Source organism: Felis catus, chromosome B2 (assembly GCF_018350175.1).
Source record: "Felis catus isolate Fca126 chromosome B2, F.catus_Fca126_mat1.0, whole genome shotgun sequence".
Lineage (NCBI taxonomy): Eukaryota > Metazoa > Chordata > Mammalia > Carnivora > Felidae > Felis > Felis catus.
Window position 1 is genome coordinate 75,867,924 of NC_058372.1, and position 144,179 is coordinate 76,012,102.

The 144,179-nt window shown below is 39.2% G+C and overlaps 1 protein-coding gene and 1 long non-coding RNA gene across 4 annotated transcripts in view; one reads left to right on the forward strand and one right to left on the reverse strand.

The window, feature by feature from the left end:
• Positions 1–27,278: 27,278 nt before the first annotated feature.
• On the reverse strand, positions 27,279–112,371 carry TBX18 (T-box transcription factor 18). 2 transcript variants are annotated; one of them, XM_003986346.6, is made up of 8 exons: positions 111,624–112,365; positions 110,267–110,471; positions 107,988–108,089; positions 104,824–104,995; positions 96,323–96,490; positions 93,024–93,088; positions 86,896–86,990; positions 82,338–85,346 (listed from the first exon to the last, which is right to left on the reverse strand). In XM_003986346.6, the coding sequence occupies exons 1-8, from the start codon at positions 111,928–111,930 to the stop codon at positions 84,622–84,624; spliced, it is 1,839 nt and encodes a 612-aa protein (XP_003986395.5). In that variant the 5' UTR covers positions 111,931–112,365; the 3' UTR covers positions 82,338–84,621. The 2 variants fall into 2 exon arrangements, with proteins under 2 accessions (XP_044913742.1, XP_003986395.5); XM_045057807.1 differs by lacking the exons at positions 82,338–85,346; positions 86,896–86,990 and adding an exon at positions 27,279–29,924 and having other exon boundaries at positions 111,624–112,371.
• An 8,525-nt stretch (positions 112,372–120,896) lies between these two features.
• LOC111560495 overlaps positions 120,897–144,179 on the forward strand; it is a 117,063-nt gene continuing 93,780 nt past the window's right edge. For both annotated transcript variants that reach the window (XR_006597974.1, XR_002742353.2), the window contains exons 1-2: positions 120,897–122,935; positions 123,803–123,870. This is a non-coding gene — a long non-coding RNA (uncharacterized LOC111560495). The remainder of the gene's footprint in view (positions 122,936–123,802; positions 123,871–144,179) is intronic.

Here is a 144,179-nt window from a genome sequence, read left to right on the forward strand (position 1 = left end):
GGCGCCCCTGAGGATTTATTTTAAATGAAAGCATCTTTTCAGAAGAAATTTATGAAATGCCAGTTCACTTCCATGCTAGGGAAGATGTGTAAATGTGACCATGGGGAAGATCTGGAGGAAGTGGGCAAGCAGAGGGGACCATGCTGTGACAGGGAACTTCTGATAACACAAAATGTTTTTCAAAGTGAAGTCAGAAGGCATCACCTGAATGAGAATCACTTGGGATATTTCTTAAAAATGCAGCTTTTCTGACATTGCCCCAAATCTATTACATCAGAATATATGGGGGGGGGGGGCAAAAAACTGCCTTTTCAATAAATTTCCCAGATTCTTCTGCATAGTAAAACTTGAGAAATGCTATTAATCCTCTCTGCCTTCACCTGCTCCTTTGCCTTCAATGTCCATCCATTGGTCCCTCCCTGGGAGCTCCCCTTGAGCCCCACATTTCTAGCTTTGTAATGCCAGCTCCCTGTATTTTCCCATAAGTTGGACTCAGAAGGGCACTACTTGATTGAATCTTTCATATGCTAGCTATGATCACCCGAGTCCTGTCTCTTCTCTGAGCGCCCATAAGTGAGCACCGTTTTCCCCTAGCACAACTTACTATATTGTATTTTAATTGTCCATTTACTTCTTACTTGTTGAGTTCCTTGCTAGAGGGACTGCTGGGTATAGGGTAGGTATTCAATAATTGTTAGTCAAATAAGGAAATGGAGGATTTTTTCTGACTCATAATTTTTACTACTTAACACCAATTCTCTTATTCCAGGAATTTCAAAACAGGCATTTTTTTCAAACTTTCTCTTCTCTCCCATCCTCCCCCAAAGCATCATTGAAACATTCAGTACACATTAGGGACAGATCAGAAGGTGCTACTTTCCATTCTAGAAACATATAAGAAACTATGCATCATGTCCTGAATTTCTCAGAAGTTACTGATCTTTTGGCAAGATTGAGTTTCCTGATGAAATTTAGCTACAGTCTTCCACATCCTCAGAAAACAACCAACATAAAAATCTTTGCAACGTAATGAGCAGACTTGGAAATTGCAAAGAGGAAGTGCACACATAAGATGATTTTAACCAAATCTAGAAACAGGAGATCTAAAAAGTAGGGTCCGTTGAATTAGTTCTTATTATTTATGCCCCATGTGCTTATAAAAGGAAAAAGATCAAGGTGGTTTCTGATAAAAGTCACATATTCAACTGTATCATTCAGAAATTTAAAAGATCAAAAGTCTACTTGGTCTTCACAATAGCACAGATTGGGACAACCAGGTCTGTGGTTTATTTATAGGAAGCTTGGCATAAAGGTTAGTGGGTTATCCAGCAAATGTTTGATTTTGTAATTTGGAAAAGACAAAGGGCAATCATTTTTAATATAAGGTATATTAACTTTGAATTTTTCCTGTAGGAGCTACACCTGACAAATTAGGTATTAGGATCAAACAAATTTGATAAAAATATTTTATAAATATGAATGTGCCTAGGATCTTCTTTACTTACTTTTCTAGTCTCTTTTTGTGTTTGCAAGAGTGTTACTAGTCTGGTAACCCAAGATATGTTGCTCACTTATGAGACAGTCATAACTCATTTCAACCTTCTAATGATCCTTTAGCATCTGTGAGGCCAGGAAGCATAAAAGAAGGCAACTAATGAAATTAAAGAGATCTTTTCTATGCTTCCATCATCGTTATCTTCTATCTTGCCATTCCAGGCTTGTGTACCATTACACTCAGAACTAGTAAGTTTAATATCCACTTTGAGTCCAGTTTAAAGAATCCAATTCAAGAAGCACTAACAATTAATTATTTAGTTGATCATTGGCTGGTAATGTATCAAAAGTTTACCCTGCGCTTGTAGGAAAAAAAGTCCACTTTTTCTATAAAGTCCCAATCCACTTTTTCCATAGTTGGAACCTTATCAGAATCCTTGCCAAATCTTGCATTTGAATCCTTAAATGTTTATATCAGGTCACAATATGAAATAAAATGGAGAAAACTGTTGTTTGGGGGTTAGAACACCAAGGAATGTGCATGCATCTTTGTTGTTGTTGTTGTTGTTGTTAAGTTTATTTATTTTGAGAGAGAGAGAGAGAGTGTGCAAATGGGTGAGGGGCAGAGAGAGCGGGACAGAGAGAATCTCAAGTAGGCTCTGAGCTGTTAGTATGCCCTGACATAAGACTCGATCTCATGAACCTTGAGATCATGACCTGAGCCAAAATCAAGAGTTGGATGCTTCACCAGCTGGCACCCCTGTGCATGCACGTTTATAAGAGGAATACACAGATTGAGACATACTAGATGGCTATTATAAAAAAGCCAAACTGGAGAAGACTAAGGTCTTGCCACATGTACCAACTATATTAGAAATCATTCCTCTGAATGAAAACTGATCATCTTGGCCCTGTCCCCTGTCAAAATTACATTGCTGAGGTACAGAATTTTGAACTAGGCTGGATTCTTTTAGGGTTTTTAAATTGTTAAGCAATAATAAGCAAATTTGATTAACATAAAAAATAGAGTTTGCTGGAGAGATAGTGGGCAGTTCATAAAAGAGTTTGAAAGGCCAGATGATAAGACTCAGAAAAGTTAGGAACTAGAGCAAGTACTGATGGCTCTGGGATTTAGTCAAAAGGAAATACTCAACTATCTCATATGGATAAATTTCCTGTACTGATTATCAGAAATGAATGCTTTCCAGCCATTTCATCTACCAGCTTCCTCTTCTGTCATCCTTGTAAACTGGCTCATAAGTGATCATCCAAGGAGAAAAAATCTTATTGGTCTAGCTTGGACCATGTGACTCCATCCAGGTTAGAGGAGGATAGACTTAGTTTCCTTTACTTCTTTACTTTACTTCTTCACTAAAGGTACCCAAAAGGGGAGAGAATTCCCCCAAATAAAATCAGCATACTGCTCAAAAGCAATAATATTAGAGGCAAAATACCACTTCATATCATTAAAGTGTCTGATGAGTTCTTAATCTGGATCTCATCACTGAAATCATTTGTAAATTTTTACATGGATGTAAAATCTTCAGATTTTTAAAAAAAGTCTAAGTCACAAAAAGGCTAGAACTACTGCACAGCATTGCATACAAGAATATTTTTCTCCTTGGCCAGGGAAGGAGGCGCCTGGGTGGCTCAGCTGGCTGAGTGTCTACTCTTGATTTCGGCTCAGGTCATGATCTCAAGGTTCATGAGGTAGAGCCCCACATTGGGGCATGCGGACAGCTCAGAGCCTATGTGGGATTCTTGGTCTCCCTCGCTCTCTGCCCCTCCCCCACTCATTATTTTTTTCTCTTCCTCTCAAATATCAATAAATAAAAATATTTTTAAAAAAAGAACATTTTCCTCCAAAATTCAAGTGTCTTGGAAACAAGTAATCTTAAAGTTCAGCAGGAAATCTTTGCTTTTAGTTTCCATTCTCTTGTATTTTAGGAAAGACCATTTAAAATATGCCCAGGGGTTGGGCACCTGGGTGGTTCATTATGGTGAGCGTTAAACTTTTGATTTTGTCTCAGATCATGATCCCAGCATCATGGGATTGAGTCGCACATTTGGCTCTGCACTGAGCGTGGAGCCTGCTTGAGATTCTGTCTCTCTCCCTTTATATATATATATATATATATATATATATATATATATATATGTATGTGTGTATATATATATGTATGTATATGTATGTATGTGTATATGTATATGCATATGTATATAGTATGTCCAGAAGTTAGAGAAAAAAGTTGCTACATTTTGACATTCAATGTTTGTTGAGATGCTGATAATTAACTCTTGAGAACTGGGCAAAGTTTATCTGGGACATCCTTCAACCCCTTCTATCTGCTTGCCTGGCAGAGCCCAACCCTGAGTGAGTCCAACCAACTGCCTTCTCTGGACAACTGTGGGAAGACATGAAGTAGTTCTTAAGGAAGATAGACAAGTTCATGACCACTGGCCCTCCTCAGCCATCCTCCCATCATTATTTCTGGTCAGTTCATTATTCTTCATAATGCCAACTTAAAAACTTCACTCTCTTCAAAATCCCACTACTTCCCCCACATTCTGAACCATCTGATAAAAATTTCTTCATATCCAATTTATTGTCATATACTTGAGCCTGCAAGCAGGATAGAACCCTACCACCATTCTTGGACAGAATTAACAGGACCACATACAACACAATTCTCTTCTGTGATTCCTAAAAGAGGAGGGAGATTGGAACCTGGGAGGAGGGGGGACTCTGTTTCTAAATGGTTCATCAAACTTTTTAGACAAAAACAAATACTTTTATAGTAAAGTCTAATTCATCCATCTTAATACATATATCTCTAAAGAAACCCAACTCCATTTACTCTCATTTGAAGATCATTAAGAAACCTTTTAGCTTTATAACTTAATATTGGGTGTGTGAATCAATCTTCTATGTCTTTGGGACATAATTCAGTCCCTTAGAGCCTGAACACTACCACAGAAATAACAAAACGTAGATCTTTAAATTGCAAAGCTGGGGGCCATATTCTACATCTGAGATGGCCCTCGAATTAGGCAATAATATCACGTGAGTCTGGCTTAAACCAATCACTTAGTCTTACCTATATTATTTTTATTACAACCTTTATGCAATTTTTATGATTATCACTTTTAGGAATGGTCTGACTCAGAACATCAACTCTGACTTCCTACAGGGCAATGCATCAACCTCCTTTCTTTTGTACTGATTAGTGTGTATGAGGAAAGTACAAATGTTCTTTCTTTTATTATCTATTATTATTATGGAGGTGATGAAGGTCTCCCCCTTTTGGGGTGTAATTCTGAAGTCAGAGGAGGTTGAAATTAGGTGGAGTTTCAAATTCACACACATTAGAGCTTCATTGAGTTGCCTTTCAGAGTCCTCTCAAACATTGTTTCTCTATCAATGCTGGACTTCAGATCTGATACATCTGTCCAGAGCAGCTCTCCCAGACACTCCTATTGTACTTGGTGCTGCGTTTAACTCAAGCATATCTCAAACAGTATTGGACTGACTAGCTCTCGTGTCAGGGATAATGGGACTGTATTTTCATCATCGCAGAATGTGGAACAATGGCAGTCAATACGTGTTTGCTGAATTAATGAATGGAGTGTAATCCAGCTTAGGGCAGGTGACAAAGGAGTGGTCAAGATGAATTGCTGAACTCTCTTTCATAATCTGATTTTAAGATAGAATTATGAATCTAAGGAGCATAAGCTTTTGATCCATTTTGGAGGTGAATGAAATGGCACTTCTAAAAATAAAATATACCATTACCCATGTTGACTTAAATCAGTTATTCTTTCAATATGGACTCATTTAGTGAGAACAGAAAGTTTATATATTTATATGTGTATCACCTAGCCTTAACTTCTCTACCAAAAAATATAAGGTGACTCACTGTCTCTTTACAAGAATTTCCAGATCTGCTGTGGTGGTTTTGTAATGGGTCAACTTAGCTAAGCTGGAACTACGTTTCCCCAAATTCCTCTCTAGTTAAAGAAGAGCCACAAGAGAAATTTTGTGTGTGATTTAGAAGACAAAAGTGAGGCAGGTGTTAGAGGCTTAAGGTGGAGAGCACCAGGCACTGTAGCTCATACCTGTGGTCTCTCGTGTGCTTGCTCACTTTATCATCATGAAGCATCAGCCAGGCCCGCAGCTCCTCCTGCTGGATCCCCTCCTCCAACTTCTCCAAGTCCTTGGCCTGCTGCATACGGCTCATGGCAAAAGTACTGGCTGCTTCTTCTTCAAGCCTCCCAGACATAGAGGCTGGACATAGTGAGAGACAGGTACAGATTCTAATATGTCTAGGTAGCTTCTAGTTTGTCCTCACAGGTTCCAGTTTGTCCCCGCTCTCCTTCATTCACTTCCTATCAGGTTTTTCATTCATTCCAACGGCTGGCCCTGCGTGCCTGCAGTGACTTCAGGCCCACACCAGATACAGAGGCATTGTCTTCCATAGAATTCTTCACCAGCTGTCACCATTGTGTGAGATATAATCTTTGTAATAAATCCCCTATTCTATATTATTCAAGAGCTGTCTTACTTCCTTGATAGAATCTTAACTCATACACCTGTGCAGGGTATCACTTTGTCCTATCCCAATCATTCTGTATAACACATATAGGTTAAAGAAGAGAAGAATCATGGCATCGTCTGGAAAGACCACTCTATGATTTATCATGATATGTTTGCTAATTAGGAGCCAAGAGAGCCACTTCAACTTTATGAATGGTGCATAGGGTTGAAGGATTGTGCATCTCCAGTGATGCCTGTGCGGTTGTCCTGTGTGCAGCTTACTCAGCTGTAGATGGCAGCTCTGGAAGAGAGTAGTATTGTAAATGGTTCCTCTCTACATAAAATAGCCATTTTTAATTTGCAACAAGAAACCAATCCATTCATATAGAACCACCCTTGACTCAGTCTAGATGAGATTTAGAGTAGTCCAGTCTAGTATACTAGGTCATTGGGAATAAAAATAGAAAACACAGTGCATCTGAAGAATCATTAAGTCATTAAAAGCAGAGGAAATTAACTGCACAAGCCACTACATTTGAATATTCTAATGACAGATTTCCTGAAAATTAAGTTATGTGATTTGACTCCTCTATGGCTCCTTTGTTCTATTTTCCTATTCTAAAGCCACTTGAATGCGAATTGGCAAACTCCAAAGAGTTACCAAGTAAACAGATCAATAACACTATCTTGGCCATTGTAGTCTACAGAGGGGGTTTTCCTTAAAATTAAAGTCAAGACTAAAAGAGCAAAAGCCATAAGGCTTTTATGGGTGCCTTTGAAACTCCAGCTCAAATCACCACCTCTCTACTTGAGAGAAGCATGTCCTCATATATAAGAGGTCACTGAATCTCCTGCCTTGTCCAATTCTATCTTCCCCTCAAACTTCCACTGCTATTAGCCATCAACCTTAGTCCCTTTCCCTGAAACCTCAGACTGCTTCTTGTAACTTTTCTGTTAACAAAGTGCCTTGCACATAGTAGTGACATAATAAACAATTTCTATGATGCTAAGGATCTCATGTCTACCTGGGCCATAGTTCTACTTTCCACCCATGATGAAGGCAATATGCATATATTGGAATTGGAGTTCTACTTGTAGAACTAGCCCTATTATTTTCATGAACTTCCACTTTCTCAGGGCCTGTTTTTCCTTCCTTCTGAGATAATGCCTAATATTCTTTATAGTTCAGAGAACAGAGTGCTCCTACAAAGTTTACTACAGTAACCTCTTCAGCATGCAATGCAAAAGAGAGCTGAAACTAGGTTTGTTTAGCCTGATTTGATTAAAACCTTCCAGAAGTGATCAGCTGAGACCTTCAGAGCAGTGCAGCACCACCATGGAGGCACTTCCTGGACCCCAAGCCTGAGATCAGATGCTCATCTGCCTCCCGCCTTCTTTCTCAACCAATCAGCAGATTTGATTCTGCCTTCAGTTAGGGACAGATAGCCACAGCCACTGGCTTCTGAGAGGCATCTGGCTGAGTTTCCAGGATACCTGCTAGCACTGATTTACTCACCCCTCTAGTATATTTGATGAGATTTGTAAAGTTCATCACCAGATACTCTACTAGTGGGCCTAAATTCTTAGAAGAGTTGAAATCGTTTCAGAGAGAAGCTTTGTTTGTAGATCAGAATGACCAAGAGATTGGCTTCCCCTGCTGGCCCAAGAGCCCTGGGTAATCTTAGCCTAAGTGGCTGCCAAAAAGGAATCTTGAGAAAAATCAGTTCCAAAAAGAGAAAGAGAGTGTCTAGGGTGTTTTGGGAATGGTTCCAGGTAATTTCACACTACTATGAAGCACCCAAATATTACTGTTAATCAAGCCAAACCTTTCCAACTTTGATTTTGTTTTCATACACAGTGATAAGGTAGGGGATATTGTAGCAATATGAAATTTTGTATGTGACTGACAGCTGTCATCTCAGCTCTGAGGATGTAAGACCACTAGGCCTAATAGACTTGCTTGTTCACCTCATCTTGGGTGGTGAAAATCATTAGTAATTGTGTCTAAAAGAGCTTTGAATATCAGAGCTTTATGAAATATACTAGTTCATTTTCCCTCAATCCCCTGATACTTTTTTTCCACACACCAAAAAATACCTTAGTACATAAGTTACAAGGACCTCTGGCTGATAAGTGATTTATACTAAAAACACTGAACATAGTCAGGAGAAAGCAATTCCTGTTATTTCCCCAGCTCAGAATTTGGACCTATTCCAGGCATTTCTCTCTGAATCAGGCCCAAGCATCCCCATCTGGAGTACTAGCAAACTGATGAGATCTTCTGCCTCATAAAAACCTTATAACCTTACCAAAGCAGAGGGCTGGCTTTATCTTAAAGGTCTATGAACAACTTAGTCATATTTTTTCTAACTTATTTGAAAATTTAAGGTTTTTTTTTTCACTTCCACACCTTTGAAAAGTGGTGGAGAACGTGTTTTCACATAGCTTCCAGCATTAAACCTCATACACCACATCTACTGCTGCCTGAATTTACAAGGTTTAGCTTGGACTTTCTGAAATAAGCTGGTGCCATCTGATTAGAATCATGACTCATTTGAGCCAGGCTGGCTGATGCAATCAGCAATCTATCCAGTAATGCTTGCACATAGAAGCTGTCTTATTAAATACTCTGCTGGAATCCGCCCATGAGGAGGAATCCACCCAGACCCAGATTCTCACACACTTCCTTGAATAATCAGGAGTCAGTACATTTAACTTGAAATAAATGTAGAAAATTTACTTGTGAAAGCTCATACTCCTGGTTTACTTTCACAAAATTGCAAGGTTGGAAGTTTCAATAGGTCATTTTGTCCATCCCTCTGCTTCTGGCAGGCCCTTCCTCTAAACGGTACCAGGTGGATGGTGATCTAATCTAGGCTTAAAAGGATGCAGAAAAGGCAAATTTTCACCCCGACTTTGGCAATGCTCTTGCATCTTGCCCTTCCCTCCCCTGCCAAAAATACTTTGCTATGAGCCTCCTATCCTCATTAAAACTCATTTCTTCCTTTTTCATTTTCATAGAAGCTGGAGAACACTACCAACCAGAGAATATATTTTCTTCTCAATTTCTCCCTAGGGTAGGGTCTCATTCGCTTCCATATATAATTGCCAAATCAAAGAGGCACTCCTTTCTGGTGAAACTAGCTTGGGATTGTCTTATTTTATGTCTCAAATGAGGCTTCACCCCATGCCCGATAACTAATAAAATAGTAAATATAAAACCCAGAGGCATTAATCACGTAAAATTGTATATGTAATATTTTGGAACACACAACACAACTTAGTCTAAGTAAAAAAATAATAATAACACAAGTGAGTAATATCTGTTGTGCAGGGCAGGGAGTGGTCTTGATTTTAAAATGATATGTATCATTATTTTTTAAATGGGAAAATAAAGAAAAGCACAAACATACAAAAAATAAAAGCACACATGATCCCACTGTACAAACATAACCACTAACATCTTATATTTCTTTCTAGATTTTATATTTTTAATAGCTTTATTCATTTCGGCAAACCCTGCTGCTAAGTGAAAAGTCACTAAATTACAAAACTATTTCCATTAATTTTAATGGGAAAAACGCTATGTTCCATCCCAATGCAAGATACCAAAGGATTTTTGCAGATAGTAAAATATATCAAATTAACGATGAAATAAGTTTCTATAAATAACAATAACTTACAAGCAAATAAATACTGTTTGATCATAAATGTAATGTAACGAAGATTTATTGTACTTGCCAAAGGAAAAAGAGAAGTTTTGATCGTAGGTAGGGAGGCTGGAGGCAAAGTGCAAGACAGTCATTTTCTGGAAGGTGGTGAGAGTAAGCAATCGACTTTCAGATAGGCAAGGTTTTTGTACACGTTGAAATCTTGCACAGTTTTAGGCAGACAAAAACATGCCAAACTTCAATGGCTTAAAACAACAAACACTTATTATTTCTCATGATTCTGTGGGTTAATTGGGCTATTTTTTTGGTCTGGGCCAGCTTAGCTGATCCCTGTTGTTAGCTAGAGACTCAGCTGGAACTTGTTGGTCTAAGACAGTGGTGGGCAAACTTTTTCTGTAAAGGGCTAGATGTGAATATTTTTAGGCTTTGAAAGCCATGTTTTCCCTCTTACAACTACTCAGTCCACTGTTGTAGTGTAATAGCAGCCACATACAGCATGTGAACAAATGGGTGAAGCTGTGTTCCTTGCTTACCCCTGGTCTAGTATAGCCTCACTCATGTGTTTGGCAGTTGGCAGGCTTCTTGGTGGTTCTCAAACTTGAGCGTGTATTAGGATAACCTAGAGAGCATGTTAAAGCACAGATTGCTGAACCTCACGTCCAGAGTTTGCAACTCAGCAGTCCTGGGGTGAAGCTGCAGAATTTGCATTTATAACAGGTTATTGGGTGATGCTGTTGCGTTAGTCTGGGGACTACATTTTGGGGACCACTGTTCTCGAACTTCATAGCTACCATGGCTCATCTCTGTTCTATGTGTCTCTCCCTCTCCAGGAGTCTAGCCTGAACTTTCTTTAAAAAAAAAAGTTTCTTTCTTTATTTTGAGAGAGAAAGAGAACACGCAGGAGCAGGGGAGTGGAAGACAGAGAGGGAGAGAGAGAGAATCCCAAGCAGGCTTCATGCTCAGCGCAGAGCCCAACACGGGGCTTGATCTCACAACCATGAGATCATGAGTCGGACACTTAACCAACTGAGCCACCCAGGTGCCCCTAGCCTGAGCTTCTTCACATGGTAGTTTCAGGGTTCCAAAGAGCAGCAGAAAAGGCCCAACGTACAGATGCTTTTCAAGGCTCTTGTTTCATTTGCTATTGTCCCATTGTCCAAAACAAGTCACTTAGCCAGGCTTTGTCACTGTGGAAGGAGACTACCTAAAGGTGTGGGCAAAGGGAAGTTTGAATAAGTTGGATGTCACTGCTGCAAAAAACTACCACACTGCACTAAAAGGAGTTATAGAACAGAAACACATCTTTGGAACAAAATAAATACTGAGCACAAGAAGGCTTTGAAAAACATGGAAATAGCTCAAATGCACAATGGATGGGAGAATCATAGAAGATACTACCTTTTTGTCCCTCTCATTTGATGTATGTTCACAAAGCAAAATATTTTGGGTTAATCCACTCAGGCACAATTCAAATTTGTTCCATATGATATACCCTTTGATTAGAAACTGCTGTTGTCAAGTAGATTGGTGAATGTGTCTTTGCCTGAAATCATAATGTCAATACATGACTTCTAACAATGTTTATTTAGTGGGCTTTGGAGTGAAAGAGTTGTTATACTGAGAAAAAAATTTGAAAAATAAAAAGTGGTATAACCTTTCAAAAATTGTATTAGTAAAAGGTTAACTGGTAGGTGTTCTGTGAGATGAGTCTGGTTATATTGAACATTTTCATGATTTCTAAGAAAGAAAAAAATGGAATATATATATATATATATATATATATATATATATATATATATTTAGTTAAACTCACAAAATACATGTTCTAAAGAAGATAAACGAAATTAATGGATTCCACCTTGGTCCTGAGGCATTTTTTGGGAGACACCCAGGATAGGAACACAGAATGGAACCCTGAAATACCCTCATTATGTTACAAAAGTCAGCATATGGCTCGCCCCTCCCCATTGACCTCTTACTGGATTTCACAGCTCCATAGTTTTGTGACTTCATGGCTTTGATTTATAAAAGGTGTCTTGTCATGGTTCTATTTTTCAGGAATCTGCCTCTAAATGAAACACTAACACTAAAACAAATGATGCCAAATCCAAATGGCTTACAACATGCCTAGTGTTATTTCTTGTGAGACGCAGAAGTATTTATATATTTCAGTGTAAGCTGAAGCACGTTGAACTTTTTTGTACTTGAGTTTACTTTATTGGGGATTAGAAAAATTGATTTTGTTTACATGACAGTGTGCCTCCAAAACTGATGACAGACCAAATCACTCCACAGAGAGTGTTCTCTCCTAAACTAGGCACAGAATTAAAATGCAAGTTGGAGAATAAAATATGCTACCTATAAGGAAACCCTGAAAGAGCTGCAGATAAACTGATAGTAAGCCACTATTCATGGCTCTGAGCACTTGGTTAAATCCAGAATAGAAAAGACATTAACCCTAACCTCAAGGGACTTACATCATGGATGAAGGTCAGACAGGAAAACATCACATGGGCCAATAAACAAAATATTTATGAAACTGGAAAAGCAGTAGGTTGAAAGCTATGCTGTAGGTTGAAAAAGGAGAGAGATGAACAAGAAAGCTCCCCAGTTTTCCCCTGGAAACATAAATGGAGATGATCCCATCAAGTGAATGTGGTTACTGTGGTAGGTCTCATGGAAACTACCACTTGGAGATGCTGGTCAGAACAGCTGACCCTTGAACAACATGGGTTTCAACTACATGGAGCCACTTACATGCAGATTTTTTAAAATAAATACAGTACAGGGGCGCCTGGGTGGCTCAGTCGGTTAAGCGTCCGACTTCAGCTCAGGTCACGATCTCGCAGTCCGTGAGTTCGAGCCCCGCGTCGGGCTCTGGGCTGATGGCTCAGAGCCTGGAGCCTGCCTCCGATTCTGTGTCTCCCTCTCTCTCTGTCCCTCCCCCATTCATGCTCTGTCTCTCTCTGTCTCAAAAATAAATGTTAAAAAATTTTAAAATAAATACAGTACAGTGTTTTTAATGTATTTTCTGTTCCTTATGATTTTCTTAATGACATTTTGTTTTCCCTAGCTTACTTTATAGTAAGAATTCAGAATACAATACACATAACATACAAAGTAAGTGTTAATCAACCCTTTATATTATCAGTAAGGCTTCCTGTTAATGGTAGGCTATTAGCAGTTAAGTTTTTCGGGAGTTGGGAATTAGAAGTTATAGGTGGATTTCTGCATGCAGGTCAGTGCCCCTAACCACCGCGTTGTTCATAGATCAACTGTATAACAGAAAAAGAAAGAAGCAAATCTGAACTTGTCCCTGGACCATAATTCCTCTTCCTCCATAATTTCCACCTTCAGTTTCTCTCCCTGGCAGGTATGGCTATCATCTTTGTCCTTTCTGTCCTAAAAGGAGTATAACCTCTAGACCCCTTAGACATCCTCAGAGAGACTGTTGAAAAGGGGGTCCCAGCGAAGGTGTTTTAGATTCAGCTTCTGAGTCAAGGACCAGCGAATAGTATTGGTTTACCCAGTTTTCCTCCCCTCAACAAGGGGCATAAATGAACTGCTGAAAGAGAAACCGAGGCACATTAAAATTTTGAAGAGTTTGAGCAAACAATCCATTCGTCTAGGGCAGTGCTAAACTGGAAGTTGTTAAGAGTTCTTCTACGGGAGCTTGGGGCATGGTTTTTGTAGAGAAGATGCCAGAAGCAAGGCACAGACATTTGATTCACTATAGCTTAAGCAGCTGTCCTATTTGGGAAAGCTTAGTTGGCATTTTGTGATAGGTTGTTTTTAAGTTTCATTTTCTTGGATTCTGTGCACTGACTCTGGCTTTGGTTTCAGTTTGCTTATGTAGGCTACCAAGGCATCAGTGTCCCTGCAGTCTAATGGCCTCCTTGTTTAATTACTCAGCATCACTCTTGCATCCTACATTTCCTCTGGACAACTTCTCTCCATAATGCCTGAGGCTATCATGCAGAGCCAGGGCTCTTTGTAGTACAACTTTCCAACAAATCACATTTGAGGACATAAACACCAACTTGCTGACATGCTAAGATGCATGCTGATGAGAAGGGTGTGACTTTATAAAACTTCCCGGCTAAGATATGCTTTCTCTTAAAAGTGGATTGTGTTATAGGATTTAAAACAAAATGGTATCCATTGATGGTCATAGATAAAAAGTACTGTGTCCTCATGTTTTATTTTGATATGCTGTGACCTTGCGATACTTAGCATCTATGCTATCTTCTTGAAAAGTATTTATTAACAGAGGGGTATTTGGCATAGAAGGATAAATTAGGAGAGGGAACCCCGCAATGAGAATTTATGGGAGACTGGATCTTGCAGCTTGTTTTTTCACTAAGTTCTTGAGACTTGTTAACTGCTTTGGGTGTCTCCGGAGTGTCATCAATTAATTGAACTCTGGCCTTGCAGAAGTTGATTGATATGCAGGTGACTGAAGCAGTGGCTGTGTCTCAATATTAATTACCCTTTCTGAAAACACCAACTTTTTCTCAACTCCTCCAGAGAAATGTAGTGGTGAGAGAAATGGAGAGTCTGCTCTTTCATAGATCATGTGTTACCTACTCATCACTTGGGGGGTGACGCTTGTCAAGGACAAAATGGAAAAAGATATAGGAAGAAAGAAATTTTAACGCTGCAGCACTGTTAGAAGACTTGTCATTAACCCATTTCCCCCAAGGTTTTGCTTTGTGTAGGAAAACAAGCCTTGTGGGGGGGTTTAGCTGCAGCCTGCATATGTGGAAGTGTTGAGGTCTAAATGCAATTTGGCCCCTAACTTCCTTATAATGATGAGCCATCATTCACTAAGTACCTTCTCTGTGCAGGGCATATGAATGTACAAGCTTTCTAAACATTTTCTTAAATATTCCTCATAACAGCCCCATGTAGCAAGTAAGAAAACTGATATTCGGAAAGGTTCCCATGATGTCAGAGCTAGGAAGGGCAGAGCTAAGATTCAAACATAGGTCTGCCTCACTTCAAAGTCAATGGGAAATTCTTGGAAGTTTATTTTATTGCTTCACTTCCTTACCTTTAAAATGTGTATGGAAATGGGTAAGAGGAGCAGTGAAAGATGAGAGGCAGGAGTTTAATATGTTAATTTTCTTGACAAGATTGTCCTGACTGAGACTTTTATAAAATACAGAGAAAGGTCAAATGTGGGCTTGTGAGTGTGTGTATAGTTTCCACACTCACAAACTGCAAAAACCCTTCAGGAAAAGGCTGAAATGCATCTAGAGGAAACAGTATTTAATAGTTTTTGACCCACTCTCTGGAAACTACACAGCTATATTATGATCTAAACAAGGGAAGAGGGGAAGTGCTGCTAAGAAGAGAGGATAAAACTGAATTTGCCCCCTGTTTATATAAGAAGTTTTAAATCTGTGATTTCAAGATTGCTAAAGTACTGTTTTTATAAAAAAAAAAAATTTTTTTTGCATCACATGAGATCTTATGTCTTTTCCCCATGCCAGTGATCTCCGCCCTTTGGAAGTGACACATATTTTTCTTTTGAAAGCTCTGGAGATTGCAAGCAACAACCATCACATCCCCTTTCACATCACAGCCACACTTTCAGCAGCAGGGGAGACTGGCTGTCCATGTAGAAGCCATTCTTTGTCTGTCCAGACCTGAGACACTAGGTCCAGCTCCAGAAGAATGACTTTTGCATTTATCCCATGTGATGTAAATGGTCCTACTTGAATAGGTAAAGACAGCATTTTTCGCAGAGCATTTCTTGTAAGGACGCTGACTTTTCTCTAAGGAGCATGAAGAAGGTGGTGTAACATAGTGGTTGAGGGTGGAGCCACCTTCACTCAACCATGTGAGTTCATCCACCAACCCCAGCACTTGCTAACTGTGGTGACTGAGATGAGTCATTCAACCTCCCTGGGGGTTCTTATTTATAAAATAAAGATAACAATTAAAGAATTGTTGTGAGGATTAAATAGAATATTGCCTACAAAGCATTTAAACCAGTACCTGACCCTCAATAAATGTTTCCTATCATTAATATTGATAAAGAAATCAAGGCATATCTATTTTTCCTTTCTAATACTTTCCTTTTTATTTCCCCAAAGTTGTTTTTCTACTCTATAATCATCATCCCCTAATTCCCCATTTACCTTCACATCCTGGATGCATATATTTGAGTCTCATGATTTTTCTCTATTAATCTTGGTCCCAAATTAAAAACAAATATTAATCCATACCAAAACAAATCATGGATTATATCACAATTTTTAAATCCAAGTCAGAGCCGATATGTCTTTCTTTTCTCCTTTTCCTTCTTCTTCCTTCTCCTCCTCCTTCTTCCTTTCTCCTCCTCCTCCCCCACATCCTGTTTCTCCTTCCTCCCCCTCCTCCACCATTACTACCTCTCCTCCCTCCTCTTCCTCCCCTTTTGTTTCTTCTTCCCTTCTTCCTCTTCTTCCCTTCTTGTTGTTGTTCTTCTTCTCCTCCTTAAAAATCACATCACATTCCTCTTCTAAATTTGTACATTTTTAAAGTTTTTGGACATATTAAAGTTAAGATTATTTAAGGTGAATTGTCAACTGACACCTTATACAAAACCTTTGTTGTCTTTTTTCCTCCAATTCCACACCATATTCCAGAGTCTGGCAGTACTCTAATAAAGGAGATGATACTGTGAATCACAACTGCCTACCTAGTGATGGATGGGTAGGTTGTGGGCAACTCACTATAGAGTTTACTTTTCCAAGTTTGAAATGTTCAAAGTAGACATGTGTTAAGTCATCCATCAGAAATGGGGAACACAATGACAGAAATAACCAGATGCCCTGTAACAAGATGCCATTGGGTAAACTTGGAAAAATTAAATAACAACACTTTTCTCTCCTGGTGTAATAAAATACTGCTTGTGATCTGAAGTTTTACTCACATTTGTGTATGACCATTACTTCCCAAAAGACCCTAAAAAATCCTAGGAAGCATAATATTCTCAATGTTCACAAAAGACCTTAATGCTATCCTAGTTATTTTTAAGGCACTTATAAAAGAAAGGAAAAAGGATTGTTTGGTAAGTCCAAAAATAGATATTTGAAATAAGAATAGTTCTTAGTTGCCATGTGAACAGTAATGTTTTCTTGCATATGGTATTGCCTGGTGGGTTTGTGGTAAAAATATTTTTCCAATACATAACTTTATATTAACACATACTGTTGGGCAATGAGGAGAGTGACCAGAGGAACCCAACATGATGAAATTATAACACACAAGGACAAATATAAAATTTAACAATAATCAAAGTGAAAAAATAATTTTTCTCTTAAAAATGACAAAGTTGCTACAAATATACTTTTTGAAATTTAATAGTAATTATCCCATCACTAATATTTGTTGGATTAGAAATGCTTGTGAAAGTTCTTTCTCAAAATGAGGTCATGATGGTGGTTAGCAATTAGTAGTAGGAGCTGAGCTGCCTGCTATCCACACAACACTCCACTAGGGTCCTTTAAGAACTTATGATGCTCTCCATTTTTGGAATTTACCTATAGTGAAATGAACACCTAAGATTCCTGAACTTACAGGAAGATCCAATTGACCCTTGGGGTAGGAAGAGTGGCTGAGTCCCCAGTGTGTGGGGTTAAGTAAGAATACACATTTTGTTTCTTCTAGTTTTGGAAAGAAAGCTTCGCTCTTTAACCTTCCCATTGCAAACCTTCTACAAATTGAAAGCCTGTCTTCTCAGAAGCCTTGTGTTGTTTTTGACTAGAATGCTCTACCCCTGCCTCCACTTCTCTTTGGCTATTGTTTGACTACTTATTCACTCATTCAGTTTGCTGTCCTCTTTCTCAGCACTTACTCCTGAAATCAACATGGAGCAGTGGTTCAGATTCCATCTCTGTTCCAACCTTGGGATAGTCAATGACTCTATGACTAAAACCCCTATTTCCTCAGCAATTAAAAGGGGATAAAAATAGTTGCCATAGAATAATATTATGAGAATTAAATGAAATCAGACATGTTAAGAACTTGATACACTGCCTGGCACAATATACGTTTTCAATAAATGTTCACTGTTAATAGTTCTACTACATGCCATGTTCTATCCTGCAAAGTCAACTTCGTGTACTGACTCCACCATGAAGCCTTTCCCATTAAGGCAGCCTTCACAGATCTTCTTCCCAAATCCCAAGCACTTAGTTTTAATCACACAGGACAACAGTAATGATGATGAAGCAAAGATATAATCCTATACTGCCTTGTGGTTTAGCATTTTTCTCCTCAACTAGAAAGAGAAGGATCTTGAGGGCAAACACCAATTTTCAGTATTTATTCATCTTTAATTTTAAAACATGTTCTGTGCACATTAACATGTCCCTGGGACAGTAAAGGGTGATGCAGGGTGTATGCAAGTTACCTGCTACTGGGAGCACTCAGTCTAATAAGGATTTAAGACAAGTACACAAAGACCAACAGGATAAGGCAGTATAAAGAAACAAAAAGTAGCTAGGTATTCCAAAGAGAAAGAAGTCAATTCTGGGCTGATTAAGAAAAGCTCGAAGGAAGAGAAAGCTTCTCTCTCTTTAAGCTATATGAGGGAGGATGGGCAGGGGGCAAGTTGGAAGGTTTGATGTAGGCAGCATGGGGTAGGGAAGAACTCCAGGCACTGAAGGAGACAACATGGGCTTGGTGAAGTGGGAGCTGACTAATTTGCCTGGAGCCAACTACCCTGAGGGGAAACAGTAAGAGAGGTGAATGGAAGAAAGACGAGGACTGAGGCAGCCAAAAATAAAACATATATGTGGGCCTAATGTAAATCATGAGAGACCCCTGGAAAAAGATCTACAGAAGTCTTTCCATGACTGCCATTTTTATTGTAAGTAGCATAGCGAAACTAGCAGTCGACAAAGTTTCAACATATTATATGTGTCCCAGCATATCCATGTCTCCTCGCCTGTGTCTTTCACTGAGTTTGTGATACAACCCCAGCCCTTTCCATTAAAAGCCACTTTCTCAAATCTGCCCTTGATAGTATAGAATAAATTAATTCTACAAAGTGTAAGACATCCATGTCACCATGATGGTATACTTAAGGTAGGAAGACAGAATATACCACACATACTGGTTTATCAGATACCTAAAATATTTAGACATATGGTATATGGACCTATATTTGTAGTCTTGCTGGAGCTTTAGGAATATTGGGAACAGGCTTAGCACTGCAGACATGTTTCCAAGTGCTGATCCCAAAATAAAGGTTACCTGCCCTTTGCTTCAGTTTGATGTTCCCTACTCACTTCCCATCAGGCTGGCCACTGTGTTTTAGCAGTCAAAGGAGTGCACAGCTTCATAGTGGCTGGTCACATTGGGTTGGAGAAGAATGTATTTTTTATTCTTCTATCAGCACAATATATACTGGGACTTCAATAACCAAAACTGAGTTGCAATTGTAACAGTCAAGTTGGTCCCACTGAGCATCCCTGCCATAATGGTTTTCTAGCCAAAGTTGGCATTGCTGATGCCTGTAACAGGGTAGAAAGAGAAGGAGATGTTTCTGTGAGTCTTTTATCTACATATTTGCTTTTTCCAGTATGTCCTGCCTTACCACATACCTTTATTTTTATAGGAAAAGAATTATGTTGAAGCCATGAGTTTTATTGTAACCAATAAATGACGTTTCTGGGATATCTCCTAGACAGTTAAAATGTACGTTTAAGAATGTTGGTTCTTGGAAAATACTCAGATGGATTTGGCAGCTTAATGTCTGAAAAATGGCATCTAAATAATGAAATAACTACCTCCTGTTCCTCACTACAAGACAGCCAGTTTTATGGGTTAAAGAGAGAGAGAGAGAGAGAGAGAGAGAGAAAGCACAGTTCCACCACAGGGCAGGAAATGAAGAGTAGCTTTATAACTGAAATGATGTGGGGAATTCTTTATGTTGGCAACATGTAATTTCCCAAAATAGAAGCTGGCCAGAGCCAGTTTAACTATTTGGGAATAAATATTGTGGCATTTTTACTTACCCAGAATGGTCAGTGAAGACTCTTCAAGGCTACAGAAAACAAATGCCGAAGAGGTCTTGCCCAGGCTGTGGGGTCTGTTCTTTTAGTTACGCCCCAGAGACAATGGAATTGACACAGAATTGCCAAAAGCTATTTGAAAACTTACTTTTTTTCCAGATTATTAGAAAAATGAAAAGTATGTCTTCACAGGTGTTAAGTGTTTTACTTGGACCATTTGATTACCTCAATTACATTGAATTCTTTGGTTTAACATTCCAAAGAATTCAATGTATCTGTAGGATACAGAGTATCTGTACGAACTTGATATATTTCATCTACTCCCTTTTCTTTCTTTAAAACAATCCTTTTCCTGATGCTTATAGTATCAACATTAACCCAGATGCCACCTATAAAGCAGAGAAACTATGATAATAGTCTCTTCCTTTCAATTCTACATGAACTAAATTGATTTCAAAAATAGTGTGTTGTCAATTTCTCTCAAAACAAGGCACATATTGAGTTCACAAAAAAAAGTTCAATGGCTTAATTTTTAAAGTTTTATCCACATGCACACCTTTCTGGATTCTCTGGTGTTTATGAGAGTGGATTTGTGAGACTAGAGGTCCTGTCCCAGCAGTTTATGGACAGGCTAATTGCCTGAGGGGCATCTAAGATGTGGCCTGGCTTCCCAAGATGCCTTCTGGAACCACAGGCCTCACTTGCCATTTACTATTGAAATGAACATGTTTATTCGTTCATTACAAAGTGAGTGCTGGTGAAGGCTAGAGCCTTCAGACCCAATGGACATTGCTGGTATAATTGCCTTCTGGAACCACAGGCCTCACTTGCCATTTACTATTGAAATGAACATGTTTATTCGTTCATTACAAAGTGAGTGCTGGTGAAGGCTAGAGCCTTCAGACCCAATGGACATTGCTGGTATAATTATCAAAGCTCCTTACCTCAGAGGGAAATGAGCTCAGTGATTCAAAGGACAAAAGAGCACTAAGAATTAAAGGTGAGAATATGTGTTGAATATTCACCCTGAAGATAGTTTTTTAATAAAGGCTTTAAAAAGAAAAATAATATGTAAAAATATATAAAGCCAAATGGTAGTGTAAGTTGCCCACTATTCTGCCTTTGCCAAAAAAATACCATTCTTGTTATTTCTAAAAGACACTTAGATTCAACGATCGTTCAGACTCTCTAAATAATACTGCTAGCAAACAAAGACACTGTGAGGCCTCTATGTATATCCTTTTAATTGCAAGAAACAAAAAGTAACAACCTTGGGTTTGAACTTTAAGGATCATCCCACTCCTGATACGCCAGCATTTACCAGTTAATTTGAAAGCTTGGGAACAAATCACGCTTTGATTTTTGGTGAAATGTTCACTCCCCAGCCTGTCAACAAACTCCTCATGAGATAGTGCCCTTTTTGTTCTCATATCCAGAGCAGCTTTGTCTCCGCAAGGCACACTGCACGGCCCAGCGTTGTGCGAGGAATCCGGGCAGCTGTGAACGTCAGGCCTGTGGAAGTATGATCCAGAGCACCAGAGCTTCCAGCTTAGTCTTTTGTGCAGAGATAATGGTTTGCGTTAGATTGATTATATGCACACTGAGAAGTGTATCTCGTGCAACAAGTCCGAGGCGTGCTGAAAGATAAGAATCCCATTTGCTGCATTTTATATTGGTGGTTTCTGACGTGGGCAACACAGGCCTGCATGGTCCTTGTAAATCACAGATATAATGAGGGCCAGATAGCAGCTCGCTTAACTGTTGAATGAAGTAAGTGTTTCTTTACTTGAAGGATGAAGGACTGAAGGATGGCATATTTGCTATCTAAAACCTTATGATATCAGGTTGAAAGAAGTCTTTTATTTATATCTCTGAATGCAGACTAGATAGCTGGTTAGTTCTGTGAACATTCCTGATGTTGCATAGCAAAATTTTAATGGAAGTTTGTCTGCCTATACTTAATTTTTATAATGCTCTCCCTGGAGGGCCTTTAGTACTAAGGATGAGTGGCTTTCCAACTTCTTCCTTTTTCCTTTTGCAACCAGACCTCTGGGCAAAGAACAAAGGCAACGCTGTGGTAGCTCATCAGCATAATTCTTTAACTGGTGACTAGGTTCTCAGACGGAAAAGTGGTATAATTCCTGGAGCAAGAACAAATCCAGACCCAATAATCCTGCCTGAGTGGAACATAAGCCTCACGAGTGAAAACACCTTTGCTTCTAATGTTTCATTAATCCCACTTTTATAGGCAGCAGTTTACTTTATGTCTAACAGAGCTATTTCCAAGTGTTTTATAATATGATGCATTTTGGTATCTACAAGACAAATGGTAATTCCAGTTTTATAAGCAGAGAAACAGGAGCACTGAGGGACTACAAGGACCTTGTTGTTGGAATCACCAGCAAAGTTGTTTTCTATCTGTACCATAAACACACACACATGCATACATACATACACACACAGTCACACAAATACATACACAAAACACATATGGTCACAGACACACACGCTCTCACATAGAAATACCCATGGTCACACACGTACACATTCACACGCTTGCATACATACACACACTTGCACACATACTTATACAGTTACAAGCATGAAACCTAAAAGGAAAAAGCTCTCTGTATTACACTAGTTGGAAGTAATCTCACTAATGAAAATTTTGTGACATAGTACTATTTAATTTTTTTTCAACCATTCAATATTCATTCAATTTATTCAAACATTCAATGACTTTAATAGGCCAAAAAAGCCACTTATTTAATATATTTATTGCTTAGCAGAAATACTTGAGGGATTTGTTTTAATGAAGACTAAAGCATATTGTAAGTGCTAAAAATTTAAGTAGCAGCTCCCAACCAAGAACTCTGCATATAGTAGGTATCTAATAAATGTCCTGAATTTTTAAAATATGTCTATTGAAAAATATTGCAATCTTCAGGTTAAACGTAACAGACTGAACATATATGCTGATATTTATCCCCTTCTGAAACTCTAAGAAAATGGTAATAAAACAATAAGTAGATAGATGATAGATAGATAGATAGATAGATAGATAAGGTATAAGCCACAGGGACTAAGAAAACATCAAAGAAAATGAAAGCAAAAACCTCAACAAAAATTGAAGAAAATCTGAAGGAAGAGTGAAAATTGATTTCACAGAGTAGAGAACTCAGAAACTCACATGCTTACAGGGGAGGAAGCCATTACATAAGTAATCCATGCCACTGAACTGGGACAGGACCAGGAATTGGGGGTCCAAGGTTTCTACAGAAGCTAAGGTCAGAGGCAGACATGAAAACAGGATAATTGGTTGAAAGTCTACACTGAGACCCCTCCAGGTCCTTTCCCTGGTCCAGCAAGGTGGAAATTTACTCTCTGGAGAAGGCTCTCACTTGGAATACAGAGATCTAAACAAACAAAAGTAAACAGAACTGAAGGAAACAGAACAATGGACAGAGCTGAGACCATTGTAAAATACTAACATTTTTGTCAATAAGATAAAATCGTGCATCCATGAAACAATGGAATGTTACTGAAAAATAATGAGGCCATTCAGAGTAGATAAACTCATTGAAATGTAAAACATATCAAAATAAAGATTTCAATGGAAGAGATGAAAAGTAAAGTTGAGGAAATAGCCCCAAATTAAGACAAAAAGACGGAAAACAGGGAGCAAAAGATTAAAAAAAACACACATTTTGTTCAGAGGGCAGTCAGTATGTAGCCAGTAGGAATTCCAGAAAGAATAAACAAACAAAAACTAGAGGGAAGTCGTAAATAAATAAATAAATAAATAAATAAATAAATAAATATCACATTCTGAAGTGGGAAAAAAAAAAACTAGAAGGAAGTAAAGGATGTGATCTCCAGATTTAAAAGGATCCACCAAGTGTCCTGAGCAAATATGAGAAAGAGCTATATTGAAGCAAATCACTATGAAATACTGCATCACCTAGGTATTAGGAGAAGATACTAAAAAAATACCAAAGAAACAAAGCAAAACTAAACAGAGACAAAAACAAACAAACGAAAATCAGTTTACATACAAAATAGAAGACATGAAATAGCATCAGACTTCATAAAAGGAGGGGCGCCTGGGTGGCTCATTTGCTTAGACGTCTGACTCTTGATTTCAGCTTAAGTCATGACCTCACCATTTGTAAGATAGAACATCAAGTCAGGTTTTGTGCTGACAGCCCAGAGCCTGCTTGGCATTCTCTCTCCCTCTCTCTGCTCCTCCTCCACTTGCTCATGTGCTCTCTCTCACACTCTCTCCTTCTCAAAAATAAACAAATAAACATTAAAAAAAAAAGACTTCATGAAAAGAAACTCTACTCACTGGAAGACAATAGAGGAATGCTTTCAGGAGATGGTTCAAGATAGTGGCATAGGATGATCCCAAACTCACCTCCTCCCAAGGACATACCAAATCTATGGCTACATATGGAACAAATCCCTCTGGAAAAGACCTGAAAACTAGCTGCATAGTTCCCCCCATGACAAAGGATAAAAGGGCCACATCAAGACAGGTAGGAGAAGCAGAGATGTGGTCTTACCAAAAACTAGTCCCAGACTCCTTGGTGACCCACAATTGGGAGGGATCTCATGAATATGGAGCTTCCCCCAGAGGAGAGAGAGGATCAGGCCCTATACCAGCCACACCAACCCTTGGGACCTGCACAGGAGAGATGAGCCCCCAAAATATCTGGCTTTGCAAACTAAGGAGGCTTGTATCCAGGACATACAAAGGGCTGTGGGGAACTGAGGTTTGTCTATTATAGGGCTCCCGCAAAAACTCACTCACCCTGGGACCCAATACAAAAGCAGCAGTTTGAAAAGTGCATAGACTTTATGTGAGGGAGATTCATTTGCTAATTTTAAAGTGTCTGCCAATGGGCAGGGGCCTGTTAGGACCCTCTCCAGGGACAGAGGCACTGGTAGGTGCCCTTTTTGCACTCTCCTTCTACCTTGCTATCAGTGGTGGTCATGTGCAGTTACTGCACTGTCCCTTAGCCAGGGCGTGCTCTGCCCCTGCATTCTTCCATCCCCATGCTAAAATCCACAGGCACACCCAGGCCCTGATCTCTCCCACTGCTCTGCTGAAGCTGACATTCATGCACAGCCCACAGAGGATGCTTCTTACTCTCCTAGCTCTGGTGGCCAGGAGGCTTGTGTTCCTGGGCTCTACAGGACTGAAACAATCAGAGAGACAGTTCATGGCAGCCAACTATGCTAGGGCACCACCCAGACAGCAGACTGAAACACACTTCACGCTGCCTGTGAGTAAGACCTATTTACTTGTCCTGAAGCTTCGGCCTGAGGAGCAGCCTCAGGTTTGCCACACATCTGTAGGATACACAGATGCTCTCAGGGAATGAAGGCCAGGGGTTCCATTTTGTACACTCCCTTGGTCTTGCTACAGCTTGCTGGTACCTCTGAGAAAGAAGCTTCTACACTTGTCTGGAGCCCAGATTTTTGCAACTGTGGCCCATGGGACACCTCCAGATAGCTTGGTCTGGAGGCCACTAGGGATTACGATTGTATCCCCACAGGACCATACAAGATTTGCATATTTTAAAAGGTACTACCTGAGGATCTGGCTTCCAATCAAGTCTGAAACTAGGTGCTGACTGAGATTCCTCCTTTTGGACCCCAGACAAGTCTTTGCATACCATCAACAACTGGGACCTACCAAAAATTAATCAGGTGGTTTAGATAATCACAAAGGTTCCACAGACAACCAAGGGCTAGGGCAAGGTTGAATGATACGTTGCGTTGATTACATAAGAAATGCTTTCAAATTCTGAGGCGAAATAAAATTACTTTTAACCTAGTTTCTACACACAGCCAAACTATCAATCAAGTGAGGGTGTAGAACAAAGGCATAAGGTTAAAAAATGTCCTTTCTTGGGAAACTATGTCCTTTCATGTCCTTTCTTGGGAAACTATAATGAGAATAACAAATGCTTATATAATATCCAGTGTTTGCCAGGCAATGTTCTAAGCTTTTTATATATAGTAACTCACTCACTCCTTACAGGATTTATGTGAGGTTGAGAAACACAGAGGTAGAAATTCTTGTCCAATCGTGACCCCCGTTAGTAAATGGGGCACATGGGTTATGAATCCCAGCAGCCCTTGTCCAGAGTTGCTGCTGTTACTGTCCTGATACATGTCTCCTCAGAAACACAGGGGAAAGGCATGAGATGCAATCAAATTATATTATGTGCCTCAGCTGTGAGTAATGGTCACATGGTCATAAGGGAAAACTTGAACACTGATTTAACAAAAGCTATATAACTACTTTGAGTTGTGTGGAGAAGTGTGAGTGTGTGTATTTGTGTGTGTAAGGGTATGTGTTAGGAGTAACTTGAAAGTCAAATTCTCACCTTTCATAGTGCAAAGTAAAGATAATCTCTCAAACTGAAAAATCAAGCTGATTCATTTCTGCCTAACCCATACAAAGGACTCAGTAAATGTTCATGAATAAATAAAATGTTCCAAATCTCTATCTTGCTTTCATATGTACATTTACATGGCAGTGTAATTGAAAGACATGACAAGCCAAGACTACACTGTACGTTAGCTAACTTGAGAATAAAAAAAAAAAAAAAACTAAAAGAAAATAAATATGGGGGGAAAAAGAAAGACATGACAAAGGTTTTATCTACCTGTGACATGCTATGTGTGTGATGGATTTATGTTAATGACAAATTTATGTAAAAAATAGCAAATATGCATGATTCTATAGTTCTATATTTTAAAGAATAGACTCTGCATGTATGTATCTATATAATTACGAACATATAGGTTGATATATGTAAAATAAGATCTCTGCAAAGATGAACTCTAAGATGCTATCAGTGGAGAACGGGACTGGGAAGAAGAAAATTTTTTATTTTACATCCTGCTGCATTTCCAAAAATTTTGCAATGAGTAAACTGCCACCAATTATATATATATATATATATATATATATATATATATATATATATATATATACACTTTTAATTTTAAGCATCCAAATCTTCTGTTGTGCTCTTAATACCTTGAGTTTATTTACATATTGCTTTAGCCAAGTATGAAAGTTGGCCAGTTTCAGATGAGAATAGACTGAATAAGGGACATCATTATCATCAGGGACATCACTCACTTAGAGATCCTGAAAAAAACTGTGGGTCATGACTAAACTACTGAGCTCTAGGTACAAGAACTGAAAAACTGAGAAGCTGTTTTGCTGGCAGCTATGAACCCAATAAAATCCCGACATGTTGACATTTCTCTGGCTTCCAAGTCAATAGCAGTCAGGTGGGAGCATGCCAAACAACAGGGCAATAAAACCCGAATAGATAGGTCTCTTTGCATGTCGTCCCCTGCTGCCAGTGTCCAATGTGTAAGGCAATGAAAAGGCAGCCAATGGGCTTTTTGGTTCCCAACCAGAACCTTTGCAAAGATTCCTAGACACACACTCCTGTTGTATTATCCAAAGTCCTGGGTGGGCTCCTTCACAAAACAAGCATTTCAGAGGAGAGGAGAAAGATATACCAAGGCTCCAAAATGTTTGCTTCCTATATTTGTTTTTTAATGTATTTATTCTAATTTCAAGGTAGGGTTTTACTCATTCCTTCCCCATCCCCCCCAAAATTTAGTGAGGGAGAAAGAGTAAAGCCAAGGAGACTTGTTCTTCACATACACCTCATGTTGGGGGTGGGGTGGGGTGGAGGGTTGTTTGGGGGTTCTGTTTGGGTAATGTCCTAGACAAGGCATATGGTTGGTTGCGTACACACAGAGTGGGGAAGAAAGCATCGCTGATCCTTTAATGGGAAAAACTTAAAGTAAACAGAGTTTTTCATCTTCGTTATGCCAAGAGCTGGAATAATAAATACAGATAGGAGATAGCCTCATACTTCAAATAATTTGTTGACACTAAGTTCACAAACTCAGCCTGTTCCTATTTGTGCAGTTGTTAACCATAAGGACAGTCGTAACCCTTGCTGGGCCCTGGACAAGCGCCTTGCCAGTCACCACTCACATCAGCCCAGCCTTGAAGACTAAAATTAGTTGACACTGCCCAAGTGTCCAAACTGTGATCGATCATCTCAACTTTCAGGGCAGACCCTTGAGTTTGATTGACAGATCAAAATGGCAACTATCTGGTTGGAGAGTCAAAGGTCATGCTGCATCTGTATCTTATGATAAACAATGCTGCCAAGAAAAGAACAGAGAAAAAGGAATAAAGACGAGCTGGAAAAAACACCAGAATGACAAAAACATTCATTGCTTAAGTTTAACTATGCAAGATATTTAATAAAACTGTCTTTCTAAAGTTTATGTATCAATGATTTCTCTCATGTATTAGGAGCAAAATAATTCCAAATGTTTCAAAATTATGCTTGTGTCTTAAGCTTTTTGTGTCAGTCCTTTTGGAAATGATCTAAGATGTGTAGTCTACAAGGCTGGGTCTACCAACATCCAAATTTTAAAAGTTTATTTATTTATGTTGAGAGAGAGAAAGAGAGCGAGCAAGCAGGGGAGGGGCAGAGAGTGAAGGGCAGAGAGAATCCCAAGCAGGCTCTGCACTATCAGTGTGGAGCCCAATGTGGGGCTGGAACTCACGAACCATGAGATCATGACCTGAGCCGAAATCAAGAGTCAGACACTTAACCGTCTGAGCCACTCAGGTACCGTCCCCTCACATCCAAGTATTATAGGAGAAGTAAAATATAGAGTAAATGTTTGAAACAAATAATGACAAATTCCTACATACAGATTTTTGTGAATAGTGAGATGTTTTGACAGAAGGTGGGACAGAGTATCTGAACATCTTTAAGCTTAAATATTTTTTCAAAACAATCCAATATTTTTTTTTCTCAGCAGAGCCCATCTTCCTCATCCCTTATTCCTTCCTTAACCCACTCCATTTGGGCTTTTCTTCTTAACTTTTCAGTGGAACTGCATTTATCAAAGTCACCAATAAACTAAAACTTGCCAAAGTCAACATCAGTTTATCGCTCCTTAGCCTCTAGACAGTACTGGATGTAGTTTATTACTCCATCCTACCCAAAATATTTTGTGCTATAGCCCATAACACTGTAATTGCTGGTTTGGTTTTCCTCCTTTCTCATAACTGAATCTGGAAATGCCCTTCAGGACCTCTGTCTACCACCTTGTCTCTGTAATTCTTTTCCTGGGTGTTCTTATCAGGTCCACGCCTTTCGATGGTACTTCTACACTGGTGATTCTCGAATTCCTATTTCCAGCCTGACTAATCTCTTAAGCTCTAGGTTCATATATCTAATTGCTACTTGACAAGTCTGGTTGTCTGATTTTCATTGCATAATTAACATGGACCAAACAGAACTATCAATTCTCATCCTTCTCCCCTAATTCACTGTCCCCAAGTCTTCTCCATCTTGATAAATGACACCATCATCCATCTAGTTGCTCAGGCTAAAAGCCAGGAGTGATCCTTAATCCTCCTTTTCCTCTCACATCCCATTTCCACTTCATCAACCTGTTTTCTTAGCTCTACTTCTAACATATAGTTTGATTCTGTCCACGGCTCCCCCTCCTCATTCCTACCACCTTTACGGAAGTTAGTCCCAGACCTCACCACAACATCCTTGTACCCAGTCTTGTTGCCTCCACATTTCCCTTCTATAGTCTACCCTTCACAAATATGCTAGTAAACTCTTGGAGCATAAACCAGACCTTGGTACTCCTCAGTATTTTTTTGCTGATTAACAGAGGTCAAGCCTGTGCTACTATCTGTGAATAGAAAAAGGTCACAATTCAATACAGGAAATAGACATGCACACTGTACCTCTAACCAAAATCAGAATGGCAGGGTCTAAACTAACAGTATGAATAAAATTGAAGAAATTAATTTTTACTAGAGTCTTAATGGTTGACACAGAGCTGGCCTAGATAAATTACTGGTTGTTCTTTCATTCATTTTTTTGAGCACACACCATACCCTGAACTGTGTTTCACAGAGAAAAGTATATTTGAGTTGAGCAGAATAAACAGGACTTCAGAGAAATATTCTCTGCCAAGGGACAAACATGGCAATATACAAAAGCAATTTACATGTACTTTTGAGAATCTTGTGTAGTCCAGTGTGCTGGAATCAAGGCCATGGCTGGGGAAACCACATGGCTGGAGACAGAACACACGAAGGTTGGGAGGGTCCATATAATGTTGGGCCTGGAAGACACAGATAGGCCAGAGAGTCTAGAATTAACCTGAGGGCAATAGTAATCATCAAAGGTGGTTTGTTTTGTTCTATTTTTTTGAGTAATATGATCAGCTTTGTATTTTACATTTTTACTCAGGAGCCAGGATGAAGGATGATTTAGTGGGAACAGGACACAGAATCAAGAAGAGTTAGGAAGCTGTTGTAGTATTTTAGACAAAAGATGGTACAGACCTAAATTGGAATGGGAGCAGTGAGAATTGAAGAGTAAGAATAGTATTAGGAAAAAAAATCACAAACTGGCAGCTTGCAAATCCAATCTTGTCATACACATTTTGTTTGAATTATGCAACATAATTTTGTTTTGCCTGAACTCATTGCCAAGATTTTAAAATCCAGAGACTTCACACAAAATCTAAATTTCCAACTTCTCTTTAGAAATCTTAGACCTGCAGTCCTAAAACACATTCCTGATCACAACCTTACCAGGCAGTAAGAAGCACATGTTCTTTTCTTTGGGCAGTAGACACTGCCCTCTCCACCTGGCCACATCCCCTATGGCCTGTTTCACTTGATCCATCAGACCCTTATAGGCATTTCAGAAATATCTGACATAATCTGAGAAAATTAACAGACCCAAGTGGTTGCTGGGTGTGGAGAATAAGGGAGGAGGGGCAGATTCACCTGCAGGAGGGAGCAGCTGGAAATGCAACTACCTGATATAGGGTTCACAGGAGAAGAAACAGGTTTGAGGAGTAAGATCATTAGTTCAGTTTGGGACACGCTCAGTGAATATATTATTAAATTAATCTATCTTCCGGTTAACTGTTATTAAAGGAAAAACTGTCTTCTATTATAAGCTTTTAAAAACAGATGACTCTCCATTAAAGCAACCTGTTAATTCTCTTTCATTCTGCCAAAAAAGGTCTTTGATCCAAAACATATAAATATACTGTGTGCATGAAGAGATGTCATTTTAATCAAATTTACATTTGAAGTGTCATAAGGAATTTTTATTCTTCCTGTCATTATTTATGTAAAGGAAACTATTGCCAAAATTAAAGGGAAAGGAAATTAGCTTTTCTAGTTAATGTCATAGGACATGAAACATTTCAATCTGATGGAATGAAGAATTGGAAGATTTTTGAAAAACTGTACAGAGTTCATTTAATCTTACTAAAAAGGACTATAGAGTAAGATATTGAAAGGCTGGTTGTTGCTTTTTTTTTCCCTAATGAGGAAAAATGCCAAGATAAATGAGTTTTAGCCCTGAAATTAGAAACAGATTGTTTATAGAGAGTTCATAGGTTATTCCACATTGCAGAATGTTCTCTCTCCTCCTTCCTCCTCATCACTCATAGTACTTAAAGGTCCAGCCTCAGCCATACCTGGTTCATTGAGATGTCACAGAATCATCTAATCCACATCCACCTTTCCTTCTCTAAACGCTTTCTTCTAGTTTCTGCAACCAAGAGTTCAGCATTCCTCCTTTCCCCTAGTGGTTCATTAGTCTCTGTTTTACTTCTTCAGTAAGTCAGTAACTTCACCAAAGAAGAAAACATAGCTATGATTCCTCTCGGACCCAGAATACTGTGCACACACTAAGTGCCCGGTAAATACTTTTTTCTGGTTGAGAGATAAGATTAAGGGGTAATATAGCACAGGTTCTGGATGCAGCCTGACCCCAGCTCCTTCACTTACTAGTGTATAATGTGGGCAAGTTGTTTAACCACCCCCCCCCCCCCGCTGCAATCTCATCATTGGTAAATGACAGAACTTATGTCATAAGGCTGTTGGGATGATAGAAATGTTAACATATTGAATGCACTTAAACCTAGCATGTAGTAAACTCTCAATAAATGTTACTATTATTATAAATCTAGGCTCTGATGCAAACGGTCTGGTTTTGGATAAATCATTGCATCTTCCTATGACGCAGTTGTTTCTTCTGGAAAATAGGGACCCTAGTAGTACCTGCTGAATGGAGTTTTTCAGCAATTAAATGAAGTGATGTATGTAAAGTATTCTTTGAATAATGCCTGTCATATAGGAGGAGGTCAACAAATATCGGCCATTGTTATTATCATTACCCGTATTCCATTTATACCAAAGCAACCAGTCCACTGACAGGGGTAGGGGCCTGAAGGGAAGGAAGTGTACTGAGATGGAGAAAAAAACAATCAGGATTTCTGGCATCAGGTAGAAATCTTGTGATCTCCAACAATGTTCTCAGATATTTTTAAATAACCCTTTTTCCAAGGAAGAACGGTCAATTTCTTACAATAAATGAAAAGCTGGCCTCATGTGGATAGTTCAATTTAGCAAAGTAGTAAAAGCTCAGTGATTTACTATACCCTCATCAGTAATCATCTGGACAAAAACAAGGCTGAGAATTATCACTGCAAATATATGGGGGTAAGGTTTGCTAAGCAAATTAATTGTGTGAAAAATAGTTTTAAAATATCTAATTATTTTTTTATTCAAATATAGTTAACGTATAGTATTATATTGGTTTTAGGTATACGAAATAATGATTCAACAATTCTATACATTCCTCAGTGTTCATTGAGATAAGTGTATCTAATTACTTTTTAGAATAAATTGAGTTTCTGTAGGTTAGACATACACACTTATGCATAAGAAATTGATATGCTAATCCCAAACAATCAATTTCTCAACCTTTATTATTTGGAAATATTTTTACAATCTAGTTTTAGTAAGCCTGCATCTTAAAAGTAATAAAATGTGATTTTAAGAATTTAACAAACGTATAAGCATTAGTATAATTTAAAATAATTATATTAATTCAGCATAAAACCATTTAATACCAACTATGTGTCAAGTTCTTTCCAATATCATTTCATTTAACTTAGTAATACCCTTGCCAGTATGTATTATTATCCCAGGATTAATGAAGGCTAAGTAACTTGACCTGGGTCACTCAGATCATCCAGTTGAACTAGGATCAGAAATCAGGTCTGTCTATTCTAAAATTTATGTTCTCTTTCTATATCATGTTCCATTTACAAAATGTTTGATCTAAAAATGTGCTGTCCACCAAATATGTATTTATTTGACCAGCTCTGTGTCACCAACTTTATGTAGTGTATTTGACTGATTGACTCCTGGCTATTTCAAAAAATTTGAATGTGTCCTCATGGGACAACAAATTTCCTCTATAGGCTACATTCAAAGAGTGGACAATACATGCCCATAGGCTATATTTCAAAAATACAATGGGCAGAAAAAAAACAGTACAAAAGAATGGAGATAGGATTCCATTTGTATGAAGTTCAAGAACAGACAAAATTAATGCATAGTGATTTAAATCATATCAGATTTGCTGAGGGCAGTGCAGTAGGGGAGATAGGGTGGGAAACGGATAATTGAGAAGGGGTAGGAAGAGAACTTTCTGAAGTGAAAGAAATGTTCTAAATTTCAATTGGGGTTGTCATAACATAAGCAAATACATTTTTCAAAACTCATCAAATGTACATTAGAATATAGAAAAATCTTTAAATAAAATAGAAAAGAAGACTTGGTATGTAAAAAAATGAGAGAAATTCCTGATATCATAGCAAACATAATAAATTTAATGGACAATATTAGTCCCCCAAATAGCTGTGTTATCTTAATACAAAAAAATAGAATTTAAGGGGTGCCTGGATGGCTCAGTTGGTTAAGGGTCCAACTTCAGCTCAGGGCATGACCTCATGGTTCATGAGTTCGAGTCCCACATCAGGCTCTCTGCTGTTTACACGGAGCCCGCTTCAGATCCTCTGTCCCCCCCTCTGCCCCTCTCCAACTTGCATTCTCTCTATCAAAAATAAACATTAAAAAAAGCAGAATTTAAGATAATAAACATCATAAAGTCTAAAGAAGGATATTATGTATTATGTAGAAAAAACAGTAATATAAAATATTGCTATAAAATATAAAAGAGAGCAGACATGTACAAATATGTATGTATTTAATATAGAACAATGGAAATTAATTAATAATCTAGAGATTTGGAGGTTTAACACATCGCTCTCAAAGTTACAGTTCAAGAAATAAAGAAAATATGAAACACAAGTAGCATTATTAATAGATTAAGCAACTAGTAAAGAGAGAAGCATATTCTTTTTTAAAATTTAATTGTATTTTAATTCCAGTGTTAACATACAGTGTTATATTAATTTCAGGTGTACAATATAGGTATTCAACATTTCTATGTATTACTCAGTGCTCATCAAGATCAATGTACTTTTAATCCCCTTCAGCTATTTCCCCCATCTGCTCAATCCACCACCCCTCTGGTAACCCTCTGTTCTCTAGAGTAAAGAGTCTGTTTTTTGGCTTCTCTCTCTTTTTCTTCCTTTGTTCATTTGCTTTGTTTCTTAATTCCACATATAAATGAGATCATATGGTATTTGTCTTTCTCTGACTGGCTTATTTCACTTAGCATTATACCCTCTAGGTCCATCCATGTTGTTGCAAATGGTAAGTTTTCATTCTTTTTATGGCTGAATAATATTCCATTATATATATATATATATATATATATATATATATATAATATATAATAGTAATAGTATATACACTATATATAGTATATATAATAGTAATAGTATATACTGTATAATATATATAATAGTATAGTATATAGTATATAGTGTATATATATATATATATATATATACATATATACACATATATATATATATACTACTTCTTCCTTATCCATTCAATGACTGATGGATATTTAGGCTGCTTCCATAACTTGGCTATTGTAAATAATGCTTCTATAAACAAAGGGGTGCATTTATCCCTTCAAATTAGTATTTCTGTATTCTTTGGATAATTATTCAGTACTGTAATTACTGGACCATAGGGTAGCTCTATTTTTAATTTTTTGAGGAACCTCCATACTGTCTTCCACAGTGGCTGCACCAGTTTGCATTCCCATCAACAGTGCAAGAGGGTTCCCCTTAATCCACATCTTTGCCAACACCCATTGTTTCCTATGTTTTTGATTTTAGCCATTCTGAAAGGTGTGAGGTGATATCTCACTCTAGTTTTGATTTGCATTTCCCTGATGATGAGTGATACTGAGTGATGATGATCTTTTCATGTGTCTGTTGGCCACCTTTGGAGAAATGTCTGTTTATGTCTTCTGCCTTTTTTTAATTGGGTTATTTCTTTTTAAAAATTTTAAAGTTTATTTATTTATTTTGAGAAAGAGAGCATGTGTGCACATGTGAGTAAGGGACGGGCAGAGAAAGAGAATCCCAAGCAGGCTCTGTGCTTGTCAGCACAGAGAAGATGTGGGGATTGATCCCAAGAACCATGAGATCATGACCTGAGTGGAAATCAAGTCACACACTTAACTGACTGAGCCACCCAGGTGTCCCAAATTAGATTTTTTTAAAAATTTTTAAATGTTTATTTATTTTTGAGAGAGAGAAAGAGAGAGACAGAGTGTAAGAGGGGGCGGGCAGAGAGAGGGAGACACAAAATCCAAAGCAGGCTCCAGGCTATACACTGTCAGCACAGAGCCCAACATGGAGCCTGAACCCACGAGCCATGAGATCATGACCTGAGCCGAAGTTGGACACCCAAATGACTGAGCCACCTGGGCACCCCTTAAATTAGATTATTTCTTTTGTGGGTGTTGAGTTGTATAAGTTGTTTATATATTTTGGATTCTAACCCTTTATCAGATACATCATTGACAAATATCTTCTCACATCCAGTAGGTTGCCTTTTAGTTTTGTTTTCTTCACTATGAAGAAGCTTTTCATTTAGATGTAGTCCCAATAGTCTATATTTGCTTTTATTTTCCTTGCTTCAGGTGACAAATCTAGAAAAACGTTGCTACAGCCTAAGTCAAGAGACATTATTGCCTGTGCTCTCTTCTAGAATTTTTATGGATTCAGGTATCTCATTTAGGTCTTTAAACCATTTTGAATTTATTTTTGTGTATGGTGTAAGGAAGTGGTCCAGTTTCTTCTTTAACATGTAGCTGACCAGTTTTCCCAACACCATTTATTGAAGAGACTGTCTTTTGTTTTGTTTTTGTTTTTAGAGAGAGAGAGAGCACAGTTTATTTCTGGGTTTTCTATCTGTTCCCTTGATCTATATGTTTATTTTTGTACCAGTATCATACTGTTTTGATTACTATTGCTTTGTAGTATAACTTGAAGTCTAGAATTCTGATACCTCCAGCTGTGCTTTTCTTTTTCAAGATTGCTTTAGATATATGGCATCTTTTGTGGTTCCATAAAAATTTTAGGATTTTTGCTCTAGTTCTGTGTAAAATGCTGTTGGTATTTTGATAGAGATAGCATTAAATCTGTAGATTTCTTTGAATAGTACAGACATTTTAACAATATTTGTTCTTCCAATCCATGAGCATGGAATGTCTTTCCATCTCTTTGTGTCATCTTCAATTTCTTTCATTAATGTTTTATAGTTTTCAGAGTACAGTACTTTCACTTCTTTTAAGTTTATTCCTAGGTATCTTATTGGTTTTGGTGCAATTGTAAATGGGATTTTCCTGATTTTTCTTTCTACTGCTTTATTATTATTGTATGGAAATGTAGTGGATTTCTATGCATTGATTCTGAATCCTCTGACTTTACTGGATTCATTTATCAGTTCTAGCATTTTTCGGTAGAGTCTTTAAGGTTTTCTATATATAGTATCATGTCATCTGCAAGTAGTAAAAGTTTTAGTTCTTCCTTACCAATTTGAACGACTTTTATTCCTTTCTATTGTCTGATTGCTGTGGCCAGGACTTTCAGTACTATGTTGCATAAAAGTGGTGAGAATGGACATTCTTGTCTTATTCCTGATTTTAGGGGAAAAGCTCTCAGTTTTTCTCCATTGTGTATGATGTTAACTGTGGGTTTTCATATTATGTTTATCTACTATGTTGAGGTATGTTCCCTCTAAACCTTACTTTGTTGAGGGTTTTAATAATGAATAGATGTACTTTGTCGAATGCTGTTTTGGCATCTATTGAAATAATTACATGGTTTTTATCCTTTCTCTTATTGATATGATATAACGAGTTGATTGATTTGTGAATATTGAACCACCCTTACATCCTAGGAATAAATCCCACTTGATAGTGGTGAGTGATTTTTTAAATATATTGTTGGATTCAGTTTGCTAATGTTTACTTGAGGACTTTTGCATCTACACTCATTAGAGATATTGTCCTGTAGTTCTCTTCTTTTTGTGGTGTCTTTATGTGATTTTGGAATCAGGTTAATGCTGGCCTCATAGAATGAATTTGGAAGTTTTCCTTCTTCTTCTGTTTTTTGGGGGGAAAGTTTGAGAAGAATAGATATTAACTCTTCTTTAAATGTTTGGTATAATTCACCTATGAACCCATCTCATCCAGGGCTTTTGTTTGTTGGGTTTTTTGATTACTGATTCAATTACATTGCTGAAAATTAGTGTGTTCAAATTTTTATTTCTTCCTGCTTCAGTTTTGTTAGTTTATATATGTTTCTAGGAATTTAGCCCTTTCTTCTAGGTTGTCCTATTTTTTGGTATATAATTTTTCATAATATTCTTTTATAATCCTTTGTATGTATGTGGTATTGGTTGTTATTTCTTCTCTTATTTCTGATTTTATTTGTTTGAGTCATATTTTTTTGATAAGCCTAGATGGAGGTTTATCAATCTTGTTGATCTTTTCAAAGAACCAGCACCTGGTTTTATTTATCTGTTCTATTGTTTTTTTTAATTTCTGTATCATTTATTTCTACTCTAATCTTTATTGTTTCCTTCCTTTTCTGGTTTTGGGTTTTATTTGTTCTTCTTTGTCTAGCTCCTTTAGGTGTAAAGTTAGGCTGTTTATTTGAGATTTTCTTGTTACTCAAGGTAGGCCTATATTGCTATAAATTTCCCTCTTAGGACTGCTTTTGCTGTATCCAAAAGATTCTGGACCATTGTGTTTTCATTTTCATTTGTCTCCATGTATGTTTTGATTTCTTCTTTGATTTCTTGGTTGACCCATTCATTATTTAATAGCATGTTATTTAACCTCCACATATTTGTGCTCTTCCCAGATTTTTCCTTGTGATTCATTTCTAGTTTCACTGCACTGTGGTCAGAAAAGATGCATGGCGTAACTTTGATCTTTGTGAATTTGTTGAGACTTGTTTTGTGCCCTAATATGTGATGTCTTCTGGAGAATCTTTCATGTGCACTTGAAAAGAATGTGTATTCTGCTTTTTCAGGATGGAATCTTCTGAATGTACCTATTAAATACATCTGGTCAAATGCATCCAGAGCCATTGTTTCCTTGTTGATTTTCTCTTTAGATGATCTGTCCATTGATTTAAGTAGAGTGTTGGAAGTCTCCTATTGTTACTGTAGTGCTGTCAATTAGTTGCTTTATATTTGTTATTTTTTAACTGTTTTTGTATTTGGGTGTTTTCATGTTGGGTGCATAAATATTTACAATTATTATGTCTTCTTGTTGGATTGTGTCCTTTATTATTATATAGTGTCTTTCTTTGTCTTTGTTACAGTCTTTGTTTTAAAGTATATTTTGTCTGATAGAAGTATGTCTACCCTAGCTTTCTTTCTGTATCCATTTGCATGATAAATTTTTCTCCATCCCCTCATTTTCAATCTGTGTGTGTCTTTAGGTCTGAAATTAGTCTCTTGTAAGCAGTATATAAATGGGTCTTGTGTTTTTATCCATTCTGTCATCCTATGTCTTTTGATTGGGGTATTTAGTCCATTTACATTCAAAGTAATTATTGACAGGTGTGTATGTATTGTCATTTTGTTATTTATTTCTGCTTGTTTTTATAGATTTTCTCTGTTACTTTCTTCCCTTGCTCTCTTCTCTCACCATAAGTTGGCTTTCTTTAGTGATATATTTTCTCCTTGTTTTTTGCATATCTATTACTGTTTTTTGATTTGTGGTTACCATTTGGTTAGCATATACCATCTTCTGCATATAGCAGTCTATATCAAGTTGATAGTCACTTAAGTTTGAGCCCATTCTTCACTTCTCCCTGCCCTGATGCTTTTGACATATGGTGTCATACTTTACATCCGCTTATTTTGTGAATCTTTTGACTGATTTCTACAGATATACTTATTTTTACTGCTTTTGTGATTCCTACTTTTTTTACTCCTTTTTTTTCTGTCCACTCGTAGAGTCCTCTTTATCATTTCTTGTAGGGCTAGTTTAGTGGTCATGAACTCCTTTACCTTTAGCTTCTCTGGGAAACTCTTTATCTCTCCTTCTATTCTGAAAGATAGCCTTGCTAGATAGAGTAACCTTGGCTGCAAATATATTTTTGTTTTTTTTTTTTTCTTTCAGCACTTTGAACATATCATGCCACTCCCTTCAGGCCTGTAAAGTTTCCACTGAAATATCTGCTGATAGTCTTAAGGGGTTTCCTTTGTATGTTACTGTCTTCTTTTCTTTTGCTGCTTTAAAAATTCTCTTTATCACTACTTTTTGACATTTTAATTACTATGTGTATTGGTGTGGACCCCCTTGAGTTGAATTTGGGGGGAATCTCTGTGCTTCCCTGGATCTGGATATCTGTTGTGTTCCTCAGATCAGGAAAATTTCAACTGTTATTTCTTCAAATAAATTTTCTGCCCACTTTTCTCTCTCTTCTTCTTCTGACATCCCTATAATGTGAATGTTATTATGCTTGAAGAAGTCTGAGTTCCCTAAGTTTATTCTCATTTTGCATATTCTTTCTTCTCTCACTTGCTCAGCTTGATTACTTTCCATTACTCTGTCCTCCAGGATGCTAATTCATTCTTCTGCTTCTTCTAGCCTGCCCTTTATTCCATTATTTTTAATTTAATTTATTGTGTTCTTCATTTCTGATTGGTTCTTTTTTATGTTTATGTTTATGTTAGGTAGCTAGGTATCTTGGTAAGGGTCTCACTGATGTCCTCCACCCTTTTCTCAGATCTGGTGAGTATCTTTATGATCATTCAGGCATATTACTTGTATTCATTTCATTTAGGTCTCTTGCTGATTTTGTCATGTTCTTTCATTTGAGACATATTTCTCTGTCTACTCATCTTATCTAACTCTCTGTGTCTGTTTCTGTCTGTTAGGAAAGTTAGCTAGCTCTTCCTTTCAAAAGTAGTGGGCAGGCCATGCACTTTAAAAAAAATTTTTTTAATGTTTATTTATTTTTGAGAGACAGAGCATGAGCAGGTGAGTGGCAGAGAGAGAGGGAGACACAGAATCTGAAGCAGGTTCCAGGCTCCGAGCTGTATGCACAGAGCCCAATGAGGGGCTTGAACTCATGAGCCGTGAGATTATGACCCGAGCTGAGTCAGACACTTAACTGACTGAACCACCCAGGCGCCCCTACTTTTAACAAAGTGGTGCTGGTCCTTTGCCAGAGGGGATGTGCCTCCTCCACTGAGATGAGGCCTGCACAAGTAGGGTACACAGTTGCCTGCAAGTTGTACATGCCAGTCCTCTTGCACAAGGGACATGCAGCTGCCAAGACCAAGGCAGCCAGGGCTGGGTGTGCCCTTAATGAAAGGTGACAGGCAGTTGCTGCCCTTGAGACTGAGGCCCCCAAAAGCAAGCAGTTGACAGATGCAGTGTTGGCAAGGTTTGCACTGGTGTTCTGGGGGAGGAGACCCGCAGCCCCTGGGACTGAGGCGGGCCTGGCTGGAAGGGGCAAGGCATGGTATAAGCAAGTTAGGTAGCTAGTTCTTGCAGGTGGCCAAATGTTTATGCTGAAGGGGAGTAAGGGAAATGGCACCTGCCAGTTCCTTTGCTCCTGGAGGGACTCCCAGGTAAATCTATCCCTCTGGGACACATTCTTTAATTAGTAAATAACTCTTCCTCTCCTATGCCCCAGGCACTTTTAAGACTGCTGCTCCTATGCTGTATCTCCAGGGGCTGTTTCGTGTGCTGTCTCTTTAAGTATGTGGACTCGGTTTCCTGTTGCCTTCTGATTTTTAAAGTTCAAGGCTTTAAGGCCTGTTCCTTGTGAGAACTCACAAAATCTGGCCCCTCTGGTTTTCTTTTTTTATTTTTTTTATTAAAAATTTTTTTTAATGTTTATTTATTTTTGAGTAAGAGAGACAGAGTGTGAGCAGAGGAGGGGTGTAGAAAGAGAGGGAGACACAGAACATCCAAAGCAGGCTCCAGACTCTGAGCTGTGAGCACAGAGCCCCATGTGCCCATGAACCCTGATATCATCACCTGAGTTGAAGTCAGACACTTAACCGACTGAGCCACCCAGGTGCCCCATGGTTTTCAAAGCCAAATATTATGGTTATTTGTCTTCCCTGTGTGTGCTCCCCAGTGTGAGGGTTGAGGGTCTATTTCTCTCCCCTCTCCACCTGTGGCTTCCTCTTGGGGATGCTCTGCCCTTCCTACCCTCTTCCATGTGGCTTCTTCTCTACATTCAGTCATGAAGTTTGTTCTACCAGTCTCTGGTGTTATTTATACCAATGTGAGTCTTAACTAGTTGTACCTATGGGACAAGGTGAGCTTAGAGTATTCCTGCTCTGCCATCTTCCCCAGAAATTGAAATATACTCTTTTTTGAGAATAAAAAAATTCCACAAAATTGTACTAGGAATATGTAAAACCAAAATCAATTATGCAGAATTAATTTCATACAGTTCACACAGGCTACATTCATTGACACTAATGCAACAAAATCAGAAATCAATAACAAAGGATCACCAAAATAATGTAGAAACTTAAAGAAAAAGAAAACTACAACATAAATCTTAGGTTAAAAAAGGATATTTCAAGGAAAGTATGTAATATAGAGAATTGAAAAACAAGAAAGCACTATATATCAAAATTTGTGAGAAACAGGAAGTTTAAATGATCAAATGCTTTTATCATAAAGTAAAACTGAAAACAGTAAGTTCAAGCTTCAACACAGAAGCTAGGAAAAGAACAGTAGAGTAAACTACCTGCAAATAACCATCTCTGTCACCCAGAAAAAACAAGAAGGAAGAACACAAAAAGGAAACAATAGTAATTAATGAAATAAGCAACAACAAAAGATTAATAAAACTAAAACTGGCTCTTACAAAGATCAAAGTGATAAACTTATGATAAGACTAACAAATTACAATAGAGAAAAAGCTGTAAATAAAAGGGAGGTAACAATAAATAGAGATTTTTAAAACTACAAAAGAATGTTATGAATGAAATATGCTAATAAATATGAAAGCACAGACAAAATGGGATACATTTCTGAAAAAATATAAATTGTCATAATTAGCACAAAAAATTTTTAAATATTGAATAGACCAATAATCTCAACAAAAATAAAAGTTTAAACAATTTTTTTACTTTGCCACCTCCAATAGAACCAGGGTTAGTTATTTTACGAGGTGAATTTTATAAAATTTTTAAGACACAGAAAATCTCTATTTTATACAAGTTATTTTGGAAAAAAAAAAAAGAAACTGTGTGATTTACCTTATGAAACTAGCATGAAATGTAATTCAAAAGTAAATCTTCACTCCAAAATAAGATAAAAGCAAATCAAAAAGAGAAAATATGGGCTCATTTTACTTATGAACTTACATATGAGAATTCTAAATAAATAGTATGTAAATAAATCCAAAAGAATATTAAAAATAATTTGGGATGCCAGGGTAGCTCAGTTGGTTAGGTGTCTGACTCTTGCTTTCAGCTCAGATCATGATCTCATGGTTGTGATATCAAGCCCCACACTGGGCTCTGCACTGAGCATGGAACCTGCTTGAGATTCTCTTTCCCTCTCTCTCTGCCCTTACCCCATCACATGTGTGCGCACATGCAAAAATAAGTGAATAAACATTTAAAAAAATAATTCTACGGATTCAAGGTTTAACATGAGAAAATCTATCAGGGTATTTGGCATATTACTGGGAAAAAACAGGAAATCATATCATTATTTTAATAAATAAAGAAAAATATCCAATAAAGCTCAGCATATATTTAGTTTGTTTTTAAAGAAAACTCTCAAAACTGGGAATAGATGGGAATATTTTTAACATAACAAAGACAATCTACCCAGTAAAGCAGATCAAATTACAAAAGCAAGAGGGAAATTTTAGGAATATTGCATGAAAGCCAAGAACAAAATAAGGATGCCTGCTATTATTTAGATTAAAAAAAAAGGAAGTCCTCACAAATACAGTAAGACAAAAAAAGAAATAGTAGGTATTTGGAGATACAGATATTAACTCTATACAGGACTCTAAATAAACCAACAGGCATTAGAATTAACATTAGGGCTCAATAATGTTGCCAGATATAAGGTCAATTTATAAAAACTTTACCTTTATATCACCAATAACCAATAGGAAAATATAAAATGTGCAACAAAATTTCTAAAACAGGTAAGAAATTTAATTTTTTTATAGTAAAACGGGCTCCTGTGTGGCTCAGTTGGTTAAACGTCTGACTTCAGCTCAGGTCATGCTCTCATGGCTCATGGGTTCAAGCCTCACATTGGGCTCTGTGCTGATAGCTCAGAGCCCAAAGCTTGCTTCAGATTCTGTGTCTCCCTCTCTGTCTGCCCCTTTCCCACTCATGCTCTGTCTTTATCTCTCAAAAATAAATAAACATTAAAAAATAATAATTATTTATAGTACCACAAATTTTAACTCTGTTCAAGGACATAAAAGAAATCCAGAAGGAAAGAAAAGATTTTCACATGTGAGCTGATTTAACAGTCAGATAGGTTAACTTTTTCTGAATTAATATAAAATTCTGTTGCAAATTCAAAGTCATTCTCATACACCGCTAGTGAGAATATAAAACGTTACAACTCTTTTTCCATTCGTTTGGCAGTTTGTAAGAAAGATACACATACATCCACCATAGGTCCTAGCCGTTCCACTCTATTTATTTACCCGAGAGAAATGAAAGCATATGTCCATACAAAGACTTTATTTGTAAAAGTCAAGAACTTAAAACAATGGTGATGCACTGCAATAGATGGTTGTTCTTCTGCTGGTGGTATATCTATACAAATGAATACTATCCAGCAATACAAAGGAATGAGCTATTAATACACATACCAGAGAGAACTTCCAAAATAACTTTGCTGAGTGATAGAGCACAGCAAAACAAGAGTACGTACTGGATTTTTTTCCCATTTTTTTTAAATTCTAAAAAGACACTAACTGATGGGGATGGAAGACAGATCAGTGATTGCCTGGAAGCTGGACGGGTTTGAATCCCATTTCTGTCTCCTGAAATACTTAGAAAATGGGAGACAGCTTGAGTCAAACTCTTCTTGACACGCCTCCTTACCAGACAATGTGGGATTAATCATACCCCATGCACATGCATACGTGTACACACACACACACACACACACACACACACACACACACCCTACGCTCCACTGCCCTGTTTTGGTTTGTTATTGTTGTTGTTTTGGCATTTGTTTATTTTCTCTAAAGGAGCTTAATCCAGAACTTAACATGAATGGTGTCATACAAGTCCCACTGCACTTGGTGCCATGATCTACCCAGAGTAAATGGTAAGAGGTTGTTTGTTCCCTGGGGCATTTCTGGCATGAGGAGTCACCGCTAGAAAAGACCCTGCTTCTGTGCTCCTCGAACCAGAGACCCAGTCTTATCATTTCTTATGTATCCTCTCAAAGGCACCTAACCCAGAGTTCTGCACACAGCTGGTGCTCCAAAAGTGCTCTTAACATTTTGAAACATGAAGAACAGCAATTGATTTTTACCACGTGAATCTGATTTGGACTACAACACTATTGCACCCACTTGACAAACTGCAAACTGAAGACCCAGGGTGTATAGACAGCACCTGGCCAGCTTCTGTAAGAAGGGGCCTCTGGAACGACTGTTTTGTCAACTCAACAAAGAACTATACAGGCATATAGACATATATAGCAATGAAATAGCTAGTATAATGAACATGTAAAGATCAGTAGAATGGGCTAGAGTCTTAAGTGCCTAAAGAATGTAAGAAAGCATGAATCTATGAGCTGAAAATCCTAGGCTCAAACCCAGTGGTTCCACTTCAAACAGTGTGAGCTGGGGTAGATCATATCCTCTCTCAGAAGTTCAGTTTCATCTTTAAAATAGCTATACAACACACACAAATATCAAGCAATTTGATGCAATACATAATGTTTAATTAAATGATAAGGCTTGTGATCCAACCTATGATAGGTCACATTTCTGCTCTAAGGCTGTTTCATCTTTAAACTAAGAGTAATATATATATTTATTATTTATATATATATTTACATGTATAAATATTTATATAATAAAAATATATATTTGATTATTTATATATATATATACTTTTAAGAATCCAGTGACAGAAGTATGAATATATCTCTCACTGGATTCTTAAAAGTACCATTAGTATAATATCTAGTATTTAACTAATTTTATAGAGTTTACAAAGCAGTTTCATCTTAACTATCTAGTTTTACTTCTTTAACTTTTTTTTTTAACCATCTAGTTTTGATCCTGAAAGCTTCACTGTGAGGTTAATATTATTATTCCCATTTTTGTATTACTCATTTTCCACTAGATTTTAAATTCCATGGGAGCCTGGACTTTGTCTTGTGTATCACTGTATCCCCAGAACCTAATATACTACCTGAAACATTGTGGGCACTTAGAATAACAAAAAATTAAAAAATTAGGGCTCAGAGATATTGTGACTTGCTTAACCTAGGACCAACAGGAAGAGCTTTTCTACTTGAGCTCTTATAGGACAGAATAATGTTACGGTTTGATGCCTTATATAAAGAACTAGAAAGTAAAACCACTTCATTTATTCCATCTGAAACTGGTTTCGATAATCTACAACCAAATGGCAAGTAGATAATGCTAAAGGACCTATTCATATTTTTAATGAAATCACTTTGGGAATTATACATAGAAAAGAATATCTATCGAGAGATTTTTTTTCCTCTGTAATATATATTTACAAGACATAGTTTCGAGGCTTAACAAACAAAGGCTATCCATTTTTAACAGTGTTTTGAAAGCTTAGGGTATTACTCAAAACAAAAACTCTTATGCTTCCCTGAAGAGGAAATGTATACAAAGAAAGTAGCCAAATGTGACAGTGTAGGCTGGGAAGAGATATGTCCTTAAATAGGTAACTGGGAAGCAACAGATCACATAACAGAGGAAATTTACTGGAGTTTTAATTTTAAAGCTAAAAAGCAGCTTGTGAATAACTTAAAAGTAACCTCTTTGTAGACAAACCAAAACTAGTACTTGTTTTGTAAATATCTTGAAAGGGTAAAGATGAAACCAGAATAAAGCTAGTGGTCACTATACAAGTTGAGTAAAAGTTAACATATTATACCTATCATGAGTTTTTTGGAAAAATCTTACTATTGACCTTCTCTGTGTTTACATCATCTCTTACCAACATATCTAATTTGTAGGAACACATTATTGAGGAATCTAATTTTTCCAAAAATGAATAACTGGGCTCATTCATGTTTTTGTGTTATTTCCCTTCTCAGTAACCTTACTGTAAGGGCTCAGTTAACCACAGTGCAGTGACTCCTTTGTCCACCTGGTGGAAACACTTGGAATTGCAGGAATAGTTTTCAGAGGAGCAAACCCCTTTAACACATAGCTAAAGGAAACCCAGATGTCCATTCACGTATTCAACAATTAGGATGTACTAAAAAAAAAAAAAATGAGATGATAGAACATAAAGATGAATTTCAGTGGCAACAAAGATGTAAAAGGTTTAAAACTACATTGTATACTGATGTAGCAAAGGGTTTAAATGCAACTGTGAAGTGACTAGCTTATCACATTTAATTATTAAATCCAAAGTACTACATTCTAGCAATGTTTGCTCTGGTTGCACATCTATCAGCACATTAATTAAAGCCTTATTTCTTAAAATAGGATTCCAGTTTTTGTGAGATGAATTTAGCCCAATATACATCTCACAAAGATCATTTGTCTACTCCTGATGGTGTTCGGCCAGTTTGAGTACCTGTTGCAACAGAGAGTTGCCGAAAGAAAGAAAGAAAGAAAGAAAGAAAGAAAGAAAGAAAGAAAGAAAGAAAGAAAGAAAGAAAGAAAAAAGAAAGAAAGAAAGAGAGAGAGAGAGAGAAAGAAAAAGATCCTGTGTTCTGATGAGCAATTAATACAGGATGAGCATTATTCATTTTTCTTGGATACAGCTCAATTTCACCATTCCTCAGGGGAGGAAAAACCCAAATTTATTTTATTTTGCAACAACATAATCTAAAACACTCTAACCTGTGAACTGCAATGCTTCTTTTAAAACCTGTTGAAAACTGTGATTTTGCTGACTAGTTCAAAACAGTTGCAAATGCATAGTCTATAATTTAGGGCCTGAGCAAATTAAGACTATTTCCTGGCCTGCCCAAGGCCACAGAAGTTGCTATAATAGGCTCTGGAGCCAGTTTGCAAGGGGATTAGTGGATGCATGAAAGCTTTCTTAAAATGCACATTTTCTTTTTGTTTGTTTCTGTATCAGGAATACAGAATGAACCAAGAACCCATACACAGAACTTCATCTCTTGGTTAAGATGCAAACACTTGATTTAGAGATGCTTTTCTCTTTCGACCCAACTCTCATCTTGAAAAAGGAGGCACTCAGGGCACCTGGGAAGCTCAGTCGGTTAAGTGTCTGACTCTTTTTTTTTAATATCTCAATTTTTTAAAGGCTTTATTTATTTATTTTGAGAGAGAGAGCACAAGTTAGGGAAGGGAAGAGAGAGAGGAAGAATCCCAAGCAGGCTCTGTGCTGTCAGCACAGAACTTAATATGGGGCTCAAACACATGAACTGTGAGATCATGACCTGAGCAGAAATCAAAAGTCAGACACTTAACCAACTGAGCCACCCAGGTTCCCCATTGACTCTTGATTTCAGCTCAAGTCATGATCTCAATGGTTTGTGGGTTCGAGCTCCACACTGGGCTCTGTGCTGAGAGCACAGAGCCTGACTGCAATTCTCTCCCTCTCTCTCTGCCCCTCCTCCACTTGCTCTGTCTCTCTGAATGAATGAATAAATGAATGAATGAATGAATGAATGAATAAATAAATTTAATTAATAAAATAAATAAATAAATAGAAATAAGAGGCACTGATGTGCTGGTCTATGTGTAATCAGCCAACTGGCTAAGGTGATAAAATGGCCACACCAGAAATCCACTTTCCAAGCAGTCTATTGAAAAGTTTCAGGCAAACTCATCCAGTAAAAACATAGCTACAGATACAAATAAGTTTTAGATCCATATTCATTCATCCAGGATTTAAAAAAATTTTTACTCAAACATTTACTGAGCATATACCAGTACCAGACACTTGGTCAGTTCTTGGGATACAATGAAGATGAAAATTGCACTCAAGGAGCTTCCTGTCTGGTAACTGAAAGCCTAGATTTTATTCTCGCTGAGCTTCTTAACACTGTCTGCAGACCCCTCCAGAACTGCCCACTGAAGCACACTTTCTCGGTAATACTTTGCTTGGCTTCCAAAGGGCATATGGAAAGTAAGCCCTTCAATTAGTGGGAGAATCTTGCATAAAGAAAGAATTGCATTCATTCCATCCTGTTCACTGCCCATCTTTATAGAACAGAAATAGAGGGGAGGTGTTAGAAAAAAAACAGGAAATAGCATAGAGAAAATTCCCCTCAAGAGGGCATAAAGGGGAAGAATGGAATTGAGAAACTGTTCTCCTCTCAGGGCAAAGTGATCCCACTTCATGAGACAAATCTCCAGAATACCCATGCTCCAATTACCTCAGTACTCAGCCAACACTGTGAAATATCTCCTTACAGCTGAGCTAGGTCCCCAAGTAAAAATGGTGAGTTCCAGACAATGGATGAGAAAGGAGGAGAAAAAATAAAAAGAGAAAGCAATCAGAATATAGCAAAGTTAAAGAGGAAATGAAGTGAGAGGAAGGGGTCGATAAAACAAGAAAGAGCTCAAGACAAAAGACAATTAGAGAACAGCCATTTGGACAAAAAGGAGAGAGCTCACACGTGAAAGAATGATGACGTACTAACATGGACCACCTTAGATGCAGTGCTGGGACACCTACACTCAGATCATTGCCCTGGGCTTTAGTCTTCTGGTAGTATTGATTTGCTATTGTTGAGATATAGTCTAAACATAAATGAGATATCCTGGGCTTTCAAAAGTCACCATAGAAATATCACCTTCTCTGAGAAGCCTTCCCCAACCTCCAAGCTAAAGCATGATTCCCCTTGTGCTCTCTCTTTTTTTTTTTAATTTGAGAGAGAGAGAAAGAGCATTTGAGCAGGGGAGAGGGGTAAAGGGGAAGAGAGAGAAAATCTCAAGCAGACTCCACACACAGCACAGAGCCCAATGTGGGGCTCGATCCTACAACCCTGGGATGGTGACCTGAACCGAAATCAAGGGTCAGAAGCTCAACTGACTGAGCCACTCAGGTGCACCCCTCTTGTCCTCTTACAGCACTAAATTCCGATCTGCTATAAGATGGAATTTCTCCTGTTGCTCCAGTACTCCTATTGTAACTAGAGTACATCCCTGGGGTTGGGGGGGGGGGGGGGAGAAAGGTCTCAGTACCAAAAAACCTCAATCTAGGGAGTCACTAAAGATGGGAGGCAGACACCACCTACCTCTCATAGTGAGAGACTCCAGAACTGACCAAACACAGACACGGTCACCAGCACCACCACCACCCAATGAATCTAAGGGGAACCTGTAAAAAGTTCGATATTCATAAAGAGATGGGAACCTGGCTGACACTGATGGTGCAGAGCCTGCTTAGGATTCTCTTTCTCCCTATCTCTCTGCCCCTCCCCCATTCATGCTCTCTCAAAGTAAATACTTTAAAAGAAAATATTCATGAAGAGAAAACATCACTCCCCCCCCCCCCAGGGGAGAGGAGGATGGAGGCCTCAAAGAATCACCCTTAAAGTTTAGTGATGCTTATAAGAATTTTGTCCTGGTTGAACATAATACCCTGACCCAGTACCACTGAAATGGTGGAAGATGGAGCAAGAGGAAAGATTGCATGGAAAGGACTGCTAGGTGGAAGGCAGCACAAATAGCATGGTTTGGCATTCTCAGAAGTTGCACACAATAGCTTCAGCCAGCCTGATGGATGATTAGGAAAACAAGATCCAGTCACCAGCATCACCTCAACCAACAAGCAACCAACTGTCACACACGGGCATGAGGCCATCCTAGATCATCTAGCTGACAACAGAAGCGGGAGTGAGTGTAGCTGAGATTAAACTACTCAGGCCAGAAAAACTCCCCAGCTGACCCACAGAAAAATTTTAAAAATTCATTCAGAAGCATTTACACATCTTTCCTAAAACATTCACTGCTGAGGCAATATGAGCAGGGAAGTACCGTAGGAACACAGAAGGCTAGTTATTATTATTATGTCCACAGAGGAAATCTCTTTTAATGGAATATGCAGGAATGTGTAACCTTGGATGAATTCAGATCCACCCTGCTCTATCTTTTGATTCCATTAAATAAATATTTTTTGAAGGTGTAACAAAAACTTTAATAGCCATTTTTAGGAATCTCCTCTCTCTTTTTGTACATTTGGCTCTCAACTTCCTCTAAAACTGCCACACACACACACACACACACACACACACACACATATATAATTTGTTTATTGTATTCTTCTTTCTTAAAAAAAAAAAGGTTAAAAAGTTTGCTCAGCAGGGCCAATGTTGCTTTCTACAAAAAGACCAAACAACACATGATCTTCAAATCAGAAACTCCCAAATCTTTTCCTACGCCAGCCCTGAAGTTAACCATTTTGGGGACTCAACTGCCTGGGAGTGAATGGGGAATGAAGGAATCAGAGTTGGCAAGAAAAATGTCTCTCCCTCTGAAGCTTCCAGCTGCACATTCAGTAAAGACAGAACATTTGAAGTAAGAGCATAATCTACCTGTCAGAAACATTTTGATTTTGCTTAAATGCCAGGCAAACTGACAACCACTTTTTCCACAACTGAGAAGAATCTCCTAATGTGAGAGGCACTTGAAGACGTGTTAAAATTTTTGCAGCTATTAACACATTCCTAAGAAAAATACTGCTGGAGACACAAGAAAGCCAAGGATAACAATCTCCTCTTTCCAATGAAAACGTTTCGTCTGTTTGATTAAAGGAAGATAAATGAAGGGGCCAGGGCAAACTCACCTCACATTCAGTGCTACGCTTTGGTTTGCCTCAAGACCAAGTTGTCTAGCTTAGAAAAAATGCAGCCTGTCTTCAAGTCCCTGCATTCCTGGAACACAGGAGCAGATGAACCACTCAGCATTCAGCAAAAGAGCCCAATTGGCTCTGACAGGCCTCGTTCTCTGGCAATCTTTGCCAGGGACAGGCAGAATGGAGAAGGCAAGGCAGAGCCCTAAGTGTATGTGTCCTGCTTACACTTGTCCCTGATCCCAGGGTGTCAAAGTGAGGTGCAAGTGGTCCAAAGAGAACATAACCCTCTGGACCAGATGACCTGAACTCTGGTCCCAGCTCTGCAATGACTTTGATCCCCATGACTTTGATCATTGCTTTTGTGTCTCTGAGCTTCAGTTTTATCTTCTAGTCAATAAGAGAGTTGGTCTAAAACAGTAGCCTTCAAACTGTGAGTTATAGTCAACTATGATACATAAAATCAATTTAGTGAGCTACAACAGGTAATTTTTTAATGTTTTTTAAAATTTATTTTTGAGACAGCACAAGCGGGGGAGGGGCAGAGAGAGGGGGACAGAGGATCAGAAGTGGGCTCTGTGCTGACAGGCTGACAGCAGCGAACCCAATGAGGGGCTTGAACTCATGAACTGTAGGATCATGACCTAAGCCGAAGTCAGACACTCAACCCAATGAACCACTCAAGTGCCCTCAACAGGTAATTTTTATAAACATAAGATAGGATAGGACAAGATAAAAAAAATACACTCCATCACATACTATTCCATGAAATTTTATTTCAGTTATTTGACTATGTGTGTGTGTGTGTTGTTAAATAAAATCCTCCATGCATACTGTGTTTTTGAAAAGTTTTGATAAGTACTGGGTTAAGTGATCCTCTAGGTTTTCCCTAACTCTAGTCTTCTAGAGTTTGGTGAAACATACAGGCACAATTTGGATCAGCCTACATTCTGGGTCCATCCAGATCTTAGTACATTTAGTACTATTCAGTATGAACCTATTTTATGTGCATTGAACATAAACGAATAAATGTGTCTTTGTACACATGTACTTGTGCTTTTATCTCACCTACTACAGGACCTCTCCACATAGCCAGCACTAAAGTACAATGTTACTAACTATGGTAAAAGAAAGTAATATAAACCAATGGCCTTCAACACTGAAGGAATCAGTTTCCAGAGGAGCATCCTGGATGCTTGGGGCTGTATGTGCCTGACGCACAGGAGAAAACTGTGGGGCCACACATATATTGCTATAGGCTAGTAATTAGTAGGAATGCTTCTGGGGGAAAACACCACTATACCATGGAAGTAGTTGTTTGTAGAAGCTAGTTACATGGTTTTTTAACTTAAACACATTTGAAACAAGAGTATAAGCCTACAAAAGCACTAAACATGCCTAATTTATTCAATGTTTCTTCCCTTGTAGCCTTCACTGTGCCCAGGATATCCTAGATACTCAGGAGATATTTGTTGGGGTTCTATGTGACTTTGTTAGCCTGTGGGAATCTTCTATCTCAGTAGCTTGGCCCTTTGTCTCTTGTAATGAATGGAGAACAGGAATAACTAAGATATCCATTCCACTGGCCAGAATCCAGTCACGTAGAGCCTACCTAACATAGAGAAACTTGAAATAAACATGGGTATTCAATGAGCACTCTTGGTCTCTGTTAAAATGATCACTCTTTCCTTCTTAAAACACTTCATTAATTTGACTTCTAGGACACAACACTCTCTTGATTTTCCTGTTATCTCACTTGCCTGTCCTTCTAGGTATCCTTTGTGATTATTCTTGCTCTGGGTATGTCTTTTATAGATAGCCAAAAGCTCAGTTTTTCAGCCCATTTACATTTATTGTCATCATTGATACATTCGAATGTGTTTTTAATCATCTTACTTTTTGGTTTCAATTTGTACCACTTTTTCCTATGTCTTTATTCTTCGCTTGGCTGTTTTAACTTGAAATTTTTTAGTTTTCCCCTCCATGTTTCACTTTTCTCTCTCTATGGCTTTGGGATTTATATACTTTATTCAGTGATAAGCTGGAGCTGGTTTGTAGTAACTCATGCATCAACTGTGCACATCTCTTCCCAGCTGCAAGTTCAGTGAAGTTCATGTTGGTAGCTTAAAATTGGCCATGGTGGGAGTATTTACAGCACAGATATTAGCAAATGCCACAAATCAAGACCTTATTTTCAGAGAGAAAATTGTTACACATTTACGAGCCCACGACTATTACTTTCTTTTAGTGGTTATGCTCAAAATTTTGGTAAGCATAAGTAATTTAACAAAATATAAAATTAAGTATCTTGAATTCTTTCTGAACAACATAAAACTTTAGAATAACTAGTCTGCCCCCACTGCCTTTATAAACTACTGTTTTCCAAAATTTAAGTCCTGTCTTTTGTTTGCAGCACCATAAATTATAGTTATTTTATTTTATACAATGTCTAATTTACCTACCTGCTTATCATTTTAATTCTCATCATTCTTTCTTATATCTCAGCCCATCTTTCTGATATCAGTCTCCTTTTTCTTGAAATATAGCCTTTATGAGTTCCTTTAGAGCAAAATACTTGGTAGTAAAATCTCTTGAATTTTTGTTTATCTGTAAAAAATTTCATTTTACCCTCATTTTTGAAAAGCAGTTTCTTGAGGCGATGGGGGCAGAATTATAGGTTGATAGTTGTTATCTACCATCATTGTAAAAACCAACATTCCACCGTCTTCTAGCTTCCTATGTTGCTGTTGAGAAGACTGATGTCATTCTAATTGTTGTTCCTACACAAGTGACCCACCTTTTCTCTCTGGCTACTTTCTACACTTTCTCTTTGTCTTGGTGTTCTGAAGTTTTACTATGATGTGTTTAAGGTGGGTTTCTTTTTCTTTATTCTCTTTGGGCTATACTGTGTTCCTTGGAGGCATGTAGTCATAATTTTTTATTAATTCTGGAAAATTTACAGTTATTACTTTTTAAAAATTCCATCTCCTCCATTCTCTCTAGTATATTATTTTAAACTTCTGCTGTAAGACCTCCTCCTGTTTCTATCTTCTGCACTTCTCAATTTTGCTAACATATTTTATATCACTATATGTCTGCTATATTCTAGGTAGATTTTTCACATAATTCCAGTTCACTAATTCTTTCTTCGATTTTGTCTAATCTGCTATTTTACTGATCTGTTGGGATATTGGAAATTAATGTATTGTTTAAAATTTATTCTTCTTTAGTTGTCTTTTGTTGCATGCTTGTCTTCATAATTGCATTCTTCTTGTCTTTAAATATATAAAACTTAGCAGTCCATGGAGGTCCAAATCTATTGTTTGTTCTTCCTAGCAACTCTCCTCCACAGTGGACTTCCTTCTAGTGAGTTTACATGTGAACTCATAGCTTGATATTATTCTTTGAAACTCCTATAGTCCTAACTTGGAGAAATGTTCCTCCAGAAAAAGTTTGGTTCTGCCTCAACTGGTCATCAATGGCTACACATGACCTAGAACTACCTCAGCCTTTCTAAGAGTTTAACTCAGAGCTAGAGACCTAGATTCAATTTATCCTCACTACTATTCCAATGCTTAGTATCCTCACAACAGTGTTGCTATAGTAACACAGGCTTAAAGGTATAGGAATGCATCTCTCCTGGCTCTCTGCAGAATCCGGCCCTTTCCCTACTCCCTCGACACCCTGCTGCTCCAATTCCCCTATTGCTCTGGCCTCAGTCCCCATCTCTGCAGTCTTGACCTCAGTCACCCATGCTTGATGCAGCCTCACCTAGTCTTCTGGCTGCCCTGAACCAAGATTAGGGGTGCTCATGTTATATGTCTCAGGGGAGGCAAACAAAATAGAATATAAGGAAAAATGCATTAAATTGGACAAAGAGCAACTCCCTCTGCCTAAATGGTTTCCTACCCTCCCCCACCATGCCATTCCTAATTCTTATCTACCTGGAAAGCACCTATCATCTTTCAAAACTCAGCTTAAACATCACTTCTAGGAAGGCTTTGATAACCATACCCTATTTGTGTCCCTACCCCAGAGGGATTTAGGACTGACTATCTCCTTGCTCTGAGGTGGTTTCTTTTCTTTTTTCTTTCTTTTTTCTTTTTTTTTTTTTAACTTTTAATTTGTTTTAGGAGAGGAAATGCTCAAAAAATTATGGACAACTATGCTTAACTAATAACAAATTTGAAAAACTGCTCCCATGTGCAACAAAATTACCAATACATTAAAGAGAAGTAATTGGGAATATTCATTTCTGACCAATTCATTATTTTACTAAATATATACTTAATTTGTTTTCAACCAAACTGTTTTTGACCACATTATCACTTACTCCTTTGAACCCTACTAAATCGCACATGTATTTTTTTCCATAGCATTTCCAACCTTTTATTTCTGTAGTTGTGCCCTAGAGTACTAAATTATTAATTTCTTGGAGGCAGTAACCATTTACTTCTATTCCCAGCCCGTAGTAGAAAGCCTAGTATTCATTATTCATTTAATATGATTAAACTAATGAATGAATAACATGCAGAATGATCCCTTTATGTCTAAACAAAGTATGCTAACTGTGTCTCTGTAGGCAAACGGCTTTGTACACTACTGTTTATGATTTATAAAGCTGGATGCATGTGTTAATGTTAGATAATTGCTTGTGTATAAAAGGTCTTTGGACTGTTGTGAAAATGATGATCATGAAATTTAAAACCATGGTCACTTGCATAGTTCAGAATTTTTACAAAAGAGCACCAAGGGAGATAAAGTCGGTTTCCACTTCACCCAAATTTGTCCCCTCAAGGACCACAATCTACCTAATTATTTATTACAAAAATATATTGAGCAACTATTAGAACTTGGTGAGACAAACCTAAGAATTTTGAACTTCAAAAAGTATCAAAATGAATTTTAAGGCCCAGAAATTATCACATTTCACCTGCTTTGCCAAATCCTCCTTAATTCATTTCTTGCCAGTTTTCTTAAATGAATGCTTGTTTGGAGCCGAGGAAATGGAGGAGTTTGTTGTTTTGCCCAGAATTTACCTCAATAAATACTTACAGAATTGAATATCAATCTTCATTCATATTTATTCTGTTGATGTACTGCTTGGAACAATTTAATGTATACATTCTATTAAAAGCCATTAAAAGCCAAACCTAATAGTTAGGATCCTCCAAATATTGTCTATCACATTCAGTAGTGATGGATTTGGATTTCTAATTCTGCACAGATTCTATACTTGATGTCAATATCTTGTTAAGTATGGCTAATGACTATGTCTGGGTATATTTCTTTTAAACATATGTGACCATTTCCATACTGAAATGTCCAACTCACTAAGTGGAGGTAACTTAATATCATTATTATTTATCACATTCCTAAAAATAAGTAAGGTGGTTGAATAAGTAGAAACTGAAGTAATCTTAGGTTGTGTACCAATGTTAGCAAATATGACAGAATCATATACAAATCAATTTGGGAAGTAGCAGCCAAACATTTTTTGGATTCTGTGATTTTCTATTTTTTTAATACATTTATTTATTTTTGAGAGAGAGACAGAGACAGAGACAGAGCACAAGCATGAGCAGGGGAGGAGCAGAGAAAGAGGAAGACACAGAATCCGAAGCAGGCTCCAGGCTCCGAGCTGTCAGCACAGAGCCCAAAACGGGGCTCGAACTCAAAATCTGTGAGATCATGACCTGAGCCAAAGTCGGACACTTAACCGACTGAGCCACTCAGGTGCCCCTGTGATTTTCTATTTTTAAAACCAAATTCCATTTTATGCTATATAGTGGTGAGTGAACTGATAAATATAGAAGTAACACAGATCTGGTAAGATCTAATGGGCATGCCACCTTTCCCAGGGACTCACAGCTAGACTCAGGGGGAAGATGTGAGAGATGATGAGAAAGAACCCTATCAGGTTGATCTGTGGAGGTTTTTTCATAATATACCTGCTAGACCCCAAGAAAATATGACCATGGGACACGTAAGAAAGATGGCTACTATTGTATGTTTCTCCACCTCCCATGCTTAAGAATTACCTATGTTTAGAATTTAAGCCATCTTAGGTAATGTTCAAGTGCACTCCATATTTCAATGGCCCAAATGAAACTGACACACAAATGAACACCCTTTATAAAGAAGATACAATGGTCTCAGATATAATAGAATCCATACTATATACTGTATAGTTGGTATAATGGCAGCTTTCTCTGCTGACTAATTCTAGTTAGTCAGATAGCCTAGAAAACTTGATAGTCATTTTTCATGTCTAATGGCACCCAAACTTCTCCTTTACAGAAATCCCACTGGTCAGTATATATACTTAAGTTAGTGATGCTGTGCTTACATAGTGCTGATTACGTACCAGGCACCATTCTAACTGCTTCCATTGATGAGATTATTTAACCTCACAACATCTCTATGGAGTAGGTACTATTATTGTCCTCCTCCTACAGATTAAGAAACTGAGGCTCAAAGCATAAGAGACTCTTAAAAACTGAGAACAAACTGAGGGTTGATGGGGGTGGGAGGGAGGGGAGGGTGGGTGATGGGTACTGAGGAGGGTACCTGTTGGGATGAGCACTGGGTGTTGTATGGAAACTAATTTGACAATAAATTTCATATTAAAAAAAAAGAAAAAAGAAACTGAGGCTCAAAGGAGTTAAGGAGAGTATGCAAAGTCTCAAGGCCAGAAAGTGTTAGGACTTGGATGTGCAGTTGAAAATTTAGCACAAAGCTCCTTTCGTAAGAATACGATACAGAAACCAAATGTTTTCTTCTGTACCTATTGAGCCAAAAGAGCTATCTGAAAATGTCAGATGAAAAACATGATAATTCAGGTGATTTTAAAGACAGGTAAGGAAGTCAAAGTCCAGGAGAATTTAAATTATGTGGATTATCAACTTGCCTTGATTTTCTTTCTCTTCGGGGGCTTCTATTCTCTATTTATAAGAATAGGAAAGCTGGAAGAATCCATAAAGTTAAAAACAAAATACACATTCCTGTTAAAACCTGGGGTGGAATCAAGTGTCTTAAATCATTGTTATTCTTCCCACAGAACTATTACAGAATGGGTCCTGAGTGACTGCATGGTGAATAGCATATGGTTTCTCCCAGTGGATAATCATTGGGCATCCAATCCTTGCACCCTCAGTCTGGGTTCTTTCTCTTCATAAAATGTCCAAGACATGCTTCAGGTTGGCAGTTTGAGCCTGCCCAGATGCTAGACAGCGATTTTCGTGCTGACCTCCTTCTGTTGGCATGTTTATTGCATTAATAGTATTTGTGTTTTTCAGAGTTCATGAGCCATTGACACAATTACAATTATACTTTAAAATTTTCAGATATCTCCAGTCAAGTGGACAATAGCTTCCACATACCAGATAAAGCTCTGTCCCACAGCAGTTTCATGTAAGATGGAAGAGGCAGAGTGAGTATGGTCAGGAACAATTCCAGTGCATTCAAATGCCATCAAGATACAGTATGCACATATATTTTAAACTATATGCAGTCATTATTATTGCTAATGTTATATATTGTCTTGCCTTTTCTTTTCTCACCCAGTATGAACATGAAATGCTTAACATCTGTCAGGTTGTCTGGAAAAGGAAGGTTCAAATCACTCATTTTCATAAGGGTGGACCTACTCTACTGCAGAATCAATGTTAGAAGATACTAGTACAAAAATCAACACATAAGCAACAAGTGTGAGCAATTCCTGGTAAACAGCCTATAATGCTGAATTTCTGCATAGGACAAAATTTATATTCAAGATGACAAAGCAATAAAAGAAGAAATCTTTATGGATCTCAGCCTTAGATGGATCATGAGGGAGGGAGGAAGGGCAAATACTCTAGACAAGACAGAAAGTAATGGAAAAGCATTTCTAGCTCAACAATGTTTTGAGGGAGTTGAGCTCAGGAAACAGATTTCTGATGGACTAGCAGTTGAGTCAGGCAAATAATCAAGAAGAGGTAATCAGGAGAGGCCATTTTGTCCTTCATTCTGTTGGAGGCAAAACCGTGTTGACGTATAAATGCGCCTCCTGGTTTCCAATTGTTGTTCTCACTCAGCAATGAGGCATGAAGCCTGAGAAACCACAGATATTTGGATCTAAGAAGGTATTTTATTTCCCCCTCTCCAGGGCTGAAGAGTGGAAAATACACAAGGGCACTTTATCTTAGTCTTACAAGGTCTCATAGACCTATAATCCTCTTCCTCTGAGCTCCAAGTTCATCAACTTGATCTGTACATAATTCTATTATCAAAAGAGGTTCCCTGGTATATACATCCCAGGCCAGGAAGAAGATGAGTGGATTTCTTCCCTCCTCATAGACCATACACCTTACCCATCTAGCTCTTCGGTTGCCAGAAACAGACCATCTTAAAGCAGCAACAATCTCTTTGTCTAGTTATTTAGCCTTCATGCCTTGTTTAAGTTTCTCACTGAAAAGAAGAAAAATGGTCCTCACCCCATCTAACACACATTCACACACATGCGTGTGCATGCACGCGCACACACACACACACACTCACACACACTTTTTCTAAAATCTCCGTATCATCTTAATTCCTTCAGGACTAAGTCAATCCCAATCTCTTCCAGGGGGCCAAGGGGCAAGGGAATGAGATAGAGCAATGAATTCAGGGTTTCCCAGCATGGTTTTTACTTTCCTGAATCCTTAGAGACCTCCCTCCCAACTTTTTCCCAGCTGTAGTTGGAAGCTGTAACAGATCCAGAGACCATTTTAGAACCTCATTTGTATTGTCCTGACACTTAGGAATCCAGTTTCTGTTACAGGGATGTCATCAAAGTTGGTGGGCTCAAAACATGACCTACTTTTTAAAACCCATCTGTTAGGAGCCTATAGATTTTCTTGGTTTGTTTGTTTCTGGCTGTCTCCAGAAAGAGCAACAGCAATGTTCTTACTTTCCAAGCCCACCCCCCAAATAACAATCAACTGAATGTGTACCACACGGAGCTAAATACCTTCCAAATATGCAGTAGGCAAAAGACAAACAAACAAACAAACAAACAAAAAACAGTGATTTCCCTTACTCTGGTAGGTGAAGAGTAAGGGCAGGAGGTAGTGGTCAGTTTAATTTATGCACATCTAGGCTATTTCCCATTAAAAACTCACTCCAGACCAGACAGCAGTATTAGAAAGCAGAACACAAGTTTTACCACTTAGCCTGCCAAGCTTTTGCCACTGTTGGGGTCATGAGGTTATGGTGCCCTCTAACAATGAGGTTTGCAATACCATGTGGCCAAAGGAGAGGGATTTGGGGACTGTAGGCTAAAGTTAATGTACTCCTTCACATAAGCCACTATTGCCCTCTGATAGTAGCTCTTAAATTGCTCTCTCAATTGATTTTACCGTAGCTCAATGGCTAAATGAGTGCATGTGTGAACACACACAAAATGAAACCTCTATGTTTCTCAAAGATAACCATTCCTGGATTGGAATAAAGCTATAAATAGGGAAGGTGAAAGGAATGAGGGAGGGAGGGAGGGAGACAAAGAGGAAGAGACACAGGGGAAGAGGGAGGGGGGTAGAAGAAGGAAAGCAGGAATTAAAAACAGGACATTCATACATAATGGCTATTTAGCTAAATCCTGCATCTCTACCTAAAATCAGATACCAGCTTCTATTAATATTCAATTTCATGTCAAGCAGACCCCAGCCCAGTTTTAGTTACTGACTCAGCAGTTCACTGTAATATGGTTCAGGATACCATTTTACAGTCTTTTGATTAAAGCCCAGCCTCCTCACGATCCTGTCTTTAATTTGCAATTCTGTAGAGAATCTTCCTTCTCTACAACTGACCCCATACTCAACTCTACTCTTGCCACTCTTACAATTAAAACCTGCCAGTGGCTGGCTCTGCCTGGACCACTGGAAAAAGTTCAGAGTTCACGGCCTGACATACAAGGTCCTCTGCATCTGGCTCAAATCTTCAATTTCAAACTTATCTTTACTATGCCTCAATGTTTGTGCTCACAAAATGGCTCTTCCACCTCTCGGATTTTATCTGTTGTATTTTAAGTAAGAAGAAGAAAAGTAGAAGGGAACAAGAAGTGAAAAAAGTTTTCCTGTACCAGGAAAATAAAAACTTTTTAAGAAATCCCTAGACTACATCAATTTATACCTTATTGGCCTGAAGTGTTCACAATGTCACCAACAGCTGCAAAGGAGTTCAGGAAGGCAAATAATTCTCAAAAGACAACTGAAGTTCTGATAGCAAGGGAGAAAGGAAGGATGGTTATTGGGTAGGCAACCTGCAGAGCCCAAAGCCAATAGTGTGAACAGGTTACAATGTATTTTGGTAACAAAAATTAGACAAATACATAAGTGGTACAGGGCCAAGCTCTCCATAGTAGCTTATGAAGTTACATAGGCTTTTGTTATAACAAGTCAACTCTAGACAGATGGGATATAAAATTGTTATATCTAAGTATAAATATTACACCTAGATATTACATCCAGATATAAATATTTTTATATTTACTACATCTATATGTAAATTTTTTTATAATCTTTTTGTTCTCCTTTCTGAGTTCTGAGACAAAATTATGAATTGTTAAGAAATAGAAAGTGATGTATCAAAAGGGTTAAGTCACCAGAACACTGACTCCTCAACTATTCTTTCTAATTAAAAGAAACTTAAGGGCGCCTGGGTGGCTCAGTCGGTTAAGCGGCCGACTTCGGCTCAGGTCATGATCTTGCGATCCGTGAGTTCGAGCCCCACGTCGGGCTCTGTGTTGACAGCTCAGAGCCTGAAGAGTGTTTCAGATTCTGTGTCTCTCTCTCTCTGACCCTCCCCCGTTCATGCTCTGTCTCTCTCTGTCTCAAAAATAAACATTAAAAAAAAAGGAAACTTAGTCCAAGGGTAAAACTGAATATCAAAATTATCTAGCATTTTAGCAAGCAGCTTGAGTCCTGGCACATTAAAGTGACTGATATTTTTGTGTTGAGTCAACCAAAAATGACACAAACATTTACATAGCATCGGTCCAAAGGGAAAGAATCAGAACTGGTATAAATCAGTTTCTACTTGGGAATTTACATTAAAGTGGAAAATAAACCCATGGGTGGTATTTCTATTTTATTTAAAGTTTATTTACTTATTTTGAAGGAGAGAGAGAGCAGGGAAGGGGCAAAGAGAGAAGGAGATAGAGAATTCCAAACAGGCTCCATGCTGTCAGTGCAGAGCCCAACGTGGGACTTGATCCCATGAACCGTGAGATCATGACCTGAGCTGAAATCAAGGATCAGATGCTTAACTGACTGAGGCAGGGTAGTATTTTAAAAAAATTATCCTTAATCGCTTTCAGATAGATCAACTCTAGGGATGAGGATGGGCAGGAACAACTGTGTCTGCAATCCAACTGGCAAGTAGAGTGAGTCACATTCTCTAAGAACTCTGGTAAATGACGCTGAACTGTTGCCAGGTGAAGGAAATGGAGTTTTTTCATAACTACATTGAACTGTGTGGCAGAGTTCCTTAAAGGAACTAAGGAGAAATCTCTCCTGGGCTTGGCACCATCAAAGAAGTTTCCCTTCTTTCTTTCACTCTAGTTGAGTACCGATTTGGGCAGGCATCACTTTTTGGTCATTTTACTTTTGACTTCTGCACTATCTTCTCTTTAAAACATAAGCTCCCAGAGTTCTGAGGTTTTTGTTTTAATTTTAGCATGCTTCTGAGCCAATCCCAAAGATAAGCGTTCCATGCCCAAACCTGAAGAAATAGTAGAGTTCAGGGACAGTTCAGGGGCTCAGCCTTCCAAGTTGAGACTGACTGCCATGTGGGCTTCAAGGCAATTCATCTCTCTCATTCCATTCATTCATCTCTGAAGTGGGAATAATAGTAGCCGTCCTCACTTACAGCACTGTTTCCTTTGTCATTAAATATTTATTAAGCATCCACATGCATGACACAAAGTTGTATAGGCTAAACTGGACAGACGCTCTCTCTGGCTTTAGAGAGCTCTCATGATGCAAAAGATAGGCAGAATCTCACCACATAAGTCCAGGGCAGGAGTGTGAATATTTGCGTGAGTGAGTGTGTGTGTGTGTGTGTGTGTGTGTGCGTGCACTGAAGAACAAAAGCTGGAACCACATCTTGTTTGTCATCTTTATAACCTCAAGCGTTTGCCTTGATTTTAGGTTATCTCTAACCATTAATATTTGGAAATATATTTGAATTTCAAAACCTTTGGGTTTCACACTACAGTATAACCAGATTATATCTCCTTTTCTATTTGCACAAAGGGCAGTCACTACCACATGCCCAGAAGGTATTCATGTAACAGGTACACAAGATAACCCCCACAGAAGAACAAGGAGCAAACATTCATAGCACCAATGAGATTCTCATGCATTGGTGTTACATGCATTCTCATAGCACTAGGGCGTTATTCTTTATGGTAGAGGTCAACACAAGACTGAATTATAATGGTTATTTCTGCTAAGAAAACACTTTCTCCGGGAGAAGAAAGCATTGAGAGAAGTGGTAACCGAGAGGGTGCAGAATGAAAGTTACTGTGTATAATATGCATCCAGCTATGAAGCTCCAGCCCTTCCCATTAACCTTGTGTCAATCTGTATTATTAAGAGACAGTCAATTAGGCGAGGTACATTATAATTTTTTTTTAAGCAAGCAATAGTTGGACGTTTTCATCTGGGCCCTAGCTGAGTTTCCCTTGTTTGCTTAATCTGGGCTTTCGGTCTTCCTGAAAGATGAAAGGCTGCCATTTTAGCCTCAATGCCTCATAATATGTGCGTTAAACTCAGCACTGCCTCATTATTTATTAATGTCAAGTTATTATACTTCAGTGGAGGATGGGGGCCAGAGCCGCAATGGTGACAGATGTTCCAACAGATCAGCTTATATAATGAGAAGTTGGGCCAAATCTGTCGAAAGAGGTGTTTTTTTAAAAAACACACTGACTTCAAAGAAATGAGTTGTGGCATCTGTAACATCTATGGAGCAGTGCCAGTGAAGGCGAGTGGGTCTGCAGCCGGGGGGCACAAGTCATGCGATTATTGGAGCTTGCAGTGCAGTGACTGGAACAACATCTGGGCTGCAGCAAGCTGGCCAGGACATTTAAAAAGAGCTCCTGCGGTGCCTCAAACTTTGATTTTACAGAGCTGTGGGGAAAGAAACAGGCTGCATTCAAAAGCTCATGTGTTTTGGCTCACACATTTTGTCCTCGGTCACTGTGGAGGGCCCCACTCAGCTGGGGGATCTCAGGGACATTGTTGGACAGTCATTCTCTACTCCACTAGCTCTAAGGGTTTGTGCTGGGGTTGGGCAGGTGATCCCCAAAAAGAGGATAAAATAAGAAATACCTCTTGCCAATCCATGAATATGACACTTATTCTTTCACAGCAAGAAACTCTCAAGGGACGCATTTGTGCAAGAACTTGACACTTATCAGTTGGTTTTGGATAGTATGTCAGTTGGAAACTAGCGTAGTGTGTGTGTGTGTGTGTGTGTGTGTGTGTGTGTACACACGTGCATGTGTAGTGAGGGAGTGAGATTATATCCTATAGCTAAATATTAAGAATATCCATTTCCAGTATCACAAGGTTCAAAAAAACTTTTTCCCTGTTCCCCTTCTAGAATATTCATTTATTCAACAAATATTATTGTGAAACTATCATGTGTGACATAGAATAGACAGAGCACTGGACAGAGAAAAGGTCTGAGAATGAACTATAGTAAGTGAGCCTTGCTTACTGCTCACATGTTTGGAAAGCATTTATGAGGTGCTCTGGAAACTCTGAAGTTCTCTAGCACAGTGCAGGAGGCGGGGTAGCAGGGTGACGAGGAGCATGGTTTCTGGAGCCAGAACCCTTGGGTACAAATCCTGACTTTGTCACTCACAAGTTGTGCTACCTTGGGTACATTATTTAATCCCTCTTGGATACTCAGTGTCCACATCTATAAGATGGGGGTGATAATAATAGTAATAATAGTTTTGTTGTTAGGAGCAAATGTGTTAAAATAAACATGATGCATTTAGAATTTTACTTGGCACATACAAACGATAAGTAATTGCTCCTTTAAGACACGCATGTGCTCACACACACACAAACATGAAAGGTGTTATTTCAGAACTGAAGCCATCAAATGTGAAAACCAAAACTTCCCACTCTCATTTCTGCATCCTTCTCTTTTCAGCCCTCACTTGGCCGAACTCTGTCCTGGACTTCCTGATTCCCTTGTTTTTCCAACTTTCTGTGTATGTCTTTTAATCAACGTAAGCTTCCTTTGCCAACCTTTTATGTATTATAAAGTTTGGAAGCTTTCTACTCCCAAAACACAAGCAGCAGCAGAGCCCAAAGGGCGTGTTGTACATATAAAATAGAAAAGGAAAAGTTAGCAGGGGAGCCTGGAGAGAAGTCACTAGGTAGAGGAAGGCCTGGGGCTAAGGATTCTGAAGTTAAGACTCTGACTTACTAGTGCCAATGAACATTCAAGAACCCTTGATAAAGTCGGCTTTGGAGCAAATCAGACCCGGTATGAGTCCTGCCATGAGTACTCACTAGCTGTGTAACTTTGGTAAATCACTTAATCTGGTTGAAACATAGTTTCATGTAAAATGGGGGTCATAATATTATTTCCTTCCTAGCACATTTACATAGACAGTATGATATAAAGTAGGTAAAGGACTTAGTAGAGTGTCTGCAACATCGTAAGTGCACAACAAAGAGCAGTTGTGATTATTACCACTGGCCACCCACTAGTTTGGGAGGAGTGTGGGGAAGGAACGGCCTGCACCGGAAGAAGGAAGAGAAGAAACCTCCCAGCTCTCTGCCTTTCTTCCTTCCAAGTCACAGATGCTTAACAGTGCCTGACAAAGCCTACTCCTCACTGCTTGATAGAAAAGGGGATGCCAACAAGAAACCTGAGGCTGTTTACTCAGGAAAAGAGACATACCTATAATAGAATCAACACGAAGACCAAGTATCAAAGAACTTAGGAAGAAGATGCCGTTTTTTAAAGGTCAATGAGCACAGTTCTCTGTACCTGAAAAAAGCAAGGCAAATACACCAACAGAGCTGGAGGAATTAAAGAATAACTTTAATAGGACCATAATCTTCATGGGCTAGTGCATTTGTTCCGATCTCTAAAAGTGACATTCATCCTGGTGGAACAGTTCCATTCACATATTTCAGGAACTTTCAGAATCATGTCAATGTAGAAGCCCATAAATGAGTCACTTTCAAAACAGCACATTTTCTTTTCTTCTTATAAATTCAGTAACAGCAGAAAGAGATCCTGTTCTCTGGAAGCCACAGTGATAATCCTCCTTATCCAACCTATTTTCACTTTGGTAGGAAAGATGGTGTCAGGGCCCAGCAGATTTTTCTTGAAGTTATGGTGGGTCAGCTAAACAGACACTAAGTCCAGCTTCCTCTTTGATAGCTCCCTTTTCCCCTTATCTAATGCCAACTCAACTTTGCTTTTTATTGGATTTCCATTACTTCAATGTTCTTCATGGAGACTCAGGTTCTGTAACCATTACAGCTGATGGTAGTTTAGTACTTTAAACGTCGTTAATTAACTCGCTGCATCACACAGGCCAGGCACATTTCCATCAAAAGTTGCTATCTTGTCTTTCCAGCCTAGAAACCTTGGCAAGGTGCCCTCTTGGAAAGCCTAGATTGCATCTAAAACCATGTGGCAGAGAGAGAAGCCAAAGATGTCCGTCCTGGGAAGACTCAGGCTGGGAAGCAAGCTATACTGTCCAAGCAATAGGGGACCAGCCACACTCAGAACCGCTCCACTGGCCAGCCCACAGGTCTCCCCACTTCTCTGATCAATTTTACTTGCCTCCACACCGCTTGCCCCATCCTGACCCCCTCCACTTCTATTGCAGTGACAAATAAATCTAAAATCCAATTTCAACTGTGTCTTGTTTTCAAAATACATGCAACTCCAGCACACCAGGTCTACCTAAGGCTCATCATAAACCAATAATCATTTTCATAATATATAAAAGAAATTCCTCTTTTCTCCAACAATTAGCCAATGATTGTCTTTACGGGAATTCATCTTGAGTCACACCATTAGCTGCCCTTAAGGATAAATAGACTTGTTTTTATCCTTTAACTGATTGTTATATGGCTACTACAGTGGATATGAGGAAAGAAGTAAAAGATGTTAACACTAAGGACCTGTTATGTGTTAGTCCCATTATGTGACTTCAAAAACTTTAATTCATATCGTCAATATAAGGCTAACAAGTTCATAACAATGGCTGCTACTTTTTTAACTGATAAATGATATTTAATGATCTCTGAAGTAGTTTTTAACAAGAAGCTAAAGATGTACTAGCAATTAGTAAGTAAGTTGCAGTAGGTGGACTTTTGCTGTTTTATTCCTGTTCATTGCCCTCCATTCTGCTGATGTGTTCAACAGATTCTGTTCCCTCTTACTCAGCAAATACTCCCAGTAGGGCAGCAGACTTTCTGCTAATATTCCAATTTGCCTTTAATTTATAGATAAATAGTACTTTTTAAGAGATTACAGTGATCCCGTGTCCTGTCTATGAGTTGCTCTTTTCAGTCCTTACTTTCCTAAAGGGAGGATGTCCTTTTACCTCCAAGTCCCACACAGGTCCTTGTAAGGATCTCCATGCTCATACTTCTCCTCTTCCCGATAATTCTAGAGTAAGACTGCATATGTTCAAGTGTTTAATAGAATTCAATTAAATCCCCAAATCACGGGACTCTGGTTCTCACGGATTGAGAACCACGCTAATGTTGATAGCCACTAGACCCTTGCAGCCGAGCACTTGAGATGTGGCTGATGTTATTGCAGAAGCTCAAACTTAACCAAAGTTTAAATTTAAAAACAGAAACCATGTAAAATATTTTTTCATTAAATAAAATTTTATTGTTTTGGAAGGACTACGCTGAAAATTTGGCATCCAAATTGAGATGTGCTGTTAAGTGTAAAATCAACACTGGAGTTCAAAGAATTAGTCAAAAAATGTAAAATCTCCCATTAATAATTTTTATATTAATTATGGGGCTCCTGGGTGGTTGGTTAAGTATCGGACTTCGGCTCAGGTCATGATCTCACAGTCTGAGTTTGAGCCCCACATCAGGTGAAGCTCGAGCCCTGCTCTGGGTGAGCTTAAGCCCCACTCCACGCTCCACACTCTCTCTCCCTCTCTCTGTACCTCATGGGATTCTCTCTCTCTCTTTCTGCCCCTCACTCTGTGCTCTCTCTCCCAAAAATAAATAAATTAATTTAAAAATTAATTGTTACGTTATTACATGTTTAAATAATAATACTTATGGGGTGCCTGGGTGGCTCAGTCGGTTGGATGTCTGACTTTGGCTCAGGTCATGATCTCATGGTTCATGAGTTCGAGCCCCACGGGGAATGTGCTGACAGCTCACAGCCTGGAGCCTGCTTCGGATTCTGTGTCTCCCTCTCTCCTGCCCCTCCCCCGCTTGCACTCTGTCTCTCTCTCAAAAATAAATAATAAAACATTACAAAAATTTAAATAATACAACTTAGGATATATTGGGTTAAATAGAATATTTTATTAAAATTGAGTTCACCTGTTTCTTTTTTTAATTGGCCACCACCCCACATTTAAATTTACTTATGTGGTTCATTTTATATTTCTATTGGGCCGTGATGTTCTAGAAAATAATTATAAAGAGAATGGAGAGTAGTTTCTACACTGAAATGCAGGGAGAGAAGGATAGAGGAGGGAAAGATGAGAAACTACTAATTTAGCCCATCTAACCATATGAAAAGAAAATAATTTTATTTGAGATTAAATCGCTGGCCTACAATTTCCTATAGGTTTAGTTTTCCACTCCGTGTTCCTAATTAAAACCCTGCATGGGCTACTTCCAAGTGATGAGATTGCTCTGTGAGACCCTGGCTACTCGGTGGCTGGACATGACACACACCCCTTCCCCGTATGAAAGTGCTTAAAAACGGTATAATAAACGCAGCTTACAGCAATGTCATTAAACGTTCCCCTCCATGGTATCTGTGTGGAGCTTAATTAGATGGAAGGATTACAGAAAAGTTTGTGTCATAATGATTCCTTAAAGTGAAACTGTAGATCAAAGTTCACCACTGCCAAATATACAACTTGAGAACAAACTCAAGTGCTGCTATTAATCATGGTTTCTGGGGATTTGATGACACAGATTAAACTGCTGTAAAGAATACTGCTGTGCATCACATTCTTGCAACTGTCATCAACACTTCTGCCAAGTGTTCACAGAGCAGGAAGGAAAGCTGCTCAGCATTTACTGGAGGTGCCTCTTTCTCCGAGCTTAGTCAAAAATCTGGGCACCAGGTTTAAGTTCATGACAACACCTCCGAGATATCTGTAAAGCCTCTGTTTTCTTAGAAGCTAAGGGAAGGAAGTCTTGGAGAGACTGAGAGAGCATGGATCGGGGGGAAGTAAATTGAGAGCAGATATCACCATTAATTTCATTTCCATTGAACTTTCAATCAGATATAAGACTTTCCATAAAGATTCTGTAAAAATATTTTAATAATTTATAATATACTGTATTTCAAAGATTTGAGGATATGTGACTTTTTTGTTACATTTTTAACATCTTTCAAACAGAAATGTTTCTTAGAGTTGATGGCATCTTACAGGGAGTGGCTATAATAAGGTCATTGCTGCCTGCATGTTGTGTGCCCATTTAGCCATGCTGCTCCTACTTCAATCACTTTCTTTGAGTTCTGTGCACTGTTCGAACAACAAAGGTCAAGTTTAACTGCAAACTAAAATGTCTTTAAGATTACATAGGGATACAACATTGAAACAAAAGGCTATTGTGCACACAAAAAGTCACACAGACAGAAAGGTGGGGCATAAATTTGACATTAGTAAAGTCATCACTGGAAGAATGACATCAATTCCACCTGTCCTTACAAAGCAACAACCAAGTGTTTTATGGGACTGAACAAGTAGAAGAAGCCACCTTATAGTATGTCAAAGACATGTTAAAAAAAATAGCCTGTTGCATACCAAACAAAGCAATGGACAGCAGAAGAAACTGCCAAGCAACAAGAGACTGGTGTGATGGATTCATGTGTTGTACAAGACTGTGGATAAGGCCTTGTCTCAAGTTTCATCAGCATCATATTTTTGTTCGTAGTCATTCGAACACTGACATGTTAGATTATGAAAATTTAGATATAGATTAGATATAGGTATAGATAGATATATAGATAGATATAGATATAGATATAGATAGATATAGATATAGATATAGATATAGATATAGATATAGATATAGATATAGATATAGATATAGATATAGATATAGATATAGAGGTAGATGGGGGGCAATAGTAAAGAGCTTGTGCCCTCAGTTTGGGCCCGAGTGATATGCTCATAAAGGACTTCTTGTCTTTGGCAAATAATAAGTTGTCTCCTGCTCTTCCTTCTAACACAGAGGATGCTTGGATGAAATTTATGTATTTCCTTATTTAAGTAATTATTTTAAAATATTAATCATGTGGTTTTAAGTTTATTTATTTTTGAGAGACAGAGAGTGCGTGCAAGTGAGGAAGGGGCGGAGAGAGAGGGGGAAAAAAGAATCCCGAGCAGGCTTTGCACTGTCAGCTCAGGGCTCAACACAGGGCTCCAACCCACTATCTGTGAGGTCATGACCTGAGCTGAAATCAAGAGTTGGACACTTAACTGACTGAGCCACCCAGGCACCCCTGAATCACTTGGGTTTTTTATAGGTGAGCAACACTCAGTTACAGAAATGATGAAACATCCCGTGCTCTCTTGCCAGTAAATAAAATAGTCTTCCTTTCTTCCTTACTTAAGATCTAATAGACCATAGAAACTTACTAAATAATCTTGATAAGCTGTCATGATTGCCAGGAGAGTCAGATGCTCGCTAGTAGATGACAGATAAGAATCAAACACACATCAGTTGCATGTGTGTGTCAGGCTCATTTGTTCAGCCGGCTATATTTGTTTGTTTGTTTGTTTGTTTTAAATTTCTTTAACATTTATTAATTTTTTTTTAATGTTTATTTATTTTTGAGACAGAGAGAGACAGAGCATGAACGGGGGAGGGTCAGAGAGAGAGGGAGACACAGAATCCGAAGCAGGCTCTAGGCTCTGAGCTGTCAGCACAGAGCCCGACGCAGGGCTCGAACTCACGGACCCTGAGATCACGACCTGAGCCGAAGTCAGACGCTTAACCGACTAAGCCACCCAGGCGCCCCTAACATTTATTAATTTTTGAGAGACAGAGCTTGAGTGGCAGAGGGGCAGAGAGGCAGAGAGAGACACAGAATCCGAAGCAAGTTCCAGGCTCTGAGCTGTCAACACAGAGCCCGATGTGGGGCTCAAACTCACAGACCGTGAGATCATGACCTGAGCCAAAGTCGGACACTTAACCGACTGGGCCACCCAGGCACCCCATCAGGCTATGTTTCTAATGCCACACTCTGGCAGTCGCACAAGAAACATTCCCCATGCTTTCCTAGTAAAGCAATTTCACAAATGTACTTGGCTTGCAATGAGACACTTGGGAAACCAGTGCAATCCCCGTTATGTGAGGGGCAGCAGTATAGTGTGCCCAGGATGCAAGTGAGTGTGTTTAAGTTTTAAACTTAAAACTTAAAATCAAGACCACTCGTCTTCCTTCCTTCAATTACATTCTTCCTGGTTATGCTCTCAGAGCACCACTCTTTTCATGGAGAACACTTACACTGTGGTGATTTTTAATTTTTATTTGAGTTGATTAATGTCTCTTTCCTCTGCAAGGTCATACACTATGTGTTCAGGGCAATTCTGTGCCCTATTCACCACAGTATTCCTAGTTCCTAGAATGATGCCTGATTCACTAATGATGTCCAATAAATATTTGTTAATTTGTAAATTAAAATCGGTAATGGAGTTCTGAGGCCACAATTCATGTTAAAAGAAGATCAGGCAATGACATCAACAATCTCAAGATTTAAATTTGAAGCTGGTGGAATTTTCCTTCAGCTAATACAGCTACAAGATTGGAGAACTTTGGCACTAGGTATTTTCCTTCAAGAAACATGTTGATACTGGGGTGCCTGGATGGCTCAGTTGGTTAAGCATCTGGCTTCAGCTCAGGTCATAATTTTATGGTTCGTAAGTGTGAGCCCCCCACTGGGTCCTCTGCTGTCAATACAGAGCCCGCTTCAGATTCTCTGCCTCTCCCCAGCTCAAGTGCATGCGTGGACTCTATCTCAAAAATGAATAAACATTTCAAAAAAACAAAGAGAAAGAAACAAGTTGATACCATTCTTCTCTGATTTTCACTATCTTAATATATACGATCCCTCTTGTAAGAGGCGTAGAAAAAATAATTTTCTCAAATGAAGACCTGACCATTAATATTATTTCCCACAGAATTTTGAAGAACATGGATACATGTTTCCAGGGGGATCATTGGAGGGACAGCCGGAAGATGCATTTCTCTTCTTTGCTAAACTCTGCTAACTAAAGAGGCCACTGGACTAATACGGCTCGAAAGCTGTTGTAGCTATATACGTAAACCAAAGTCTGAGCCTGTAAATGCTCTAAGATTAGGAAATCAAAATGCTAAGGACAACCAATCACAAACAGCCAACAAGGCTTTAAACTATATTCAATCAATAATTTCCTTACTTTGCCTCTGCCTCTTCTCTATAAAAGTCTGTCCCTAAGTTCCCATCCACAGAATGCTCCCAACCATTTCTGATTTGGTACTTCCCGGTTAGAATCAATTTTTCCTCAGATAAACTCAAAATATTTAATATGCCTCATTTCATCTTTCAAATGCTCTTAATATAACCAAGACTTTCCCACTAGCTTTGCCCTAGCTCTGAATCCCTCAGCTACCAATTCATGATGGCTGTTCATGGGAAGCAGGTGGCAGGAGGAAGTTGTACTGAAGGATATGTTTTGGTGATTGTTCCTGTCAACCGACTGCTTTCTCTAACAAGAGCTTTGTGTTTTAGTTAAAATCAGCAAGGAGCACCTCCTTCTTTCCTCTTTTTTTTTTCTTCCTTCCCTTCTCTTCTTTCTTCCTCCCCTCCCAGTCGGGAATTTATCCTCAATCATTATTACTGCCCTAATCTCCTTTCTTCCATGTTCTCAGACACAATTTAAGCATCAGAAGACTAAGGCTGAGCCCCAGCCTGTGACCTGATGGGGGTGACTGTGGACAGCTCCTAAACTTTTATGAGCCCTGGTTTCCTCACGTATAGGACCAAAGCATCTCACAAGATTGTTGTAAAAACTAAGTGAAATCATGTATGTGAATATGCAGTATGTATGCTGCACAAACTCTAGTTGTCTTTTTATATCTCACGTGAAGAAAATTCTGCATTAAGTTTCCCCATCTTTCCCGGAGAGTGTCTACAATCACATTCACCGTAAATGATTATCTGGGCACTGCACCAAGGGAGGGGAAGTAGAGCAAGAAGAAAGGAGCGAGGGTGGCGGAGTGACCCCAGGCAGGAAAGTTGCCACTGATCCTGCAAACCACCTTCCCTGTTTCAGACTTAATAACTGCTCTTCCCTAAGCAAACCTTGTCAAAATGAATTACAACGTGTATACTCCCCAGAAAATACCCTGTTTGTGTCTGCCTAATAGAAGGGAAACACCCTGAGGCCTGGGTCATCGCTGAGTGATTATACAATAAGACCAATTGCTTGGAGGACAGAAGGAGAACTGCAAAGGTGTTCGTAAATGAGTTGCCTGACAGAGTCACACAGAATTAGTCAGCTTTTAGTGACCATAGTGACCACAGAGTCATGACCTACTCATAATAACCCTCCAGAAGCATCATCCACACAAGAGGTGAACTACATACTGAAGAAGCTATTATGTCCATTGCCCACGATCCATACTTCTTTGAGGACATGCACTACTTTCTGCTTTGCAGAATTTCCTGGAGCTTTGCTGTCCAACATGGTAGCCACTAGCCACATATGGCTATTTAAACTTGAAATAATTAATATGGAAGAAAATTTAAAAATCAGTCCTTCATCATATTTGCCTCACTTGAGGTGCTCAGTAGCCACATGTAACTACTGTATGGGACAACGCAAATAGGTAACATTTACATTATTACAGAAAGTTCATTGGACTATTTGAGTATTCTGTTCTAGAATACTCATCCCCCATTTTTCCCAGTCCTCCAGGCCTTTGTCAAACAGAGCCTCACCTCACAGCTTTCCTTGATCCCTCTCCTCCCCCTGCCACCATATAATCTTAATCACATCTTCCAATATTCCCTTGGAACTTGGTATTACCTCTTGGTACTCTTGATACTACCTCTATTTTAACATTTACTGTATTGTGTCTTGACTATGTATTTGCACATGTGACCCTATGATGAGGCACCCCCAAAAGAATAAATTTTTCTTGCTCATCATCACATTTCTAGCAGCAGAATCAGTCATGTGGCAAATGCTTAACAAATTCTAAATCCAGAGATGAATGAATGCTTGAACTTCATGTAAATAATCAAACACATGGGTTAAGAACTCAGGATGTCATGCACAACCTTCTCCCTGGGGTTCTGAAAGATGCATCACACACACATGGGAAGTAGAAAAAAAAAAAACAGGCAATTAATACAGAGTACAGTTTTATCAATCTGAGCACATATCTGGTAGCCCCAAAGCAGAGCTATGGTAAAAGATACTTCGTGAACTCAGTAGGGCATCCTTCTTTATATATATTCTTTCCCCTTATATATTACTATTTCACCCCCAAGCTCTTGGTGGATCTTACCACTAGACTATGAAATCAAGCAAACCAACAAGCCAAGTACTATCCTATATTCCAGAGATAAAGGATTGGACAAATAGCAATAAGAAGTATGTGTGTCCCAATATACAGTGACCCACTCATCTAAGATGCTTGCCCCTAAGATGGCACCAGCTGCTGGGTCAACAGCCATCGTTATGGTTTCTCTCATAGCAAAGATTCTCCCCAAAGTGTCCTGGGTCTCCACCAAGAAAGAAAACATTTTTTTTTCTTGACAGATCACCCCTAATCCATGGTAGATGGAGAGATCTCTAGGTCCTCTTCTACAATTTTACATTTTTATATTATAAAATAAGTGCTGGGGTGCCTGGGTGGCTCAGTTGGTTAAGCATCCGACTTCAGCTCAGGTCATGATCTCGCCATCCGTGAGTTCAGGCCCCACTTCGGGCTCTGTGCTGACAGCTAAGAGCCTGGAGCCTGTTTTGGATTCTGAGTCTCCCTCTCTCTCTGCCCCTCCCCCACTCATGCTCTGTCTCTCTGTCTCTGAAAAATGAATAAACCTTAAAAAATTTTTTAAAAAATAAATGCTTTTTCTAGATGAAATAATGTTTATTACAATATCAACTCACTTGCACAGACATACAACTAATAACTTAGAAGTCAACATGTTAGTAAAACCTAATACAGCAATCCCTTTAAAGCCACTGGGCCCATAACTCCCAGGATACAATATGCCCATCTCTTGTGAAGCCTGGGCTGCTCTATCACCCTGACTATCTCGCTACAATCAACAACACGTCTGTGACTAGCTGGATGACAGGATGTAGAAAGCCTCACTTTCCCCCCTGTTATTTCTAGACTAGACTCTAGGAGGTGCTTGCAACAGAAACAGTCAGTTCCTGAAACCATAACTTCAGCCCACTGAAGCTCCATACACTAAATGATCTCCAAGTTGCATGTAACATGTTATTCCTGTAGTAGTGTCTCCCCTTTGAATTCACATAACATCATAATAGCTTTCAGAGATATTCATAATAAAATACCTACAGTTTGGGGAGGAGCATCTTATTTAGGTGTTGGCCATGACTCTCTCTTCATACAATTCAGTTCAAGGAGAGGAAGGAATGAAGGGAGGGTGAAAGGGAGGAGGGGAAGGAGGGAGGGAGGAAGGAAGAAAGGAAGGAAGGAAGGAAGGAAGGAAGGAAGGAAGGAAGGAAGGAAGAAAGGAAAGAAGGAAGGGAGGGAGGAAGAGAGAAGGGTGGGGAGGAGAGGGGAGGGGAAGGGAATGGAAAGGAACAATAGAGAGAGAGGAAGAATGGAAGGGAGGAAGAAAGGAAAGAAAGAAGACAGGAAGGGAGGGAGGAAGAAAAGAAGGAAGGGAGGGATAAAGGAAGAAAAAAGGAAATAGAGGAAAGAGGGAGAGAAGTATTCTTTACCCTATCTTTTTATGAGGAAGCTACAGTCCTGTGTCTCCATTAATAATGGCAAATGGCAGCTCACCAGGCAAAACCTCCAGACTTACCAAATTTGAGGTTCCATTCTAGGCTTACAAAATGCATTATTTTATTCATTTATTGACACATTTATTCATGTATCCACTCTTTCATTAATCATTTTTTATCTTTACCGTATGCTGTGACAAAAATAAATGAGATACAGCTCCCTCCCTCACAGATCTCCCATTGTAGCTGAGTTAGTTGACCTACATGAAAAGCATATGTTGAGGTATATTCCTTTAAAAGAAGAATGCAAAGTACTGTGACAGTATTTTAGAGGGAAAGTTTATTTCTACTGGGGAAAGGAAAATGGGAGGAATGTAAATTATTGAAGTTTCATTGAAGAAAGACTAGAGTAAGTTTTGAATAATGAGAATGTAGGTTTGAAGGACATTCAGGACTGAAGGAAAAACATGAGGAACGACAAGGAAGTTTGAAAATGTCTGATGTCACTGGAGACTACCACCAAATTTGCTGAATATCTTGTCCAAAGCTTGTGGATGAGTCAACATGGGTTACCTCTGAAGGTCACTTGCTTCTCCAAAACTATCCTACTTGGTCTCTTAGGATCTTCTGGCCCTAAATTGTTATATTTCCTTAAGGTAAAACTGAGCAGACAGCAGACATTTAAACATATACCATTTCCAGTTCCTTTCTTCCCCACACACCAAGGTTATCACATTTGGAAAAACAAAATGAGCAGAAGCTATAAGGGACCCACCATGATGTTTGTTTGTTCTGAGCCAATCTTCCCTAAGGCAAGGCACTACTGGAAGCATGTAACATTCCTTGATAGATGTTCCTTTAAGATTCTCCTTATTGTTGCTGAGTGAGAGATTCTATTTTGTTTGAAAAATGTAGTTTAACTAATTTTCTCTTGAAATTCATTTAGGCAAATTAATAAAAAAGAATCTGCAAATCTCCTGCAATCCATTTCATCAAATGCCTTCAAGAAAAATGTGCAGGAGTTTTCCAAAACCCTAAACAAGGAAGGTTTTCCCTTCCTGCTATTAATAGAGAAATATCTTATTACAGTTCTATAAACAGAGCCAAATTGAAAAAATTGCATTTAAATGATGTTAGGGTTTCCAAAGAAAACCACAAAACAAACTCCAAGTTAAGGCGATAATGCATCCCTGTTGTACCTTGGCACAGGAGCAAGCATTTTGCAGTGACCATCTGGGATATGTAACATCATAATAAGGGCAAGGGCACCAACTCATAGAGAAGCCAAGAGGCAACACTTTTTTTCCTGCCAACTGTGATATATTCTAGTATGAAGGTTTTTCCAGGAAACCAACATTTCAACTTTTACAAGACATTTGAAGACACCATAAGTTTTTTCACTGCTATACCCCAAATATTTAATGCCAAGCAAATAGAAGGTGCTCAATAAATGTTTATTGATTAAATAAAAATTGAGAGTGCAAAACTTTTTCTATGATAATAAAAATTTCATGATGCTTTGGGATCCTTTAACCTTACCCTTAAGACCCTGGAGGATGTAGGGGTTCCTGGGTGGCTCAGTCGGCTAAGCATCAGACTTTTGGTTTCGGCTGAGGTCATGATTTCATGGTTTGTGAGTTTAAGCCCCACATCAGGCTCTGTGCTGACAGTGTGGAGCCTGCTTTGGATAATCTCTCTCTCTCCCTCTCTCTGAATAAGTAAGTTTTTAAAAAAGACACTGAAGGATATATCATTATCTACCTAAGAACATTCCAGGTGTGTTGGGAGGAGGTGTAATTTAGCAAATACTATTAAATTTCTAAACCCAAAAATCACTTTAAAATGCTACTACTACTATTTCTACTAACAATGTGAAAAGGAAAATTTTAAAAGTTCATTAAAATGTCTTGGCCCTCACACTAAAAGCACATGCAACAAAAGAAATAAATAGGTAAATTGGATCTCTTCAAAATTAAAACCTTTTGCAATGCAAAGGACATCATATGTAAAGCTAAAAGACAAAAAGACAGCCCATGGAATGGGAGAAAAATATTTGTAAATAATAGATCTGATGACTCTAAAATCTAGAATATATGAAGAACTCCTATACCTCAATAGTTAAAAGACAACCCAATTAAAAATGAGGAAAGGATCTAAATAGGCATTTCTCTAAAGAAGATACACAAATGGCCAATAAAGCACAGGAAAACATATTCAGCATCATCAGTCATCGGGGAAATGCAAGTCAAAACCACAATGAGATACTACTTCACACCCAGATGGTTATAATCAAAAAGACTGATAATAACAACTGTTAGTAAGGATATGGAGAAATTGGAACCCACACACATTGCTCGTAAGAATGTAAAATGGTGCAACCACTTTGGAAAACAGTCTGGAAGTTCTATGAAACATTACAGCAGGACCTAGCAATTTCATTCTTAGGCATATACCCAAAAGAAAGGAAAACATATGCCCACATAAACACTTGCACACAAATGTTTTAGCAGCATTATTCATAACAGCCAAAAAATGGAAACAAGCCAATGTCCATCAGATGAATGATAAATACAATGTGAAAAATACCTACAATGAAATACCATTTAGCAATTTAAGATATTTAAATATTAATCCATGCTACAACACAAATGAACTTTGCAAACATTGTAAGTGAAACAAGTCTGTCACAAAGGACCATATATTGTATGTGGTCCATCCATTCACATTAGATGTCCAGAACAAGCAAATCTATAGATAGAAAAATAGCTTAGTGGTTGCCTAGGACTTTGGGGTAAAGAAGGGGTAGAGGGAAAGGTGGGGTGATTGTTAATTGGCACAGAGATTTTCGCAGGGTGATGAAAATGTTCTAAAACTGATTGTGGCAATGGTTGCACAACTCTGAATATACTAAAAACCACTGAATTTCTCACTTTAAATAAGTGAATTGTATGGCTTGTGAATTGTGGCTCAACAAAGCTGTTATTCAGAAAAATATTTCGCCCTTATTAAATTATTTTAGGACCTGATCACTATAATGTAAAATGTGGACACAGGATGTGTATGAAGATCCAGCCTTGTATAAATTCAATGAATTAGAGAATAATCAACTGTTTTATATTATTGTATGTGAGTCTCAGCATGAATCAAACCCTTCAAAAAGACACATTCAAGTGTTTTCTGGATGATTTAAATTTATTTTGAATGTACTTGAAATGATCTCTAGATATTTTACTACTTATTCCAAATTGAAATAATTTTATGTCATTCAATAAGAGCATCATGAAAAAGAAATTTTATTAACATCTTTTTCTGTTCACTGTAAAGTAGCAAATACCTTAAGTTCAGATTCTTCCAAATACTAAAACATTAAAGTATGCTCTACATATTATAACTAACAAAGGATAGTTCCATTTAAAAGGTAAATTCTAAGTAATCCAATAAATTTAAAAAAAAATTTTTTTTTCAACGTTTATTTATTTTTGGGACAGAGAGAGACAGAGCACGAACGGGGGAGGGGCAGAGAGAGAGGGAGACACAGAATCGGACACAGGCTCCAGGCTCTGAGCCATCAGCCCAGAGCCTGACGCGGGGCTCGAACTCACGGACCGTGAACTCACGGACCGTGAGATCGTGACCTGGCTGAAGTCGGACGCTTAACCGACTGCGCCACCCAGGCGCCCCTCTAATCCAATAAATTTAAAGTAATCCTGCCAGGGGCGCCTGGATGGCTGAGTGTCCGACTTCGGCTCAGGTCACGATCTCGCGGTCAGTTGAGTTCAAGCCCCACGTCGGGCTCTGTGCTGACAGCTCAGAGCCTGGAGCCTGTTTTGAATTCTGTGTCTAACCTCTCTTTCTGACCCTTCGCTGTTCATGCTCTGTCTCTCTGTCTCAAAAATAAATAAACGTTAAAAAAATAAAATAAATAAAATAAAATAAAATAAAATAAAATAAAATAAAATAAAAATAAAATAAAATAAAATAATCCTGGTTATGGTATGTTCTTTGTAAAAATAGATATACACAAATATGTATTTTTTTCCAAAAGACCTATATAAAGATATATTTTTATAAAACTATTTTCCTATTATACAGCGGAATGTTTTCTATAAACTGTCATATGAATTTAAAACTGAAAGGAACAGTAAAGTTCCTCATTTCGGCTACCCCTTTCACACATTAAAAAAACTGAGATCTGAGGTGATGAAGTTTTTGTCCAAAATCATGATTGGGAAGTCCATGGTTTGAAACCAAGCTCCCTAATTCCCAAGGAATGATGTTCTCACCATACCAAAATTCCAAAAAAAAGAAAATTTATTATTTGAAAGTCTATCAGCATGTAGAAGGACACTATGTTTATATATGTCTTGGATGTTTTTATGCTTGAATATCTATTATTTGCTCATTTCCATCACTAATGTTTTTAAGCTTTGAGCTCTTAGAAGGTTGCATTCATGTATGTCTACCTAACTGTTCACATAGTCAACCTTACTCTCAACTCAGCATGTATTTTTTAAGTTTATTTTGAAAGAGAGAGAGAGAGAGAGAGAGAGCGAGCGAGCGCACGGGGGAGGGGCAGAGAGAGAGGGAGAGAATCCCAAGTAGGCTCCGTGCTGTCAGCACAGAGCCCAATGCAGGGCTCTAACTCACAAACCATGAGATCATGACCTGAGCTGAAGTCGGACACTTAACCAACTGAGCCACCCAGGCATCCCTCAGCACGTATTTTACAGAATGACTGACAATCAAGGATATTAAAACATAATGTGGTAATAACTTAATAAAATTATTTAATTTCCAATGGAAAGCTTTAGAAAACCTCCATGTAAATGAGTCAATAAACTCCCCATGAGGAAACCCGGCATGGTTGCACTTTGAAAGGATTCTTTACAAACCTGTCTAATTAGAGACAGCATCAGCATAGCATCCACCAGCTCTGCCATGACTCCTGAAAGAAGCTCATGAAATGATTATTTTTAATGGCTTTACACCAAGTTTGGTTAGAGAGCCTTCTCCTTGCACCTTCCTCTTCCCTTCCAAATTTTTCCAGAATTGCCCTACTCCAAAAATTGCTCTTTTCTTCTAATCAAACTTCTGGCTACCTCCAAAGCTTATGTTTATCTATTTCATAGTGAGGTGCAAGTTGCCGATTTAGGTTTAAATCTGGGGAGTGATGTCCCAGGAAGAATTCACATTTTTTTAAATGTTTATTTATTTTTGAGAGAGAGAGAAAGAGAGCGGGGGAGGGACAGAGAGAGAAGGAGACATAGAATCTGAAGCAGGCTTCAGGCTTTGAGCTGTCAGCACAGAGACCAATGCAGGGCTGGAGCTCAAACTGCAAGATCATGACCCGAACCGAAGTCGGGTGCTCAACCAACTGAGCCACCCAGGCACCCCAAGAGGAATTCACATTTTAAAGTGAGGTTTCTTTTGCTCAAAATTCCATTAATTAATGTGAAGAGTGAGGGTGATCCTTTGCTAGATCAGCAACCTTGTGCTCCAATCTCTTCTGGGGACTGTGGAAGTCTCCTGACCCCCTACATTCCAGAAATCAGGGGTCAGTAAGTGGGTGCCCTGCTTGTGAAAAGCTGTTGACCTCTGGGAAGGAGCTTGTATAGAAGCAAGTGTTAATTTTCAAAATGTGACTGGCTGTGAGAGCAGCAACATCACCTCATCACAATGTCCCTTGGAATGTTTTCCAGTCAAGGGGTCTAGAAGTGATCTGTCATCACTGGTCAGTGGTAAAAGCGCCTCATTCTTGTATGCTTGCCCTTCTCCCCTGGACCAGAAACAAAACATACCACCATGTCCTTCTCTTCTTACATTTGAATTTTCATGTGTTCAACATTTGTCAGGGCTTCACCTTCAATGACATGGTCAGGGCACCAAGAAATTATATTTAACACATGAAAAATGAATGCCAGACCCATTTTGCCATGCCTTGTAATCGAAAGCTACAAAATTTGTGTTTGGGGTGTTCATATGTGTGCTTGTTCTTGAAACAACATTTATAGACACTTTAAATGATTACCCTCCAAAGTCGTAAAAGGGTTTAGTAACACACTTTAATATATAATTTCTTAAGCACTTTTTTAATAAAATACAGATATATAATTATAATTATCAATGCATGTATGTCATTTAATATAATGATAAAAGGCTAGTCTTTGAAGTGACATGGTGATTAATATTTACAGTAAAGCCTAAAGGAAACAGCAATTTGTACAATATTGCTAAATCAAAAAAATTAATAAAAAATTCTACTCGTATTGTGGTATCATTTCATATCACCAACAGCAAAAAGGAAAATGCTCTCCCTATTAGTATATATGGGGATGGATCATTAATTAATTTCCATGTCTTATTAAGATAGAAAACTCTTGTTCTTGAACTGTACTAAGCATTAAGGCTGGGATGTACTCATAAGGACTTTTCCTAAATCTCTGTCAAGCAATCAACACCACACACAAACATCTTATACAGATCTACCTACTGGAAATAGTTTGTGTCCCTTCGTGCTAATCTTCAATTTAAAAATCAATACTAATTGGATGAATTGTTACAGAATCCATGGGGAAATTTATCAACATCCATAAACAGTCATATCCTGTGCAACTACTTTTCAAATAGTTATCAGCCTAAATATTTAACAGCCATGTTGTTTTAAAGTAAAGAAGCAAATCAGGAACTACACCCTTTCCCCATCTAAACTAGGGAAGAGTTAAAGCAATTCTGTTTACAAATGAAAGGAAATCACACTGCTTTAGCTTGACAAATATATGAAAGGTCGTTAATGAGTCAAGGAACAGACGTATTACTTTAGTTTCTCAACAGACAGATGGTAATACTCCTCACCATGCATTCTTAGCCTTTCTGATTCATCTCATAATGTGCTATCGAAGTTACTTGTTTTGAAATCTTCAACCATGTATACATTATTTTAGGGATTTTTCAAAAACTAATTCTGTTTTCATTTTTCCAGTTTTGAGGTCAAAAATGCTGCTGAGGTTAAAAGTTTTATAGATCCTTTATCATAATTAGTATCTTCCTCCTTCATCCTGTAAGAGGGTCTTTATAGTAATGGGCTTTGGCCTTTGCACTACAACCCCCAAAAGACAGATTGCTGGAGATAACCCCCTGAAATTCCTCACAGTGTTATTTAATACCATAAAAGCCTAGAATCTATCTGTTTCAGGAAAGACTCAGAGAAACAAAGTTAAGGAGGAAGGGAGGTTTCAATTTGTAGGAGTTACGAGACGTAAATAAGTAGCATAAATGCCTTTTTCCTTATAGATCATGGATCAGGAATCTCAAAGCAAAATGGAAAAAATATCCTGAATGAAAAACCACACTATAAAAATCTAAGGGATAGCTGACAACATTATTCCTCTTGATTTAAAAAGACAGACACTTCTCATTGGAATCAAAGAATTTGAGGTGGATTTATTTTCTTTTTACCATTCCACTCATATCATGTGTTCCTTCCCTGGCAAAAACTGGAATTTAAAAATGTTTACTAGAACATTCTTTAACGGTCTACTTAAACTAAATAAAATGAGCAAAAAACCCAAAATACTAGAAATTTATTCTCTGCAGATGAGTAAGTACCTCTTCTATACCCAATGGAAAGTGAAGAGAAAGTACAAGCCTCTCTTCCACTTTACTTAAGTGAAAAATTATCATAGGTCATGGATTTTTACAGAACCAAGGTCATCTACTATCTGTGACAAACAAGAGCAAGCAAGAACACAAAAGCTAATCCTTCATGATTACAAATACCTCAGAACTAATACCAAGACCTCAACTGGCTTTTGCATTTTAGGTTCTCACATTGTGCCCAAGAATAACAGAAATCACAAGACTCCATGTGCTGGTTACTGTTAGTTATCAACACTCAAGTATGAAACTGTGTAGAGCATTTTTCTGATAAATTAAGTTATAAGTCTTGGTCTGGTTAGTATCACTGCCAAGTTTTAAGTTTGCTGTTTGGTTTTTAAAAGAGTCTGAGAATTTTGGTTAAACATTATTACTTATGCCAATACTCTGTGCAACTAGACGAAATGGGTGGGGGGGAGGGAGGATGTGGTTTTGTAGGCTGCAAAACTCCACATGCTATATACGGTATATGTATATACCATAGATAATTACAATCTCACCATGAGAAAGTCAAAACACTCAGTGAGCCTTCACTTCCTATTATATGTAAATCTTACAAGCTACTGATAGTTTCTTTTCATATTGCTTTCAAAAAAAAAAAGAAAAAGAAAAAGAAAACAAGAAAAGAAAATACATTAGACCAATCTGAATATGGTTTAAACTTCAAGGATTCATCAGACCATATGTGCAGACACTTGAGATGATGACAGAGTTAAGCTTCCTAGGGTCCTAGAGTCAAAGAAACTCTGCTGACCCCCACTGCTAAGCAGGTGCACTCCTTCCACAGGGGGCAACATCTGCCGATCGGTCATGGTCCCACTCGGTGAGGACCCCAAGAAACTTCCTTGGGAAGAAACAATTTTCTCAGGACTGGCAGCCAGCTTGGGGGATGTAGAGAAATTATATCCATACAAGGCACAGGGGCTGTGTAACCTGAAAGTGTTATAGGAACCCTGATGGGTCTGGTTAGCAGCAAAGGCGTTGCTGGAAGGTGAAGGCATGATGTACTGGAGCTGGGGGGACATCCCCGAAATCTGCATGGACAAGCTGGTCTGTGGGCAGCTGAAAGTGTCCCCATCAGCGCCGCCCATGGACATGTTCACAGAGGTGCTGCTGCTCACGCCCACATAGGAAGGAGTCCTGGGCGCGGCGAAGGTCTCGCCGGTCTGGTTGGTGAGCCTGTTGTAAGTCTCGGCCAAGGATGTGCTGTATCGGTTGAGGGTGAGGCCAGAGCGGGCACAGGCAGAGTAGTCAGCTGGGGCCAGGCTACACAGCTGGCTGGTGTTGGGCCCCAGATGGAAGGCAGGAGAGGAGCAAGGGGAGCCAGACAAAAGATGAGGGTGGGTGGCAGGGACACCACTCCCAGAGCCTTGGAGCAATGTGGAGGAACTCGTACTTCCTACAAAAGAAGTTGAAATGTAAAGAGCAACGACTCTACAGCCATGTCTGCCTTTCGATTTTGTGAGCATGAGCGAGACACAGCTTGTCACAAGGAAGCCTATGCTGAACAACGAAAAGGAGATGCTTTTGTCTCTCAAGGAATTATAACTTAACTGAATTCCGACAGCAACCTGTTAGACACAGATCCTCTCAATATTCCCAAGGCAAATGATCTCCCCAGGCAATAATTTTTTTTTACTGCAGAGGATATTAGGACACTGCCACACAGAATTTTCACATTTTCTCCCTCCATCAGCTTTCCCAAAGGCTTCGGATTTTTCTCTAATAAATATTACGAATACTGGCTTTTCTGGCAACTTTATAAATTTCATCTCACTCTGTATCGTCTTCAGAAAGTATAGTCATCATCTGTCTTCTTTCCTTATTTTACTTTTTCAGCAGACCTTGCTCTGGGTCGATATGTTTTCTTGCAAGAAAATAGAAGTAACTTAAAGGAAAGAGCCAAACTGGTCAAAGACACATCCTGCCTCAAACACATCTGCAGCTTCCCACCAAAAGCTTGTGTGCATCAATGGCTGTACCCCAGAGGGCTACTGCAAGAAGACAATAGTCTAGAACTTCAAAAATCTTATTTCCAACCAGAAAACAGGTTGGTGACTCACATGCTGACACGAGAGCAAAGGCCCACCATAGAAACAGTCCTTCGAAACAGAGAGGGTGGTTAACCCTGGGTCCAATCAATAATGGTGGTGGTGGTCCTCTTCCCCTCTCTGGATTCGCTGGCAGATTGATGTTTGCAAACTTGACAGAAGTTAGGGGGAGAGGAGAATTCCAACAGGCTGGACAGGTTGTAAAGCCTTCATTCCTCCAGCAACAGTGTGTTATATAGCTTCTCAAAATAATCTAAAAGCCCAAGCCGGTCAATGATAATTATCTAAAACCCAGCATGTTAATTGTCACCGGGTTGCTGGGCAGGATCAGGCATAAAAAGCCTGAGTGCAGGAGTGGCCTGAGCTTCCTACCTACTGAGCAGAGAAGGAAGCATCATTCCTTGGCATGCAGCTCTCCATGAGGAAACACTAGCCTGAGCTTGGGGGAAATACTCAGAGGTGAGCCAGAGGAAGTCTGCCTGAGTGTGCCTGACCTTCTCAGCATAAATCCAACAGGAGAACCGTGTCTACAGGCAATGCTGCTGAAGGAAGTGAAGAAAGAAGCTGGCAAGAAAGGGTGAACTGGGACCACCACTGGCGACTCCCTGCGCAGTGCGCCTGGCACAGGAGCTCACAGTCCGATGCTAATTTTAACAAGATGTTTAAGGGTGACATAAAGGTCCTGAAATACATAAACAGCCTAAAACATCCAAGACTTCACCTATGACCATTTTTCTGGTCCCCATCCTCATTCCACACAGAAGAGATGGATCCTGTCACAAGAGGATGTTGGTAATGAGGTCACCATTGTAGATGCAAATGACTCATTCAGTTTTCAGTGCCCGAGCTTCCAGTCAAGAACTGGCTGTATCTATGACCCAGGAGACTTTGTTTTACCTTGCTTGGGAATTCCAGGGATATCTTCAAAGGTGAGAGTCCGCAGTGAAGGTCTCCAGAATGCGTATGACTCCACAAGGGCTTCCAAACCCATTCTAAATGGAAGGATCGGGATGGAGGCGGACAAAAGAAGCCTAGTTAGGAGCAGTTGGAGCTTTCGGCAGTAATAAGCAGCTCAGAAAACATCACCGGTGTTGATGGTGGCCCCCCCACATTGGTAGGGTAGGAGTTTGGCACAGGCATGAAGAAATGCTTCAGAGATGGGCTACATTCTGTCACCAGGTGCACAAGATGATGGAAACCACCCAAGATGTCCTGTTAACATTCTCAGAAAACTAAGCCGACCTCGGAGAATAAAAAGCTGTCCCTCTATGCTAAGGAACTGAGGTGAAGAGGTCCATCCTAGCTGATGTGAGTCCAAGGCCCTGCTGGGATCTGGAATCCACCCTCTTTCCCTGTAACATTACTTCTCCCTCTGATGAGCAAGGCTTTGCGACAAAAGCATGACCCTGTAAAGCCAATTTTGCTGAAGAGGCACTTCTGCCCATCATTCAGTGCCTCGGTAGCCAACTTTAGAAGAGCACTCATCCAAAGAAAACTGACTACTCTCTGGGGGGCGCAATCTCCACCACACCCAGTAGAGCCAGGATGGGCTCCCCTCCAGCAACAGGGAGTCCAGGAAGGTAGGAGGCAGCACTGACCTCTCAGCCCAACATGCAGAAGGAACACAGGAAGGTGATCTCACAGGCTGGTGTAGTATCTGGGGCTAGTATCAGCATCATTCTTTTCAGGCCTTTACATACACTTAATGAATGGATACTTAAAGACACAGGACAAGTTGGTTGTAAACCATTTACATGAAATACGTATATTTGAAAACAAGGGTAACTACTCTAAATACATACATAAAGGTATGTATGTATCTCCTACCATAAGTGATTCAGAATCTTCTTCTCCTTATATCAGATAACTAAGTCCTCTATGTTCTGGAAATGAGGCGCTTCACTCACCCATTCTCAAGACCTCAGTCTTCCCTCAACTACCACAGCCCTAAGCGATTTGTAGGAAATGCCTGCTTTCTGAGTGTCCAGCAATACTCAGACATCTCTTGTGATTGTCAAACACACTTTTATTTAACACAGATAATCTATATTTAATGCAAATGTTAAAGATCAGGTCTTTCTCTAATAGCTTGTGCTCAACTTGCTACTTCCTCTGGACACCTTGCATCCCCAAATAAGAACTATGAACAAAGACTACAGGACCCCCCTCATCCTGGAGACTTATCACCTACACGACATGGAGAAAACTCTAAACACTCATAGTGAGTGCTATATGCAGATAAAACCATCTTATACAACTTGCCCTACTGTTCTAAGGTTTTACACACTGAATTTACTTCCTTAGAGTGTTCAGAGTATAGAATCTATTAATTTGTTGGCATCTATCATGACTCCACGGAGCATCACTACCACATCTTAGTGACAGAAGGGACAGTGATATGTGTGTGGATGGGTGGTGTGAGTATCCACCACCGGTTGTGTGTATGAGCCATCCTCACATGCGCCCAAGCATGGACCTGACTCATCTCTCAAGTCGTAAGCTCAGGGGCTGCTGCTCTTAAAGCACTTCAAAGAGCCATCACCAGCCCCACACAGGTGCTAGTACTGGGCTGCCAAAGGGGAACAGAGTGGACCCTGCACATGCCTTACATCTGGGCTGCACTGAGAGTGAAGGGCAGAATCTGTCTTTGGATATAATCAGTGTTGCACAGAGAGAGGATTATTTCATGGTAAGAACACTGGATTGGGGGTCAGGAGAATTGGGCTGTGGCTGCAACTCATTAAAATTCATTGTGTGACCCTAGGTAAATGTTTTAACCTCCCTGGACTTCAGTTTCCCACAAAGTGAGGATTCTTTACAAAAGCTCTGCCTCATTTCCTAGCGCTAAAATTGTTTGCTACTAAGTGATTTTTCCAAAACCAGACATCATACCTGTGGCTGACTACAAGCCAAATGCAAGATGACTCTACTCAGTAATATTTTACATACATGAAAGTATTGATTTGGGGGCAGTTTGGCAGCTTGGTCAGTCCCAAAACCCATGTAGCCTGCAGGTTGCATTTAATACTCAACTAATGAATGCTGGGGACTACTTATCTGATTCATCTATATTTAGCTTGTACTCAGTTTTTATGACTTTCTAGAAACAAGCTTTTTTTTAATCCTAAAGAATGTTAGGATGCAGTTTTGTATAAAACTGCTTTTTTATTACCACATGGATGAGTTCTAGTAATCACAGTTCTAAGTACTAAGGATACCAAAGTGGTCACGGAGTGGTCTCGAGGGGAGTTTGCTAAGAGGTAATTAATAAGCATCCACTGGACTTAGACATGTATTAACTGCGGAGATGTGCATTATTGCATTATCTGTTTTAGCCGTGTAAACTTTACTATGCTTCAAATACAAATCCATAGACCAAATTCTTGGGGAGACGTTACTGATCATCACAAACGTATAATCCCAAGCTTTAAAGGAATGCTCTGAAGGTGACATATCGACAAGTCAGCTGACTTGGAGCTATCGATATTTTTCTCGAGGCTGCTGTTTCACACTGCAAGTTCCAGAAAGGATTTCAGATATTGTGCAGGAAACAGTTATAAAATATTTATTAGCTGAATCTGGACTTTTTAAAAAAGGCCTTCATTTTCTCCAGTAATGGAGACTTTTCCCATCTAGTTAAAGAAAAGATAAAAGCACCTCCTGCAGGAGTGTAGCCAAGGCGATAATTTATACAAGATGCCTTTGAACAATTTCCACATTTTATCACCACCCTAATTTATGCTATCAAATGGCCAAGTTTATTTAGTAAAATGGTTATGTTTTTCCTGAAGTATTTAAAGCAGAGAAATTTCTGTACCTTCCTGAGTAAAAAATTTTATAGGGTCAAACCCAAGGCCTAACTGAAGAATGAAACTATTCTCAGCACATAAATTCTCTTTCACGTAGCAAATGTCTTGCAGGAGAGCTTTTAAGGGTTGAAGCTACTGATTCCTATAAAATAGGCTGTGGAGCCATAAATAACCAGGAAGGGATCATTTTTAATTAAAGCAAATTGTTTTATAAAGTTTAAAAAATCACAAGTCCATGTTTATTTCTTGTCCTGCTTAATTTGTTTATTTCATGTGTGGGGAAAAATAAAAACAGAATTTACGTTAAAAAGTAGTATCAACAAGACAACACAACCAGGGGTATTAAAGAAATATAATTAACTTTTTCTCTTGGGCTTTCTTCTCTATTTCTGTGAAAAAAATATCACTCCTTCCCCAAGCCCTCAACACCAAGGCACCCTCCAAGTCTTCCATACAACTTACTCTTTTTTAAAGGAAAATAATAGGTAAGTTAGAAATCTTCAAAGCTGACCAAATCCACTCCTCTGTACATGTGTTTTTGCATTTATCAATAGAAAATGTTAAAATTAAATTTTTAAAAAGAGGATATTGATTTATAAGTATTTAGCATTCCAAAATAAGGACTGAAGAGCTATCAATCATAAGCAGGAAAACTAATTTTAATAAGCTAAAAATTAAAATTATTTACTTCACTAACAAAAAGCTATAGATAGGCTCAACATATTTTTCTTGTACTGTGACACTGCTTAAATAATTGGCGCAAACAAAAAAAATTTAACAAAGTGTTAAAACTTAAAATTTAGTAAGTGTTAAAACATAATTCATTATGTTCTGTATGTCCATTAAAAACTAAAAATTTTAGGGGCACCTGGGTGGCTCAGTTGGTTGGGCATCCTACTTCAGCTCAGGTTATGATCTCTCGTCGCGTCGGTGAGTTCAATCCCTGCCTCAGGCTCTATGCTGACAGTTCAGAGCCTGGAGCCTGCTTCGGATTCTTTGTCTCCCTCTCTTTCTGCACCCCCCACCCCACACTGTTTCTCTCTCTCTCAAAAACAAATAATGTAAATTTAAAAAAATTTTTTTTAAACTAAAAAATTAAGAGTCAGTAAAGAAATAGGAACAAGCACTATGGATGCGACAACTCTATACTTGTAAAACAAAGGGAAGGAAAAAATTCATACCAAACCTAGTATTTTGACTTCATGATACCAAACAAAGACTTAGTTTATTTTCACCAAACCCACAGATTTTTTTTCACTGACCAAATTTTAAAAACCCAATGTTTTTCATTATGCTGATGTTTCTAGAATTCTTTGTGAAAACTTGTCATATGCATCTTATCATCTCACTTCTATTTGTAGGCTCATTCACTATTGTTATCTATCCAAAATACACCTTTAAAAATATTTTTAAATGTATTGCTTCAAAAATGAACCGACAGTATACAAGCAGTGTGATTCTCCCAGTGTTGACGGCAGTGATGTGTTTGGTAGGTTAGTCCTATAGGAGAAGCTGGACACAGTTCCTGGCTATATATTCTTTATGCCTCAATGCTGCCTTCCTGGAGTTTCAGCGAGTTTTAATAAATGTATTCTCTGCTTTAAAAAAATAATGAATTGGAAGTAATGTAAGACTCTTAAATGGATAAATACTATACTGCTATAACCAAAACCACAAGAAGATTCCATTAAGTGCTTGTCAAGGTAGAAAAGAAGTCACCCCAAAGGCTCCCTTCAGTCCCTCACCAGTGACCACCTTGGTTACTAAATTACTCAGCTTTTAAAAACTCCTCTGAACAGCAAAGTTAACTAAGAGCTAATGTAACAGCAAAAGCCAAGCACAGTTTTCTCCACACTGAAACAAACATCTAAAAAAAGACAGAATAATTTCAATATATCAGACAACAGGTATTATAGGAATACCTACAAATCTTCCTACAGAATGAAGAATTTCAGAGGGAATTATTGGCCAGTCCTGTTATTCGTCAGTCTTGTTGATCTACCTGCACTAAGTTAAAGGCTACTCCACTCTCAGTGCATTTCAGCTGCATTTTAGTCCTCCCATTGCACGGTGTTTTAACAATGCCATTGCATATGAAGGTGAAATCAAACCTCTTCAAGCACTTGAGTGTATTTTGAGAAAAAAAATCTCTGTCTGCACCAACCTTGCCTGATTAATCAACTGGAAGAATGAAAAATCTGGACTACTACCTGATTGTTTCCTCTCAACAATTCTAAATCAAACAGTTCCTAAAACAAGATAATTGGGATTTTGACTTCCTATAGACACAGCCTATGAATACCAAGTTTTCAAGAAGTATTAGAATAATTTCTGGAGTAAAATTATAAAACTTTATCAAATATTTCTTTCTAAAAGCAAAATGCTTTTAAAAACATTTAAGGCAAAGCCTTACCCTGAAGAGGCCTCTGGAGAACGTTAGTCTATTATAACTGTTACTATCAATACTTATCTTAGAAAATGTTGCACCAAACTGTATTGGAATAGAGTCATATCAATAAATTCAAAAACCCTTGGCACACAGACTAGGGTGATCTGCTTTTTTGATAAAAGTAATAGAGTGGAATTCATTATTGTAGCTCTCCCACTTAGTACAAACACCATAAAACACGCCACAGAAAAAATAAACAAGTGTGTGGCTGTCAGTGGAGCCAAGACAAATTTGGAAACTAAAGAACATCAGCTCTCTTGGCAAAGGGGAGTAGTTTCATATTCTAGTTGGAAATCTGAGGGAAAGAGAAACCCCATCATGTTCAAAAGACAGAATCAATAGATTGTTGTGATATCACTAAGCAAATTCTAAACCGTGAGCAGATGCACAGAGGCTACTGACTTAGAATACTGAAGCCCCAGGGCCTGAAAGGCAGGCTATTGATTTGAGATACTGAAGCCCCTGTGCCTAAAGGGCAGGTCTCCTCAAGCCCCCTTCAGAGGTGGCCTGCACTGTGCACCCTGAGAACTTCCATTTTTCAGCCAGCATCACACATCAGAGTTCACCTTAGGAATGGGCAAACCCCAGCACTAGACCCAAAACTAAGTTACCTCCAAGGCCCAGTGTTAGCGACAAATTTTAATCCTCATCAGAAAATGATTTCAAAATCATGTCAGTAACTTTAACTCTTTACCTTGTAATGGAAAATTCACAATAAAAAGCCAAATATATTTATCAGAGCCAAAATGCTCTTCACTAAGACTTACCGGTTACGCCCAGAGTCTCGAAAGCCTTTGGCAAATGGATTCCTATCTATCTTCAGGCGAGTAATCTGCAGAGCAGGAAAAAAGTCATATCAAATATTAGAAATGTCAAGGAAGTTTATTAAAGACAGAAATGGTAGAAGAACTACAAGTGATTCCAAAATTGACTCTCCCCTATTTCTCAGGTATTTTATTATTTTAGCTGCAAATCAAAAGAAAATTTCAGAAATCACCTAGACATTCCTCTGCTAAGAAAAAGACAATCCCCATCCATACTCAAACTCTGTAAATAAAATGTGTTTTGCTTTTAATATCACTAGAGAAGGAAATTCTGAATCTTCTCTTGATAACTTGTCCTTTGTTTTCAATCCCTCTGAACTAAAGCACTTCCCTTTAACTCTGTGACATGGTTTAATCCTATTTTTATTGGTAATGGATAACAGCTAATATCCAACTTCTATTTATTCAAGTTATTTATATGCTTGAATGCTATTAAGCTTCAACATATTCCTCTCTTCTTCTGAAGGTAATATACACTTCTTTAACTTTTCTGCCTTTGTATTTTTCTTTGTCTCTCTTTGTTTTTTGTTTTTTTTAATTTTTTTTTAACGTTTATTTATTTTTGAGACAGAGACAGAGCATGAATGGGGGAGGGTCAGAGAGAGAGGGAGACACAGAATCTGAAACAGGCTCCAGGCTCTGAGCGGTCAGCACAGAGCCCGAGGCGAACTCATGGGCCGTGAGATCATGACCTGAGCTGAAGTCAGACGCTTAACCGACTGAGCCACCCAGGCGCCCCTCTTTGTCTCTCTTTGAATCATCTTTATGGCTCTCATCTTAAAGTTTTATTCTTTCCTGGTTTTTTTCTGTTGAATCCTGACCTGGTCAGAGCAATATAGTGAATGTCTAACCAGAGGTAACCCTACTGGAAGACTCTAATGAGATTAAATCCTATTCATGTAGTAGAAATAAATGATGTTTTAATTTTAACTAAAATTTGGGGGTAGAATTTTTACAGATGGCCTAATCATTTCCATTAAACATATTTTTTAGTTATACCATCTTGTAATTGACACTAATAAACAACATCTCATCTATTTCTTAACAGATCTGCACCTTGCCCAAAGGAATTTACAGCCTATTTTCAAAGAAGCACATCATGCTTTGTTTTTTATGCTCTTTGGTTTAGTGGAATCTACCAAGTTAATGAACATACTTCCGATGGTACCATTTTGGCTAAGGACAAATGAAAACTATTGGATAACACTAAGACCAAAAAAAAAAAGGGGGGGAGCATCTTTGAAAAGTCTTCTGCAGTCCCCTATATTGTCCTCTGTGTGCTCTGTGCAGTGCCTGAGATACATGTGCTCCACATGATACTGTCTTAGTATGTGGATAAAACTACCTTATAAAGGATATAATGTAAAGGTTTGCTAATTAATTCAGCATGACTGCCATTCTGTCATTGATGGAGTTCTTTATAATTCATTATGGCTTAATTCTTTGTTCATTTAAATAATATTTAAATAACATTAAATAACTTAAATGTTCATTTAAAGTAGTATTTCAAAAAAGAGTACAGATTTATATAATGGTGCCTTGTCTGAATAGAGATATACTACTATTATCATTATTTTTATTCCTGAGTGCATACTATGTATGCTGTAGTGAGAATTTTATACACATATTTCATTTAATTCTCATGGCAACTTATACGTAGTTATTATCCTAATTTTATGGTTTTTTTTAAACTGAGGCTTAAGTTTCCTATGGTTTCATAAGGTTACTTGGCAATAGAATTAGGCTGGGACTCTAGGCTTCAGAACCCATGCTAACCACCAGGCTAAGCTGCCTACCAATTTTCCATGAGTTCTTAAAAATAGTAGCCAAGAAGATAAAAAATGATCATTGCATTGTGTCATTATCAATTTCCTTTCTAAGTTTCTTACCCTATTAATTGATTGATTTGTCAATGTTTATCAACTGGTGTTAGTCACCAACATGTACCAAAAGCTTATTGTATCTTGTTTATTGTATCACAGAGGCTGGGAGAATACACACATTTGACATGGCTAATTTGTTTGTGCTTGAGACAGAGAAAGAGGCAGAGAGAGAGAAAGAAGATAACTGGGGTTCCTTAAAAGGTAGGGAATATCTCAGCTCTTTTTCTCCCTATGCATTTTTCCTAAAACAAAAAAAAAAATTCATTATCTGCACCTAACATATTTTAAGAATATCTTCCTAATAATCTCCAGTCCTTCTAAAGGTTAATTTCATGCTTGTTTCTAAAAGTCTATATAAAAGCATGACAACGTGAATGAGAGAACGGGACATCTTCAGCTGTGGGGCTGGCGTCTCCCCATGGATGAGAGGGGATGAGCCTCCCAGCCCTAAAGTAAGATGCAGAGGACAGAATCCAAACCTCCCCATAAGCTTTAAAACAACAGAAACCACAACAGAGTTTAACATCTAACTGAGATGTAAATAAACGTAATAAGTGGAGAGCTAAAACAATTCTGTTGATCACTAAAACTAAAGAAGAAAAAATCTACCACATACCATATCAGCCTCAACTACATCACAATTTTTTATGAAAACTCGCTGTAACTGCATGGACTAAACAATTGCCTCAAGTCAATTTTCCACTTACTTGACACAGCCTTAAAGAAATACATACACTTACCAATATCAAAAAGAAATACTTCACCTCTGAAATTATTACTAATTTTATGGAAAGATTACTCCACAATTGATCTCTCAGCTTATAAGCCTATGTATCACCCTCTGTCACAATTAAAGCCTATCTTGAAAGAAACAGCCCTTTTTGTATATGTACCAAAATGACTATATAAGATAAATGCCTCTGAGATATTTCCTATAATACATGGATTATAGTTTTAAAATAATGTGTTATCTTTCAAATTCTACTTGTTTATTTCCTAGGCAATCTTTCATATTCTTCTTGTCTATTTCCACATGCTTTTTAATTTTAATTATGACTTTATGATTCAATATCTCAAAATGGAAAGTAAACCTACATTGCCAGTCATGAGACCCATTCTTGTCTAAAGAAATTCTCACGATAGTAGCCTTACTTGGAGAATCACAGAAAAAGAATTATTTTTATACACACACACACACACACACACACACACACACACACACACACACACCCTGGATGTCTTATATGGCAAATGCTTTATGACAGTTGGTAACACTGAGATACAGTGAAAAGGATAGCTAGCTTTCAATTTACCCCTGAAACGAAAAGTCTAGAAAGATACAAATTCTGAGAACAATACCTGCTGATTCTGATAGGCAGTGACAGTCGTGAAGACAGTTTCTGGGAAGGAGAATGCCTTTACTCCCTCCCCAGTTGGAACAGGCTTGATGGGAGAAAGATCATCCCCGCAGTCTTTACGGATGACATGGACTCGTGGTTGGTATTTGTGCATTGAATGAAGAATAATCTGTATCAAGGAAAGAAGGCCAAAAATATCAAGAACTTCTGCCCAGTCTTATCACCATGAGTAAATATTTAATGTGTAAGAAAAATTGGCAGAAGTGCCAGTTTAATAAAGTATATCAAAAAATAAATAAAATATATCAAAATTGTAGAGGAAGGGCTAAGAAGTTATTTGTAAAATATGCATAAAACTACAAAAGGAAAAAGAGAGTCATAATTTTGGTGGAACCCTGTGAATAATCATGAACTTAACATCTAATTTTCTGTTTCTGAAAACACAAGAATAAATTCATCAACACTTTATTTTTTTTTAATTTTTTTAAATGTTTATTTATGTTTGAGAGACAGAGAGAGACAAGAGTGTGAGTGGGTGAGGGGCAGAGAAAGAGAGAATCTGAAGCAGGCTCCAGGCTCCAAGCTGTCAGCACAGAGCCCAACGCAGGGCTCAAACTCACATACTATGAGATCATGACCTGAGTGAAGTTGGACACTTAACCAACTGAGCCACCCAGGTGCCCCAACATTTTATTTATAATGAGCCAAATGGAACACAAAATCCAAATCAGTAAAACTAAAAATGAGATTTAAATGATTATTTAAATTCCACCACGATCATCCCCTAAAAATAAGTATTTGCACACCAAGGTTTTTCTTAAGAGAGCATTTTTCCTCTATTGGTGATGACAACGTGCCTATTCAAGGGCAAAAGGAATTTTAAGAACACCCAAGGGTCTGCCTTGTGTGTGGCTTGCAATATCCCTGGTTTGCCCAGAGAATCCAGTGTCTACACCTTCACGACAATGAAACTTTCAAAACCCAGGCACCTGGGGATGGAAAAGCTAATGCACTCAGACTCTACTAGGGAAATCTGATAATATGGTTCAGCTACCTTCTACCCAACGATTTCACTTCTGAGAATTTATCCTAAGGAAATATTTCAAATCCAAAACAGCACTTCATGTAGAATAGGCAGTGCACCATTTATAATGGTAGAAAAACAATAAGCCACATGAGCAGATTGGTTAGGTCAATGAAAGTCTATACAATGGGATAGGTGTTATTCAGCCATTACTAAAGCCTGTTTAGGACATTTTTAACCACAAAATAAAATGCTTCGGTTTAAACATTAAATGTTCCAAGTTTATAAACTTATCACAATTATATGAAAATAGACAATAAAAAGAACCCACCGAAAGCTATGAACAGTGGTCATGTTTAGATGATGGGATTGTGGGTGAATTTTTTTCTCCTTCTGTATACGTTTTATGCTTTCAAGGCATAGGAGGTAGAGTAAAGAAATATCCTTGTCCAGTGAAATTTTTTATTTGCTGCTGAGAGTCCACAGTCAGGTATTCATTAATTAGTTCAGTTAACAAAGCTATATCTTTCCTGAGTTACACAATTTGAATTCAGACTTGGGGGTTTGGGAGTTAAGAAAAGAAATACTTAAACAAAGTCTTGGAAAAACACAGTGATTGACCTGCCTCATGTTTTTCAGGACGCAGACAGTTTAATGAAGCCAAATTCAGAATATTCAGTCAGCCCTAAAACAAACAGCTCTATACCTGGAAAGCATGTTTGCTACCATAAGAGGATGTCTCTACTCCCAGGCAGTAACGAGCGCAGTGGTCAATTTTGTTTTGTTTTTCACCCTAAAATTTCCTCTCAGGAGAGGAAATGCCTGGGTGGCGGATCTAATGATAGTGCCTACCAGACCCATTTGATGGGGAGGCGGTTAGTTGTATAAGGAAAGGGTAAGGGAATACAATAGCTCTCATGGTCACGTGTGGACACACACATGAATCTGCAGCCTCTGGAAAAGTCTCTTTCCAGATCAAAAAAAGGACAGAACTTCAATAACCCATTAGTGGCTCACAAAAAATCAATTTAAAAGGTCTCAACAAGAAACTTTTTAAATAAATAAAATTATAAAGTAGAAACATCGAGTGTGCTCCTTATAGTAAGGATAAGTACTGTTTTGCAAAACATTGTTCACTTTGTGTGTGTTTACTTACACTAGGTCATAATGTAACATGTGCGTGTGGTTGTGTGAGCCAGGTAAAACACAAATGCAAGATTTATTCTAATGATTCTAATGATCAGTAAATTCCAGAGAAGAAAAAATGAAGAAAGCTACCTCACATCAAACAAACAAAAATAAATACATAGCTAATTTTGGAAGACTAGAATAAACTAACTTGGAATAAAGGAAACTAAAACTGATTTGGGTTTCTGTTTACTAGTCAATGAACGTAGGTTCTGATTTTATGAAGTCTTTGTTCTCTCAAGCAGATTTCTCCATATTGCTATATATACTTAAGTTTTATTTCCTTCTTTATATCCTTACAGAATTTCCAAGATGACCTAAGGTGGGGTATACTGGAGTAAGGTATAGAAGTAGCTGATGTATGCCTATGTTTGCACATTAAATGGCAACTGCCTATAGTAAACTGGAGATCGATCATTCAAGCAAAATAACGTGTTTTCAATATTATCTATACGGATTTAGTATATTCCTGGACGTTTTCAGGTAATGCTAAACAAGCCTCGCTCTTCTGAACAAAATAGCATTATTTGCTTTTTAATGATCTATCAAACTTACAATGATGAGTGGTCAATAACATTTTCCTTATTTAATAGAAGAAATAAAACCAGGAGAACTATTGGCCTTATAAACAAGGAGCCCACCATGATAATGCTGAAACTTAAATAATTATATCGGATCTGCATGTACCATGCATGCTCTCTGTTCTGTTTAAATGGAGGATTTTTTTGTTTTCTTTTTGGCATTACCTAGTAACATAGATAGTTACATGGACTAATGTTCATAAACACAGTTTTCTTTGATACACATTTTTTCCACTTTAAAGACACTAGTTCTGAGTCAAAAGAAGTATGATATTACTTATCTCTAGTATGAAGGGCCTAAAGTGCCTGAAGTTATACAGACAGGCCAGCTGTGCCTTATAAAACAGCTCAATAAGGAAACATTACCTGCTGACTCTGGAAATTTTCTAGATGACCTAAATGCCAGTGTTGGAACAAGTCAAGCAAAGGGCTAAGGAAGAGCAGATACTTAGCTCCCTGCATTATTGGTGATGACTGGTACTGACTCATTTTAAAGGTAGGGGTCAAGACAGTAACATCGGATCACAAGCTCCATGGCAAGATGGCCTTGGTTTTGTCTCAGATGTGATGCTGAATGTACAACACTCCTTACAAATATGTACTTTCAAGTTCATCAGCTCATCTGATTCACTCAAAATCCTCTGGTTCTACTAAAACACATGAGAAAAACAAGCCTCAGAGCACGAAAGTGACATGCTCATGAACATGAACATGTTGGATCTCCAAGCTGTTACAAGTTTTTCTCAAGGAGATCTTGGCAATCTCCCTTGTAATGCCTTGCTTCCCTACCTGAATCTCAAGCAGAAATGAAAGAGGGTGAGGACAAACTTAGAGCTAGGGTGACTATGTTACCAACCCTTTGGCAGCTGAGAAAGAGACCCTCCACAGGTCTCCTGACTATGGCAAGCTGGCCATGCTTCCTTCCAAAGCACCCCAGCACTGTGGGTAGGAGTCCTGCCAATGTTTAAAGACACCATTACCTGTTAAACGTCTTCTAATTTTTCAGAGATGTTCATGTAAAATGTGTCCCTCCAGACAACAAACTCCAGATGAACAGGGAACCATGCACATGATGAGAAGGAAATACCTTACCCAAGCATGCTAACCATCTACACATGGGTAGCCCAAGGACCGGTCTTGGCTGTATACAATCCAACGTAAAGCTGACTACAGATTCGCCATGAAGTAGAGATTATAAAGTCTTTACAACATTCAAGGATTAGTTGTGGAGGGGTAGGACATTCCAGTCTAGATTCTCTTCAATATTCCTCTCTAGATAATCCCTGGTATTTGGAAAGATGAAGTCACATTGAGGAAAACCTAGTAGCACATAACCTCATGTCTCATGCAGTTCTAGGTTCAGTCACAGCCCTGTGAAGATTTGAGTCCTATGTTAAACACACTGTGTTTAATAAAAGTCTCAAGTCTACATGCAGTTCTCAGGTCACTATGTTGAATGCTTATATACTTTTAGAAGAGTAAAACTGGGAGGTGAGAGGCCAAAAACGGTAAGAAAGCAAAATTCACCTCTAATTTGTGTCTACAGCTTGATTAATTAGAAATTACTATCACTTCCTTCAGAATTTGCAGTTAGGGGGACAATCACCATCTGATGACAGAGGGGTGAGTTCCTAAGAGGTCTCTGAGTCAAGAAAAGGACTACTGAATTAGAAAGTTCCACCATAATGGCACTACTATCTTCCTAGATGCTGAATCACATCAACAATAGAGTAAGAGGGGCACCTGTGTGGCTCAGTTGGTTAAGCATCTGACTCTTGATCTCAGGATCCTGAGTTCAGGCCCTGCATGGGGCTCTGCACTAGGCGTGAAGCCTACTTAAAAATAAACAAATAAACAATAGAAGGAGGAACAATTTCCTAATCTCCAATCTAACCTCACTTGGGGTCATCAAACTGAGTAAAAAAATACAATAGACACCTTCTTCATGAAGCCTTCCCAATCTCTCCTGGCTGAAATAATGTGGCATCTGTATTTCTCTGGGCAGACAGCATGATCATCTGTATGCATGTCTTCTCTCCCCATCTAGGTTAAATCACTGAAGGCAGAGACTATGGCTTTCTACATTATAATACATTTTACAAAGTCTTAAAAAATATTTTTTTAAGGGGCACCTGGGTGGCTCAGTAGGTTAAGCATCTGACTTCAGGTCAGGTCATGATCTCATGGTTCATGAGTTCCAGCCCTGCATCGGGCTCAGTGCTGACAGCTCAGAGCCTGGGGCCTGCTTCAGACTCTGTGTTTCTCTCTCTGCCCCTCCCCCACCCATTCCGTGTGTGTGTGTGTGTGTGTGTGTGTGTGTGTGTGTGTGTCTCTAAAATAAACTTGAAAAAAAATTAATAAAAACAAATTTTAAAACATATAATTTTTTAAAGATAAATAATGGAAAAGAGCATCTTCCCTCCTATATTCCCCTCTAGTATCAACTGATTCATACATTTTTACCATGTACAAAGGCAATTTTCTTGCTTCCAAAATAGGTACATATCTTTATCTCCCTGTTTCCCACACTCATTAATTACCTGTATTAAAATATTACATCCTGGGGCGCCTGGGTGGCGCAGTCGGTTAAGCGTCTGACTTCAGCCAGGTCACGATCTCGCGGTCCGTGAGTTCGAGCCCCGCATCAGGCTCTGGGCTGATGGCTCAGAGCCTGGAGCCTGTTTCCGATTCTGTGTCTCCCTCTCTCTCTGCCCCTCCCCCGTTCATGCTCTGTCTCTCTCTGTCCCAAAAATAAATAAACGTTGAAAAAAAAATTAAAAAAAAAAATATATTACATCCTGCCATAACCTTAAAAGAAAAATTTCATTGATAGACAACACATTTCTCTAGATTTTTACTGTTTTCTATGTTTTTGTTTTTCGTAAAAGTGAAATAATTATTTAGGTATAAGCAATTGAATTTCAATTGCAATGTATTCTTTTGTGTTTAATTTTTTTTTTCGACTTTTATTTATTTTTGAGACAGAGAGAGACAGAGCATGAACGGGGGAGGGGCAGAGAGAGAGGGAGACACAGAATCAGAAAAAGGCTCCAGGCTCTGAGCCATCAGCCCAGAGCCTGATGCGGGGCTCGAACTCACGGACCGCGAGATTGTGACCTGGCTGAAGTCGGACGCTTAACCGACTGCGCCACCCAGGCGCCCCAATTCTTTTGTGTTTAAACAAATGCTATGTGATGATTAATTTTATGTGTCAACTTGGCTAGTCCATGTTCCCTAGATATTTGGGCAAACACAGTCTGGATGTTGCTATGAAGGAATTTGTAAATTTTTTTAAGTTTATTTATTTATTTTTGAGAGAGAGAGCATTAGAGCAAGTAGGGGAGAGGCAGAGAGACAGGGAGACAGAGAATCCCAAGCAGGCTCCATGCTGTCAGTGCAGAGCCCAATGCGGGAATCGAACTCAAACTCACAAACCATGACAAGACCTAAGCCAAAATCGAGAGTCAAACATTCAACTGACTGAGCCACCCAGGTGTCCCAGTGAAGTTATTTTTTAGACAAGGTTAATATTTAAGTCAGTAGACTTTGAGTAAAGCAGATTACCCTCCATAATGTGGGTGGGCTTTATTCAATCAGTTGAAGGCCTTAAAAGAAACAGACTGAGGTCCCCTGAGGAAAAAGGAATCCTGCTTTGAGACTGCCTTCATGCTTGAGATGCAGGATCAACTCTTCCCTGGGTCTCCAGCCTGCTGCTGTAGTTCTGGGACCTACCAGCCCCCACAATTACGTGAGCCAATTCCTTAAATAAATCTCTCTCTATGTATATATTTATACACATTCTACTGGTTCTGTTCCTCTGGAGAATACTGTTTGACAGAAAGTCTAATGAGATTACAAACTTTAAATTATATAGATAAATTACCATATCTACATCAAATATTGCAGATACATTAAGTATTAGATATAAAGCCAGTTACCTGATGTGAAAAATTTAGAATTAGAAAGTGATTTAAATTACTGAAAGAAGTATATACTTTATATATAACAGTGTATAGTTTTTAGACCCAATTATCTCTAAAAGATATATTCTTAAACTGTAGGACTCTGAAAAGTAGAAGATATTTAAGCTTTTGAAAACAAGTCACACTTAACAGTATTATTTTTAAATTAAAAAAAAATCGTTTAACATTTATTTATTATTGAGAGACAGGGAGAGACAGAGCATGAGCACGGGAGAGGCAGAAAGAGGAGACCCAGAATCTGAAGCAGGCTCCAAGCTCTGAGTTGTCAGCACAGAGCCTGACGTGGGCTTGAACTCACAGTGAGATCATTACCTGAGCTGAAGTCCGACACTCAAGCAACTGAGCCACCCAGGTGCCCCTATTTTTAAATTTTCTATTCCAAAAACAAAAGACCCCTCAATGAACAGGCTGGCAATATTTCAGTCCGCTCCCTCAATGAGACAGAAGAAACTAGTGTTCCTTCCCTGAAGTCAAGTGAAAACTGTTACAACTTGACTGTGTAAATAAAGAATAAAAACAGAAATAACTACTGCACTAAAATACAGAGCATGAAGTTGGATTCAGAAATGAAATCTACTATGTTGCTTTTCTGATTTTTTTTTTTTTAAGTAGGCTTCACACCCACCACTGTGGGGCCTGAACTCAGAACACTGAGATCAAGACCTTAGCTGAGATCAAGAGTCAGACCAATTAAGCCCTCTGATTTTGTTTTCAATCATAAAAGGCAACAAACAAACAAAAGCAATGTAAAATAGATGTGTCTTAAAAATCTAGATACTGAATTTGTACCACAATGAAATTTATACTTGCATGTTTTTAAGGTCATTGCTTAAGATACTATCTAGCAGTTTACAAATCATACCCCGTCATAAGTGTATTACTAGGTTATGACAGTTTGCATTTTTGTTTGAAAAGATTTGCTTATAAATATGCTATCTTTATGTTACACTTTGAGAAATGAACTAGTTGATATTCGATATTCCTTTTATGTATGATGTGTTCTTCAAAAGATATTTCAATCCTGCCTCAATCAAAACCCTCTCAAATAACAAAAACCTAATAGAAATGCTAGCTTTTGATGGAAATCAGCATGTATCCAGAGTTACTTATTTATTAAAATAATAAGGTAGAAATACTGCCTACGAATAATATTGCATAACAATGAGGCATTAAAAATCACTATTATTGGAATGACTGACTTTGATTTACATATGTTTCAGCAATTTTAAGACTAAAAAGAATTGTTACTGTAACATTTTGACACATTAGATGAGATTATAAAAATGGGACACAAATAGTGTAAGCCTAGACCATTACTGAGAAGCAATAAGCTTCAAGAGGGAAAAGAGCTAGATGCAGGCAGGACACAATAAACCATTATCCCTGTTGACCCAACTCCTAAGTATTCATAGTCAGACCATAATAATTAGCACCTTATAGGGTTTCAAACATATGTTTTGGCTAAAAAAGTCTGCCTGAGATTCTTTCATTTTAATACAAATGCAGTATCTAGTTTTAGCCTATTAAATGTTTCATAGGATATGCTTCAGGCCACAGGCGTAGTCTCTGATGCAAATATAACCTTGATTTTGCACAGATTAAGCACATGCTGACCAACCAAGAGAGGAATATTATGATCTGAGAGACGTTCATGCCATTCAGTCAGACACAGTACACGTATGTCTACACCACCAATGGTGGCACCTTAGGGAAGCCATCTACTCACATGGCCTTGGTCATCCAGTTCATTGTTGGTGAGCTTCAGCTTGTCAAAGCTGATCACTTGTCTCATCCAAGTCTCCCCGGAGGCAGGCGAGTCCGGATGAATGTACACCCGCGGTGGCACAGGGGAGTCAGCATTACCCGCCACCATCCATTTAGAGCTGTGGTAAACATACCTAGAAGGCAATGACAAGGCTCAGTATATAAAATATTGCTTTCTTGGAATTTCCAAGTCAGTAGAATCAGACAAACTGAATATCTTATTTTTTTTTAAGTCTAAAAAACAATTTGCTCTTTACATCCAATACACATAAAATAACATTTCAAGCACTTTTCAAAAAACTCTCAGAGGCAGCCGTGGTTTACAGACCTTTCAGAGCAAGTGATGTGTTAAGGGTTTATGCACACTATCACCACCATAAATTCAAGTATCTTCTTTCTTATGATTCACACTTATTCACACTAGACATTCCATCTGCATACTGATATTTTCCATTTTTCATCTGGATATTCAATTGACATGAAGAAACTATTAAGTTGTCAAGCTCACCTTTAAGTGAATCTCAGAACACCTTGAGAGCTATACCTTTAAAGTGCCCCACTTCCTTTAAGACCACTTCCCATTTTAGGAATGTACAGGCTGATGAGGTCAATGGTAGAAAGGCAAGGGGAAACTGTCAAAAGTTCCATACTTTCATTTTCTTAGAAAAAAAGTTAAGCTATTATCATTTAGAACATTTTTCTAATTCAATTAAGCTAAAAATTGCAGATAATGTATTAAGTTTAACTTAAAAATTTTGTATAATGAAAAAATGTAGGTCTTTATAGCCTATATTTCTCTTTCTCAACCCTTATAAGAAAATTCTTCATTTTTCAAATTCCACTAATAAAAATATACATCAAACTTTGAAAATAAGGGCATATCCAATATTACTTTTCAAATTAAGAGACCAAACATCCTCTTCTGTTCATTTAAGTGTTTCAAATATATTGACTCCATAAGAACAATACATTTAAATAATCATGTTTTAGGTAATAAATAAGATCATAATATTCAATCCTATATGCAGATTATCATTTATTAATGTTAATCTAAAATTTACTAATTCAAAAACTAGAAACTAGTATATGATGATTCACTTAGAAAAGGGTATAAAATGAAATTACATACTTAGGTGTTTTCCTTCCATTTGTATTTTAAAATATGACATACAATTTAAAGCAATAATTTGTGAATAGTCTCAGAGAATTCTACCGGTGTTATATGCAAATTTCTTTTAGAAATAGCATGACAGATTTTCATAACATCTCTGGTAAGGCTCTCTGTTTCAACTAATGTCATATATTTTATTCTCTTTTGAGCTCAATATGCCTTCTATTCTTTAATTCCTTTCCTTGGGGAAAAAAATATATAATCACAAAATTAAAAATAATTTTTAAAAATTTCCCTGAATTGGTATAATGAATTAGGCTTTTGTGAATATTAATTTTACATTACAATAAATCACAAGTATTTTTAACAAATATCACTCTCTGATAGCAGAAAATAACCAAAAAATTTTTTCTACTACTCCTAAAAAAGTTAGAAAATAAAATGCAAATCTTAGAAACTCAAGAAAAAAACTGCACTATAGTTATTCCAAAAAAATCCACACTCACCAAGAGAATACACATTACATTTTACATATTCTTTGTGAAAAATTCTTAATACAACTGCTAAAACCAAACTTCTTGGTAAGCATTATAAGTGAAAACAAATTAATGATTTACAATTTGATCTTTCAAAATTTGACATCTTAATACTCTACTTGCAAATACTATACTAGCAAATTTTCTTGCTTTATGTGAGAATAATAAGAATCAATTAAGTCAAAGAAACCACCCAAAATACATGAAAGATATTTGGAGAAATAGGAGAGAAGTTTGGAAGAGAAAGGAATAATTTCTAAGCTCATTAAGAATTACATTATCTTTCTCAACACAAAAGCCAAATTAGAATATGGATTTTTAAACCAAGTATATTTAAAGACTAAATGCCTTCTAGCTTCTACCACGTAGTAGATAATTTTAGCAAACTCCTTAATGAGTTGTTTAATTAAAATCAGTAACAATACAAAACACAAATAATAAAACTGTCTTTTTTATTACCCATTCTTTTAGCATTCCATGTGCGCCTGTACTAATTGAATCTGTATACTTTTGACATGATAAGCCTGTTTCAAAAAAGTACTCCCTAAATTTTAAAAAGTGATGAAAACCAAATCTGACTTCATTAAAAAACTTACTAAATGCTCTAGCTGTTTATAAAAATTAAAAAATACATAGAAACAAAGAAGAACAAAATTTAAAGCAGCATCTTCTGATCTTCTACTCGAAATTTCCTTTTTTAAATGTTAGCATTTTTAACTCCTCAGGAAAGTAAAAAGCATTGTCATTGAAAACTGCTGATTGGCTTATTTGCAGAAGAAAAAGAGCAGAGGTAGGTTTGAAACTGAAGAATGTGTATCTTTTCCAACTTTACCTGATATCCAAATAAATGTATACTCTTTCAAAATCTAAATATTACAACATTCTTTTTAAATCTACTGTGTTAACTACTAACCAAAAAACAACGGTTAACAAATTCATTACCAGTTTAAAGATGTCCTAATATCGTAATGAATTAGGAGATTCTATTTCCTAAATTATAAAAATCCTCAATAATTTTCTAATATTAAAGGAAAAAAGCCTACCAACAATTATGATTTTGAACATAACAAGGTAAAGGGAATTTCTTTAAAGATCGAAACAATCACAAAGAAAATGAAACATTTCATTGAATATTATGTATACCTACAAATTTAACATTTCCTCTCAAAATCCTAATTGAAAAGTGAATCATTATAAAAGACACAGTTTAGCAACACTAAACTAGCCCTTATTTAAAGTTATCAATACTTAAAAAACACTTCTTCTATATCTGTTAAAAGCAAAACAAAAATTAAGTTTCCACATTTACTGTAAGAGAAGGCACCATCTGGGCTACTGGAACTGTCGGGAGTTGGGTTATAGATCTAGAAATTCTACAGGCTTCTGGAAACAAACATCATAGTTATCACAGATGAAACAGGCATAGCCTGTAAACTCCTAGCATTTTCTTATCCTCTTGTATCCATCTGATCACTGTACCTGTATCTTTTGTTGTCCACTGGCACAATGTCCATGGCAATGTAATATTGCTGGTGAGGATCTAGTCCTGAGATCTTCACTCTCATTGCTGGAAACATGCGCCTATGCATACGGAGGGGAGGAAAGAGGTTATGTGTTTTGTTTTTGTTTGTGATTAGGCATGGACAATGAATAAGACAAGAAACCTAGGGAAACCTCTCTGTTTTTCATATGGAAAAATTTATAGCATTCACTTTGGTAATGTAATTCAAAGAATCAGAATACAGGACACATCAAAACTGAGGCTTTTAAATATAATTTGTTGTACACTGTCATGCACCGTGTTTGCTGAAATGTCAGTACAGCTTAAAAGGAAAAGAACTGTACACTGAAGGAGTAACAGCACTAAAAAAAAAAGCAGCTTATGTCTTAAACAAAAATCAATAAGCGTATTTACTTTAATAATACGAATAATAAAATGTTCCAAATGGTAGAAATAGAAAATCTGAATTTGTACAAGTGATAAAATATATTATAATGTGAAATTTTAAAAGGGTTATAAAAAACCACAAGGAGCCAATGTGCCATGCTATAACCAAACAATATGTTCTTTATTGAGACAGGACTTCCTGTCTGCAGCATGGTAAAGGTGAAGTGCAAAAGTTGCTCTAAATTTGAAAGGTATAGTAAAACTTCTTTATTGAAAGCAGAAACTAAACACAATGTATATTTACCAAATCATTCCTTCCCCCACTATACCCTGGAAATACTTTCTTATTTAGCTGCACTTACTCAAACTTTGCTAATTAAAACAAATGAAAATCTACATTTCTCTAGGCTTCCCAGAGATGCATATCAGAGATGCATATCAGAGATGCTAACATACACCCAGCTATCTTTTAAAAAGGATACAGTAGCATGAGTAGAACAGTAAATTCTTGTATATTAAAAAACAAATAGAGCAGTTCTCTTTTTTTAACTTTCATCTAGAGATTTATGTCTAAGACCCTGCCAGTTAATCTAATTTTTGCTAATTTAACCTTGTAACACAAATTTTAGTACTGTTATTTACTAAAAACTTTTTCTATAACACTAATGCCATTTAAGACCACTTCCAGAGTAAAGAAAGTCCATTATTCCTAACTAGGCATGAGAACAGTTTAATATGCTGCTGTTTTAGTGTTATTTCAGTGCACCTGTAAGATAAAGAGTAAAGGTCTTTAACTACATCCTTTATAAGACAACTGTTGCTTTGTGTTGTTGAAGACTGAATTTGGATCATTAATAAAAGCTCTGTGAAAATGTAGAAGGTAGCATATGGATTCAATAAAATATGTTTTTGTAATTTCTAATAAGTTTGGATACTTTTATGCTATCCAGGTTTTTGCCATGTGTATTCCCTGAAAGAGTTGCTGTGCTTTTTAAAGTTCTTTTTTAAGAAGATATTATTCAGAGATTTCACTGCACTAAATGAACTGAAAACTTTAACATGCAAATACGTCTGTGCTTCCCTCAAATTAATGGTATCTGCCCAACAAAACTATTTATTTTACTAATGAGTGTGCAAATTTTACATTTTCAAAAAAACAGATATAACTTCTTACATTTTTGCGTGTGTGGTATCCTTCAACAAATTTAGGCGAATGTGTTAGATTTCATTTAGAAAAAAAATGGAACCATGTAACTGGATCCACCAACAGAATGGTTTTTAAAAACCGGGTAATTATTTTTGCAGCGATTGTACATGTATTACTGATAATTCCAGTAACTTTTCATTCTAATATAATATCAAAATAGCACAAGACGTTCTTACATTGCTAGGAAATCTTCTGATAAAGAACCAACTTGGAAGTCCGGAATCTTTTTTAAAAAAGAAGCAAATTATAGTTTTCTGAAGAGTAAACTGCGCTTTTCAAAAAAGGACGGGTTAAGGAGAGTCGTCTGTTGCGTAGTTCCGGAATCGATAACAAGAGCCTAAATAAATACGTGGACAGACGTAAACAGAACCACGAATTTGGAACTACCCAGCACACGGAGTATCAACCGCAACAGCCACCGCTTCGGCGGGGACGGTGATTTTCTCCCTAACATCCAAGAGGGCGGCGGGGCTGTGCCCCTCACCGACTGCACTGCGGTGTGGGCAGGCAAAGCCAGTCTCAAAAGTGAACCACAACCCGGGCCTTGTCTTGTCGGTACAAAAGTGCTAACCAGAGACTCCACAGCTCTGCAGGCCCTCCTTCTTCCTAACCCATCGTGGGGTGAGGCCAGGGCCGGGGCGTTCGCGACAGATCGCCCTTTACCTGCCCGCCTTGGTGATGATCATCTCCGTGCCGATCTCGTGAAAGCGCTTCCAGAGCTCTGCTCCCTGCAGATCCACCCGCGGGGCCTGCGGCGAGGGCAGCGGGGTCCCCGGCCGTGCCAGGGCGGGCGCGGGGGACCCCTTCGGGGATCCTCCGGGGGACGCCAGCGGGGAAGCGCCCTGCAGGAAGCCGTCCTCACAGCCGCCTGGGCAGCAAAGGGCAAAGAGGGGTAACTGGTGAGGGCTTTGAGAGGGGAAGTCGAAAGGGGAGACTGACTCCTGGAGGGCGGCTGGGGAGACCAAAAGGACCAGGAAAAAAAGGGGGAGCTTTCGTGCCTTCGGATTCTTCTAACAAACTGGTCCAGGAGTAGACAACCGCTCTGCCTACCAAAGGGACTCGACGTGCAAGCGGAACCCCCGTGTCCCAAGGCACGAGGGCCGCGTCCACTCCTCCCTCCGGGCCTCCGCCTGGTCAAGGCCCCAAAATAAGTTTCGCGCCGCTTCCAGGGTCTAGATAACTGCCCAAAAGAGTCTGAAATGGGTTCCGGAGTCCAGACCCCCAGTGCAAACCCCGGCAAACCCGAAACGCACGCTGCAAAACCGCCTGGCGTCTGGATCCCTGGTCCGAAGTGCCTGGGCCTCCCTTCCCGTTAGGCTTCCGAGGCGGCTCGCTTTGGGCCCGGCCGGAGGCATCTTCTAGAAAGCTCTTCAGACTCCACTCCTGCCAAACTCCCCGACCGCCCTGAACTCCTTAGCCAAGCAGCGAAGGGATGAGAAGGGAGCCAAAAGCCAGCCCACGGTGGCCGTCGGCCTTGGTGTCGGGAATCCAGAGGGGAAGGGAAGGATTCGGCTACCCCTCGGGAAACCACGTTTGCAAATACACCGCCCTCTTCCTGGTTTGCCCAAACTGTTTAGGGCATTCGTTCCGGTTTCGGGGGGGTTATGCCGTCGCTCCCCCCACCCCCTTGTTTTTAAAAGTTAGGAAAGAAAAAAGAGCACCCATTGGCTGGAACCCCAAGGGAGGCAGATGCGGAAGGCAAAGCCCTACACCGCCAAGAGCCGAAAAGAGCAGCGGCTGAGGGCGCGGGTCGCCAAGTGGGCTGTGGCAGCCTGAAATGCGAGGCTAGGAGCGGCATTTTAACCTTCCGGAGGGCGACCAGAGTTGAATGGCGAGAGCGGCCAGGGCGGCTGTGAGCTTCGCGCAGGGACACCCAAAGCCAACGCGCTGGTGGCAGAATTGCCTCAGGCACGGACGGGTACCGCGCGCGCGCACTCCTACAACTCGCAGAAGTTCAGATTCCCCGCGAGACCGGGAGGGACGCGCGGGGAAGAAGTTAGGCGGGAAAGGGCCGACTCACCCACGGCTCCCCGGGAGCCGCAGCTCCGTTCCAGGTCTGCGCAGCTCCGGGCGGGCCCGGATACCGCCCCGGCCGGTGGCGGGAGTGCAGCGCCTTCGTCTCCCTCAGAGGATCCCTTTTCACCGGCGCCACCGCCGCGGCTACAGCCTCGATCATCTACGGCCCCCGCAGCCTCTTCCGCGCCCAACTTTCGTCGCTTCTTCTGAAGCTGTTGCTGCTTCTCGGCGCCTATCAGCGCCTCCACCGAGAAGGCGTGCGCCTTCAAGCTTAGCATGCTGCACGGCGAGCCCCTCCGCTTCTCGGCCATCCCCGCCGCCTGGCGCCCGCCCGCCCCTCGCGCATATACACTCAAGCGGGCACACGCACACACTCGCTCTACTCCCCCACCAAAATTTGAACGGCTCTCGGGGCCTCCCGCAGGCCGATCTGCCCCCTTCCCCGCCGCGGGCAAAAACAAATTTGGCGTTTCCTCTTTCTCGCTTGGGTTGGGATCCGAGGAACCAGCGACGCGCCCGCCAAGTTTCCTTCCCTCGGTCTCTCGCGCGCGCTCTCTCACTGATGCACTCCTTCGCTCCCACCCCCTCCACCTCCTCCTGCTGCTCCAAGATCTGCTTCGACTGATGCGCCAGAGAGGACTACCATGGGTAAAAAACACTCTGCGGACACAAATTAGGGATTGTAATTGAAATTTGTTGCCTTGATCTGTCAGCACTTCCAAGCAGGAGAGCGGTGGGAAGAACTTGCTCATTAGTGTCAATAAAGCGGCAGGGGTGGAGTCTGAGGCCATGTCAATCATCTGGCAGCCCAGCCAATCAGGAGGTGCCGACTCCGCGCAGCCCGCGCCCACTTCCTTACAAGGTTGCCGGAGGAAAAAAAAAAAAAAAAAAGAGTGAAAAGCGCCGCCGTCTGGCTTAGAAGTGCCAGCCGCGGGCGCTGAACCCAGTCTTTCTGGCTGCCTTAACCCATTCCAGCCCCTGAGTCTCTAGTTTTCCTCACCTAGACCTGGAAAGTGTGAGGCTCCCGGCTTTAAACCGAGTTGATCACCAAAGTTAGAATATCAAGACTCTTCCAAAAAACCTTAAACTCCAGTCGGACTCCCTTATCACTTAATTTTGCTACAACTCGCAACATTTTCGGGTGGAGAAAATTCACAGCCACGAAGCCCGCCTTTTCTCATTTAACATTCCTCATTTAAACATTCCTGCCTTTAGTAGCGCCCATTCTGTGCCACGAATGGCACTAGGGTTGCTTATTTATGTTTGTTTCTTTACTTGTGTTTTACTTAGCGGATTTTTCTTGGGGAACGTGTGGGAATTCAAGATATATTTAAGTCCTTTATATTTAAGAGAGCGAACTTTTTTTACATTATCGCTTAGTCTCTCATATTTACTAGTCTGTAAAAGCACGCCCTTTCTGAAGCCTCCCTTTCCTCTCAAAGTATGATAATTAATTTCAAAACGTAAGTCTTAGGATTTTAATTCTGTGTGGCTTCAATGATAAGGACTTAGCTTCAAAACCCCAACACTTCGCACGATGAAATCAGTTTTAAGGCACGATAAAATTTCCATTGCAGCTTTTTAAAAAAGTTTCTGTAATTTAACCTAACTCCATATTTGTCCTGCTTTAGAAAATTTGCCACTTGTTTTCTCAGTTTTTTTAAGAGTCAACTTGTTTCTTCAAGACAAATTAAAAAAAAAAAAAACAAACGCTTTTTAATTGAATAACACCAAACATGCATCTGTACTGTTTGTACTTTCAACTCGATTTTTTTGTCAAACCCCAAATGCGTTTGGTGTAAAGAGAGCAAATTTCGTGTAGAATAAAATTCCTAATACATATTACTCTTAAATCTTTGGTATAAAAGACACAACAAAGGGTTGTTTGCTCGCTCGCTCAATTCAACTTCTACAACTGCTGGGTTCCTCATTATCTCCGACTTCTCTCTAAGCTTTCAGTAGAGTAATACAGGGAGTAGCTTTCGCCACTGAAATCTTTGTACCGCAGCTCCCGGGAACATGCGGTTCCTCTGAGGTAACCTTCTAGAAGAGAAGGAACCTGAGCAGGCGGTGCCCTCGGTTATCCACGAACTCGCCGCCCTGCGGGGCCACAGCAGCCTGAGTCAAAAACGACTCGGCAACACCCTCGCGGAAGAGGGCTCTTTTAAATGCTTAAGAAACCGATTCAAGTGGAAGGAGATGTTTTGCATTTGTAAAAGAAGTCTTTGCACAGTCTGGAGCAGTGCAGACCCCGGAGGGCGCCCCAGGCGGGTAATACAGCCTAAAATGTAAGCGCTAACCCGATTTCTGAAGCCTGGCGGAAGGGGAAGCGGGCCTGGGAGCGCACAGGGTTCACCTGGAGGGCTTGGGCTGGGAGTGAGGGCGGAAGGGGGGTGCGCAAATGCGGCTGGAGGCTGCTCCGGGAGCTCCGCGCACTGGGCGTCTGAAGCCCGCATTGGCAGCGTGCGAGGTCCGAGCGCCCAGCTCCAGGCCCAGGATCTTGATGACGCGAAGGAGCGACCCACGGCTCCTTTGAGCAACCCTTGAGACCTCGGAGGAGTGTTTGAGGCCCATGGGTGGAGTCGCCGGGGCTCTCAGGCCTACTCCGGCCCAGTGGCCCGAGAAAGAGTGGCTCATCCTGAGAAACCCGAGGCCGCAGGACGAACGCAATTTCCAGACGCGAAGCTTGCTTTGTAGACGGGTTCTTGTCCATTTATATGCTCCGAAGCTCAAACTCATGTAGGAGAGACTAGAGCGCCTGCAAGGGCCCTCTCAGGATCACGCAACTCCAAGGCCTCCACTATCTCTCTGCCCCTTCTTTCACCTTTACCTGGGGCAGAAAGGGATACAGAGCCCGGAACCCACAGACATGGGAGAACTTGCGTCCACATAGACGACCAGCTGGAAAGATGGACCTCACAGACACCCAGGATGTCAGATAGAGATAATCCAGGTGTGCGCTGAGGTCTGCGCCGAGGGCAGGAGGAAGCGTTGGTCCCTTTAGTCTAGGTCCAGACTGGGCTTTGGGAACCATAGCGTTGGAGCCCGCGCTGCCGCTTGCAGCCTGGGAGTCGCGCTGAAAGTGGATCAGGCTTCCGGAACTAGCAGGACCAGCTGTACTCGACCCCGCAAAGCAGCAAGTCGCAGACCCCACCGCACCCGGACCTTTGCTCCGGGAGAAGGGACGCCGAATCTCTCCCAGACGTGAGAAGGAAAGCAGGCCAGAGTCCGCGGGGGGGGAGAGGGGGGCGTTCGCGGCCTTCCGAGGGATGGCGAAGCCAATGCCCTTACAAGGCGTTTTCTCAAAAGCGTGGCTGGCGCGTGCCAGGGCCGAGCCAGGGCCTTGCACGTCGCGAGTCTAGGGAGCAAAAGAAACGGGGACAGGATGCGAATCCTCAGAAGAAAAGCTCGGTGGAATACGTGTGCGCGTGTGCACATGTCTGTATGTGCTTGTGTGCACGTGAGTACGCCCGTGTGCACTTGTCTATACGTGCCTGTATGCGGATGCGCGTGTGTGCACCTGCGCGCGTGTAAACGTGGGTGAGAGCATATGAACAGGGAGCGTGCGCCTCCTGTCACTTTAAGAGAGAAAATGCCTGTTCCCAGGTCGTGCTATATTAAGGAAATGATTAAAACTTAATTAAACCGTCAGGCCTCTGGCAAGACTATCCAGGCTCTATTTGTAATAAAAGTCATCCAGGGAAGAACATTATCAGCGTGGGTCTGTCTCTGAGACTCGGCGAGAGGGGAAAGGACATAAGAGCCTTGAATGTCCAGGTTTGGAAGAATGGTACCTAGTGGAATCTGTATCCAGCCAGAGAGCAAAACTAAGGCAGGGGTAGGCTAAAAAGCATATCTGGTTCGTCCCGTTTCTTTCTTTCTCTTCCTTTTCTTTTCTTCCTTCCTTCCTTCCTTCCTTCCTTCCTTCCTTCCTTCCTTCCTTCCTTCCTTCCTTCCTTCCTTCTTTTTGTTTCACAGTTTAAAATTGGATCCTTAAGAAAGATTTTTTTTTTTTAGCTCACTCTTTCTTTTCTTCTGCTGTGCTTTTAGCCAAGACTTGCACTGTATATCTATCTCTATACCTGTCTATGTTTGGAGATAGCTTGCTGCTGCTTCTCACCTAAGCTACTATTGTTTATATTTTTGCATTTCGTTCTGTATTTTATATTTTTGTACTTTATTTATAAACAACTATTTTTAATTCCAAATTTTAAAACCCTATGAGCCAGGATTTCATTCTCTAAATAGACTTTTTTTGTTTTTGTTTTTGTCTTTCTTTTACATTTGACAATCGATGTAAGAGTTTCTAACCTCATGTTTGATTTCCCAGACTCAAGATCTGACACAGGGAGATTTACCCTGGCATACAGGAGAGTCTGTTTTTTGCCCTGAACTCGAGGCGCAGCACGTTGTCTCCGAATTTCCAAACAGGCAGGATCTGGACTTCCTTCCCATTCATTGAAAGACATGTATTATTCGCTAAAAGACTAGCCTAGCAAGAAATAGAGTAATAGAGGGGAGAGTCGGCGTGAGGGAAGGCCCAATCCAATTACCAAGAGGGATTCTTATTTGGCTGCCTTACTTTGTAACTTGATCTGGGAAGGAGCCCTATCCTAATTGGGGGCCACGGATGCCAGAAGCCGCCCAGCATCACGGGACTGTGCCACACACTTGGGCAAGGGCTCCCTCTCTCCTCCATTCCTTCCCCTACTTTCCCCACTCTCTTCTTTCTCCTTGTACATACTCTTCTTCTTGCCTCTCCCTCTTATTTGGGTTAATAAAAATAATAAGTTGCAACCTGCCAGCTTCCAAAGTCTACAAGAATAAATTCAGGTGGCCAGGGTCTGTCTGGCTGCTCCTTTGCCGGCTTCTCTGTGGAGTCTCTGGCTGCTACTGCAAACCCAGGCCCTGCGGAGAGAGTGATCCAGAACCTCAGTTCCTCACTGCTCCCTCATGGCACACACAGACAGGCACCTCTGCTTGTGTTGACGACTGTTAACCATTCTTCTCTTCCACAACAAGTTTCTTCCCAATTCTAATCATCTGAGACATAATGCGTCTACAAAAGAACTCCAGCAGCCTATCCAAAGAGCCCTTCAGGGCTCCTCAGGGCCCAGAGAGATTGTCTTGCAGTGTTGGTTTTTAAATCAAGGATCATTTCTCGGTGGGACTTAGAAGAGTACAGAGTTTTGGTAGAGCCAAAGGAGAGTGTGTTCTGAGGTTTAGCTTCCTTCCTCCATCCCTCTCCATCTCCAAGCACTCCAGCATCCAGAAGGAGAAGGAAGGGAGAGAATGATGCCTCTGACCTACCAAGTGGAGGGGTTGGACCTGTGATGTGTCCATAACAAAACTCACTCTGCTAGGCTAATGAGCTTCCCCATTCATGCCCAATTTCCAGCAGTATCTGCTTTCTGTCCACAGAGCATACTACAATTATTTTTCACCCTGTGCTAGAAAAAAATCGCTGCCTTCACTTGGTCATTCATTGACTCACACTCCTCCCACAACCCTACAGTTAGGGGTTAGTAACAGAAATGTCCGAGAAAGGCCACACTTTCTCTATCACTAAAACCTGATTCAAATATAAGATGGCTTGAAGGAAGTAATGGTAACATCCAGATGTAAATGAATACTAAAGATGGGTAGTTGGATGTTGCTGATACCAATATTGCAACAGGTCGATTTGGATATAAATCAAACTGAGACAATGAGTGGGGAAATTAAATAATATCCTCTAAGTAGTTAGTGGGCATTTTAGTAGCTTATGCTATATAATACTATGTTTAAATTGATTTTTAAAATACATACCTTCATATTCTTTCAATTAAATATTTAATATTATTTCCCTATAATCCAAGATTATCTTGAATCTGCTGCTTATTAAAATGAATTGAAAATGTAACTAAGTATCCCTGTCTAGGCTCCATGTAAGAAATACTAGGTATGGTTTTTAGCTTTTTGTAAAAATTATTACATCCTCTAATTGGCTGTAAATTGGGGCCTGTTCTCATATTTCACAACTGCAGATACCAAAGTTCTTAAACAGTGGAAATTTTGTGCGCATTTATATAACCTGCTGAAAGTATAAATAATGAAGAATGTGACTGGAATTTATTCATATTTTTCTACTGACAGATGAGACATTTCAGTTTCAGCTGAATGAAAAAATTTTTACCAGAGTAATTTAAAGTTAGCACAGGAATTGCACAAAAAGAAGTAAACTATAGAAAAATATTAATAGCATTGGGAATGAAGCCTGAATTTGAACACGTGGGCAAAAAGTCTGACAACAAACTGACGTTTCTGCATGACTTTTGGTTTTGTTTTCTTTTCACTTCTAATTGTGTGAACTCTCTCATCCTTTAAGAAATGTATCATGAACAATCGAGATAAATGAAAAACGAAGAGGTTAGAGTTCTTTTTCCTTTAAAAATATAGGGGGAAATACAAAAATATTAAACTTTGCATTAAATAAAATAAGCTTACTGGAATACATTTCCAACCTGGGTTTTCAGGAAGAGCCAAATGAGAATCTTCAAACAAAAGCCTAAAGAATGGTAATAACAAGAGGAACTCTAGCAAAACATTTCGATGTTTGGGAAATGCTTCTTGTAAAGAATCCTTAGAGTATACAATACTGCATTTCCAAATCCAGCCTCATGAAGAAAGAGGGAGGAAAAAAACCTATCTCAGGCCATTGGTAATAGGTGATGTAAATTTAGAATAACTAGCATTTCTAGAAAGACTTCTGCTTTTTTATGTTAACCTTTAGTCTTTGGTGCGGGTTCCTTCTCATATTACATAAAATGTACTTTAAGAAGCACTCACTACCTGCTACAGATGTCCAGGAAAAAACTGAATTATGGAAGTCGGAAACATATGGCAGTTGCCTATTGCACAAGGAAGGTACATATGAAAGTTATAAATTTCTTTCTTTAAGTCAGCATTGTAAACGCATTTTATAGGGTTCACAGTATGTATTACATCTGTAGATTTAATTTTTGAAATATACATTTTTGGAGATATTTGTGGTTTGGGATTCTATGAGAAAGAACTCATCTTGATGTGTTAGGAATAAAGGGGGGAAAACCCCAATAAATAAACATGTGGAGAAGCAAACATCCTTCTTTTAATTTCCCAGCTGGTTATACTGAAAAGGACATCAGACCATCTATTGGCAAAGGATGACTCACAACAGGGGTATTGCCCGGCAGCATAGCGGTCTGAATTTATTGAGAGAGATCCCTCTTCGAAGAAGCAGAGATGTCAAGTTGGGGAAAGCCAGCTTGGGGCCGATAGAAAAACCACCAGATTAAGAACTGGATCCCACAAATGTCAAAAACGCACGACCAGTTCACTTTACTGTTGAGGAAAAAAAAAATGCCCACCAAATCGCTGATCTTTTTTCCATCAAAAGATTAGATTTAATTTTATTTCATTTCACACCTTTGAAACTACATATTTTGATTGCAATCATAATATTATATATTCAGTATTATCGATTGATACCAAGTACTAGCAACAACCAAGGTATCTTTCCTTAAACCTTCAAAGTGATTTTAAAATAATCCCTCCAATTTTCTACCTGAAGCCCCCTGTGGTATCTTTAAGTTTAAATTTAATTTGTGGATTTTAAGAGTCACAGCTCTCTTGTTCAACTTTATTTGGAGAAATGTTAGAAGCAAGTTATGTGAAAGAACTTGGTCAAAAAGGAGTTTAAACAAATATATACTTGTTTAAACACCCTAAAAGCGGAGCAACTGCCTACAGGTAAGGTCGCTGTGGGTTCAAGTCAAGAAAACGGTCCTCAGATTTGCTCTGTGAAAGCCGGAGGCTGATCTCCCACTTTGGTGTGCCAGAATGAAATTTACCTGGGGTAGAAATAAGGCAGAATGATAGCAGATGTGCCCTTTCTGGGCATAAGTTTTATTTGGTTGTGTTTTGAGTTTCCCTTTGTGATCAATTGTTGAGTGGTCACCTGCATGGATTTTCTCTCTTTCTCTCTCTCTTTTTTTTCCAGTTCCTGCCTTACCGAAGGCTAGTCCTGGCCAGACTTTTAACCACTTGGTCTATGTGGGGCGGTAAGAAATTGAGCTTTCATTATTGGGGGCTTCCACTTAGGCGGAGACAGGAATCGCTGAGGCGCAGAAAACAATACCAAATTCTTTTCTATCTGTTCACAGAACTTTGTGAACAAGGCGAGTGCCAGGGCAATTTCTGATTTCCTTCTTTTCCAAGTTTTAGGTCACTTTCGAGCCCCCATCCTTTCCTTCCCAAACCATTCTGCACCCTCTCCTTAACATTTATAATTAGAACTCTTCAAGGAGAGCTCCCCCAAAGCATTTCTCATTCAATAAGAAAAACAACAGTAACACTAAGAAATGAAACAATCAGTTCCGTTTCCGGGGAGCACCCTAGAAATTTCTGGGACGGATCTGGCTGGTAAAACATTTAGGAATTCACATTCCTGATGAGGTTCCACGTCTAAAATTAAAATCCAGTCTGGATTTCTGAAGTTCATTTTTCCTTTGGTCAATATGTGCGTTTTCTTTCATTTTGTGGTCCCTTCTGGATTTGGTGCCTTTTCCCCCCCCATTGCCGAAGACAATCTGATTTACAGTTTGACTGAGAGTTGCATTTCTGTTTAGAAGGTGAAACGTCCAAGTCAGTTAGCCAAATTATTCCCCGACGGCTCCAATATTGCGCCAGAGTCCCAGAGTCAGTTATTTTTATGTCTGACTGTATTTCAAATGTGCAGGGTGATAAATAAGACCCGCCTCAAGCTGCAAACTATCTCAGTGTGATGAAGAACAATTGACAAAAATTAACCCAGCCAAAGCGTTGGGGTTTTCGCGAGCCGCTGGAGCATAAATCAGCGTCGCGGGCGGCTTCGGGAAGCAGCGCGCTCCGAGCCGCGCGCCCGCAGCAAGCAGCAGCGACTTTCAGCAGCCGCTGGGCTCGCCTGGCCCAAGTGAATGGGGCTTAGTCGCGGGGATCCGAGCGACCCGCTGACTCGGTCCCGAGTTCAGAGTTATCCTTGGGGGAGAACGGCATGGCTACGCCTTAGCGACCCCCCGCCCCTCCAATTCACCATCGAGAATTCTCCAGTGGGGTGTGTGTGTGTGTGTGTGTGTGTGTGTGTGTGTGTGTGTGTGTAAAATCAAAGAGGACTAAGGGAAGCAAACTTGACGCGGGGTGGGGTGGGCGGGCGGTGATGAGCATGGAGTAACAACCTCCACAGTGTCTGGATCCCGGAGAAGGTCCTCTGCTCAAGTCACTTGAAAGGGATATTCGTCTTAGCTATTCACAGTTAACTCTTACGGGAAATCAAGGGTGGCTCCCGGGGAAGTTCTCTGCGGCGGCGCCGTAGTTGTTGGCTGTCCGGCGCCCGCCTGCGCATTCGCTTTTCAGTGCACACGCCCCATTCCGGAACCCCGGCTCCCGCCAAGCCCTCGCGTTTTTCCCGGGAGCGAGGCGGCTGGCCACGGCGCCCCGGGACCTGTAGGTCGGATAGGGCAAGGGGCGCCCCGACCGGCTGCCGCTGGCCCTCGCCACCTGTTGGAATGGTAAAGCCCAAGACCTTGCGCTGCCTGTGGCGGCGGCGACGCGCGGCTACAGGCGGACTCGCGCTTCAGCGGCCAAAGGGAATCCCAGCCGCGGGTTTCCGTTGATAAGTGTAAAGAACAACCCTCTCGGTGCTAAGTGCACAGTAAGTGCGAACAATAAATGGATCATTTCCCGGGGCATCTGTCTTGAAAAGGCCCCTGCTGTTCAGAGCCCGTAGGGGCTTATTGATTAGTGTGGGCGCCCGCGCCCTCCCTCCACGCCCCCTCTCGCCTGTGAGAGGGTACGAAGCCTCTGTCACCGCCTGGCGCGGCGTCTGGCTCTTGCTAGGGGACTGACAATAAGGACCATCAAGCCTCTCAGAAACCTCCCCACACCCTTAAGGCCACACCACCCTGCCGGCGGAAGCCTTGGAATCCATGAAGACCCCAGGCTTAAAGAGTGCCTGCGTGAGAGTGCGCGCGTGTGAGGCTTGGTCTGCCTATCTCGGTTACCACAGTAGAGCCGAGGAGGGAAACGAGTGGGGAAGAGAAGACGGTTCGTGTCTTGTATCCATTTGAATTTAGAATTTCCTTTAAAAACTAGGTTACAGAACAAAGTGAGTGAAAACTTAAGACCCCCTCCCCCCACTCTCGCGGGGAGCTCTAGTTCCGGAACTGCACGGGCCTCGCTTTTCTGCGGGCAGCGCCAGCGGGTAGGGTGCACACGGCGCTCGCAGCTGAGGTCCCGCAGCCGCGGTCGGGGGAGCCGGAGCCTCCTTGTGGCTCCGAGGCTCGGCGACGCACGCCCCCTCTCGCGCTCCGCCCCGCGCGCGGTCCCGGGCCCTAGCCGTCCTCGGCAGCCGCGCCTCCCACCGCTTCCTCACCCCGGGGCGTAATCTCCAATCCACCCTGACCTCAGGCCTCGGCCTGCGCCCGGGCCAGTGGTCCGCCCTTCCAGAGCACTCCGGGACGGGGCGGGGCGGGGTGGAGGTGGCAGAACAGGCTGCGCTTGCGACGCGATTCCGCACGGGTTTGTTTCGTGACCTTGATCACGTCCCCGCCTTAACCTCCTCAAAGTTACAACTGGGATAATCTTTGCCGGACTCGCCCGCCGGGTGGTGGGGTAATAGATTGCGGCGGGAAGGCAGAGAGACTGTCAACTGTCCCGCTGTGTGCCTGTTCACAGCCCGCCCCAGATATTTGGAGGTGGAGGTTGAGGTATTCAGGCCCTGGCCTGCGGCCTCCGGGAGGAACTGGGCTCGTGGACGTTTAGGCTCCTTGGGGCCCGCAGCGTTTCCGGAAGAGCGCCGGGTTGGGGCACAGGGCGCCCTTGGCAACGTTGGCCGCATTGCCCCATCCCGGCCCGAAGCAGAGCTGCCGGGCCCGGCACGTCCCGCAGACTCAGGCTTGGCCCCGCGCCCCGTACTCGGCTCCGGGCTGACCCCTCCACCTCATCGCGGCGGTGGGCAGCAGCCATGGGACTCCGCAACCCGCGGCAGGAGCCGAACGTCGGCCTCCGCAACCTAGGCTGAAAGGGAAGCCGTGTGCGTTGTCCTGAAGCGCAGACGCGATGGAGACCACCCAGAGCCGCGCAGGAGATCCAGCCTCAGAGAAGGCATTGGTTTCTGACTTTGCCAAACCCAGGCGGAGAGTCTCTCCAGGAAGAAATCAACTTTTTCTCCCAGAAGTCTCCCAACCTTTCACAAAAATATAAAACCGTCTGGAAAATGAAGCATCTACCTGGACGGAGGGACACAGTTGAAAATAAAAGGTAATTAGAAGGAGGAACCTGAAAGGATTAGTAATACACGTTTTCTTTGCTCTTGAATACAGGAAAACCCCAGAGTTTTAATGCTGTAATGCAACCAACCCTGAAACAGAAGACTTAAATCTCCCCAAACCCTGGGCCAACCGGCGGCCGGTTTTTTCTCAGCTTCCCACACGACCTGTTACCATTATCATTGCCCCAGATATGGGTTAGGAATAAACTTCTCCCCCATTGCCATTGCCATGTAAAAATCCCAGGGAGCACCACCTGATAACTTCCTTGGTTTCTCTCATTAGTGAGGCTCTCTTTTTTGTTTGTTTTGCTTTATTATTGTTGTTTATAAAGACACATTTCACAAGTTCTTTAAGATCAGCTGTTTCAAACTGCCCCACCTTACTTCATAGCAGACCAAACAATGAGTGCAACAAAACCTGTGTATGGAGTAGTGATCTAAGATGGTCATGAGCTCTCAGATGCATAGTTATTTCTAAGAAGACTTCATTTTTTAAAAAAATGAAAAACATTTTGGGGCAGTTATAGTTACATTAGTACATATTGTGGAAATAAGCTTGCAGTTAGAGAAAAATTATTAGAAACAGCTGTGACGTTAATGTTTAAAAACCCAGAGTACTCAGTATGCTCAGTATCTACTTTTCATCATAAGTTTTTCTTGTGCATCCACATAATGCACGACTCTCTGTGTATAATATAAGACACTTGTTTAATAAAGCAAGTGATTGTCTGTGTCAGGGAGATTTGGTCCTCTCTGCCTCTCTCAGTCCATGTGCAGAGCAGATCAAAGACCTGAATTACCTCTGCCTTTCCAAAGACAGCCAGATGGTGTCTTGATTTTTTTTTTTCTTTTTTCAGATTTGTTAGCAATAGAATTCAAAGGACGAAAGAATCTGTGTGATGCTACAGATGAAAGCTCTACCCAGGTAAGTTAAGTTATTTTTTAATTAATATCATGCATACCTTACCTTGTTTCACAGAAGTTTTGAGGACTCTCACGAGAGTCCACCTAATAAACATGAAAATGATGAGTAAATGAGTAGAACAAGGTAAAATAGAAATCACATGCTGGGGTCAAGATAAGAAGAAAATAAGAACCCTGATATGTATGTGGAATACTAGACAGTTATTAAAGAAGAACTTTAAATTTGTCTCTGAGCCTCCTAGCAGGAAGAGTGAAAAGTGAAACATGATCCTCAGTGAGCAGAAGGAGAAATCATATCAGTTTCTTACAGTAAGCAGCGTATTCCTTGTGGTGGTGGTGGTAATGCTAACCATGACATTCCAGGCACCATAGCATGTTTTACATGCTGCTCTGTTTGTGAGACCAACTGCTCCCCTCCCCCACCGCTTCCATTGTGATACTCTTTTTGGGATATTTTTACTTTGTTATGGTTGATATAAACCTGTTTTTCAAGCCACTTGGGTGGCTCCGTTAGTTCAGTGGGTTGGTTAAGTGTCTGACTTTTGATCTCAGCTCAGGTGTTGATACCAGGGTCATAAATTCAAGCCTCTGAGTTGGACTCCAAACTGGATGTGGATAAATAAATAAGTAAATAAGTAAGTAAGTAAATAAATAAATAAATAAATAAATAAATAAAGTTGTTTCTCTACATAGAGGCAGTTTGATGTCTGGAAAGAGCTTTGGAATTAGAGAGACCTAAATTCAATGCTGGCTTCTGCACTTAGGGTTCTGCTGTAACCCTTGGCAAGGCTCTTAATCTCTCTCTGAGACCCAGTTTTCTTTGTAAAATGGAGACAATCTATCCCATAGGTTTATAGAGAGGGTATTCCAGAGCCGGGCACTAAGAGACTTTTTTTTTTTTTTATAAATGTTAGGTTATTACTGCTGTTTTTTATTGTCATTAACATAATACAAACGTTAGGTTCCTTTCTATTTTTCCACAGCAATGTAATATTCAAGAGTACTTGTACTTTTGGGTTTCAGAGCAAATGAGAATACCAAAGTTTGGACGTGAAGATCTTTTAGTACAGTTAAGTGAACAAGGTTTCTGAGTTCCCTTACCCTCCTTTCTTGCCCATAGTGGTTAAACCTCTGGAGACACAAGAGGCTGTTGGTAAGATAGGCCTTGCGCTGAACCAGCAAGGGTAGGACTGGGTCCAGAGGCTGCAGGTCCTCTGGTGTGTTCTATACAGTAGCTCCACTCCTAGTCACCAGTGGATGGCAGCTGTTTGGATCACCTTGATATTGGTCACTGCATGAATGAGTTCCAAGAGGAGGCTGATAGATCTCTGAGTATTATGTTGGATGGGGGTGGAAGCACTAAGGTTTTACAGGTCACTACAGAAAGTCAGTATTCTATTAAATAATGGGGATTTGGGGCAGGAACAAAATACAAGGTGATAGACCCCTTTCCCCCACTCACTCTGTGTCTTACTGTGTAGAGCTTTTAAACTGAGTACTTGCCGAGGACCCAGCAGTGGTTCTAGGTTTTACGGAGACCAATTCTCTGTCCTGGACCCACCACCTTTCTTGCACTATCCGGGCAAATGGCCTCTGAGATTTTCTCTTTCTGTCCCTCTTCCTTTTTCTGTCTTTCACCTGCTCAGTACACCCTAACCTCTCACCCTTCTCCTCCTGCTAAATCTTGCAGGTTGATAATGGGTTAAATATATCAATCTAGTCCCTATATTTGCCGAGGTTAGTTGTATCTTAAAAAAGTATGGAAACTTATATGTATGTGTTTGACCTGTTTTGCTAGATTATGATAGTGAATCCAGCTGAGAGTAATCTCCTCTTTCTCTGAATTAGCTTTCGTGGCATTTTATTTCTCCATCATTTAGGCATATAACACATCCTTCCTTACATTAAAATTATTGCAAACTATTTCTTATCTCTATCATGCCATAAGCCCCAGGAGTGCAGGAACAGTGTCTGCATCAGTGTTTCCAAAAGAGCTATTCCAGTGTTTTGTACCACTGTACTCAATAAATATTTTTGAGTGAATAAAATCTTACCCTTTATTCATAACATCCACTAATTTGGTGTAAAAAGAGGGAAGGCTAAACTTTGGGAGGGCTGGCACACCTAGGCCTCATTCTGTGCCGAGTCCTGCTGTCTTATATCTATGTCAGCCAGGGTGCACAATCAGGCTTGTGTTTGTTGTTTCGGGGTACAGGCCAAATGATCTAGAACAAATATCCAGCTCCTTTCTTTAGCAAATGCACAGAATGTGATAGAAGGAAAATAGGCCTTATGATGGCAGAAGAGAGAGGCACATGAGGAACAAGTTTTTTCTCCTCATGAGTGTAGATAGTGGGCATTGAACAATGTGGTATGCAGCCAGCAATGGGGTCCATCCATCTCATGAAGGGAGTTCAGCAAGGCCTACCTGTTACTGTGGCATGATTTTCTTGGCCATGTTTGCCAACTCCCTGAAGCTCTTGCAGGGAAAGGGAGGTGGAAAGGAAGAGTGAGAAGACAGCCATACTCTGTTAACGGGTGTGCATCTGGATTCCTCTCCTGTCTTCAATAGATTCTGGAATATGGCTGTAGGCAGAACCAGTAAACTCTTTTCTAGACCAGTCCTGGTGGGAGAAGGATCTAGTAAATTCTCACAAAAAGGCACTTCCTTGCTACTTCCACCACTGGGGTCACTGGGCCTGCAACCCTGCGCCTTCCTCAGTCCTCGGTGCTCACCTTAAACTGAAGCCCCTCCAAGCAGCCCTTCATGCTGTGGCCCTCCCAGAGCCTCAACCTGCCCCAGCTGGCTCGACAGTCTTACACTTCCACTTTGAAGACTGGTGCTTCTGGAGCCTCTGCTGCTGTTGTTCACTGCCCTCAAGATACTGATATGATCTCCATAGTCATCCCAGCTTCTCATTGCCAGGCCTGGGCTCACACTTGGGACTTGCATGTTGGAAGCCCTGCTGACATGTTGCCTTCTTACCTGTATCGAGTTGGGCTGCGGTGGTCCAGATTACTTGCCTTTTCCTCCTGCTGATTCTCCATTCTCCCTTTCCCAGCCCCACCCCCAGACAGCAGTGAAGGTCCCTGTTAGTGCATTAGTGCACTCCGGCTTTTCCTTGAAAAGGTCCCATTGGCAGGTCCCAAGGGTGTGGAATAGTACTTCCTGTGTACCTCTCCTCTTATGCACCTTTGTAGTGCAAGAAGTTGCCATGTACCCACATATGAAGGCTGGAGTCTGTTCTCCTTTGGGCCAGTTAGGTTTCCTTGAGGTCAACTGGCTGCATATTCATCCCCATCCATTTATGGTGCATTTATTATGTAAGTCTCAGACTTACCTGTTTTAGAAAATTTCAACATTCTAGAAGTTATTTTTTTTCCTTTCTTTAGCATGTGAGAGAGAGAAGGGGAGGGGCAGAGAGAGAGAGAGAGGGAAATAGAGAATCCTAAGCAGGCTCCATGCTGTCAGCACAGAGCCCTATGTGGAACTCAAACTCATGAACCATGAGATCATGACCTGAGTTGAAACCAAGAGTCAGAAACTTAACCACTTAACCAACTGAGGCACCCAGGTACCCCTAGAAGTTATTTATTAGTCATGGAAATTAATACTAAGTGCAGTCTCAGACAATCTCTGAATAACAGTGGAATAACCCAATACTAGTTTGCTTCTCATTTACTTAAGATCCCCATGTGGGTCAGGTGGCATCTTTTCTCCAATTGTTGACTCAGGGACCTAGGCTGACCTCTTCTTATAGTTATGCCATTCAGAACTTGACTTCCAAGTTTGATGTGGAAAGGGAAGAGAGAATATGTGGGGAAAGCATGCCCATTCTTAATTACCTCAGCCTGGAAATGACACGTGTGACTTCTGGTCACATTCTGTTAGCCAGCAATCATTCCCAAAGCACCATGTGCCTACAGAAGAATATGGGAAATGTGGTATTTCCTTTTTCCCAGGAAAATGGAAGTAAAACAATTTGATGTCTGAGTAGCTTTTTCTCTGTCACAAATTTTGAGGAGAAACTCTTTTCTGGACAAGGGAACCTCCAAGCTAGTATGACCCATACTGAAAGGACAAGGAAAACAGAAAACACTGTTTAATCAGGTATAAAAGCTAAGATGATTACTATAGGCCAGTAGTTGGGTTTTGCTCTGTGGAGCTAATTCAAGGACAAAGTTCTCTTTGAGGTCAGGGGGAATTACATTCTGTGAAATTGAAACCAGGTATCTGGAGGAAGATGAAGATGTGAGGAGCCAAAGGATATCCCCTTATTGTAGAAACAGCCATATCAATGTGAAAAGCCCTAAATCCATCTAGTCCAGATTTCCATAGTCTTTTTATTACCAGAGTCATTTCCAGTGTCTTGAAACTTGGGAAGGTTTAGCCAACAAGCTATAGTGATATTCCAAAGTCCAGGAATTAATCACATCTTTTCTGGCCTTTTACTTTTAGTCCTAATACACACTATCAGCACTCTGCCTTCCTTCTCAGTCTTGGTTAACATTTTATTTGTATCTTTAATGATTTAACAGATGTCAAATTTTGTTATGGATTTGACAAGGGCTGACATTGCTCAAACGTCTTTGCCCAGGTCTGGTCCATTTATGAGGGGCTAACAGACCACTGATGTCATTTTCATGTGCTTTGATGGAAGTTTTAGTGTCCCAACTCCCCTGTGGAAGGAGTTTTACACTTCTAAAGTGGTTGCAGCCTTCTTGTTAAGTTCTTTACCCAACACGCTTTTGCATTTTACCTTCTTACTGAACAGTTTTTGTAATAGCATTTTAAGATATTTGGTTCAACACTAGTCAGCTCAAATTTTCCAGATGAGATGGATCATTAATAGAAGAAAACTTGAAATCTTCAGTTTCTGGGAGAGATGATGGGCATTGTACATTGATCTGTATTTCTAGTCTTCAAAGAGACTAGAAAAAAAAAAACCCTTTGTGTTGTCTGCCCTTAGAACAGTTGCATTTATTGTTTAAAATAGCCTGACATATTATTCTCATTCCTGAACTTATATGCGAGTAGGTCTTAGAAGTCCTGCCAGAACCTTAGAAACTGCTTGATTGGTTAGTATCCACTGGCCATTAAAATACCCAAAGAAGCTCTGGCCAAAGAGAGAAACTAAATGGAGATCCATTGAATGCCAGAGACATATGTTGTGAACAGTGCTAACCGTGGAGAAGATCTGGCCTTCACCTTCAAGAGTTTATAGCCACATGAACTGTGTGAAAAATAAAAAAAATAAATTAACTGTATTAATAGAGCAGGAAAAGCATGGTCAGAGGCAGACCAATCATACCTGAAGGAAATATAGGTAAAAGTATTTGGCTGATATCCTTTTAGGTGGAAGTATAAAAAACTGTTCACGTAGGAGTCAGGACCAAATGAAGGAGTAAGAGTTGAGAGTTTTATTTCTGGTGCAGAGCCCTTCCCTTATTGCCTGTGTGACTGTGGGGGGAGTTCTTTAACCTTTATAAGCCTCCTTTTCCTCCACTGAAAAATAGAGCAGTGTGGATCCTGGCAAACACATTAACTGATTGTGTGGATCAGATGAAACAGTATATTTGAAAGTGCTTTAAAATGGTGAAGTGCTACATCAAGGTAAAGGCAAAGAGAGGCCTTAATTCTGTACTCTCTCCTCTCTCCTTCATCTGCCCCCACCCTTCATCCACACACAAACTGCTGGGACTCTTTATTGCAGTGCAAGAAACACTTCTGGGTGGAGGTGGTGTGAATGTGAATGTTTTTTGGTATGTTGTTTGGCACCACAAGTATATGTAAAAACAGTGATTTTGGTGAAGATCTTTTTCTTCCCTAAAAGGTTGCTTCCAGCTGCTGAAATCATTTACTCTGTGAATGGAAACACAGTTTAACTCCAGTAGGATGTGGCACTTGGTGGTGACACTAGACCAGTTCTCTGAAAATCAATTTGCCGAATTACCAATGGCAGGAACCCAGCAAGCATACATCTTTTAGCAGGTGGAGGAGAGTTTGTAAAGAACCTTTTTCACCCGCAGAGGTAGAGATGGGCAGAGCATACACCTGCAGAAATAGAAAATCTGTAAAGTGTGTTTTAAGGAAAGCTCATCCATTCACATCTCCATGTTGAGTCCTGGAGAATTGCTTCAGCAACTGAAATGTGACTCATGGAAAACTGATAACTGAGCTACTCTGTCAAATCATCTATGAAAACTACTGGTGTGAACAATCACCAAAACTAAACTTTGACAAAAATTCAGCAGCAACTCAGGGAATTCAGCAACTTGGTCAGACTAGTAGAGAGTGACAATTGATTTAAAAGAAAATGGGTTGGGTCTACATTGCTTTTGCCACTGTGTGTGTGTGTGTGTGTGTGTGTGTGTGTGTGCATGTGTGTGTGTGTGTGTTTGTGTGTTGAAGAAGAGTGCTGCAGTGGTGGCTTTTAGGTAATGGGGGTTTTCAAAACTGGGTGAGAGTTAGGATCATAGTTTTCTGTAGTTTATGCACTTTGGAGCAGGATCTAAAATGGTGTCGAGGATAGGAGGGGAATGGAGGCAAATGCTCAGTGTGAAATGTCCAGCAGAACCCAAGTGTACAGGGCCTGACCCATGAATACTGGAATCCAGACACAGAAAAGTCAATCAGGTTTCAGAAGCATCCATACCAGGTTTACAGCTCTGGTTAGAAATGGCTCTGGGGCTCCCCAGGTGGTCAGAAATGTGGGTTGGATGGCATCAGTGCTAGCATCTGAGAGCAGTGAAGGACCAGGGTGGTTCATGCTGGATCAGAAGCCAGGAACTCCATATTCTGGCCCCATTGTTTCCCTTAAACTGATGTATACCAGTGCTTCTCAAATTCTCTATGAAGGACTTTATTTTTAAATTTCTAATCCATTTAGGACCAACACATGGTCCTGGTATCCGTGACATACACTCAATTTGTGCCACATGTGACTTACCGAATAAATTAGATGATACTTGAACTAGTCTACACTGAATTCAGTGAGATGACTATATTGATCATGGTGCATGTATCTGAAATGTCAAATTATTGAGTGTTTTAAAGTGTTCTCAATTTTTGATCTCTCTTTCTGAGCTAATAACAGTTTGTGGACTGTCACTGGAAAAGGTGTTTTCTTTTTTCTTTTTTTTTAATGTTTATTTTGGGGAGAGAGTGCATGTGAGTGGGGGAAGGGCAGAGAGAGAGGGAGACAGAGGATTGATTCCAAGCAGGCTCTGCACTGACAGCTCAAACTCCCGAACCGCGAGATCATGACCTAAGCCAAAGTCAGACGCTTAATCAACTGAGCCACACAGGCACCCCTAAAATAAAACTTTTAATGGTAATATTAAACTTACCATTGAAAACTACATTTATTGGTTTATTTTTAAGCCCTAAAATGCTGTAAATGCATATTTTGCTACCTCTAATTATTTTTTTAAATATGAAATTTATTGTCAAATTGGTTTCCGTACAGCACCCAGTGCTCATCCCAACAGGTGCCCTCCTCAATGCCCATCACACACTTTCTCCTCCCTCCCACCCCATCAACCCTCAGTTTATTCTCAGTTTTTAAGAGTCTCTTATGCTTTGGCTCACTCCCTCTCTTTTTTTTTTTACCTTCCCCTCTCCCATGGTCTTCTGTTAAGTTTCTCAGGATCCACATAAGAGTGAAAACATATGGTATCTGTCTCTCTCTGTATGACTTATTTCACTTAGTATAATACTGTCCAGTTCCATCCATGTTGCTACAAAGGGCCATATTTCATTCTTTCTCATTGCCAAGTAGTATTCCATTGTATATATAAACCACAATTTCTTTATCCATTTATCAGTTGATGGACAGTTAGGCTCTTTCCATAATTTGGCTATTGTTGAAAGTGCTGCTATAAACATTGGGGTACAAGTGCCCCTATGCATCAACACTCCTGTATCCCTTGGGTAAATTTCTAGCAGTGCTATTGCTGGGTCATAGGGTAGATCTATTTTTAATGTTTTGAGGAACCTCCACACTGTTTTCCAGAGCGGCTGCACCAGTTTGCATTCCCAGCAACAGTGCAAGAGGGTTCCCCTTTCTCCACATCCTCTCCAGCATCTATAGTCTCCTGATTTGTTCATTTTAGCCACTCTCACTGGCATGAGGTGATATCTGAGTGTGGTTTTGATTTGTATTTCCCTGATGAGGAGTGATGTTGAGCATCTTTTCATGTGCCTATTGGCCATCTGGAATAGGTGTTTTCAAAGTTGGTTTCTACTTGACAGTTTGCTAATGCAGATGTGGGAGGTTGACTCATCTTTCAAATATTGTGATGCTTCCTCTATAGGTAACTGTCAGAGGATGAGATTTTTTTTTTAAATGTTTTTCTTTATTTTTGAGACAGAGCATGAACGAGGGGAGGGGGGCAGAGAGAGAGGGAAACAGAATCTGAAGCGGGCTCCAGGCTCTGAGCTGTCAGCACAGAGCCCCATGCGGGGCTCGAACTCATGGACAGTGAGGTCATGACCTGAGCTGAAGTCGGCCGCCCAACCGACTGAGCCACCCAGGTGCCCCAGAGGATGAGATTTTTAAACTGCACATTAAGGAGTGCTTCAGAAAATAGAAGCTTAAAATGCTGGTTTAAGAAGATATTGGTTGTCTTGTAGCCTCCATTTTCCCTCCTCCTTTAGTATTAGAACCACAATCTCCAGATATGGAATAGAAACTGCATTTCCCAGCCTCCTTGCAACTGGGAATGGTCATTTGCTAAGTTCTGGGCAAGAGAATGTAAGCAGAAGTGGTATGACACCTTCTGGGAAGGCTAAAAGGGAAAGAACTGGAATGTGGACATAACTGCTGGGGCTCTACCTTTGATATGTTTAGCTGCCGTCAGAGTGGAAGCCCTGAAAAGCAGAGCAACAAGACAGATAGAACCTCCATCCCTTTTACCATGGACTCAATGTGCCACACTAGGCTGCAATATCAGAATGGCATGAGGGAAAGAAATAAGATTCTGTATTGTTAAAGACCGTGCTACTTTGGTATTTCACTTATTTGCTAGATGCAGTCCTAAGCAATATAAGTACAATTTTAAAATCCTGATATTTTTAGTAAAGGATGTCTTTAACAAAACATCCTTATTTTCCCAATCCTTAAACAGAGAATTTAAAATATGATTTAATCTTTTTATGATTAACAAGAATCACCACTAAGAGCTATGATTCTATGTGCCAACGTCTAGGAGACCATGACCACTTGCTTGTGTGGACTGGGTTTTAAGATTGCTTACCTTGTCAGCTCTATCTCTTTCTACTTTCAGTGGTCTGCATCTAGAAAGTAGAACAATCTTATTAAAAAAAGGTTTCTGCCTCTAGATGGCTGCAATATGGAAATCAAACATATTAAAACTGGGTAGATCAATCCTGCCTCTGTTTATTAAACACTAATGTGCCAAGCCCTGAGCCAGATGCCAGGCATACGTAGATGAATAAGTATAATTCTTGCTCTCAGGTTGTTAAAAGTCCAATGGGACAGTGTTAGTGACATCAACAAAATATTCTAGGAGTGTGAAAGAGGGAGCTATTATTTTGTCTGGTTCTGGAGTAAGGTTGTTAGAAGAGGCTTCACAGAAAAGGTGACATCACTGGAACTGGGTCCTGATGTGGGATACTACCACAGAAAGAAGTGCTGATCAAGTCATTTGTAGGGACACAGTTCAGGAGAGTTATGGCAGTAGTGCAGTAGCACAGGGAGGCTGGGACATGTGGCTGGACAGGAAAGTTGAAGCCACATTTAGGGGGACTTTAAATGTTTTATTTAAGATTTTGGTCTTTGTGGGAAGTTGGGAGCATTGAAGTGTGTTGTTTGTTTTATCTGTGTGATTCTAAGCAGGACATAGATATGACACAATGTCTGAGCTTGGGGAAATAAGTCAGACAACACAGTGAAAGATATATTGAATGGGGAAAAAATGATAGGAATCTACTGCAGTAGAGTATATACTGTGATCTACTACAGTATGGATGAGAACAGGACTCAAAACGTTGGCCATGAGGGAGAGAGATGCTTGTGAGATATGTTTGTAAAGAAGCAAGAAGATTTGGGGGGTTGGTTGTATATGTGGGATGAAGGAAAGGGAGGAGTCAGTTTCAATGTGGGTTATGATACTGATATCAGACTCAAAAGGAAAATAAATTTTATGCAGGTTGGTTTTAGTACAACAGGGTATGTTAGGATAATGCCTAAAGAACATCACATTTTAATGTTTTCTCCTCTGCTGACCTCAACAAATGTGCCTGCTGCACAGTAACAAATATATGTTGAATTAACGATGAAATAATTCAACTAATAAGAAGATCTAAGGAGGAGATAGGGATGTGGAAGTCAGCAGCATCTGTGTGATGCTTGAAGCTGTGGAACTTGATGAAATGAACCATCAAAAGCATCAACAGAGGTGAAAAGAGAATTTAGGAACCTTAGGAAATCTTATTAAGGAACAAAGAGGAGAGCTAGTGAGGACATCTCAGAAGGGGTGATCAGATAAAAATGTGTCCTTGAAAACAAATAGGACCATTTTAAGACTGAGATGGTGGTGAGTTCTACTAAATGCTACCAAGGAGGTAAGTTTCATGAGGACTAAAGTCAATAGATTTGGAATTAAAAGTGACAGTGATCGTTTAGATCAACTTCAATAGAGCTATCTCTGTAAGTCAGCTTCTCTTGAGTGATGACTCTTAAACTTCGGTGTTCATCAGAATCATCTGGAGGGCTTGTTATACACAGAGTTCTGGGCCACATACATCCGCCCTCATTTCTGATTCAGTAGTTTGGGGATATTTGCATTTTTAGCAAGTTCACAGGTAATACTACTGCTGCCAGTCCAGGACCATACTTGGAGAACCACAGCTATAGAACGTCACAGAGAGAAAACAACTGGATTATTTGAAGATGAAAGAGAAATACTTTCCTAAACTCAAAGTTTCCAGAAAGATGAAAAAAAGAGGGGAAGGGGGTACACTGTACTTACCAATTAAGACTTCGTCACCTCCTGGTGGAGAAGCAACAGAATAGATTCTTCTTAAGTATTTGAAGCTAAAGAATTTTTCTCAAGACATGACAAACTTCTGTTTTCTGTTCTGTATAAAATAAAAGTAATAATAAAACCAACCTCTGTGCATTGTTCTTGGGAATAAATGAAATAATATGGTAGTGATATGATAGCATTCATCTCACTGTTTGGTGCTCAAGTAAACAATTGTTGAATCAGAGCATAGACATTATTTATTCAAAAGCAAAATAGCCTATACATAAATTAATGTTTCTGGTGATAATAAAAATTGCCTATGCAAATTTCCAGCAGCCCTCCAAAATATGTTTTTATAATTGGTACTCCATTACTATCAATAAATTATAAATTGAGCAAACATAAAAGGTTTGGTGACTGTTTTCAGGGACAGTGGAATTTAATACTACATACCTCAAAACTTTTTCCTTCTTTCTCTCTGAATATGTGGTCTGCCAAAATTTCTGTCTCCTGAAATATTTTCATCTGGTCACTTTTTAAAATAAACATTTAAGTTAATCACTTAACATTTATTTCACTAATGTGACGAGTGAATGTAAATCACTAAAATGAGTTTGAGGAAAGACTATGAAAATCCACTCAAATTAAAAAAAATGTGAATGTTTGCGAAGAATTTAATAGGAAGCCAGAACAAACACTGTCAATATTATTTATTTAAAAAATGGAGTATTCATTTAAGTCATGCTGCGATTAAGTAATGAATCCACAAGACTAGGTAAACAAACCAGGTTTTTGAGAAATAAAATTTAAATATGTCTTACAAATATTCTAATCCAGTAATTATATTTAGGTAGACAGTAGTTATTGATTGTGCCTGTTATAATTATATAACAATGATATTTTATTTTTTTTTTAATTTTTTTTTCAACGTTTATTTATTTTTGGGACAGAGAGAGACAGAGCATGAACGGGGGGGAGGGGCAGAGAGAGAGGGAGACACAGAATCGGAACCAGGCTCCAGGCTCTGAGCCATCAGCCCAGAGCCCGACGCGGGGCTCGAACTCACAGACCGCGAGATCGTGACCTGGCTGAAGTCGGACGCTCAACCAACTGCGCCACCCAGGCGCCCCAACAATAATATTTTAAAATTGTGTCTGCATATTAAGAGAAGGAAAATATCTATATCAACTCCATATAATTCTCCTGAAGATTAAATAATGTATATAAATGTTTACATTACTTGGAACAAAGAAACATGATAATAACAATAATAAACACAATAGCTATTACTAATTTTGTCTGAAATTATGGTTAAGTCATTCTTACTACATTAACCTAATTTAATCACTATCACTTCACCATATAGTAGGTGGATATTACGATTAGGCCTACTTTACAGATAAGGGAAATTAAGACTTAGTGAGGTGAAGTAACATCCTAAGTAGCACAACTAGTAAGTAGTGGAACCAGTATTAGAACCCAGACCATCTAGCTCCAGAACTATCCCCTCCCACCCACTGCCAATACAATGTAAGACGCCCATGTGTTGGTGTGTATAGTATGCATGGATCTAATAGAAATGTTAATAAGAGAAAGCATAATACTAAATATGTATCCAATGCATTAATTTGAAGTATTTAATTACAAAGCATGCTTGAAGTTAACTTGAATGCAGAAAATGTGTCTAAAAGTAGATGGTAATCATGTAGATAGTTATCAAAACATGCCAAATAAAATGCTACACACTTTGCAAGTCATATATCTCAAGGTCTTATATCAAGAGTAGATAAAGAACTCTAACAACCCAGTAATAAAAAAAAACTGGGCAAAGAATCTGAATAGACATTTTTCCAAATAAGATATATAAATGGCCAATAAGCACAAGAAAAGATGCTTGATATCATCAGCCATCAGGGAAATGTAAATCAAAAGCACAATGAGATACCATTTCACACATACTAGACTAGGATGGCTAGAATCAAAATGTCAGAAAATAACAAGGGATAGTGAGAAAAAATTGGAACTCTCATACACTGCTGGTGAGAATGTAAAAAAGTACATAGCCACTTTGGAAAACAATCTGTCAGTTCCTTAAGTGATTACACACAGGTTAATGTATGTCCCAGCAAATCCACTCTTAGATATGTACCAAAGAGAAATGAAAACCATAGTTCACCCAGAAACTTGTATAGGAATATTTATAGAAGCATTGTTTTTAATAGCCAAAAGATGGAAATGACCCAAATATACATCAACTGATGAATGAGTAAAAAGGGTAGATCTACACCATGGAATGTTATTTGGCCATAAAAAGGAATGAAATACTGATATATGCCATAACATAGATGAAACTTGAAAACATTATGCTAAATGAAAGAAAATCACACAAAAATCTGTTTCTGTGCACTCACAATGAGCTATCTGAAAGAGAAATAAAGAAAATAATTCCATTTACAATAACATCAAGAACAATAAAATACTTAGGAATTTAACCAAGGAGGTGAAAAAAATAAGTGAATTTAACCAAAGAATTTTCTGTATGTTGAAATCTATAAGACATTGATAAAAGAAATTGAAGAAGGCATCAATAAATGGAAATATATCCCATTTTCATGGATTAGAAGAATTAATATTGTTAAAATGTCTGTACTACCCAAAGCCATGATAGGTTCAATGCAATCCCTATAAAAATTCCAATGGCATTCCATATATATAATCGAATATTATTCAGCCATAAAAGAAGAAAATCCTGCTAATTTCGACAACATGAATGTAACTGGAGGGCATTATGCTAAGTGACATAAGTTAGACCCAGAAAGAAAAGTACTGAGTAATCTCACTTGTATATGGAATCTAAAAAAGCTTAAAAAAGGAACAAAGAATTGATTGGTGGTTTCCAGAGGCTCACGGGGTGGGAGAAGTGGGGAAATGTTGGTCAAAGGGCACAAACTTCAGGTATAGGATGAATACATACTGGAGATTTAATGTATAGAATTGTGACTATACATAACAATTTTTTATACTTGAAAGTTGCATGGAGAATATGTTCACACCCCTGCCACACACACACAAATGTAACCGTAGGAGGTGATGGATGTAACTAACCTTATTGTGGAAATCATTTCACAGTATTTACATAAGTCATCATGTTGTACACCTTGAACTTATACAATGTTATATGTCGATTATATCTCAATGAAGCTGGAAAAAAAGAAAAGAAACCCAGTCACAAAAGACCACATATTACATGCTTCTGTTCATACAAAAAGTCCATAAAGGGAATATATATAGTGACAGAAATCGGATCAGTAGTTACCTAGGATTGGGGAGGTTGAGGAGTGGTGGTAAGTGGGTAGGGGGATGACAGCTAAAGAGTATGGGGTTTCTTTTTGGGGTGATTAAAATGTTCTAAAATTGACTAATGATGTTTGCACATATTTGTGAATATGCTAAAAAATCATTGAATTTGTACACTTTATGTAGGTGAATTGTATAGTACGTGAACTATATCTCAGTAAAGCTGTTAAAAATATATTAAGTACTTTTTGTGCAGGTGTACGTATGTGTGTATTTATTTATTTATTTATTTATTTATTGAGAGAGAGAGAGAGAGAGAGAGAGAGAGAGAAAGAGAGATACCAGGGGAAGAGCAGAGAGAGAGAGTCTAAAGCAGGCATTGCACTGACAGTGTGGAGCCCAGTGCAGGACTTGAATTCACAAACCCCAAGATCATGACATGAGCCAAAATCAAGAGTCTGATACTTAACTGACTGAGCCACCCATGTGTCCCTGTGTGTGTATATTTAAAAAATGATTGGTGTAGGTTGACAGGACCAGAGAGTGCCAAAGATTTGATCACAACATTATTAAAACACTAAATACTGCCAAAATAATTTTTTATAATAATAAGATACAATAGAAATCCAGAAACTGATATTTTTACATATAAAACTTAATACATGATGAAACCTTACAAAATAATGGGTCTTGAGATATTTAATAAACCTAGTATTACATTAATTAAGATTTGAAAGAATTCAGAGCCACACTCAAACAAAATAAACTTAAGGTTCAAAGCAACACTATAAGCAGAAAAATAAGCAGTAAAAAGCATTGAATATTTCTCTGATTTTTAGAAAAATAACTTACTAAACTGCAAGCAATAGAATTTCAGTGAATTTAAAAGCAATAGAATAAATAAAATTTAATACAATAAATTTGATCCTATAAAATGAAACACTTCCTTAAATAAAATTCATTCTTTTTTATGGCTGAATAATAGTCCCTTATATTTTTATACCACATCTTCTGTATCCATTCTTAAATTGATGGACACTTTGGCTGCTTCCATATCTGGGCTATTGTAAATAATGCTGCTATAAACACAGGGGTGCGTGTATTCCTTTGAATTAGTGTTCTTGTATTCTTTGGGTAAATACCCAGTAGTGCAATTGCTGGATCATAAGGTAGTTCTATTTTTACCTTTTGGAGGAATCTCCATACTGTTTTCCACAGTGGTTGTACCAGTCTTCATTCCCACCAGCAGTGCACAAGGGTTCCTTTTTCTCCACATCCTCACCAACAACTGTTGTTTCTTGTTGATTTTAGCCATTCTGACAGGTGTGAGGTTATGAGCTCTAGTATAATGCTAAGCAAAATAATCCAGAGAAAGACAAATATCACATGATTTCACTCATATATGGAACTTGAGAAACAAAACACGCAAAGGGAAAAAATGAAAAAGAGAGAGAAACAAATAAAGAAACAGACTCTGTTAAAGAGAGCAAACTGGGGCACCTGGGTGGCTCAGTTGGTTGAGGGTCAGACTTCAGCTCAGGTCATGATTTTCATGGTTAATGAGTTTGAGCCCTGCGTCAGGCTCTGTGCTGATGGCTCAGAGTCTGGATCCTGCTTTGCATTAGGTGTCTCCCTCTCTCTGTGCCCCTCCCCTGCTCACACCCTGTCTCTCTCTGTTTCTCAAAAATGAATAAACATTAAAAAAAAATTTAAAGAGAGCAAACTGATGGTTATGGTTAAATAGATGATGGGAGTAAGGAGGACACTTGTCATGATGAGCACAGGGTGATGTATGGAAGTGTTGAATCACTATATTATAGACCTGAAACTAATATAACACTGTATGTTAACTAACAAATTAAACACTTAAAAAACATATTTCTCAAGCCAGTTTTGGTAATATTATATATTATAAATAAACTATTATAATTTGAAATATTACATATTGAAAATTGTATTATAATTTGAAAACATATGCATTTTATCAATAAAGACTTTTAGTTGGCAATGAAAATATAAAATAAATTCCCTAAAATAAAAAAGTGAAGCAACCAACAGAACAATAATTTTAAACAAATATGACAAAATATTAATATTTAAATCATATAGAGTATATAACATTGTACCTCAATAAATAGATGTGCAAAAGACCATTTATATAATATAAAATGCCATTAACAAATAACTGTAATAAAAAGAATTTGTCTCAATAGCAATAAAACACAAATTCACTAATGATTTAAATGTTTACATCTATTAAATAAATGCATTAAAATGGATGATAATGCTGATAAGATTTTAGTAAAGCCAGCTCACTAATTTTGCTTTGGTGACATTGTAAATCATTATATTTTTGGTAAAAAAAATTGTCAGTCAATACAAAAACCATGTCCATATTTACATGCTCTGATTTGATAATATTACTTACGTAAATTTACTTTAATAACCCAAAGGAAAAAATACAGTTATATATATATATGTTAATGTTTATTATTGAAATTTCTGGAAAAAAACTAAATATTCAACAAGTATTTATTAAATTAAGGTCTGTGAACTTCATGGAATAGTATGCAGTCATTAAATCAGAAGTATAATGAATAGCAACATGAACAGATGATTATGATAGTATGTTAAGCAAAACAAATAAGCAAAGCATCAAAAAAAAAAAAAAAAACCCACCAGAATACAAACTTATATCAACTACCTAAAACTATTATATGCATATGGACAAGAGTTAGGAGGAAGCATAGGAAAAAAAAAACATTTGATTTGTTAGAAGAGAAGAGCTGTACATAAATATTTTAAATTTTATCTCAATTTTCATTAATATTATAGGCAGAAAGTGAGAAATATGCAGTATAGCTGAGATGATGTGCTGTCAGTTACACTTAGCAAAGCTGGTTGTTATAGCAATAGGTGAAGTAAAACAGGAGTTGAGGATATAAGAGGCAAAAAATTAGAGATGTCCAATACGGTTTATGAAAATGTTAAACAAACATTTTGCAAAATATGTTTAAGGTATTTTAGGAAAGTTTTACCTTAATATTCAACTCCTTACTCCATGTTTGGGAAATAAATTGCTGTAGGAACCCAGTGGTGGGTTCATAAGAATGAATGTTGAAATGAGGAGCTCTTGTGTGAGGTCAGAGATGGTACATAAAAACTGAAGAAGTAGATTAACTCATGCTGAGCCCAGCAAGCCTCAAGATGGGACCAGAGGGCTGTAAAACCAAAGATGCTGAAGTGCAAGAAAGGCAGAAGCAAACATCTTGCTTTATAATCATCTGGAATGCTTTTTTTTTAAAGTGTTTTTTTGTGTTTTTAGAGAGAGGGAGAGAGCAGGGGAGGGGCAGAGAGAGAGGGAGAGAGACAGAGAATCCCAAGAAGGCTCTGCATTGCCAGCGCAGAGCTTGACACAGGACTTGAACTCACGAATTGTGAGACATTGACCTGACCCGAATTCAAGAGTCCGATGCTTGACTAGCTGAGCCATCCAGGTGCCCCCATCTGGAATGATTTTTAAAATCATCATGCTACTTAGTTTGCAGAACAGTGGAAAAAGCTTCACTCTCAGCCTACAACAACCATACACACACACGCACACACACACACACCCCAGATAACATGGAAAATCACAGTATTTATGAAGCCATCAGAAATTGAGATCATAGGGTAACCAATTAATCCAAACTCTAAGGAAGCAAAGTACCTCTAAGGAGAGACAGCACAGGAGCAGTTACGGCTTACCTAGTGCAGCTCTTACCAGACACTGCACAAGCTGGTTAGAAAAAGTTGCTAAAATCTTCAACAAATTGTTCAAGGCCAAGGGTGGGATAGCATGAGAATACAGAATGCCTGCACAGTAGAAAACAGGGGAAATGGCACCACTTTCAGGTTCTTCTCCATAGACCTCAAAAAGTGCCTACCAAAACAGCAAAGTGAGAGTCCTAAAAAAAGCCATCCTAGGGTCTGCAGGAAGGGAAAAGCAGCCACAGTAGGAAGGTGATAAAGATTTGCCTGGTTCCTTCTTTTCTATTTTTTTTACCCCCTAAGGAACAAAAGTCTTAAGCTGCTGGGAGGAGTGCAGCAACATTTGTTGCACTTTATGGTACTGGTGAAGACTCATTACAGTTGGTGGAAGGAAACAGAAAAATCTCTCTGAGGGAGGTGCAGGAACATTTCCAGTCCTTGACCATTAGAGGTCTTCTACAGCTGGAAGTTAGGTCTTCTTCATCACCAAGAAGTAACCTCACCCTTGCACCTCAGAGACATAGTTCATGCCTAAAACTGAGGCTTAATCAGCCCTAAAACACAGACTGAGAATCAACAGCTAATAGCGGCCCACTGCCTTTAGAGGGGCACAATTGTGCAGAAAGACCTGTCTGAGGCACAGGAACAAAGGAAAGACCTAAACATGAGGGTGGGACAGACAAGGAGGAAAAGCCTCTGGCAAACCAGCCACCACGCTAAATACAAACTACTTCTATGGGAATTTGAAACACATGGTGCACTGAGTGTAACCTTAGCAACAACATCCTCCACACCCATTTAAATTTCTGATTAAATTGACCCAGCCCCCCATACTAAAGTCCTAGCAGAGGAAAAGTTATGCCCATTTCCATGTATAAAATGTATTTCCTTTGCTCGCTATTGTACTGTACAATACATCTAGGTTTCAGCAAAAACTACAAGGCATACAAAGAAGGAAGAGAAAAATACAACACAATTTCAAGAGACAAAGCAATTGGCAGACTAGACCAAGATATAACAGATGTTGGAACTAGTGGACAGGGAATTTTAAATGATTAATATGTCAAATGATCCAGTGGAAAAGGTATATAATATGTATTATTAGATCGGTAATATCAGGAGAGAGATGGAAGCTATAAGAAATAATTAAATGGAAATGCTAGGAAAAAATCACTTTAGATGAAGATTGCCCCCAGTGCCTGCTTGAGTCATCAGTAAAATCAATACAGCCATGGGAAGAATCAGTGTACTTGAAAACAGACTGATGAAAATCACCCAAACTGAACAAGGAGGAGAAAGAAAGAGGGGGAAACAGAACAGGGAACTCAAGATCTATGGGACAATAACAAAAGCCTAACATATGTATAATTGGGATTCCAGAAGAGAAGAAAGTAATAGGACACATGAAATATTTGTTCTTAAGAAGAAATAATGGCCCCAAATTTTCCAAAATTAATAAAAGATTGCAACCAACAGATCCAAGAAGCTCAGAGGATATCAAACAGGATAAAAACAAACACACAAAATACCCAAATATAAACACATTGTATTCAAATTACAGGAAACCATGGACAAAGAGAAAATCTTGTAGGAAAGCAGAGAAATGAAAGACAAATTACCTACAGAAGAACAAATCTAAGAATAACAGCAGATTTTTTTTTATCACAAACTGCTAATCATAAGATAAAAAGAGTCATATCTTTAAAATGCTGAAGGAAAAAAAAACTATCAAAAGTCTATACAAACAAAAATATCTTTCAAATATGAAAAATTAATGACTTTTCCAGAAAACCAAAAATGAGAAAATGTGTTGCCAGAAGGTCCGTGCTGAAATAAATCCTAAGGAATGCTGTTCAGGCAGAAGGAATGTGATGCCAGACAGAAATTTGGATATACATATAGAAGAGTGCTGGAAATGAAATAAATGATGAAAAATATAATTCACTTTTCTTAATTCCTTTAAAAGATAAATGGTCTAAAGCAAGAACGGTGACAATGTACTATGTTATATATTATGTAAAAGTATTATATAAAATTAAAATGTATGACAGAAGAACACCACATATGGAAGCACATGTAAAGCTAAACAATACAGAGTGGACTCTGATTAGCTAACTATCTAAATTTTAAACCCTAAGGGAGGTGCCTGGGTGGCTCAGTCAGTTAAGCATCTGACTTCAGCTCATATCATGATCTCTTGGTTTGTGAGTTCGAGCCCCACATCGGGCTCTGTGCTAACAACTCAGAGCCCGGAGCCTGCTTCAGATTCTG

Bases quoted from the DNA above. Each gene is read 5' to 3' on its own strand.
- TBX18 (XM_003986346.6), bottom strand. From the start codon at position 111,930: ATGGCCGAGAAGCGGAGGGGCTCGCCGTGCAGCATGCTAAGCTTGAAG. The intron at 93,089-96,322 runs GTATTGTTCTCA...CCTGCTCTGCAG, and splicing joins CTGCCTATCAGAATCAGCAG to ATTACTCGCCTGAAGATAGA. The intron at 85,347-86,895 runs GTAAAACAAAGT...CTTCTTTTGTAG, and splicing joins CCCTGGAATTCCCAAGCAAG to GAAGTACGAGTTCCTCCACA.